Here is a 135,927-nt window from a genome sequence, read left to right as displayed (position 1 = left end):
ATCAGAACAAGGCAAAAGCTCTGTTCCTCCTGCAGTGTCCCTCAGTTTCCCTCTACTGACAAAGCTTAGCAACCTGCTTACTGCAAAGGGGGAATGTTTAAAGGTTCCAGCTCTATTTTTGCAGAACAGGTAATAAAGGATGGCTTTGGAGCATAGAGGCAATAGCCAAGTAGTATGATTATCCATTCATTCTGTCAGGTCTGGGAGGAGTGGGATATTCTTTTTATGTGATTGGCAGATTTCCGTGTGTGTGTGTGTGTGTGTGTGTGTGTGTAAAGTGCTTGTTCAAGTCTTTTTGCCAATTTTTTAAAATGTTTATTTATTTTGAGAGAGAGAAGGGGAGGGGCAGAGAGACGGAGAGAAAGAATCCCAAGCAGGGTCCGTGCCACCAGCACAGAGCCCGACGGGGGGCTCAACTCAAGACCTGTGAGATCATGACCTGAGCAGAAATCAAGAGTCAGACGCTTAACTGACTGAGTCACCCAGGAGCCCCGTTCCTGCCAATTTTAAAAAATGAGTTGTCTCTTGTTGATTTGTAGTGGCTCTTTATATATTCTGGCTACCAGTTCATTGTCAGATACACATATGACAAAGATCTTCAGCCGTGTCTAAGGCTTTGGGAAATTTTGTCGCCTCTCTGTGTCTCTGTTTCCTCATCTGTGAAATAGAGATAAAGACAAGACACACCTCATAAGGATGTCGTGAGGCTTCCAGGAGATAATGTCGAAAAAGTGCTCAGAAAGATGCCTGCATGTGGTAAGTACTCGTGTTGTCATCAGGCCTGGCATCGGCCAATCCAGGAAGAGGGAGCTCCTTGGATGGTCCTGAATTCAAGGGGAGCAATAAATGGTCTTTTGCCAGGGTCGACAACGATTTTGTACAGAGGTGCCCTGGGACAATGGCCCTCCAAAAAGAAAGTTCTGCTGTACGGTGTTTGCTAATTGCCATGGTGTAAATACTCCCTTCGTAAAGCCACTTTGAAACTAACCTGGTTTAGGGGCGCCTGGGTGGCTCAGTCGGTTAAACGTCCGACTTCAGCTCAGGTCACGATCTCGCGGTCCGTGAGTTCGAGCCCCGCGTCGGGCTCTGGGCTGACAGCTGGGAGCCTGAAGCCTGTTTCCGATTCTGTGTCTCCCTCTCTCTCTGCCCCTCCCCCGTTCATGCTCTGTGTCTCTCTGTCTCAAAAATAAAAATTTAAAAAAATGTTAAAAAAAGAAACTAACCTAGTTTCATATCCGGCTTGCAGAAGCGGACAACAAGACCCTCCCTAGCCAAGATATGCTGGGGGGGTGGGGGGGGGGAGGCGGGGGCGGCGGAGAGGAGTGACTGAGATAAACAAGGGAACACGTGAAATAAAAGAATCGTAAGAGCTACAGAGACAACAAGGGAGCTGTGGTGTTAGGAGGGGGATTACTTTGGCTTCTCAAATGTGACATCTGATAAGAAACAGTCTAGTGCCAACCTGGTGGGAAGAGCATTTCAGCAGAGGGAACAGCCCAGGCAAAGTCCTGAGGCCACAGCAAGTTTGGCTTGAGGAACAGAATGAGGGCCGCGGCAGCCGGAGCTGAAGTGAATGTTTGAGGCCGGCAGCGGCATCAGTATGCTGGCCTGTGTGCTTAGTGGTTTTTGATCTGAAGGTGGAGACAAAGGTAGACCAGGGCACGGCTGTGGTCAGAGCAGTGCTGGGGTGGGGGGTGGGGGGTGGCAGCTCTAACCGGGGAGAGTACTGAGGACAGGGACAGGGAGGAGGGGACAGAGTAGAAACCCGTTTTAAAGGCAAAACCGGAGGCTCTTGCAGAAAGACTGGATGTGGGGGCAGGAAGGGACGATAGATGTGCTTGTGAAGTAAAACAGCCCCTGTGGGGTGACTTACCTGACTCCAAATGTCACAGACAGGGAGGCTGAGACTTCCCTTGCTTCAGAGGCCTGTGGCGGAGGGGTGGGGGGAGGGCGGATGGGGACAAGCAAGCCTCTCCTGGTGGGCCCAGGGAGAGAGGACCCGAGAGGGAGGACAGTACCTAGGAAGTGAGTATACGGTGGGACCAGGAGGAAAGAACTAATCACACGTAGTTGGGAGACACCGAGGTTCTGGGAAGAGAAGGGACTCATCTAAGGTCACACAGCCGAGTAAGTGAAAGAATGGGGAGTCTAGAGTTTCTGCACCTAAGCCCTGGGTTACCATCTCCTCCCCACTCACATGATCAGGTCCTGGTCCTGCCCCATTCCCCCTATTATTCTGAGGATGAGGACTGGAGTGAAGAGAAAAAGGAAATTTCACCCCAAAGGCAGTATTATTCGTGAAATAAGAGGAACTGGGATCCTGGACTCCTGGGTCTGAGGGAGGAGGGGGCTGGGGGCAGGACTCCAGGATCTGAGGGAGGAGGGGGCTGGGGGCAGGACTCCTGGGTCTGAGGGAGGAGGGGGCTGGGGGCAGGACTCCTGGGTCTGAGGGAGGAGGGGGCTGGGGCAGGACTCCTGGGTCTGAGGGAGGAGGGGGTTGGGGGCAGGACTCCTGGGTCTGAGGGAGGAGGGGGTTGGGGGCAGGACTCCTGGGTCTGAGGGAGGAGGGGGCTGGGGGCAGGACTCTTGGGTCTGAGGAAGGAGGGGGCTGGGGCAGGACTCCTGGGTCTGAGGGAGGAGGGGGCTGGGGGCAGGACTCCTGGGTCTGAGGGAGGAGGGGGCTGGGGGCAGGACTCCTGGGGTGAGGGAGGAGGGGGCTGGGGCAGGACTCCTGGGTCTGAGGGAGGAGGGGGCTGGGAGCAGGACTCCTGGGTCTGAGGGAGGAGGGGGCTGGGGGCAGGACTCCTGGGTCTGAGGGAGGAGGTAGCTGGGGCAGGACTCCTGGGTCTGAGGGAGGAGGGGGCTGGGGGCAGGACTCTTGGGTCTGAGGGAGGAGGGGGCTGGGGCAGGACTCCTGGGTCTGAGGGAGGAGGGGGCTGGGAGCAGGACTCTTGGGTCTGAGGGAGGAGGTAGCTGGGGCAGGACTCCTGGGTCTGAGGGAGGAGGGGGCTGGGGCAGGACTCCTGGGGTGAGGGAGGAGGGAGCTGGGGCAGGACTCCTGGGTCTGAGGGAGGAGGGGGCTGGGGCAGGACTCCTGGGTCTGAGGGAGGAGGGGGTTGGGGGCAGGACTCCTGGGTCTGAGGGAGGAGGGGGCTGGGGGCAGGACTCTTGGGTCTGAGGAAGGAGGGGGCTGGGGCAGGACTCCTGGGTCTGAGGGAGGAGGGGGCTGGGGGCAGGACTCCTGGGTCTGAGGGAGGAGGGGGCTGGGGGCAGGACTCCTGGGGTGAGGGAGGAGGGGGCTGGGGCAGGACTCCTGGGTCTGAGGGAGGAGGGGGCTGGGAGCAGGACTCCTGGGTCTGAGGGAGGAGGGGGCTGGGGGCAGGACTCCTGGGTCTGAGGGAGGAGGTAGCTGGGGCAGGACTCCTGGGTCTGAGGGAGGAGGGGGCTGGGGGCAGGACTCTTGGGTCTGAGGGAGGAGGGGGCTGGGGCAGGACTCCTGGGTCTGAGGGAGGAGGGGGCTGGGAGCAGGACTCTTGGGTCTGAGGGAGGAGGTAGCTGGGGCAGGACTCCTGGGTCTGAGGGAGGAGGGGGCTGGGGCAGGACTCCTGGGGTGAGGGAGGAGGGAGCTGGGGCAGGACTCCTGGGTCTGAGGGAGGAGGGGGCTGGGGGCAGGACTCTTGGGTCTGAGGGAGGAGGGGGCTGGGGCAGGACTCCTGGGTCTGAGGGAGGAGGGGGCTGGGGCAGGACTCCTGGGTCTGAGGGAGGAGGGGGCTGGGGGCAGGACTCTTGGGTCTGAGGGAGGAGGGGGCTGGGGCAGGACTCCTGGGTCTGAGGGAGGAGGGGGCTGGGGGCAGGACTCCTGGGTCTGAGGGAGGAGGGGACTGGGGGCAGGACTCCTGGGTCTGAGGGAGGAGGGCTGGGGGCAGGACTCCTGGGGTGAGGGAGGAGGGAGCTGGGGCAGGACTCCTGGGTCTGAGGGAGGAGGGGGCTGGGGGCAGGACTCTTGGGTCTGAGGGAGGAGGGGGCTGGGGGCAGGACTCCTGGGTCTGAGGGAGGAGGGGACTGGGGGCAGGACTCCTGGGTCTGAGGGAGGGGGGAGCTGGGGCAGGACTCCTGGGGTGAGGGAGGAGGGAGCTGGGGCAGGACTCCTGGGTCTGAGGGAGGAGGGGGCTGGGGCAGGACTCCTGGGTCTGAGGGAGGAGGGGGCTGGGGGCAGGACTCCTGGGTCTGAGGGAGGAGGGGGCTGGGGCAGGACTCCTGGGTCTGAGGGAGGAGGGGGCTGGGGCAGGACTCCTGGGTCTGAGGGATGATGATATTGGGCCCCGAAGCAGAATGGAGGTGAGCTCAGGAAGTGTCCCCGACCTGGGGTTCTGGGGATCCGAGGTGGGAAGACGTGGGGACGCCCCGGGCGGGAGGGGGTAGGGGCCGGGCCGCAGTAACAAAGGCCTCTCCCTCCAACAAGCAACCCCCCCTCGGCCCCGCCTCCCCGGCCCCCCGCCTCCCCTGATTGGTCGGCCTTCCTGCCCGTCAGCGCCGCCCCCCTCCCCGGGTCTGCAGCAGCTCCGGCCGCCTCGTCGCGCCCCCCCAGCCCCCTCCCCCCGCCCCCGCCGCCCCCCGGGCCGGTGCAGCCGCAGGCGGGGTCCCCTTCCCCCTCCCCCTCTCCCCCCGGCCTCGCGCGCCCCGGACCGGCCCCCCCTTTCCCCTCCCCCTTCGCGCCGCCGCTGCCGCGATGCCCCCCCCTGCGCCCGGGGCCCGGCTCCGGCTTCTCGCCGCCGCCGCCCTGGCCGGCCTGGCCGTCATCAGCCGAGGTACCGCAGCGTCGGGGGCGGGGGGCTCGGCCGGGACGCCGGGGTCCCGAGAGGGGATTGGGGGTGGGGGGGGCCGCCTCCCGGGCGAGGAAGGGGAGGGCCCCGGACGCCGAGGTCTGGGCCCGGGGGCGGGGGCTGCACCCCCTGGCCGGGAAGGGGGTCTCGGACGTCTGGATTCGTGCCCGGGGGCAGGGTTCCGCGTCCCGGGGGCTCGAGCCTGGGCCTAGGGGCGGAGGTCGGCTTCTCCCGGCCGGCGAGAGAGGGGTCGCGGACACCTGATCCCGGCCTGGGGGCGGGAGTCTGCGGCTCCCTACCAGGGAGGGGGGATCAAACGGTAAAGTAAGGGTCCCTGGGCAGGATCTCTGAACTGAGTTGGGGTGCGGAGGGGAAGTGAGATGCCCCGTCGGGGGTCTTCGTCTCTGGGTGAAGACGGTCCCTGAGGGGGGTCCTGGCCTGAGGGCTGGGGTAGGCGTTTCTGAGCAAGGGTGGGGGGATGGTGCCTTCCCAGGGTCTGTAAGAGAAGGCGGCAGGGGTGTCCGCAGAGCTCCAGCCCAGGGCCAGGAGAAGAAGGGGGGCTCTGGTCTCCCAGCTGGGTCATCTAGGTTGGGAGAAAGTGTTGGTGTTTGGAAGGTTGCGGTTACGTGGGAGAAAGGAGCTGGTGATCCAGGAAGTTGGGGACCCCGGCTGGGGACTCAGATGTGGGAAGCCCCTGCTGGGTAGCAGGGTTCAGAGGCTGGACTGAGAATGGGAGAGGCAGATCGAGAAGCAAGGGAAGGGAAGGGTTAACATGGGGTCAATGGGTTAATCTCAGTCCTGGTGGTGCAGGAGCAGGGGGCTGGGGGCTGTTTGTGTGGAATGGGGAGGGGTGACCTGGGCCATCTCTGGATAGCAGGTGTGCAGCTGGACTTTGTGTGTCCCCGTTGGGCCAGCAGCCCAGAGATGGTCCAGGAGGTGCCCCCTGAGGACAGGAGAGAGAGCAAAGAGGCAGGAGGCAGGCACTAGGGTTAATTCGGTGCTTCTGGAGGATTCCCCCAGGCCCTGCCCCGAACCGAGGATCACAGAGTCTGGGACACAATCGGGGACAACATAGAGTCCTCAACAATCTCAGGGAGGCAGCCACTCTCAGCCTTCCACCCACACACAGCGGGTCACGCACAGACACATAAACACCCGTTACCGAGTCTGACCCAGAGCCGCACCCGCAGACACCCACGGTCTCACAAACATGGCCCCGTGTGTTCAGGACGCCTGTTTCTGCACTCGGGACCCCCAGCCCCCGGGCCTCAGCTGGCTGGAGCCTCAGTGGGTCTGAGGTCGGAGCGTTCCTCCAGCCTGACCTGTCTGAATCACCGTCTGACTCTCCGACTGCCTGTCTGCCTCTCTGTCTCTGACTCTCGTCTCTCTAGGTCATTTCCGGAGGCTCCCTAGCTCGGGGGGACATCCCATTTGTCTCTTTCTTGGGGTCTCTGTCTCTCCATCCCTGCTGGTCTCCGCACAATTTGACATCTGTCCCTCCTTGCCTGGAGAACTGTTTCTCATTGTCACACACGCGTGTCCCTGTCTCTTCCTAGCCCCCCTCACGTGCGCCTTGGTCCATCCGTGTGCCTTTCACTTCTGGGAATTCACGTCCCCACTGGCACCTCTCATTTTTGTCCTTGTCCTCCCCTTGCCTCTTGCCTTCTGCTTCTCCTTCCCCCACTCCTCGTACCCTGTACCCTCAAGACTCCCTTCCTCCCCCCCTCCCCTTTCCCACCCCCTCTTTTCCTTTGATCTCAAGATAACTTCCCATTTTCCACTCTGAGTGTTGCAGATCCCAGAAATCACTGTTGTACGCACATCCTGGGCTGGGAGCTTCTTGGAGCCAGGAGGCGGTCTGCGACCTAGGTCAAGTCCTTTCCCACTCCTGGGCCTTGGGGTCCCCGGGGGAGATCTGGGGACAATAGGGGACTGTGCTGAGACAGAGCCAGGTGGCAGCCAGACAGCCCCACCCACTGTCATTTGGGGCGCTCTGAGAAAAAGCCTGGGTCCATGTCTGCAAAACTGCATCTTCTCTCCTCTTTGATTCATTTGCTGGTTTCCAAATTCCGGAAGGAATGCCTGCAAGGGAGCAATCCACCACGAGTCTGTAAATCCACCTTGTCCCCGCCCCGCCCCTCCCAAAACGCACACTCCACACTCCGGAGAGAGCCGGTCCCGGCTCTCCCCCTCGCTTGTGCGAAGTCAGACACGCAGAGTTGCACTTATACTGGTTTGTTTGTGGATGTTTCTCCTGAGATAGAAACAAAATAAGCCCATTTCTCTGCCACTGGCTTTTTTCCACTTAACCTTAGTTCCCTGGCATCCATAGATATTCTGTTTTTCATTTCTTTCCTAAATTCTTTATGCCAACACACACACTCACACCCACGCTGACACACCCACACCCACACATATGTATTCACTTCCAGAGATGGTGCAGGCGGTTCCTTTGCTTCCTGGCCGGCTGGCGTGGGGTATTAGGTGGCGTGGGGCCAGCGGAATGAGGCGTGCCAGCCACTGTCCACAGGGCCCTCCGGACCCCCGGTCTGTCTGGACTGGATATTTGACAAATATTTACTGAGCACAAAGTCTCCGTTCTGGGCACTGGGGATCTATCTATACGTACACAGCAGTGAGCAAGCCAGACGAACTCAAGGAGCTCTCAAGGAGCTTCCATCCCAGTGGGACGGAGAGAGATCAAAACCTCAAAACAAGCAACAGGTAATTTCAGAGAGTGACGGGTAGCCTAAAACAGTAAGACTGACTCGGGACGCGCTGCGCATGTGGTCTCTGGTGGTTGAGGAAGCCCTCTCTGAGCCGCTGGGAGGGGAGTTTGGACTAAAAGGAGAGCAGTCAGCCTTTCGAAGATCCCCAGGGAACAGTGGAGGCAAAGGTCCTGAGGTGGGAACCAGCAGAAAGGAGCAGCCAACACGTTGTGGAAAGTTCCAGGGCTCTTGGCTCAGTGTCCAGACTCCGGGAGTCTGGGGCATCGGTGCTGGGAAGGCCTCTACACTTCAAGCTCAGCTCAGAGGAAGAGGGGGGTCTTCTCACCAGCTCTTCCCTGCCGGAGCCACACCCCTCCCAACACCTCCCCCACCCCTCCCTCGGGCCAGCCTCCCCTCTGCCTCAGCTCCCAGAGTGACCTTTGCAAAGTCACACACGCTTGCGGGCCTTCGCTTCCTGTCGGGGGAATCCAAGCATCCCCCCATTGGAGGGTCCCAGCTTCACCTATGTCCCTTTGAGGGGTGGCCCAGGGCCCTCCATCTTGTTAGAAATCTCCTTCTCTCTTAAGGAGAGGAAACTCACCTAGCCGTGACCTTCATCGCTTGATCAATCAAGCCCTCGTACCTGCTCCCTGGCCAGCTACTAGTCCAGACTGGCAGAGACCCGAGCGGTCCTTCTGGTCACCACCGGCCCCGCCCCCAGGACAGGCTGGCACCTGCCGCCTCATCACCCCAACAGCCGGCACACCTGTAGCTGTTGGCTAGCACCTAACCAGCAGCCTCTGCGTTGAACCTGTTGCTTGGGTGACCTCCTTTCATCCTCACCACCACAACTCGGGGGTGGGAACCCTGAGTCCCAGGGACCTGAAAGTAATTTGTGCAACCAAACAGCAGAGCTGGGACTCGAACCCCGAGCAGCCGGGTTCTCCAGTCTCTTCTTTCAGCGGCCTGGCCATGCTGGCGTGGTGGTGTGAGAGCAGATGCTGACAGGGCACCTGTATACCAGTCGCCAACTCGGGGGGGGGGGGGGGTGCTGGGCATAGAGCGACCTACACCCTGCCCCCACCCCCACCCCCACCCCCACCCCCAGGGGACTGACACCGAACCAGGGATAGCAATAGATGTTTCCTAAAAAAGAAGGTACTGTTAGGAGCAGCTCGCATTTATTGGGCCCTTTCTGCATGCTAAGCGCTGAGTTAAACGTTTTTTTGCATGTTCCCATGAAATCCCTCACAAAACCCTCAGAGGGAAGAGCTGCTCTTTTCCCCCTTTTCAGAGATGAGGAAACTGAGGCTCATACTGCCCAGGGGGGTCCCCTGGCCAGGAAACGGTGGCGCAGACATTTGATCTCGTGGCACGGATTCCTCGGGGCTTTCTTATCCAGCCTCTCAAGACCAGTCATTCTCCCTACAAACACGTCCCTGCTCTAAGCCCAGCTCTGGGGGACACAGCCAAGAATTGGGCCCCCTGGGGAACACCTGGTCAGGTGGGGGAGGCGCCCTTGAACACTGCCCCAGCCGAGTCAGAGAGGATCCAGTAGAGAGTGGAGACACTCTCTGTCTTGAACAGTCAGGGAGGTCCTCCCGGAGGAGGGGGCATTTGAGTTTGGGTCTTGAAGAAGGAGTAGGAGTTCAAGAGCTGGAGACACATGTTGTAGGTATCTCTTTACAGTCATCCTTCCAGTAAGTATTTCCCAAGGCCTTCCAGGGTCAGGCCTTGTGCTGGGAGATGCTGAGGGTACATACAGACCTGAGTCAGACCCAGGCTCTGCCCTCGAGAAACTTCTAGTCTGATGGGGGAAACAGACACAGATGGTCACCACAGTGTGTGATATGAGCTCTAAGGGAGGTAGTCCAGGCATTGTGGGAAGACAGACCAGGCTTGGAGGGGTAGGGAGGGCTCCCCAGAATTGAGAGAGAGTTTTCCAAGCAGAATTCCTACCGAGTGGATCTCATGTGCACCAGCTTGCTTATACATTAAACATCTTGCGAGGCCTCCTATGGGCCAGTCCCAGAGCCAGCAATGCTGGAACCCTGGAGGTGGGTCAGACACAGGCCCCACCCGGAGGGGCTCCCATCTGGTGAGGGAAGCAGGCTCAGACAGGATCCAGGGTGATCAGGACCGAGAGAGAGGCAGGAGCCGTGCTCAGCGACCAACTGGGTGTGAAATGACTATTCCCACCCCCACCTCCACTTACTAAGGCCCAGAAAAGGGAAGGGACTTGCCCAAGGTCACACAGCAGGGAGGGGGTTCCTGATCCTGGAGTCTGGGAATTGTGTGAGACAGATTCGCGGACCCAAGACATCCAGATTTATAGACACGGGGACCAGGAATCCAAGACCCGCCTGAGACGTGGAGTCCTTCATCACGAAGTCTCCTGGGACTGCCCTCGGCTGAGCCTGGAGCTGGGTGTGCCGGGGACACAGATGGTCTGAGCCAGGCTCTGGCCGGGAGGAGCAGGTTGGGGAGGCAGCTGAGTCTGATCCAAGGTGCCCTGGGAGTGGGGCAGGAGCTCATCCCGGCACATATGGGCTGTGTCTCCTAGGAGAGGCCTCATTATTCTAGACCCCTGGAGAAGGAGAAACATTTTGCCATAAACGGTGGCACGATGAAGAGAAAGGTAGGGAACACAAAGCTGGGCCACACATGCGCGAGGGGAGACAAAGCAGGAGAAGCGACCCCAGGGCCCCGGATCCAGGTTGTGGGGCTGGGACTTTGTCCTGGGGGCAGCAGGGAGCCACGGGAGGGGCCCCGGGCAGCTCTGAGGGTCAGGGATTTCCCTCTGGAAGGAGTGTGTGCCTGTGTCTGTCAGGACATATGATTAAGGTCCTGCCTGCCTGTGTCTGTGGGCCTAGCTCCTCTGGGTGGCTGCTGGCTGTGGTCAGGGGCTCAGCCCGCGAGCCCTCAGTCCCCAGGGGACCTGGGACAGTTCCGTCCTCACCCCTAAGCCCACGTTTCTCCTGTAACCTTGGACAGTGGCTGTCACAGGGGGCGGAGGGGGGATTTTTGCCTTCTAAGGGGCATCCGGCGATACCTGAGGCATGTATGGTTGTCACTGCTGTGAAGAGGGGGGAAGCTACTGTCATCTGGTGGGTAGAGGCCAGGGATGCTGCTGAACATCCCGCACTGCGCAGTCCCCACAGGGAAGAATTGTCCGGCCCCGGCTTGGGAGTATATGAGCAGGAGTGTGACCAATCCTGTGTGTGTGTGTGTGTGTGTGTGTGTGATCCGATCGTAGGTGACAGCATGACTATGTGAGCCCGATTCTTGGCCCAGGGCAGCCCCTTTGTGTTGCGAGGCTGTGGCCGTGTAAATGTCTCATTGCACACCGTAGCTTTCTGCACGACTTTCCAGAGGGCAGGGGCGTGGGCTGCTGAGCATGGCCCTCAGGCTGGCAATGTCAGTGTGACTGATTAGGCCGGCGTGGGGGGCGGGTGAGAGAGAGAGAGAGAAAGAGAGAGAGGTGGCCCCCTGGATGGGGCTGTAACTGCTCGTGCGTAGACTGCACCTGCGTGTGGGGGGCTGTTGGCATCAGCACGATTGTGTGGGTCTGGTTGTGTGTGGTGGGGTGACCTTGGGCTGGCTGCGTGTCCTGGGCTGCGTGTCAGCGGGACTGTGTGCGCTCCCGTGCCTCTGAGCAGGCCCCATCGCCGTTCCTGTGTCGGAGTGCCGGACCGTTTCCCCCTCCGGCCCTGGCTCCGTGTGCCTTCCCCGGGCCCTGGTGCTGTGTCTGTCCCTGTGTGCGTCCATCCCCTGGCCGTCTCCTGCTGTCACCAGGCCCGTGTGGCAGCGTCCACCGCACGCAGCTCGGGGAGTGACTCTGGCTGGGCTAAAGGGCTGCAGGGTCCACCCCAAACCCCACGACCCGGGGAGCCCACCGCACTGGCTCTGCCCCAACCCGGTCCTGAGGGGCTGCTGATGGAGAGGGCCCCCGGGAGTCATTGGGGACGGCACGGGCAATTAATTCATTAGATTAATTAGCTCCTCATGCCAGGGCGGGGGCAGGGCGGCCCCATTGCGAGGCCCTCCTTCCCCAGGCGTCCAAGGTCATCCGGCCTCTTCTCCCCCGCCTGATGCCGTCTCCAGCCGCCGCCTCCGAATGCCCAGCCCCCACTCCCTGGCCCCGGTCCAGCCCGCTGGCCACGGTCCACAGAGAGATGAATGGGTGGGGGTGGGGGCTGTGCCGGGCGACGGTGCCCCTGAGCGGCGCTGGGGGGTGGGGGTGGGGGGGTGCGGGCAGGCGTGGGCGTGCCCCTGCAAGTGTGCCCCGTGGCCACGGGCAGGCGGGCGTGTCTGCAGACGCGTGTGTCTGCCGAGGTCTGCGTGTGGCTGTACACGGTGCCCAGGGGGTGTATTTGTGCGTCTGTGATAGATGTGCGTCAAGTGGATATACGCGTGCGTCTGTGTCTGCGTTTACGCGTCTGGGTGTCTGCATCCGCATGTGTGGGTGGCTCTGTGTGTGTTTCCGTGTATTTCTGAATTCGTGTGCCTACGCGCGAGCACGTGAACGTGTCTGAACATGTGTGCGTGCGCCCAGGTACACGGCTGTCTGTGTATCTGCACGTGTGTGTCTGTGCATATACATTTAGGTACTTGTGAGTCTGTGCATGTGTATGTATGTGTCTGCGTGCAGTATCTGTGAGTGTGTGTGTGCATATATCCACACGTGTTTATGCGCTGTCACCGGGGTACTGTCTTAGTATCTGGAGGCGTGTAGGTCTGTGTGTCCAGGTCCGTCTGGATCAGTGTGGGCTTATGGGAAGGAACACGTTGCATGTGCTTGCTCTGCGCCTGTCTGCCGTGCGTCTCGGGAAATACCGAAGGATGCGTGTGCCCGCGGGGTTGGGAGATGCCTGTGTGGGCCAGGGCACGTGCGTGTGTGTGCACATGTGTATGGTCCCCGCTGAGCTGCCGAGCCGAACTGGCCCTCCCGTCTGCAGGGCTGCTGTCCCAGAGCCTGGAGTTCAGCTCTCCCGCGGACAACTACACGGTGTGCGAAGGTGACAACGCCACCCTCAGGTACCTTCCCCCCTCCCCCCATCTCGGGGACTCAGAAGATCACCCAGTCCGACTCTTCACCTTCCTTAGGGGAAGCCAGTCCTCACCTGCAGGCACAGCCTGGTCCCTGTCACTCAGGAGAGGTGGTGAGGGGCACGGACTCTGGGCCTGGCTTCCTGTCTGGGCCTCCATGTCCCCATCTGCCAAATGGGTAGAGGAATGATAACCACTGTAGAGGCTGTTGTGGAGATTCAAGATTTTGCACACACTCTCTGAGTTTAGAAAGCAAGGCACATTGTGACTGCTCAGCAAATGAGAGCCAGCCTTATTTCCCCCCAGATCAATGCTGCTCCCCACACTGGGTCTGCCCCCCTCTCCGGGCCTCAGTCCCCTTCTCTGGATCTCTGCCTCCCTCTCTCTGGATCTCTCTGTCCCCCCCCCCACCCCGGGTCTCTCTGTCCGCCCCCCCTCCTGGGTCTCTTTCCTTCTCCCCGGGTCCTTGTCCCCCTCCCCCTGGATCTCTGTCCCCCTCCCTCTGGATCTCTGTCCCCACTCTCTGGGTCTCTATCCCCACTCTCTGGGTCTCTGTCCCCCCCGCCCCGGGTCTCTTTCCCCTCTCCTTAGGTCCCTGTCCCCCTCCCTCTGGATCTCTGTCCCCCTCCCTCTGGGTCTCTGTCCCCCTCCCTCTGGATCTCTGTCCCCCCTCTCTGGGTCCCTGTGCCTCATCTCTCTGCATTTCCGTCTCTCTCTCTCCCAGAGTGCCCCAGATACTTTTCTAGTTTCTAGCACCCAACAATCACTCAGTAACCATCAGCTACCATTTCATTGTGCACTTGGGCTCACACTTTCCCTCTCTGAGGCTCAGTTTACCCACCTGGAAAGTGGGCACAGTCACCTCGGCCTCACGGGGCTTCAGGGGGAACTGACCGTGCAGGAGGCCTTCCTCCCCCCACCTCCGAGCCCCCACGACAGTAGAACTTGGGGGGACAGGCTGGAGTGGGGGAGACAAAAACCATCCTCCCGTGTCCTCCCTGAAGCTGCTTCATCGACGAGCACGTGACCCGTGTGGCCTGGCTGAACCGCTCCAACATCCTGTACGCTGGCAATGACCGCTGGACCAGTGACCCGCGGGTGCGGCTGCTCATCAACACGCCCGAGGAGTTCTCCATTCTCATCACCCAGGTGGGGCTCGGCGACGAGGGCCTCTACACCTGCTCCTTCCAGACCCGCCACCAGCCATACACCACTCAGGTCTACCTCATCGTCCACGGTGAGCCCTCAGCGGGGCCCTGGGTGGCGGAGAGGGTGGAGGGCGCCGGGGGTGGGGGGGGCGGGCGGGGACTGTCCGTATCCTCGCCAAGTGCCCGCTCCCTGACCCTGGGGACACGTGGTGTGCGAGGCGAACACACCCCCTGCCCTCGCAGATTTCAGCCGAGCAGAAGGAGGGACAGGCACCCGGAAAGTGACCCTTCAGCATGACAGCTGCTAGGACAGGAGAGCTACAGGGGTGAGGGGGTGCTCCGAGGAAGATCGCGGTCATTCGCTCAGCTCTGTTGGTTGGGCGCCTGCCACGTGAAGGCACTGCTCCAGGCCCTGGGGCTCAAGGGGGCAGGAGACAGAGAGAGTAACGGGACAGAGCTCAGGGGGCTGCCCCACGTGGCACCAGAAATGGTCTGGAGGGCCGGGGGCCGGTGGACAGACAGGAACCCAGAGACGGAGACAGCCCAACAGGGCCACGACGAGGCCCGACTCAGGAGCCAGACCACCCCCCCTGCTGAGGGACCCTGAGCATCCGAGGAGGCCTCGGACTCGCCATCTGCAGAGCGGGGAGGACTGTCACACATCAAACCCAAGACTTCGTCAAGTGGAAGGGGCAGCTTCATTTTACGCTCTGCCAGAAAAGACAAAGAGAAGGCACCCCGTCAGTTAAACGCTGGCATCTCATGTGGTCTGATTGGAGCCACGTTCAAATGGCTGGAAGAAATAGCCGTACGCGTTCGAACTGCCGACCCTGGCAATCTCTGGGGCGCCTGGGCGGCTCAGTCGGTTCAGCGTCCGACTCTCGATTTCCGCTCCGGTCGCGATCTCACGGTTCGAGGGATCGAGCCCCACATTGGGCTCTGTGCTGACACTGCACAGCCTGCTTGGGATTCTCTCTCTCTCTCTCTCTCTCTCTCTCTCTAAATAAATAAATAAGTAAACTTTTTTTTTTTAAATAGCATTAACCTCAGAAGAGGGTAGGGTAGTGAAGGTTTGATGAGCTTTTTTTTTTTTTTAATTTTTTTTTTCAACGTTTTTTATTTTTATTTTTGGGACAGAGAGAGACAGAGCATGAACGGGGGAGGGGCAGAGAGAGAGGGAGACACAGAATCGGAAACAGGCTCCAGGCTCCGAGCCATCAGCCCAGAGCCCGACGCGGGGCTCGAACTCACGGACCGCGAGATCGTGACCTGGCTGAAGTCGGACGCTTAACCGACTGCGCCACCCAGGCGCCCCTGATGAGCTAACTTTTGTACAACATTTAGAACGGGGTTACCACGCTGGAAGCACCATATGAGTATTTATTATATCAACTAATTGTTTAAGAATAGTAACAATTAATAAATAAATGTAGACAGAGATAAGGGAGAAAGTCAAACCAGAGGGCAGAGGAACCAAGTTAGGAGGAAGGGAGAGAGAGAGAGAGAGAGACAGAGACTGAGAAAGAACGAGAAAGGCAGAGACCAGGAGTTAGACAAGGAGCCAGACCCAGAGGCAGAGGAGAAACACAGAGGAATTCTTACAGAAAGACAGAGGGAATATTGGCTGGACTCCTGGGTCTGAGGGAGGAGGGGCTGGGGGTCCGGACTCCTGGGCCCCGGGAGGCCGTAGTCACCCTCTCGCGACCTCTCCCCTCCCGGCCTGCAGTCCCCGCCCGCATCGTGAACATCTCCTCGCCCGTGACGGTGAACGAGGGAGGCAATGTGAACCTGCTTTGCCTGGCCGTGGGACGGCCGGAGCCCACAGTGACCTGGAGGCAGCTCCGAGGTGAGGACCCCTCCCCTGACCCAAAGCCCCTTTCCCCACTCCACAATCTGGGCCCCTCGATTCCCCATATCCCTAGCTAGACTCCCGGACTCCCTTTCCCCCTTCCCTGGTCCCCCTAACCTTTGTCATGGTTTGATTCCCCCCACCCCCACCTGATCCCATTATTTTACCAACAGCCCCCAGAGCCTTAGAGCCTTCACCACCTGCCGACCCAGGCCTGGGCCCTTTCCTCTAAATCACCTGCTAGATTCCAGCCTGCCCCTGTCCCCACCGCTAGTATCCTTGGTCTCCCCCCAGCAGCTCACACAATTCTGGGTTCTGAATCCCTACCACTAACCCTAAGTCAAGCTATGGCCAGTGGCCCCTGTCCCTATTCCCATCTCCTGGTCACCTCACTACATCTCGCTGGATTCTCTAGCCCGTCAGTTCTCAAAGTTTGGTCCCCAGACCAGCAACAGCAGCATCACCTGGGAGCTTGCCAGAAACGCACATCCTGGACCCATCCCAGACCTAATGAATGAGAACCCCACCTCACCCCACCTGATCCCCAGCTCCCCACCCATACCACCACCAATCTGTTTTAACAAGCCCTTGGGATGATTCTGGTGATCGAGCTGAGAACCACTGCTCTAGACTACCCCCAAACATAGCAGCAAGGTACCTGAACCTGATATTCCAGATCGCCGGATCTCTCTCACCACCCTTTTTACCTGGATCTCCACCACCATTCCCCAGATCCCTAGATCCTCATTGACTGGGTCTTTGGAGACCAATGGTGCTTATCACTCAGCCCAATAACTAGCTGTCAGATCCTGGATCCTTTCCCGCTGGGTCATCTGAGCCCCACAAGCCTGGGCTTGAGATCCTGGCTTCCTGGATGCCCTTAGTCCAAAATGTCTTCTGAGCCCAGTGATGTGTCATAAGACCCCAAATACCCGGATTGCTGATCCCAATCACTAGATCCTGATTCACTAAACCCAAGAACTAGATCCCAGAACTCTGGATCTGCCCCCACCTTCCACCCTCACCCCTGCCTTGGGTCTGTATTATCTGGAGCTTTCCGAGCACCAAGGTCCTGAGACTGTCCCCACTGGGTGCTCTAAGCCTCATGATCTGAATCATGAGCTCCCAGATCCCTGGATCCTCCCATGCACCCCCCAATTCTAGGACACTCCCCGTTGGGTTCTAGTTACTAAGCCCCAGACCCTCATTCCCTGCCAGACCCCTAGCAAGAGATCCCAGGCTGCTGATTCACACCCCACCCCAAACCTCCCGCAAACCCTTCCTGGCTCCCACTGACCCGGGCACTCCAGGCCCTGCGGTGCCTGCCCCGCTGATGTGTGTCCGTGTTGTGCCCGTGTTGTCCCGTGTTAAGTGTTTGTGTCCGGCCCCGCCCCCACCCCTTCCCTCCCCGCACAGACGGCTTCACCTCAGAGGGCGAGATCCTGGAGATTTCCGACATCCAGCGGGGCCAGGCCGGCGAATATGAGTGCGTGACTCACAACGGCGTTAACTCTGCGCCAGACAGCCGCCGTGTGCTGGTCACAGTCAACTGTGAGCCCCTTGGCACTGGGCACGAAGGGGGGCAGGCCCTGGGTCCCTGGGGAGGGGGAAGGGGAGTGCTGGATTCCTGGGAAGGAGGGAGGAGGGGGATGGGGACGGGACCCCCGAGTCCCCACCTGGCTAGGAGAATTCGCTGACTCTCACCCCTCGCCAGATCCTCCGACCATCACGGACGTGACCAGCGCCCGCACAGCCCTGGGCCGGGCCGCCCTCCTGCGCTGCGAAGCTATGGCGGTGCCCCCCGCGGACTTCCAGTGGTACAAGGATGACAGACTGTGAGGACAGCACCGGGTCTGGCCCGGGTGGGGGTGGGGAGGTGGCCGAGCCCTAGGTCTTGAGAACTGGGGGAATCCAGCTTCTGGGGGATGGGGCCCAGCTTCTAGCGAGATTGTGGGGACTTGCTGAAAACTTGGGTGTCACAATGATGAGCGTTGGAGCCTGGTCTCAGGCTGTTCAGGGAGAAGTTCAGGGGTCGATGCTGAGGCTGTGGCGGGGAAGCTTCAGAGGACCATTGGGGCTGGGGTCCAGCAGAATCTGGGAGCCCGTAGAGATTGGGGGCCCACGCCAGGAGAGTCCAGTGTCCCTGAGGGGTCCCCAGGGGTGCCTGGAGAGAAGGGTGTCAGTGCGAATGGCCCAGAGATCCATAGGGGGCTAGAGCCTGAGGCTAGGGGCCTCTGGGGTAGGGGGCAGAATACGGGGTCTCTGGGAAATCAGGGAGACTGAGAGCTGCGTGCAGTGGGATCTGCGCCCTGAGGGGGTCCCAGGCCAGGGTTCCAAGGCCCGGTCCCTGACCCGGGTCCCCGGCAGGCTGGTCAGCGGCACAGCCGAGGGCCTGAAGGTGCAGACGGAGCGCACCCGCTCGATGCTTCTCTTCGCCAACGTGAGCGCCCGGCATTACGGCAACTACACGTGTCGCGCCGCCAACCGGCTGGGAGCGTCCAGCGCTTCTATGAGGCTCCTGCGTGAGTCCGAGAGGGAGGGGCGGGGCCGGGGCGAGGGGGCGGGGATCGGCGGGAGGGCGGGGCCGGGGTCGGCGAGGGGCGGGGCCGGGACTGTCCCCCAGACCGACTGCCAACTTAGGAAAGAGGTCGACCCGGAGACCCAAGCAAGGCGACTGAACAAGAAACCCATTCCCTCAATGAATGTCGATTCACTGAGTGCCCACTAAGGGGAGGGCTTTCGGCGCTGGGGACACAGCAGTGCCCAAAGGAGACAAGGTCTGGGGACTCGCAGAGCTTATGGCCTAGTAGTAGTAGAAAGGCAGTAAATAAGCAGACACTTAAATAAAATAAAAAGCAAACAAAAACGTACATAAAGAAGCACCAAGAAAAAAAAAAAGTGGATATCGATAAGGGTGACGGAGAAAATAAGGATTGGGAATGGCAGCGTTAGATAAGCTCATCATCAGAAGTTTCCTAGAGAGGGTAACATTTGAACTGAGACCTGAGTGGTAAGAAACAGCCAGCCCGGCCAAGATCTGCGGGAAGAGCTTGCAGGCAGAGGGAACAGTATATGGAAGGGCACAGTGAGAAGGCTAGCATGACCTGAGCACAGTGATCACGTGAAGGCCGAGACAAAAGAGGAAGGGAGGGGCAGAGTCTCATGGGCCACGGAAAGGATTTTGGATTTTATTCTACTGCAGAGTGAGGCCACCAGAGGCTATTAAGCAAGGGAATGACCTAGTGGTTGGTGCTTCAAAAGAGAAATCACTTTGACTGCTATTTAAAGAATGGCCTGTGGGGGGGGGGGTGCAAAATGGAGGCAGGAGGCCCCGCTCTGTGGCACAAAGTCTCTGTATGCGGAGACGTTTTGAAGGTGGAGGAAGAAGGAAGTGGGGGTCGAGGCGATCACAGGTTTCGACTTGAGCACCTGGGTGGATGGGCATGTGGTAGTAAAGTATTGAAGTGGAGAGATGCTGGGACGGGTGCAATAGCCAGTCTCGGGGAGGAAAGTCAAGAGGACATTTTGGATGTGCCGACTGCAAGACCCTTGGTGGCCATACTGGATAGACCGAAACTGTACGAGGGAGAGACTGACATGGCAGGGCCCCGGGCTGAGGCGGTGAAAAAGAACATCTGGGAAAGACGGAAAAAGAGAGAGGGACTGAGAGGCAGACAGTAACAAGTGTCGCTAAGTGTCTTAGCGTCTCTGCCCCCAGAGACAGGGCAGACACAAGGCACCGGGAAACACACATGGGGTCTCCCCTTCCCACGCCACCCCCATGACCCTCTGTCTTTCCCCAGGCCCAGGATCCCTGGAGAACTCAGCCCCAAGGCCCCCGGGGCCCCTGACCCTCCTCTCCGCCCTGGGCTGGCTGTGGTGGAGGATGTAGGAAGAACCCAGCGCAGCTCGCCTCCCCCCTGCGAGGGGCCTGAGGCCGAGAGCGAGAGAAAAAGGGAGAGCCAGCGCCGTGGGTCTCGAGGGGGCGGAAGAGCTCTCTGCCACCAAGGAGGAAGAAGAGAGGAGGAGGAGGAGGAGGAGGAGGAGGAGGAAAGCTCTTTAGAGAACCCATCACTGTGAGGGATAACGCAAAATTATGCATCTTTCTACAGCCATTTTCGCCACCGTTCACGTTTCCGATTGCGACCCACCCCCGGCCACCCCACACCCCTCTCTTAGCTCAGGCTGTCAACTGGACCGTGTGTATGTAGTGGGTGTGTGTGAGCATGAGCCTGCACGTGTGTGTATGTGTGGGGGGAGGGGCTCAGCAATCTTCCCTCCCCTAACACCCCCATGCCCACTGCCCCCCAGTGCTGCTGCCTCTCTCCTCTGGCTGGAGGTAGGTATGTGGGCTTCGCGGCTGGAGCTGTGAGGGGAGGTTTTCCAGGCCCCCTGCTTCCCCAGTGTATGCACGCACCCCACCCCTTCCCCTCCCTGTTAAAAGAGCGTCTCCTGGGCAGGTTGGGGGTGGGGAGGGGTGTCTCGCTCGCCTGTCAAGCTATCATTCAGCCTCTGTGAGCAGGTGAGCGATCTCCATCTTGGCCCGGGGCCTCATTGCTGTCAACCACCAGCTGCCTGTAGCCAGAGGCCCCATCGCTGGCTCAGCAGCCTGAGACCTTCCCACTTTCCCTGCCCCCCACCCCGACTTTCTGGCCCCCTCTGGGCCAATCGGTGCTTCCATCCAACTGTCAGACCGGTGCCTGTGGCCACCTGTCTGTCTCAGTGCTTTGCCCTCCCCGACCCCCGACTCCCCTTGGCCGCCCGCAGCACCAACCAGCTGCCCTCAGTGCCCCCGCAGCTTCCCACGGGTGTGGGCTTGCTGGTCCCCCACTCACCCACTCCCTGGCCTGTCTCCCAAAGGCTGACTTGACCGCCCTCACACACACTCACATAGACACACACACACATACCAGCGACCGTGGCCGGCAATCGGCCCCCCGGCTCCGGCTGCACTGCAGCTGGTGACTGGCTGTGTTCCCCCCGAGGGTGGGCAACTTGTCAGGAGGGCGTGCTGAGAGGCTGTAACCCCAGCTCTGAGGTGGGAAGACACGATCTTGGCACACATCACACAAAGTGGGGGAGAGAGAGGCGTCACACAGGCATCCCCAGTCCAGTCCAAGATGTCAAGTCTCCAACTCCGATTCCTGGGGGACCCGCTATAAACACTCGCCCCAAACCACACTACCCAGAGCTTGGTGGGGGGGGGGGAGTTCAGAGCAGGGGCAGGGGGGCAAGGGGCAGTGACTGTACCTCAGACGGGGGCGTGGGCCCCATCCCACATTGTCTTCCATTCCCAGGGTCCAGGGGATGGGGAGGGGAGGGGGAGGGATGCAAGGGAGGGGGCGGGGGGCCCTGGGGGCCGTGTGTTCCGATTCATGGGGAGTGTTGAGACCACCACACCAATAAACGCCTTTTTCCAAAGTCTCTGCCTGCAAGTATCCGTGTCATTAAGGATTTGAGTGAGTGGAGGGCAAAGGGTCATGGTCATTGGTGGTGCCTCTCCAGCATCATTTCTGCCTTCTCTCTCTTTGGTAGATTTTGATTGGCTTCAGCCCCTCAGCTAATGAGTTCCAGAGCTGTATGGATTCACAAGATGCTATTCCACTGGATAATGTAGCTCAGTGGTGTGAGGTATATCTAGATGAGTTGCTTTTCTCCATTACATGGAAGATCCTGGGTCTGTGGGGATAGCAATGGTGGGGAATGTAGAGCCTGAGAATGATACAAACACTGAAATACAGAGTGGCGGGGGGAGGGGGAGCGAGCTAAAGAAAATGAGTCCACGATGCCATCATTTGAGTAGCTGGATCAAAATTTACCTGATGCCCACTTTCACTTACATAAGCAACACAGCCCCCTGTATGTAGAAGCCAACGTGTGTTAGGTTCCTCACTCTGGTGATTAAAAAGGAAATGAAAGCTCTGATACAGAAATGATATCAAGGATCCAGGTACCCAGCACCCCAGGCTTCACCTTTCCAGAAAGATCTAAGAGCTCTATTTCCCAAAGGACTCTTTCACCCCAATCTTTAACCAGAATATCTCACATCCTTTCCTTCCCGGAGACAGATGCTGGTTGCCCTTGCTTTGGTTGTTTCCTCCTTCTTTGCTCTCAGACCCGCCTCCCACGACACAGGCTGAGATACTTGGTTTCCCAGCCTCACTTGCAGTGACGTGGCTAGTTTGGGGTCAATAAGGGGAATTTGCCAGTAGGCTTCCAGGAAAGTTTTTTCCTCGCTAGTGAGGTTGGTCGAGGGAAGGGGTGTGGGAAGGGAACCTTGCTCCTTTCCTTTTGCCTTCAGATACAGTTGTGTGAAGAGGTGATGCCTGGCACTGTGGCAGCCATCTTGCTACATAAGACAATATGCCAACCCACTGGGGGTGGCCGAGCAGGATGTAGAGAGCTCAGGTCCTTGATGGGGTCACTAAGTTGCTGAGCCAGCCTGAAACCACCATCCATTTTGCCACCATTTATTTTGTTTCTTGCGGCCAAGGGAATCTTCATTGATGCAGTCCCTAAATTTCCAATGAGAAACCCAGCTAAAAAAGAAAGACATCATTGGGGACAGCAGCTGCAAGCCCAGCCTTTCGCTGGCACCGAAATATGTGCAGTATTTATTGATTGCCTGCTATGTGCCAGGCTCTGTGTTAAGTGCTGGGGATAAAATGACACGCACAGTCTCTGCCTTCCTGAAGTTCTCAGTTTAGAGACGGAGTCAGAGGCTAAACAAGTATTTCTGTATTTATGTTCGAGGAGCAGAAGGGTCAGGGTCAAGGCAGGTTAGGGTCATGGGTTAGGGAAGGGTCTCCTAAGCTTGTAATGGTTACATTTTTAGGGTTTCTGGACCTGATCCCAACATTGGGGGGTTCCCCCTGTGAGAAGTAAAGGAGATGATTCATTTTCAGAAATACCAAATAAAAGCTGTGCTAATTAACAATAGATTTACAACCTATTGGAAATAGTCCACCACAATGGACTCCCAAACTCTTAGACACTTCACTTCCTGGTTCTTCCCCTCTCAGCTTTGCGGGCTTTGCAATGGGCATGTGCCAAAGAACAAAGGGAGGAGGGACTGAAAGTCTCTGCATCACCTCAGGGAATGTACATTTATTCCATTCAGTCTACTGTTTGCCTTATATGGGCATAGGCAGCTTCCGGGTCAGGCTGTAACCTCTGTAGTACTCAGCCAATGAGGGACCAGGGGAGGGACTTGCGTGCTAGGAGATAAATCGTCTGCTGTAACTGCCCCGAGTGTGCCTGTCCGTCAGATACTCCCTCTTGCAAGAACGTTGATTAAAGCCTCGCTTCACTGTGCTCTGAATCTCCACATCCCTCCTTTGATTGGGTTGATGGGCTTCTTTCTAGCAGCCCAACACCAAGCAATTCTCAGACACCAACTCAATTCTGACACTCTACCCAGAGGTAGGATCAGATTCTCCAGGTGAAGGGTGCAGTTCTACGAGATTACCACCTCCACACCCCACTTCAGACACCACCTGCAAGCCCCAAACTGCTACCTGTGCTCCTGACCGACTGGCTACACATTGGAAGTTCCAAAGACCTCTTCCTTAGATTTGGTTAATTTGCTAGAGTGGCTCACAGAACTCAGGGAAACAGTTATTTACATTGATCAGTTTATTAAAGGATACGATAAAGGACAGGAGTCAACAGCCAGACAAAGAGATACACAGGGCAAGCTCCCAAACAAAGGAACTTCTGTCCCTGTGGATCCTGGAGTCCAGCTTAGTGGTACGTGGGAGCACTCTGGTTCACCAAGAGTGGAAGCTCTCCCAAAATGGACCAAAGCACTGTTCCTATGGGTTTTCATGGAGGCTTCATTATATAATTATGATTGACTAAGTCACTGGCCATTGGCTGATTCAACCTCCAGTCCTTCCCCCCCTCCTGGAGATGGGTCTGAAAGTTCCAGATCCCCCATTTGCAGGTTTTACCCTCCAGGCAACCAGCCCCGCCTTTGGGGGCATCCAAAAGTCACCTTCATTAATAGCAAGAAATGGGTATTTTGCTTTTATGGCTCTGAATCATTTTCAGAAACCGTGGATCAAGACCAGATATATCTGCAAAACATATTTTGGTCATCTGAATGACCAAATATATATTTCCTATAAATCACTGAGGTGGATGGCACAGGGCAAAAAGTGGTATTTCAAGCAGAGCAACCTCTGGGGCAAAGCCCTGGAGGCCAAATCCAGCATCTGGCGGAAAAAAAAAAAAAGCCTTGTGTTAATTAAGGAGCAGGGGTGAAAGTGCAGGAGGGGGTGGTCAGAGGCCAAGAGGCCAAACCATAAGGCTTTGAAAATCACAGTGAGAATGCAGGAAGATTTCTGAAGGGCAAAGGGCAGCCACGGAAGGGTTTAAAGAGAAAAGGACACAGTCTGAGCTGTTTTAAGATGAAGACCCTGGGGACGCCTTAGCGGGCTCAGTCAGTTAAGTGTCTGACTTCAGCTCAGGTCGCGATCTCACGGTTCATGAGTTTGAGCCCCGCGTTGGGGTCTCTGCTGCCGGTGTGGAGCCCGCTTGGGACCCTGCCTCCTTCTCTCTCTACCCCACCCCCACTTGCAGACGCTCTCTCTCAAAAGTAAACATTAAAAAAACAAAAAAAAGACAAAGACCCTGGGAGCTGCATGGGGGTGGCCTGGAGAAGCAAGGGGACGTAGGAAGGCCCCTTGCTTGCCTAGAGGGTGTGCAAACCACACGGGTAGATCAGCGGGGGTCTCTCCCAGCCCAGGAGCCACAGCGGCTTGGTTGTGCAAATACAAGTGGAGTCTTCTGCACTGACGAGGAGACAGGAAGTCCCACTTTCAGGGTCCAGTCTTTAGTCACAGCAGGACAGGATGGCCCTGCCTACCAGGAAGTCCTACCCAAAAACTCCTGTGCAAAGCAGGTCACACCTGTGTGGCTGCCCGAACAGTCCTTGGGCCCCCACCCAGAGAGATGACTGGACTGGGGCCAGTGGCCTGGAAGAGAAAGGAAGGGAAGGAGACAACCTCAGAGGTTACCCTGAACGTGACATGCTGAATGTGACATGACTCACGCTTTTCTAGCGCTAGCTCACGCTATTCAGAAATTAGCCGGGTTCCCTTCACTTGCAAAAGGAGAATAAAAAAATGTTCACCCACCCTTGGGAGAGACAAGACATGCAACAACCCAGCTCTTTCAGGGAAGAAGACATTCGCTCCCACTTCAGAAAGAAAACGGGAGTTTTGCCAATTTTTATGGGAGAGTAAAGGAGTATTCTCTCCTTTGGAGGTAAGCTGGAATTTCACTCTTAACATGACAAAAATTGGGTGGGAATTCCTGTCCGATTTCTATATATTAAAAAAAAAGGGGGGGGGGGAAACTTACTAATTTTGTAAACCAACAAGTAAACCTGGAGGAAGAGAACTCAGACCGTCTCCTCTCCCTGATTAAAACATAAAAGGGGAGACCGGGTGGCTCAGTCGGTTAAGCATCCGACTTTGGCTCAGGTCATGATCTCACAGTTCATGGGTTTGAGCCCCGCGACAGGCTCTGGGCTGACAGCGCAGAGCCTGGAGTTTGCTTCGGTTTCTGTCTCTCTCTCTTTCTCTCAAAAAGTGAATAAACGTTAAAAAAAATTTTTTTTTTTAAATACAAAAGCAAACAAAAACCATAAAAAGTTCTACCCCTCTTCCAGAAGGCCACTGGGGCACCACTCACCTGGTGAGCCTTGTTTGGGCTAGGGTCCTCCAGCGGGACTTTGAGGGGCAGAGGCAGTGGGGTCTGCACTGGGGTTACACTCTGCATCTTCTTTTCCAGTGGGGGAACCACAGGTGGCAAAGAGGGGGGATGCTTCTTCGTCTTCAGAGAGTCTCCTGGAAAGAGGAGGAGAAACAGAAACACGCGATTGGCTGTACCAACATACTAACCCAGCCAATGAGCAGGGAAGCAAGGCTGAGAGGCGGAGCCTTCCTCTGATTGGCTGATATGGAGGTGGAGGCGGGATGAATGACCTGTGACTGCGCTGATTGGTTCAGCCCGGTCTCCAGCGGGTCTCTTCCTAGGGACCCTCCCAGATGGCCCCTCACTTACCCCTAAAGCTGCACAGGCAGCAGATGCACAGGTAGAGAAGCGCTGCCAGGAGCGCCAGGCCCAGTAGGGAACCCAGGACGATGCCAGCAATGGCCCCTGGGCTCAGGGTGGGGCCTGGAAGACCAGAGAGGATAATTAGAAGCAGGAAGAACCAGAGCTGGAGCCAAGTTTCCTAAGCTCCAACTATTTTATAGGACCCAAGAACCTGGGACCCCAGACTCTTGATTCATTGTGCATTTACTGAGTAACTGTGGCGTGCCTGGCACTCTACTGGTAACGATCCATTGGTGCGCAAACCCAGATACCTACTCTCATGGGGATTCATTTTCAGGGAAATCAGAAATGAAGGCACAAATTAATATCCTAAGTATGGGTTATGCTATGACAGAAACTAAATGTGCTATGACAGAAACAATGTGCTATCATAGATATAGAGTCAATCTTCTGCAAAGACTCTTATTTCCAAATAAGGTCACATTCACAGGTACTGAGGGTTAAGATGTCAATATCGCTTTCTGGGGGAGACACAATTCAACCAATCAAGTCAAGATGAGATCATGAGGATGGGCCCGAACCCAACTGGACTGGTGTCCTTACAAGAAGAAGACAGAGGTGTGCACAGGGAGGCTGTGGAAAACTGGAGGCAGAGACCAGGGCGCTGCAGCTACAAGCCAAGGAGCTCCAAGGATTCAATCCAAGGACTAATGGCCATTATCAGAAGCTGGAAGAGGCCAGAAAAGCATCTACCCAGAGTCCCAGAGGGAGCACGGCCCTCATTTCCATAGAAGGAGGACTGCCGAGTTGTGAGAGAGTATCTTTCTATTGGTTCAAGACACCAGGTTCATGGTACTTTGTTAAAGGAGCCCCAGAAAATGGATACAAGCAGAGAAGGGGGATAAACGAAACAGACTGAGGGTAGCAGCCCAGGAGAAGCCTCCAGCAGCCCCAACTCACGGGCCTGGTAGACTTGGCTTTGTGATGGGGTCCCTGGCTGGCCCCCCAGGGTGGGCAGGATACGGAAGGCCCAGGTCTCAGGGTTCCGATGAGGAAGGGGCACCACAGCTGACCGCTCCTGAGGCTCCAGGGTGAGCAGGGTGATCCAGTCCCTGTAGGTGGTGGCTCTACCCGGGTTGGGGCCTTCTGGTCGTGCCTGGACCTCAAAACCACTGATCAGGGCCCCGCGTTCCACATCCCAAGTCAGCACTGCTGCATCCCGGGTTCTCTGCAGCCTCCACGAGGAGATGGAAGGTCCTGGGGGAATTAAGGTGGGGGCTGGATTTGTGGGCCCTAGATGGGAGAGGGAAGGGGGCCAGGGACCTGGACCCATAGGTCCTGGGGTAGAGGATCTGGAGAGCCAGACTTCTAGGCCTACAAGAGGAAGGGGACTGAGGGCTTGGACTCTTGGATCTGATGGAGAAGGGGCTGGGGACCGGGTTTGAGGGAAGAGAGGACTTCTGGGTTCTGGGAAAGGAATGGACTCACCAATGAGGGTGATCTGGTTGCCCCCGGCACCCAGCGCCCCGCTGCACAACACGGAGTAATTTCCCAGGTCCCAATCCAGGCTGAAGTTGCTAATGAGGAGCCTGCGCCCATCTGGGCTGAGCCGCAGGCGACCCCCTCCTCCTGGGGCCACGGGCCGCCCTTCCCGGGCCCAAGATGCTCTGGATGGTGGAGGACAGCCAGTGACCTCCAGCGCCACCTCTGCCTCCCCCGACCGTGTTTCCTCCACCGCAGGACGAAGCAGCACCTCCCGAGGGGCCTCTGCAGGTAGAAGAAACCGGGCCGAGTCCAGACCTGACCCTGGAGTCAAAGACCAAGTCCTGCCCGCTTTGGTGAAGCAAAGAGCTGTGAAACCCCAACACGTTAGCCAAATGAGGAAGCACTGCCCATGTCTCAGTCCATCATCACCTGATCTCCTTGGCAAGGACTTATTAGATACATACTATGGCCCAGGTGCTGGACTGAGGAACTCATATTATTCTCAACCATTTATTGCTCTGGACACGTAGGAAGATGTCAGCCCTCCTCCTGGGTCCAGGAAAGAAACTGTGGCCCCTTCCCCTGCTTGAGGTATTGGTGCTTCTGTAGGTTTGAAGACAAAGGAAATCTCTTTTCCTGGAGTTAGAAGTCCGCCTTTCTCATTTCCTAAAGGAGCTAAAATGTATACCCCTTCCCCGGGAAACAGGAAAGAAACCCCACCAGCTCTCACCCGGGGTAACCGTGCAGGTGCGCGTGGTCACCAGGTGGCGAGCGAGGCAGGTGACGGGGACGCCGCTGAGCCGGGGGTGAGCGGGGACAGCCGCCTGGAGCGCAGAGGGCGCCGGCCCTGCGCGGACGCCTTCAGGGAGACCCTGGAACTGCAGGGAGGCCGCGGGGACCCCGCCGGGCCACGAGCAGCGGAAGCGGAGGCTGCGGTCCCCTGGACCGCCTTCCACTGAGCACTGTGGGGACCCCGGAGGCAGATCTGTGGAGCAGAGGGAGAGAACAGGGGCTCGGCCTCTCTCCCCTCGCCCCTCCAGCCCCCTCATCTCCGCGTGTCACGCCCACCCCTCTTCACCTGGACCCGCCCCATAGGCGTCCCTTTTCCCAGAAACTTCCGGGCTGAGTGGGCAGCGGCAGCCCCACTGACTGCCCCTCTCTCCTAGGAAAACATCTTTGCACGGATTTCTTTCCTTGCAAACATAACCCCCCCCCCCTTCCTTTCTAGTCCTCCTTCTTCCACCAAGTTACTGGGAGCCATCAACCAGACGTCTATGCCCCTACTGGTGCGACACCCCTCCCCCCGACCTCTTCTAAGATAACTCGGCCCATTCTACAATGGCCCAGCCCCCTTCTCTAATGACTCCTCCCCTTTCCCCAGGTAATTTTTAAAAAAATATTTATTTTGAGAGAGAGAGCATGAGCGGAGGTAGGGGAAAGAGAGAGGGAAAGGCTCCCAAGCAGGTTCTGCGCTGTCAGCACGAGCCCAAGGTGGGGCTCGATCTCACTAACTGTGAGATCATGACGTCAGTTGAAATGAAGAGTCGGTAGCTCATTGACTGAACCACCCAGGGGCCCTCAGGTAATTTATTTGCTGATCCCACTTAACTGGCCCAAGCAACTGAAACTCCGTCCCTTTCCGGCCTCCACTCTTCACCATTTGATCCTCCTCTTAATTTGTTGAGATTGCTCCTGGCCCGGGAATCTGGCCCCCTTCCCCTCTCGTGACCTTCCTCACCCAGTCGAACAAGTCCCGCAGGCCCTCGTTGGCCCCGCCGCTTTTCCCGGGCATCCCCGCCCCTTTTACGGGGAGTCTCCTCCCTCCCTTGCCGGCCCCGCCCCTCTGGTGCGGCCCCGCCCCCTCGGCGTAGCCGGCTCCGTCCCGCCCGGGCCCGCTCACCTGCCACGGTGAGGTTGAGCAGAGAGCGGCGGCGGCGGCCTGTGCGCGGGTTCGCGGCGAGGCAGGCGTAGGCGCCGGCGTGGCCCGGCCCGACCGCGGGCAGCAGGAGACGCGGGCCGGCGGGCACGGCGGCCTCCGTCGGGTCGGCCAGGCTCCACGCGATGTCTGCGGGCGGCCGCGAGGCGGCGGAGCAGCGCAGGGTCACGTTACTGCCCTTGGTGACATAGAGGGCGGGGGTGGCGTCGCGGTCCGAGGAGACCTTGATGACCGGAGGATCCGGGCCGTCTGGGTGGGGGAAGGGGTCGCAACCGGGAGAGTTGGGGTCACCCGGGACTCCGCCACGACCCGCGAGGACTGGACCTCCAACAAACCCCCTCCTCCCCAGGAAGTCGGGACCCCGAGCGCCCAGATCCTAGCCCCCGACCGGAGGCATACCCCGACTCACAGAAGACACTGACGTCGGCCGCAGCCTCAGCGTGGCCGAAGGGGCTGCGGACGCGACAAGTGTACCGGGCGTGGTCGCTTCGCACAGGGTGCCCGATGAGCAGCTGGTCGCCCTCTGAGCGGATCCGCGGTGGCTCCGCTCCCTCAGGGTCCGCTGCCTCCAGGGTGCGTCCGTCCCGGCTCCAGCTCAGCTCCCCGCGACCCGGCCCCCACCCTCTGCAGCGCAGCCTGAGTTCGGCCGCCCCCTCCTCTATCTCCGGGGCCTCGGGCTGCACAGACAGCTGGGGCACGGGCTCTGGGAGAAGGGGAATGGGCTCAGGACCGGGTCCCTGGCCCCCTCGTCCCCCAGATCCAGGACTCCAGGCCCCGGCCTTCACTCCTCACACCCAGGACTTCAGGGCCCCAAGCCCAGGATTCCTCCTTCTCAGGGACCCACTAAGTCCCCCCAGGGCCCGCCCCCCGCCCTCCCTTCCGCCACCCCCTCTTCTCCCAGAGACCCGTGATTCCAAGCCCCCAGGAGTCTTGATCCCCAGGCCCAACTTCTCTCAAGAACCCCTGTCTTGGCCCCCAGCCCCTATTATCCTTCCTCCCTCTAGCCTAGAAGTCCTCTCTCCCCTGTCCAGGAACCCCTTCCTCAGGGGAGAAAACAGGTCAGACAGCAGTGATCTGCCCAAAGGTCTGGCAGAGCAGACCCTGCGGCCTGCACTCTGGACCTCGGTGCCCACTTACCATATACACCCACCATGAACTCCCGAATCTGCCGGGAGACCCCAGCCCGAATGACCTCAGCAGTGTAGACCCCAGCATCCTCTAGCTGGGCAGAGGCAAGTTCCAGGCTCCCCTGGGCCTGGTCAAACCGTAAGCGGTCCCGGTGAGCAGGATCCAAGCTGATCAGGGGGGCCCCCGGCCCCAGGCCTCCAGCTGCCAGCACCTTGGAGCCTCGGCGCCAGACCACCAAAGGCGCAGGAGGGCCAAGGCTGGGAACTGGAACCAGAGGGAGCTGGATGGTGGTCCCCACTAGTACCGACAGAGGCCTCCCCACCTGCTGGGGGAAGCTTTCCACTGGGTGGGCTACTGCAGTTACTTTGGATTCGGGGTTCTGGGCAGATATTTTAAGGTCCTGATCCTTAGGGGAGAATTGTGAACCTGGGGTCTCAACTTCAGCCTCCAGGGCCTGAGCAGAAATGTTTGAAGCTGGGGTCTTAACCGAGGACGGCTCTGAGTTTTCGGCAGGAACTTGAGAACCCAAGATATCAGAAAATACTTCGGAACCAGGGACCTCAGGGACGGTAGGAGGATCCGGGCTCAACTTTTGGCCCTCAGCAGAAACGTTTGACCTAGGCACGTCGTTAAAATTTGAGGCCTCAGGAAACCGTTTGGAATGAGGGATAGCAGCAGTGGTTTTTGAGCCTGGAGACGGCTCTGGAAATTTCCAGTCGGGGGGTTTCATGGAGGAGACTTTCGAACCTGGGCCCTGGAAAGAGCTTTCTGAGTCCAAGGAGAAATTGGTTTGCTGAACTCCAGAAGAGGCTCTGTGGGTGACGACCCCTGCTCCGGAGGCTGCAAGAAGAGGAGGGGAGGGCGTTGGGGAGCTGCCAAGAGGGCGGACTGGTGGGGAAGGGGCTGCGCAGGGGACTTACCCAGGAGCAGGAAGAGCAGCAGAGCCCGTGAGGTGTCCATGGTGCTGGCCGCACCTGTGAGGACACTGCAGCCAGACTCCAGGACCTGCACCTGTGCCTCCCAGGTCGACAAGTCCGACAGGACTGGTAGCTTCCTGGGCGGGGAAGGAAGCCAGACCCAGAGGGAGGTGCCCCCACCCCCAATCTAGCGGCAGAGCCAGCCACCCCCACCCCACTGGTCCTCGTCAGCTGGTCCCATCTGCCTCTGCTCTCCCCACACGCGAGGTGAAGGTGGCGGGAAAGGAGTCCCCGTGGAAACGCGGTGGTAGCAAACCCGTGGGGAAGGCAGCCAGGAAGACTTCTTGGAGGAGGGTGAGGTGACCCTTCAGAGAGTCCCACCTCTGATGGTCTTGGCCTCAGTTCAGGCTTCCTCCTCCTCAGCTTCCGGCTTCGAGTCCACTCTGTCCTGCCTGCAGCACCTGCATTTGACCCTGCTCCCGCTCTGCTCCAACTCCTCCCATGGCTCCCTGCTGCCCTCAGAACCAAGTCTCGATTGGCTCCCTCCCACCCAGTCCCTCTCCAGAGACCCATAGCTGCATCTCCGTGCCCCCCAGGGCCTCAAGTGCCCTGCATCCCCTTAAACTCAGCGTCTTCCCTCCAACACAACCCCCTTCCCGGGCTCTCCATCTCAAGTGCCATTGCACCATCTACGCAGAGGCTGTGGGGCGTCTTCCCTCCTCTCTCCCCCTCCCCTCCCGCTCTGCCCCCTGAATCTCTGTCACAGCCTTACCTCTGGGTTCCCACTGGCCAGACCGTAGCACAGGCCCCATCCGCTCTGCCTCCTCCCTCCAGCCTCCAAATCTCCACCAGTGCCAGTCCCTGGATCCTCACATGGCCCCTCTTTCTGCCCCTGCCCCTCCCACAGCTCCCCTGTGCCCTCAGGAGACATCCAAGGACCCTTCCAGACCCCGAGTGGCCCAGACCCGCCCACTCCAGCCACACCCTCCACCCTGTCACTCTTTGAATACCCTGCCATTCTCATGCCCCATCTGTCCCCTCCCAGATTTGCGGGCACTCTTCTCTACCTGGAATGTTCTGGTCACTCCCTGCCCCCCCCCCCCCACAACTTGTCCTGCAGCCTCACCTGATCAAGAATCATAAGAATAACTACCACTTCTCCCGTGCCAGGAACCATGCGAAATGCTTCCCAGGCATGATCTGGCCCAACACTTCCAAACACCCTATGAGCTGGGTGTCATTATCCTTGTGTTACAGGCTAGGAGACTATGGCTCAGAGAGGTCAAGGGACCTGGAGGAGGTTGCACAGCCAGAGAGAGGAGGTGGGCTTTGGCTCAGGATGGCCAGACTGCTCACTCCTTCAGAAAGCTACCACCCCATGGGGCATCTGGGTGGCTCAGTCGGTTAAGTATCCGACTTCGGTTCAGGTCATGATTTCACAATTTGTGGGTTCGAGCCCTGCATCAGGCTCTGTGCTGACAGCTCAGAGCGTGGAGCCTGCTTCAGATTCTGTATCTCCCTCTCTGTCCCTCCCCCACTCATGCTCCATCTCTCAAAAATAAAAAAACATAAATAAATAAATAAATAAATAAATAAATAAATAAAATTAAAAAAAAAAACGACGAGAACAGAAAGAAAGCAAGCTACCACCCCATGCTGGGCTCAGGATCTCTGCACAGCATCCAGTCCCCTGAGCTCACCCAGGGAGTTCTCACCATGCTGATGGTAATGACAAGGGTAATAATACATAGTGAGCATTTTCTAGGCGTTAGGTGTGGTTCTGGAGGTGCTACATTAATTCCCTCAAAACCTCATGGGGGAAGTTTTGTAACTTAAAGATGCCAGCAAATTCCTCCCTTACGGAGTCTATGTCCCTTCCCCATGGATCCAGGTAGACTCTTACTACCAGACCAAGAGACTACAGCAGAAGTGATCCCGTGCCAGTGTCTGCATGGAGGCCCAGAGACGGGCATAACCCACCTCACAGGTCATAGAACACTCCCTCCTGGAAGCCAGCCACCATGCCGTGAAGAAGCTCGAGCAGCCCATGGGAAGGAATCATGGCCCCTGGTCTACAGCCAGCTCAAGCCAACAACCCCAGCCAGCCAGCATGCAGGCCAGGTGACTAAGCCATCTTGGACATGTATCCCCGGGCCCCATTTGAGACCCCAGCTGACGCCGCGTGGAGGAGAGGCGAGCTCTCCTGCCAAGCCCTGCCCAGCTTTCAGATGTATGGGCAAAATAAATGATTGGTGGTTTTAAGTCAGTGAGTTTTGGGGTGCCTCGTTATGCCACATCAGCCAACCAGAACACGGGTATTATTACTAACGCCACCTGAGGGAGGAGGAAATCGGCGTTGGGAGAGTAGGAACTTGCCAGGGCCTCAGGATCCAGACCCCAAGCCCTTAACCACTACACTAAGCTCTTACTATTTTGATCAGCCGGATGAGGAAACCAGAACTCAGAGATGCAAGGTAACTCACTCAAGATCCCACAGCTGGGAAAGTTGAGGGAGGATCTAAAATCACTGAGTCTGGGGGCGCCTGGGGGGGGCTCAGTCGGTTGAGCATCTGACTCTTGATTTTGGCTCAGGTCACGATCTCACGGTTCATGGGATTGAGTCCCGCGTCGGGCTCCGTGCTGACAGCGCAGAGCCTGCTTGGGATTCTCTCCCTCCCTCTCTGCCCCTCCTCCGGGCACGTGCACACACGCTCTCTCTCAAAAATAAATAAATACACTTAAAAAAAATAAAATAATAAAATCAGAGTCTGACTTCAGGCCCCGGCTCTTCATCCCCACCTTACATGTTGTCTGTGTCCCCAACCAGAACCAGAACTTCCAGCCTTGCTGTCTCCTGTTCCCCAAGTCTCCACGGGGGCCTGGCACCTGCGAGTTCCCAGCAAAAGCTCTGCAGCATGACACCCCCTCACTGATCTTCGTCTTTCAGGAATTCAACTAGGATGCCATCTACCTGGGAAGTCTCCGACCCCACATTCCAGGTCAGATGCCCCAGGTGAGCTCCTAAGTGTGTGGTGTCACCTCTGCTTACAGCTGGCTCTGCCCACGTCCATCCCAACCCCCCCCCCCCCCACCCAACATGGAAGCTTCTCAGGGACTGGATGTGACTCACCTGGGTCCCCGGCGTCACCCAGCACAGGGCCTGGCACACGGGAGACTTAAGTAAATGTTTGTTGAATGAATCAAAGAACAGGTCTCCACGGAATGAGTTAACAGAGACGGTCGTCGGGAGGGTCATAGTTTTATTGCTGAGTGTCAGGGAAGGGGCTCAAATCCGCCCAATCTCCCTCAGCTTGGCCACCAGGTCCTCTGTGGTCTCCACCTTGACGCCGGCCGTGCGCTGGGGCGGGTCCTCCACACTAACCACGGAGAGCTTGGAGGTAAGGTCCACACCCAGGTCTCCGGGCTTGATGACCTCAATCTTCTTTTTCTTGGCTTTCTGCACATGGGCAGTGACAGTTCACAGGGCTGCTGAAGCCCTGCCCAGCCTCCCACAGCCTCCCACTAGCCAGACAGACATGACCTACTGGGAAGCCCTTCTGCTGAGGGTCCCTGTTTAGTTAGCTGTCTTGAGAAGCCCTTCACGGGCTGAAATGGACTGGCAAACTCAACCTGCTAGCTTAACGAGTGCGGCCCATCTGACCCACGGAACCCACCCTTCTGAGATGACCCACTGAACTCTCCCTGGTGGCTGAGATGATCCACTGAACCCTTCCTATTGGCTGAGATGATCCACTGTACCTTTCCTATTGGCTGAGATGATGCCCTTCCTATTGGCTAAGATGGCACACTAAACTCTCCCTATTGGCTAAAATGACCCAGTGAACCCATCCTACAAGCCAAGATGAACGGTAAACTCTTCTTTCCGCAGGGTGATGATCCTTTCCTTTGTACAAGAAGTCTCTGGGCCCTCAGTGACCCATCTGCTAAGTGCTCACCATGATGTTGGGCAACGTGGCATAGCGAGGTTCGTTGAGCCGCAGGTCGGCGGTCACCACGGCAGGCAGCTTCAGGCGCAGGGTCTCCAGGCCCCCGTCAATCTCCCGCTCCACTTTCACCTTGTCCCCTTCCAGTGTCACCTGGGAGGCGAACGTGCCCTGGGGAGATGGGAGGGTGGGTGAGGTTAATTCACGGCAGGCACAGAGCGAGGCACAGAGCGACGTGAGCACATGCACAGGTGAGTGAATGAATGAGAGAACAGAAGAGAGTCCTGCAAGGTAACCTTTAGACATCAAGTTCACAAACAGGAAGATGCCACAGAAAGGGAATCTCAAAAATCTGTACTTTCACTGGCAGCCAACGTGTAGGTCTTAATGACCTGAACCTGCCAGTTAGGTTCCGACCTATTATTAACCTTCCTTAATAATGATGAACACGCATTGCGTGTAAACAACTTCCGCGCACTAAGTCATCAGGCCCTCGGGAACTCTATACGGGAAACGCTATTATCCCCACTTTACAGATGAGGAAAATTGAGGCAGGGCGAGGCTCAAAAATGTGCTGTCACCCAAGAGCTGGCAGTCTGGCTCTAAGCTCCATGTCATGCTCCCACTACCCACCATTCTGTCCCCAGGAGTTCCCTCCGAGGCCCCTCTGCTGGGGTAACAACAGACTCATGTGCTCACCTTGACCCTGGAAACATCAGCTGGGACCCCATCTTCTTTGCTCAGCGCCCACGCCCACACTCTCGCCAACGCCCCTCTGTGCCTCAGTCCTGAATCAACATTTCCTGATGTACCTACACCCTCTCTGTCTAATCGGCCCGTTGTCTCCATTCGCTCACTCACTGGACAAACCTTTCAAGTCTTAGCCGGGATGTTCCGTCACCCCTAGTCTCATCCGAACACCCCATGAGCCAGCCCTGGGGATACACAGTGAACATGACCAACAAGGCCTGGGCTTTCGGGGGCATTTATCCTGGCCGGGAAGACTGCTGGTAACCAAGTGACCGGTAACCAAGTATAACGGTAATCAAGTGGACTCACGTGTCTTCTGAGCATGTGAAATGTGGCTCGTGTGATTACGGGATGGAATTTTTCATCTTACTTTATTTTTTTTTTAAGTTTGTTCGTTTGCTTGTTTGTTTGTTTGTTTGTTTGTTTGTTTAGAGAGCATGTGCGTGCATGCATGCAAGCGGGGGAGGGACAGAGAGAGGAGGAGAGAATCCCAAGCAGGTTGTCAGTGCAGAGCTGGATGCCAGGCTCGATCCTACGAACTGACAGAGATTAGCACCACCCCTGCGCAAGGATGACACACAAATTCGTGAAGTGTTCCGTATGTTTGATGTAAATTTTAAAAAATAAAAAATAAAATTAAAAAGAAAAAAAAATGTGCAGTTTATTGTAGACCACTTACATCTCAACAAAGCTATTTAAAAAAATACTCAATGCGATCACTGGAAAACTTTGAAGAGTGTTTGGAACACCCTGGGTGTGTGAATCTACGTTTTCAACTGTGGATTTTAGGAATCTAAATTAAGTATTTCTGATGAAAATTCAGCATCTGAATGGAGATGTGCTGTAGATATAAAATCCACCCTGGAGGGGTGCCTGGGTGGTTCAGTCGAGTACTCATCTGACTCTTGATTTCAGCTCAGGTCATAATCTCGTGGTCTGTGAGTTTGAGCCCCATGTTGGGTTCTGTGCTGACAGCAGGGAGCCTGCTTGGGATTCTCTCGCTCTTCCTCTCTCTCTGTCCCTCCTCCACTCTCACTCTCTCTCAAAATATAACTAAACTTAAAAAATAATAAAATAAAATAAAATAAAATAAAATAAAATAAAATAAAATAATTTAAAATAAAATAAAATAAAATAATAAAATAAAATCCACACTGGATTCTGAAGACGTCATACAAAAAAGAATATGACAGGGGCGCCTGGGTGGCGCAGTCGGTTAAGCGTCCGACTTCAGCCAGGTCACGATCTCGCGGTCCGTGAGTTCGAGCCCCGCGTCAGGCTCTGGGCTGATGGCTCGGAGCCTGGAGCCTGTTTCCGATTCTGTGTCTCCCTCTCTCTGACCCTCCCCCGTTCATGCTCTGTCTCTCTCTGTCCCAAAAAATAAATGAAAAACGTTGAAAAAAAAAAAAAAATTTCAAAAAAGAATATGACAGAGCTCAGGAGTTTTTATATTGATTATATGTTGAGATGATAATATTTTAGATGTGTTAGGTTAAATAAAATATTATTGCAATTCATTTTGCCTGATTCTTTTTACTTTTTTAATCCGGCTGTGAAAAATTCTAAATTACCCAGGTGGCTCGTGTTTCTACTGGACTGGCAGAGGTGGGGAGTGGGGAATCTGGAACTGAGGAGGGGACATGAGGATTTCATACAGGGTGGGTAAGGAAGGCCTCTCTAAAGAGGTAATAACTGAGCACAGACCTAAAGGAGAGAGTCGGAAAGGCATGAGGCAATCTGAGGGAACCATGTTCTGGGTTGAGCAAGTGCAAAGGCCCTGAGGCAGGGATGACGTTGGTGTGTGGTTGGAGAGTGACAGGGCTGAAGACAGAGCACCAAAGGCCTGGACGAGGCCTGGCATCCTGGCTGTGCACTTCTCCTTCCTGCCAGCAGGAGTAGCCATCCTTGCACATGCCTTCCTCCAGAAAGGCAGGGACAAGGGTGGCCCTGTTCTGAGCCCCCAGGTCTAGCCCCCAGAAGGTACGCCTCACTCCAGCCTCACCTGTGGCCAGTCTAGAAATCCAGCGGTCATCTGCCCTGTCTGGTTACAGTCATCATCGATGGCCTGAGTGGAGAAAGAGAGAAGACTGTATGACAATGGGTCTTTTCACACACCGTTTGGGCCTTTGTCTAGATGGGGATTAGCAAACATTTTCTCAATATCATGCGGTCTCAGTCACAGAGATGCAACTCGGCCACGGTAGTACACAAGCAGCCGTAGATAGAAATGTGCCTGTATAAAGCAACAAGAGTGGTGGTGTTCCAATAAAGCTTTATAAAATCAGCGGTGACCATGGGCCATAGTCTGCTGACTCCTGGACTAGAATGATCCCATCCCTTCACTTGGGCCTGGTGAGAGGCAGTCACCTGTCCAGGGGCACACAAGGACATCTGGCATCCCCAGTGCCAAATCTTTGCCCCCTGTATAATTCACAGAAGCCTCCCATGAGCCAGGACCCGGGCCAGCTGCACTGGGGAACTGAGTGAGTAGGAGCTATCCCCTGACCCTAGTGATTGGTTCAGGGATTGGTACTTGACTCAAGCTGGACCAATGAAGAGTCAGCTCTGGAGGTGTTCCTGGAGCTCTTGGGAAAGAGGCTCTTTTGTTTCTGCTGAGGTTGCTGGGCTCCTGAGATATGGGCCTGGAGGTGCAGAAGGTAAAAACAAGATAGAGGAGCAGAGCCTAGAGCTGACATGTGAACCTGGATCAAGCCATGCCTGAAGCTTGAATTATATGAGCTAACAGGTTCACTTTTTGGCTTCTGCCAGTTTGATTCTGACCCTGCCACCTACAATAAAGACTGTCCTGACCAGTTTATCCTGTATCTTCCCAGTTGGAGGCCCTGGTCCCAGAAACTGTCCCTGACAACCAGGACAGGCAGGACATGAGTCTGAGACCCACCAGAGAACGGAGGGGGCATCAAGAGGCCATGATGCCAGCACCAGTGTCCTGGGGCACTGGTGAGAGACCTGGGTCCCCAGAGCCCTGAGCCTACCCAGACTGTGCCTTTTTGGCCTGTTCTCTGGTTAGGCCCCCTGCCTCAGCTTACTGACTTCTACTGATTCCTCTGCTGTTTGTCACCTCTCGTTTTCCACTGTCTGACTTGGGCAGGACACCCAACCACCTATATAGACTCATCAGCCTCCGCCTCTCCCCAGGGACCGATCCAGCCTGCTGGGATCCCTGTCTTTTCCCACCAGGGCCCTGGCTCTACCTCTGAGCCTCCCAGGCGATCCCAGTGCCCTGTATGATCTCTCAGTCTCTCGCATTCTTTCTCAGCCTTCGTCCCTAAGCCCCCGCCCCTAGATCTCTCCCCTCCCACTGCTGTCGTCTGGGTCTCTTCTGAAGATCCGCTGCCCCTCCCTGGGCGAGGCCACAATGTCTATCTCAAATGGGAGGGTGTGGGCAGGCTGCCCAAAGGAAGGCTGTCATTTGCCCGGCCTCCAGAGGGAACAGCTGAGCCAGACTCACACCCACCTCAGGGGGTAGGTAGCGTTCTAGCTCAACGTTAGCCCCCAAGCTCCTCCCCAAGCCCCTGGCCTCCAGTCTCTCCCCTTCCAGCCTCTTCCTCACAGCCTCAGTTCTTCCAGAACTTTCCTCTCTGTCCCTTGCAGCCAGACCCCAGCACCACCTTCACCTCCTCTCCGCCTCCCCTCACTCCCTGCAGCTCAAGCGCTGCCCCTCCAGCCACAGGTCTCTCTGCTCTGTCCCATCAAGCCTCTCTTTCCCCCACCCAGACCATCGCCCCAGCCCCCAGGGCTCCCACTTTACCCCATAGGACCCCCCCCCCCCACCTGTCATCCTGCCCACCCTGCTCAAACTCTCCACCCAGCCTGGGTCCCCTGAAGCCTCAGCTCCTGCCCACCCCGCCGCCAGTCCTGAGCAGGAATGGGGATGGGGGGGAGGGATGGGCACACTTACCTGCTTGCCCAGCAGCACCAGGTCTACCTTCTCCTTCTCTGCCAGCTTGGCCAGGACCCGGGCCACCTGCAGGGGACCCAGGCGATCTGTCTCTGCAGCTGGCACCTCCACGTGGATGCCTCGGTCTGCGCCCATGGCCAGAGCAGTGCGGATGGTCTCCTGCCAGGAGAAGGGACTCGGCTTGGCTTGTAGCCCCAAGGGGTACCCAGGAGCCCGATCCCGTCCCTCCTCCCTCAGACCCGGGACTCAGGGTCCCAGCACCCTCTCCCACCTGGCACTGGGCAGGCCCACAGCTGACAGCGATGACCTCTTTCACCAGCTTTTTCTCCTTGAGCCGCACGGCCTCCTCCATGGCGATCTCACAGAAAGGGTTCATGGAGTGCTTCACGCCATCTGTGACCACTCCTGTCTTGTCAGGCTTCACCCGGATCTGCCCAGCCAGGAAGGGAAGGGCCAGGGTCAGGGGATCGGGGAAGGCAAGGGCCGGATGGGGACGACAGGGAAAGGGGCAGGCCCTTGCCCAGGGTCCCACAGGCAGGTGGAGGGTCACCTTCTCATTGTGTCATTCAGACATGTGCTAAGCACTGGGGACCTCGAACATCTTGTCACTGCTCTGTTCCTTGGGCCTGAAAGCATGTTTCGCCAATTTCCGTTTACCATAACCCACGGTGAGAAATGCATCTTTGATACTCGGGAATATATTACAAATACGTAACATATACTTGCATGCAAATACGAATGCCACCAGAATGTGAGGTTTGCTGAACAATACTTACCCTTACTTTGCACACCATACCCTGACACTTCCTTTTAATTTTTTTAAGGCTTTAATTTCTATTTGAGAGAGAGAGAGAGGGAGAGAGACAGCGTGTTGAGTGGGGGAGGGGAAGAGAGAGAGGAAGACACAGAATCCGAAGCAGGCTCCAGGCTCTGAGCTGTCAGCACAAGCCCGACATAAGGCTCGAACTCACGAACCACGAGATCATTACCTGAGCCAAAGTCAGACGCTTAACTGACTGAGCCACCCAGGAGCCCCTATGCTGTACTTATATAGATTTACTATCAATCTTCTCTCCCTTAGAATGTCAAGTCCCTGAGGACAGGGATTTCTGTCAGCTCTGTTCACAACTGTACTCACAGGCCTAGCGTGGCACCTGGCATACTGTAGTTCCTGCACAAAAAAGAACTTGTCAGATGCATGTGTAAGAACTTGCATTAAAACCGCTCAAACACTTGTAGGGGCGCCTGGGTGGCTCAGTCGGTTAAGTGTCCGACTTCGGCTCAAGTCGTAATCTCACAGTTTGTGAGTCCGAGCTACGCGTGGGGCTCCGTGCTGACAGCTCGGAGCCTGGAGCCTGCTTTGGATTCTGTGTCTCCCTCTCTCTCTGCCCTTTCCCCTCTCACGAAGTGTCTCTCTTTCTCTCGAAAATGAATAAACATTAAAAAAAAAAAAAAAAAAAAAGAACTGCTCAAACACTTATAAACAGCACAGAAACTAAAACACAAAAGGGGCAACTGGGTGGCTCAGTCAGTTAAGCGTCCAGCCTTGGCTCAGGTCATGATCTCATGATTTGTGAGTTCGAGCCCCACATCGGGCTCTGTTGTGACAGCTCAGAGCCCGGAGCCTGCTTCGGATTCTGTGTCTCCCTCTCCCTCCCCCGCTCGTTCTCAGTCTCTCTCTCTCAAAAATAAATAAAAACATGAAAAAAAATAAAAAATAAAACACAAAAGCCCTCTTGTTACAAAAATAAAATCCAAGACATAGGTCTCCCCTTTAAACAGGAAAGCAGCCCCCCGCAGTAAGAGGCTGGCTGACGGGCCAGGGGGCTGGTGGAGGGCCCCGAGCCCACTCTTGCTCTGGCAAGACCCCGGGCACCAAGCTGCCCACGCCCAAACAGAAGGGGATGAGAGCCCTCTGGCACCGGCACCGGGGAAAGGTGCCCGCTCATCTTCTCCACGGAAGAAGACCTTTCAAGCCAGAGAAGATTTGAAGCTTTGAAAACACTGTTGAGTTCAATTATCTAAGTCAGGAAACAATGGATGGTCTCAAAATTCAGTGCCGGTCTTTTTTTTTTTTTTTTTTCCAAATTATTTTAAATAATGAGGCTTTATCAGTCAAAGGAGATGAGTCAGGACGTCTGTCTCTTAAAGATGCAAACTATTAACGTTCAACAGAAACAGCCATGACCCTGGCAGGCATCGACTGCCCCCGAGGGCTTTATTACGTGCATGAACTCATGTAACTGTCCTGACAGCCTAGGAGGTTAGTTACTGCCATTCCCATCCCTATTGTACAGATGGGCCAACTGAGGCACAGACAGGCCAAGGGCCTTGCCCAGGATGACACCACAAGGAAGTAGAGCCTCACTCCAAGTCTGAGTTGGGAATCGTGAGACTCTCCAGGCTGCCAGGCGGGCCCTCGAGAGGTAGGAGAGCCAGTCCTACTATCCGCGGCCCACGACACAGGAGCAGGTGTTCGTAAAGTGACTTCTGAAGGCCGTCCCTGAACTCTTGACACAGCTCAAGGACTTCTCTGTGATTCAGGACGGCCAAGGCCAGACAGTGAGGCGGTGGGCAGGGAGAGATGCCCACAACCGACGGTCAAGGTGGTGGTCAGGGCTGAGACCCTTCTACGGGAGATCGCGTCTGGGGCAGGCAAAGAGGACCAACATCCTCACGGAGGTGACAGGTGTGACCTGAAGGAAGAGGAGGTGCCAGCTATCCCAAGCGCAGAAGGAACAAGGGGAAGGGGAAAAGGCCGTGTCCTCCCAGAACCGAGGAACACATGGCTGGTTGAGGTAAGGCCCAGAGACGGAAACAGGTTTTCTGGGGCCTGAAGTTTCCATCCTTTGGAGGATCTGCTTTAAGAAAATGCAGCTGGGGCACCTGGGTGGCTCAGCTGGTTGAGTGTCCGACTTCGGCTCAGGTCATGATCTCACGGTTCATGAGTTTGAGCCCCACGTCGGGCTCTGTGCTGACAGCTCAGAGCCTGGAGCCTGCTTTCAATTCTGTGTCTCCCTCTCTCTCTCTGCTCCTCCCCCACGTGTGCTCTGCCTCTCTCTCTGTCTCTGTCTCTCTCAAAAATAAGTAAATATTTAAAAATATAAAAAATAGGGGTGCCTGGGTGGCTCGGTCAGTTAAGTGTCCGACTTCAGCTCAGGTCATGATCTCACGGATGGTGGGTTCAGCCTTGGGCTCTGTGCTGACAGCTCAATGCCCGGAGCCCGCTTCGGATTCTGTGTCTCCCTCTCTCTCTGCCCCTCCTCCACTCGTACTCTGTGTGTGTCTCTCTCTCTCAAAAATAAATAAACATTAAAAAAATTTTTTTTAAGAATAAAATAAAATATGGCACAAAAGCAGACACATAGACCAATGGAATAGAATAGAAACCCCAGAACTAGACCCACAAACGTATGGCCAACTCATCTTTGACAAAGCAGGAAAGAACATCCAATGGAAAAAAGACAGTCTCTTTAACAAATGGTGCTGGGAGAACTGGACAGCAACGTGCAGAAGGTTGAAACTAGACCACTTTCTCACACCATTCACAAAAATAAACTCAAAATGGATAAAGGACCTGAATGTGAGACAGGAAACCATCCAAACCCTAGAGGAGAAAGCAGGAAGAGACCTCTCTGACCTCAGCCGTAGCAATCTCTTACTCAACACATCCAGAAAGGCTAGGGAATTAAAAGCAAAAATGAATTACTGGGACCTTATGAAGATAAAAAGCTTCTGCACAGCAAAGGAAACAACCAACAAAACTAAAAGGCAACCAACGGAATGGGAAAAGATATTTGCAAATGACATATCGGACAAAGGGCTAGTATCCAAAATCTATAAAGAGCTCACCAAACTCCACACCCGAAAAACAAATAACCCAGTGAAGAAATGGGCAGAAAACATGAACAGACACTTCTCTAAAGAAGACATCCGGATGGCCAACAGGCACATGAAAAGATGCTCAACGTCCCTCGTCATCAGGGAAATACAAATCAAAACCACACTCAGATATCACCTCACGCCAGTCAGAATGGCCAAAATGAACAAATCAGGAGACTATAGATGCTGGAGAGGATGTGGAGAAACGGGAACCCTCTTGCACTGTCGGTGGGAATGCAAATTGGTGCAGCCGCTCTGGAAAACAGTGTGGAGGTTCCTCAAAAAATTAGAAATAGACCTACGCAATGACCCAGCAGTAGCACTGCTAGGAATTTACCCAAGGGATACAGGAGTACTGATGCATAGGGGCACTTGTGCCCCAATGTTTACAGCAGCACTCTCAACAATGGCCAAATGATGGAAAGACCCTAAATGTCCATCAACTGATGAATGGATAAAGAAATTGTGGTTTATATGCACAATGGAGTACTATGTGGCAATGAGAAAGAACGAAATATGGCCCTTTGTAGCAACGTGGATGGAACTGGAGAGTGTGATGCTAAGTGAAATAAGCCATACAGAGAAAGACAGATACCATATGGTTTCACTCTTATGTGGATCCTGAGAAACGTAACAGAAACCCATGGGGGAGGGGAAGGAAAAAAAAAAAAGAGGTTAGAGTGGGAGAGAGCCGAAGCATAAGAGACTGTTAAAAACTGAGAACAAACTGAGGGTTGATGGGGGGTGGGAGGGAGGGGAGGGTGGGTGATGGGTATTGAGGAGGGCACCTTTTGGGATGAGCACTGGGTGTTGTATGGAAACCAATTTGACAATAAATTTCATATATTAAAAAAAAAAAGAATAAAATAAAATTAAAAATAAGAAAAACAAAAATAAATAAATAAATAGAAAATGCATACCAAATCACGAATGCAAAATCGACTCGGCCTCTCCCTGGGCCTTGAAAGAAACTCTGAAGGGTACAGCCTCATGGGCCAGAACTGAGTGTCACTGGTTGCCTATTCAGTAATACCCTAAACACACAATCACAGACGTGCACACGGACACACACTGAGCACAGCATCTGTTTCTGAGCAAATGACTAAATAAACTTGCATTACTAGTACTATCAATAATAACAATACTCACTGCGTGCCAGCCAACACTTGTTTTTTTTGTTTTTGTTTTTGTTTTTTTAATTTTTTTTTTCAACGTTTTTTATTTATTTTTGGGACAGAGAGAGACAGAGCATGAACGGGGGAGGGGCAGAGAGAGAGGGAGACACAGAATCGGAAACAGGCTCCAGGCTCCGAGCCATCAGCCCAGAGCCCGACGCGGGGCTCGAACTCACGGACCGCGAGATCGTGACCTGGCCGAAGTCGGACGCTCAACGGACTGCGCCACCCAGGCGCCCCACGTTTATTTATTTTTGAGACAGGGAGAGACAGCATGAATGGGGGAGGGTCAGAGAGAGAGGGAGACACAGAATCTGAAACGGGCTCCAGGCTCCGAGCCGTCAGCCCAGAGCCTGACGCGGGGCTCGAACTCACGGATCGTGAGATCGTGACCTGGCTGAAGTCGGACGCTTAACCGACTGCGCCAACCAGGCGCCCCCCAACACTTGTTTTTGAGAGAGAGAGAGAGAGAGAGAGAGAGCGCAAGTGGGGAGAGGGGCAGAGACGGGGAGACACAGAATCCAAAGCAGGCTCCAAGCTGTCAGCACAGAGCCCAAGGCGGGGCTCGAACTCACAAACCGTGAGATTATGACCTGAGCTGAGGTTGGACGCTCAACCGACAGAGCCACCCTGGCGCCCCATAGCCAGGGGCTATTCTAAGAGCTTATCCGATCTTCACCGCCACCCAGTTCAGGAGATACTCTTGTTATCCCCGTTGTAGGGTGGAGGAAAACAAGGCTCAGAGTGGTTACGCAGCTCCCCAAGGTCACATAGTAGGAAGCTGACCCAGGCAGCTGGCCTGGAGTTGGCTCTGAACCGTTCTTGCGAGGGAACCAATGACTAAGACAGCAGTGACTCCATCAGACAGACCCTCCTCCCCACCCTGGAGCTGGAATTCTGGAAGGAGAGACAGACACTAAAGAGAACAATCAGTAAATGAGAGGAGATTACAAAGAGACGAGAGTATGGGTGAAATTACAGCCAGGGAGGGGACAGGAACAATGGGGGTTGCAACTTTAAGTCAGGATCCAGGGCAGGCCTCCCAGAGAAGGTGACAAGTGAGGCAAGAGTGGAACGAAGTGCATGCACCCTGAGGAGCCACCGATGGGGGGGAGGGGACATCTGGGTGGACAGAGGATCCCAATCCAGTGTGGGAGAAGAGTGCAGAGAGGCAAGCCCAGGGGGCTGCAGGAGTGTCCAAGGACACAACGAGGAGCACGAGAGGGTTGGGACAGGGGATACCAGAGAACCACTAAATGCCGATGTGATTGACAGATCAGCGTTAAGCAGGACAGGGAGGTACGAGTAGGGCTGGAGAAGGAAGGGTATCCAAGCAGAAGGCCCAGCGGGGACAAGGGCCCAAGCCAAGAAGGGGCCCTGTCTGTCAGGAAAGATTAGGTGGGAGCTATGGAAGCACAAGGGGTAAGGGAGGAACAGGGCACCGTGGACGGCAGCACAGGGGCCAAGGCCGGACCACGAAGGGTCTCAAACCCTGAGGGGCTGGGACTTTGTCCTGAGGGTGCTGGGGAGCCTCGGGGCAGCTCCCAGTGCAGGAAGAGCTGTGAGGCTGGGAGAGGATAGACCGGAGGGACAGGACAGCAGCTGACACCCCCTCTTTGTTCTCTCATTCGGCACACACCCATGCCAGTCCCTGTGCTGGATGCGGCTGCGACCCAAAGCCCATGAAACTGGAGCCCGCCGGGTCGGGGAGACAAATGCGACCTAGGCATCTCAGGCCATGGAGACCAGGACTGGGGCAGAAGGAGACCCAGGGGGCGACGGAGCCCGAAGGAACAGTTACAGGTCGGAGGAAACCAGGAGAGCAGGTCCCAGGACCCCGAGCAACATCCCTGCCATTTGCTGTCATCAGGCCTCCCAGCTGCTGAGTGAAAAGGGGAGGAGGAGAGACCAGAGCGGGACTTGCCTGCACTTGTGATTCTGACTCTGGTGGCCTGGAGCGGGATGACCTGCCAGGTAACAGAACCTCCACGGTTCTCAGTTTCTTCACCTGTCCAACGGGACTGATAACACCTAGCGGCTTTTGAAAGCACTGAATAGGTTAATCTCTGTCAAGGACTTGGAGCCCTGCCCCTCCGTAGTAATCGCTCACTACACATGGGCAGTTATGATCACTGAAGCTTCCACGCCAAGCCCGGCTGCCGGGACCTCCTGCCCACCCCACCCCCCAAACTGGCAGGGGCCCTGGTTTCATGCATCCCGAGGCCTCTGGCAAGCTAGGCCCTATCCTGGGCAATGCTGGAGACGCAGAGGTGGAACCCCAGTCTGATGGTGGGGACACACGTGGACGGGCAGTCACCACCTTCAGTCTGCTTTAAGCCAAGTAATAGGAGACACGGGCCTGCGAGACTGCGTCTGATTCACCTCTGTCCAGACCAGCTTCTCTCTGGGGGCAAGCCAGGCCCTCAGAGACGCTGCCCCCAGCCCCCTCATGGAGAATGTGAGTCATTCCACCAGCTCAGTCCGACGGGATTCCGTCTCCAGCAAACACTCCACCCTCCCTTCCCAGCAGGACCTCTTCACTCACCCTGTGGCTACGTAGGGTAAAAGACAGTTTCTGGGTTCCCACAGCGCCCGGTATTGGAATAATCAACGGAGTGTGCAAAGCAGCCTAAAGGTTAAAGTGTGGCTTGTGTGCAAAGCATTTAGTTGGGTTGAGGAGTCAGACAGACCTGGAGCGGAAATCTCAGCTCTATCCCATCCTAGCTGAGTGACCTCTCTGTGCCTCAGTTTCTCCATGTGTTAATAAATAGGGGCCATGACACCTCCAGCAGGTAAGAAATAGAGAAGGTAACTCGCACTGCACCCTATGAAGACAGCGAGTCCAGACTCGAGAAAAGGGAACGGGGTCATGACCCCAGAGGGGCCTGGTCTGAATGAAGAGAGATCTGAAGTCTGAACCTCACAGTCCTTGATCTTTGCCCTCTGGTGTACTTTGACGTTTGGGGGAAGAGCGGGAGAGATCAGAGGTATGAGAAGACCTCCCATACAGTGACCCCGGAAGCACACGGCCGCGGGATTCGGGGAGGTTGGGGGGGGGGGGCGGTCACCTTCACAGCGAAGTCGATGACCCTCTTGACAGCCACGAGCGCACGCAGCTCCGCCATCTTCCTGCCTCTGCCACCTGCCGGGGTCAGTGAGCTCGCTGGGCGCCCAGACCGAGACTTCTCGTCCCGCCCCCGCACCCCGCCCCTCTCTGCGCCTGCGCCCCACGCAGCCAGCCAGTCAACCGCTGTGGTGCCCGCCTCCGCCCCAACAGAGGACCAACCGGAGGCCCGGAAGGGAAGCAGGTGTGGCAAGAGGATTGGGGCCAATAGGGAACGAATCTTGGACAAAGAGGCGGGACCCGAGGGGAAAGGAAACGGACCTAGAGGAGGGGGCGTGGCCGGGAACTAGGGGAAAGGCCGTGAGCGTAGGGAGATGCCCCCGGAGTGGAGTTCCTCCCACGAATTCTAAACTTTTCCCAGTGTCCTCGATTTATCCCCTTCCCCAGCCCCCCGCCTTTTCCTCAACTGTACAAGTCGCCATGCTCGTGTCCCCTACGTCCTCTTGTGTCTCCCCATTTTCTTTTTGCCATGTTCCTCGTCCCATGTTCATGCCCCTTATGTTCCCCTATACTCGTTTTCCCTGCAAGTCCCTACATCCCCTCCAAACGACCTTGTGCGCTCCTGACCCCACTACCCCTGATTCCCGTTCCCCCTCCCAGTCCGTGTGCCTTGTCCACTCCAAGCTCGTGTCCCCATGTTCCACGTTCCCTGTAGGTTCATGTGCTTATGTCCTCCCTGAGCCCCCAGGGATCCCCGTGTCCCGGTCCCCCGTGCTCTTCATATCCATGTTCCCACGTGCGTTCGTGTCCCCCAGAAAGGCACACGAGCTGCGGCGGTGAAAGCCGTTCCTTTATTCTGCCCCAGGCAGGCTGCGGTCACAAGCACACGGGGAATCCGCTGATGGCGTCCGTGCTCTGCACGATCATGTCCGCCAGCAGAAGCAGAAGCCTGGCGGGAGAGGAGCGGAGGGCGGGTGGGGGACGGTGGGTCCTGGGGCGGATGACCGGGAGCTCCCCGGGACGGGGGTTCGGAGCTCTAGGGGCGATCCTGCCGGGTGTGCGGGAGTCGGGAGCGGAGTGTGCTGGGGAGTCCCTGGGAGGGCGACGGGGAGTCTGTGGGGAGGGGGGTGCTCAGGGCAGTCTCCTCCACCCTCTTCCCGCTGTCCAGGTTACCCGCGAGAATAGAGAAGGGTAAAGCCAGCCACCCCGAAAAATAGGACCATGAGAAGAAGACGTCGTTTTTCCACGCGTTCTTGACGGTGTAGCCTGTCAGGGCGATCAGCAGCAGCAGCCCTGGGCCCCGCGCCCTGGGTGAGCGTAGCCAGGGCGCAGAGCCGAGGCGCCCCTAGACCGCGCCCGTCGCCCAGGCCACGCCCCTCCTCCCAGCCACGCCCTCCTCTGGGTCCCCGGCCCCTCCCCTCATTCTCTTCCGAGCGCCTCCAAGTGCGAGACCCTGGGCCCCTGTCCCCCGCAACTCCCAAGCCCGCCCTATGCCTGGGGGCCCGCTACCATCTCACCGCAGAGGAAGAAGGTGCCGCTCATAGTCTGGCCCCGCGAGTCACCCTCGTGGTACAGAATCCGCAGCCCCATCACCAAACCCACGACGGCGGAGCACGCCGCCAGCACCATGCACGCGCCCGCCACCGCCAGCATGGCTGGGGGGAGCGGCCGCCTCAGCCGCGCGCTGGTGCCGCCCCGGGCCACCACCCCCACCCGCCGGTCTAGTTTGGATAGGGACTCGCAAGTTGCTTCATGAGGGGCGGTTAAGGTCCCAACAGGGAAGCAGATCCCAAAGTGGGGGTTCGTGGTAGTCTTTGTCGTGGAGGAGCAGGTGGATCTGAGACTGGAGAGGAAGGGGTGGGGGGGTGGGGGGCGCCGCAGGATGTGCCCAGCTGTTGTGTGAGGCGAGGGGGCCAGCTGGGCTCAGTGCCGGGGTGGGGGGGGGGTGCTGTCTGCCCAGTGGGGGACATCTGGGCGGGCGGGGCCTCACTCTGGCAGGGGATGTTGGAGCAGATGCCGCCATTACACTCCTGCCACAGGCTACTGTGGCCCCCTGGGTAGCGGATCCAGTAGTTGGTGGCAGTGGAGAGAATCGTGAGGATTTGGGCCAAGAAGCCCAGCAAGGTGCCCCCGCTCTGAAGGCGCCGCTTCACCCCCATGCCAGGGAGGCTGCTGCGGAGGGTCACACATGCAAGATTGGCCAACAGCCCTCCCGCCCCCAGGCCCCTGTCTCGGCTCTTTCAAGCCCTTGAGACCCACACACACATGTCCCTACATATCCCAGACTTCACCCCAGCACCCCTGTCTGGGGACCCCTCCCTCAGGCCCTTCCCAAACCCAAGACCTCCTTCTCCCCCATGTCCTACTGCTACTATTGGGCGCTTTGAGACCTTACCCACAGGGAGTCACAGCTTAAGGACCTCTCTGTCTTTCAAAGATCTCCATTCTTCAGTGGAGTGTGCCTGTAACCTGTCCAGTGCCCTCCCCCAACCCCCATGCACACACCCACCTAAATGACTGACACCCAGCTCAGGGGGGCTTCTTAGACACAGAGTCCAGAGGTGTGGGGGAAGGGAGACTGGGTCTCTGTGAGGCAGGAGGAGTTCCAGAACCCCCTCTCCCATCAGCCACTTAAAGAGATAACCACCCACCCACACCCCCACACGCACATAAACCCACATGCACACAGAGTCAGATGGCCATGACACGATAGACCATATCCTTCTGAAAATTCTTCCCTTGACCCCAGAAGCTCTCCAGGCCCCCAACTCTCTGGCTGTGCCCTCTCAGACCCCCATGCAGGCTCCTGTTCTTGATCTTCCCTCCACTTCCCAGGGCTGGTTTTCCTGGAATCTCCATCCTGCACCTTCTTACCCGATGAGTTTCCTCGAAGCCACGGCTCCCTCGGCCACTGATCCTCTGATAGCAACCCAAACCATCTCCAGCCCACTTCTCTGTCCCAGACCCCTGCCAACCACATCCCAACTGAGCTCAACATCTCCCACCAAAACAGGGATGACCCTACCATCCCACCCAAGTTGGTTGCACCAGAACCCTGGGCACTAACCTGGCCCCCTCCTGCCCATCACTCCACAAAGCCCTTGGATCCCTGTGTCCCGTTCCTTCCGGCCCCTGAATCTTTCTGGCCCCTTCCCTCTTTTCCGTCTCGTGCCCCGGCCCCAGTCATACCCATTGCATTGCCGAGCTCCTTTGTCCTTTCTGACCTCCCTGCATATCCCAGAGGGATCTATAGGGCACCTGCAGCTGGAGCTGTCCCTCCCCGCCTCACAACCTTCTTCTAGCCCCCCATTGCTCTCAAGACAGAGTCACTGTGGCCTTAGGGGCCTGGCTCTCACCCACCTCTCCACCCTCACACCCCAATGGCCTCTGCATTCCACATTCTGCCACAGAGCACTGTTCTCCGTCCCCTGAAAACCTCCAGCCTCTCCACACCTTTGGGCCCCGCTGTCCAGATGACTTTGCCTCGGCCCTCGAGAAACCCCTAAACACCCTCTCCCCAGAAAGCTCACCTCCCCCCACCACCGCCTGACGCGGACTTTCTCCCCGCCATCCCAGGCTCTGCCCTGCCGTCTCAATTCCCCCACCGGACTTGCAGCCCCCGGTGGGCAAGGCCCAGGTCTCAGGTTCCCATCAGCATCCCCAGGGAGACCCAACAGAAAGGATGAACTCAGGAGAAGCCAGCTGAAGGAGCGAATGAATGAATGAATGAATGAGTGAATGAAATGAGCAAGGAGGACCATAGGGAAGACAGGGGTGGCAAAATCAGGGAGTAAGAAGGAAAGAGCACTAATGTGGGAAAGACAAAGGACAGGGTCTTGAGATGGAAACAGGGAGAAAGGCAAGGCCTGGAGAAGGGAGCTGACATGGGGCCACAGTGGCCCCTATCCCGGCTGGTAGACGGATGACAGGTAAGGGCTCTGAGTCCTTTCTGTCACCCAGCATGGAGCTGGCTTGCCCTCAGCTTATGTCATGAAGGAATTAATCCCAGAATTACCAGATCCCAGCATATGTTTGTTGAATGGGTAAAGAAGCAAATGAAGGGGTTGGGGGAGGGCTGGGGGTAAGGGCAGGAGGGGGGGCTGCGGGGGCCTGAGGCTCCTGGTGGTGTCTTCAGAGAATAACGCCTCATCTTGCTGTTGTCGCCTCTCTCGCTCACAAGGTGTCATAGCCAGGCCGGGGGGCACTGCAATGAGCACCCAGACTCAGGCTACCTGGGGTGACAGAGAGAGGTTAACACCTGCCCCACCCTGCTCTCTCAGAGGCCCCCCAGCCAGCCTCTCCAGTTCCTGGAGCAGCAGTTACCTGCACAGAGCAAGAGAATCATCGAAACCCAGCCCAGGTAGAAAGACCAGGAGAAGAAGGACTGGATCTGGGGGTGTTGGGACTGGTTCCACCGCTCACTGGTGTAGACGACCATGGCCACCATCACGAAGATGGCTGAGGATGAAGACAGGAGAGACTGCTCAGCACCTCTGTGGGAACTCACCAGTCCCCAGTCCCCAGTCCCCAGTCCCCAGGTACAGCCTGGAGTCTACCTGCAACAAAGGCTGTGACAGAGGAGGCAAGGGGCCCGCGGCCTGGAATGGACAGTGAGGGGATGTAGGACAGGACCATGAGGATCACCGACACCAGGCCACACAGGGCAGCCAGAATGCTGAAGCTCTGTGTCACGTGGATGTAGGCTGTGTAAGAGAGAAGATTTGGGTGCCTGCCCCTCACGCAGCCCCTCTCCCCCCCCCCCCACCAAAAGAGACTGCCATCCCTTACCTGCCACCATATTGTGAAACCCCTCTGGCCAGAGGCCCGAGTGAAGTGAAAAGTTAGGCCCCACGGCCACGAACCAGAAATCCGTGCTCAGAGCGATCAGGATGGACACCAGGCCCAGGCAGCCAGTGAATAAGGCCAAGGACCGACAGAGCTCCATGGAGATGAGCAGTTGGGTGTCTGGGGCCTGGGAAATGAAGAAGCTGGTGATCGTGGGTCCTCTGAGCTCCAGAAAGAGAAGCCTTTAAGCCTTTGAAACCAGGCTGGTGTGGTCTCCTGCAGTTCCCGGTAGCTGACTCTTGCAGTAAGCCCTCTCTTCCTGGTTACCCTGACAATGCCCTCCCCCCAAGGAGATTCAAGTCCCCTCATAGTGTGTGGTGGAGAGTGTCATCTCATCAGTGGTTTGAGGGTGGTTCAGAACTTGCCTGTCTGTTTTAGGTTCTGTACCTCCCACCCTTAGAGCCCTTAACATCAGAGGATGCTTCCTGGAAGAGGTGTGAGAGGCTTGGGGGCCTCAAGGTGGGAGGTGGCAAGTGAGGCCAGGGTGTGAGTTAAATGGGGGATGTGGCCAGAGGGGACAGTTGAGGGTTGTGTCATGCTTTCCTGTGGGTTCTGCAACCTTCCATCCTGGAAGAGAGGGGCCCCGACTTTGGCGTCTCTGCAGAGAGAGGGGGCCGGAGGCCAAGATACTTGGGGCTGAGGGGGCAAAAGGTCTGGAGGGCTGGACTCAGGTCTCGAGGAAGAGGCAGGCAGGCAGGGGCTCAGATTCCTGGATCGATGGCTCGGAGCTTATACCCAAGGCAAGCAGAGGGTGGAGAATCACAATTCTGAAAGTTTGTGGGGAGGAAGACATGCCCACATCCTTATCTGGTAAGAAGAGTTCACACACAGCTCTGCTTTGAGCAGGGCCTCCAGTCCAGTGGCCTTCATCAGGGTGCCTGAGTGGCAGGGGCAGGGGCACAGGACCCTCCCACCCTCCAAGAGCAAGCCCCCTCCGCCCATACCAATACCAGGTCCTAGGTAATGCCTCACAGATAAGCAAGTGTCAGGTGAAGGTGTGGCAGCCCAGGTAGAAGGCTCAGGCACACTTGACCTCTATGAACCGGGGAATGGCCTAGAAGAGGACCTCTGTCATGAAGATGACCTTGAGCCAGCAGCCCCACAACACAGTGACTCAAGAGCCCAGGTCCTCTTCCATTATCGGAGACTCCAGTTTGCAAACCCCCATCCTTCACCCAGACCCTCACCACTGAGATAGCTGGCCACTCCTGGGAACATGCTCAGAAGGGCAGGCTCCCAGAGAGAGATTCAGATCATAAGCAGCAGGGCGCCGACACAAAAATGGCGGTGGATGTAGCTCTAGCGGAGAGCAACAGACAGGCTTCGGGAAGTCTGGGCTGTGGAGGTGTGACGAAGGAGGTGTCAGATCACAGGGCCCATCTGCAGTCTCTACCCCATTTCAAACCCAACCCCATCCTTAACTCCATCCCTATCCTCCAACCCAACCCTATTCTCATTCCCAAACCTGACCCCAACTCAACCCAATCCGTAACTTCATCCCTAACCCCAAACCCAGCCCCATTTATAACCCAGCTCTACCCAGCTCTAACAAACTCAACTCCACCTCAATTCCTAAACCAGACCCCACTTTCATCACCAACACCAACGCTAAGGTCAGTCCCATCCCCAAGCACAAACACAACCTACTCCTTAACCCTGTCCTGCCACCTGACCTAACCTCCATCCTCTTACTCACAAACCCAGCCCCAAACTCAACCCCAACCCCATCTCCAAACCCAAGCTCAACCCCCAACTCAAACCCATCCTCATCTTGAGACTTAACCTTATCCTCACTCCCATCCCCGTGCCGGATCATATTTCTGGCCCCACGCCCCTCTTCCTCCTACTCCACCCCAAGTCCTATAAATCCTACCTCAATCCCACTCATTTTCATTTACATTCCACCTCCAGTCTCAAGCCTTTAACCCTGGTTCATCTCTTTTTTTTTTTTTTTAAGTTTATTGATTTAATGTCTAACCCAACTTGGGGCTCAAACTCACGTTCTCAAGATCAAGAGTCACATGCTCTCCCAACTGAACCAACCAGACACCCCTCCTGCTTCATCTCCCTGAGTCCCACCCTCACCATGGCACATGCACACACAGGCACAGGCACGCGCGTGTGCACACACACGTGGCCACACCAGGCTCCAACAGGCTTCCGCAGTTGTTGGCGTCAAAGGCTGTCTTTGGGCCCAGGTTCTTGGTGCCCTCCAGCACATGCCCCTCAAGCCAATAAGGACAGACTACAGCCTCCAGGAGAGCCTGAATCAGCTGACGTGATGTTGAAAATGGAATTGCCCTCCAGAACCTCCATCCTTTTTCTTGACAAAATGTGTGTGTTGAAGCTTTTCCCAAGACCTCAGGTCCCTGGCTCCCCGACACTGTCCCAGTTTTTGGTCTCCTTGGGTCTCTACCAGTCTTGCCCAAGTGCCACCAGTGTTTCCAGGTCACCCCAGTCCCTTCTAACTTTCTCCAGCCTCTCCCAGCCCCAGGGAATTCCTTCTGAGGCTCCATCCTGCAGAAACTCTGCCCAGTCCTCGGGCCCACCTGGATCACCTAGACACCTGGTCTTTCTATTCTATTGGTCCTGTCTTCAGAGCTGAGGTCCTCCAATCCCAAGCCTCCACCCTCAGTCCGGGACGCTATTCCCACACCCCTAGCCCAATTATTATCTCCCAGGACCACCTTTACTTGGCGTGATCCAAAGTGTCTCTCCTTCCACCACTTTCCACACATGCTCAGACGTCAAGAACTCCAAGGCAGGAACGAGGCCTGATTAATTTGGGGGCCCCCAGGGCCCAGCAAAGGGCCTGGCCCATAGGAGGCTTCTGGAAATAATCCAACCAGTGCCTCTTATAGGTCAGGCAGTATGCCAGGCTCCGGGGAAACACTGGTGTAGAAGGCACATGAGACCCTCACTCTCACTGAACCTACACTGTAGTAAAGAAGTGAATGCTGTTTATAAACGGTTATTATGGAAGATGCCCTCATTTCTACTGAGGCCTACTCTATTAATAATATTTAATGCAGTCTATTATGATGATAAAAAGGTACTAAGTCTGTTAGTCTCCTTGCCGAGTAGAATCTAGCTTAATGTATCCACTCTGACGTAAAAAATAAAGAATGTTAGATGGAAACTGTCAGCTAAAAATAGTGAGCTGAAGGGCTCCTGGCTGGCTCAGTCCGAAGGGCATGCAACTCTTGATCTTGGGGTTACAAGTTCAAGCCCCACACAGTAGGTAGAGATTACTTTAAAAAATAAAAAATAAAGAAATAAAAAATACAAATCTTGGCACACTTGGGTGGCTCAGTTGGTTAAGTGTCTGACTCTTCATTTCACTCAGGTCATGATCTCACGGGTTCATGAGATCTAGCCCCATGTCTGGCTCTGCATTGATGGCATGGAGCCAGCTTGGGATTCTCTCTCTCTCTCTCTCTGTCTTTCAAAATAAGTAAACTTTAAAAAAAAGTAATAAAAATATCTGCTACCAGGGGCGCCTGGGGGGGGGCTCAGTCAGTTGAGCGTCTGACTTCAGCTCAGGTCATGATCTTACAGTTCGTGGGCTCAAGCCCCACATGGGGCTCTGTGCTGACAGCTCAGAGCCTGGAGCCTGCTTTGGATTCTGTGTCTCCCTCTCTCTCTGCCCCTCCCCTGCTCGTGCTTTGTCTCTCTCATTCTCAAAAATAAATAAATTTTAAAATTAAAAAAAAAAACCTGCTACCATATGTAAAGCAGGCAATACATGTGTTGTGTATATTATCCATGGAAAAGTAATGCTTTCCAGTTGTGTAGCCTATAATTTACAAATGGGTTATGTGCTCTTTCCCTTTATTTTATTATTTTTTTAATATTTATTTTGAGAAAAGAGAGAGTGAGCGCTCACATGCACACAAGCAGGGAAGGGGCAGAGGGAGAGAGAGAGAGAGAGAGAGAGAGAGAATCCCAAATAGGTTCCATGCTGTCAGTGTAGTGAGGGAAGGAGGATTAAGTCAAAGAGGTGGCAGGGTCTGGAACATGCGGCACCTTGTATGACCTTGATCGGCTAGCTGTTCATCTGAACTGGGAGCCACGGGGGGGGGGGGGGGGGGGGGTGCGGGAGGCGATTGAGAGGATAACGTGATTTGAATCATGCTTTCACAAAAATCCCTCTAAATGCTGTGTAGAGGGGCAACTGGGTGGCTCAGTCAGTTAGGCATCCGGCCCTTGATTTCAGCTCAGGTCATGATCTCAAGGTTTGTGAGCTTGAGACCCACATCGGGCTTCATACTGTCAATGCAGAGTCTGCTTGGGATTCTCTCTCCCTCTCTCTCTGCCCCCACCCTGCTTGCATGCTCTCTCTCTTGCTCTCTCTCTCTCTTTCAAAATAAATAAACTGAAAAAAAAAATTTTTTTAATGCTGCGTAGAGAAAGGACCACAGTGGACAGGCCATGGGTAGGGGCACTGATAGAGCTGTTTGAGGGACTGTGGCCCTAAGCCAGGTGAGGCCAGATCAGCAGGGCGACTGGATGAGCAAGGAGTCAAATTCTGGACACACTTTTAAGGTAGAGCCAAGGCTACCTGCTGACGAATCAGACATGGGGTGTGGGACGAAACAAAGCATCTGAGAATGATCCCAACATTCTTGGCTGGAAGAGATGGATGACAATGGAGCAAGATGGGGAGGCCGTTAGGGAGGTGAGAGAGACCAGGATATGTGAGATTCCAGATCTGCGATGCCTCTTCCTTTGAAGTGGATATTAGAGAGGAGTCTGGAGTTACAACATCATTAGTATTGCCAGAAAAAAAAAAAAACCTATAAATATGACTACTGGCATAAGCCTCAGTAAATATGTCCACTTAAATAGGCCTCAATAAATTATTATTAGAGATGGCCTCAATTGCCATTATTATCAGAGCAAGCCTCTATAAATACGGTACTATTGTTATTTGTGGAGGGCCCAATAAATATTTCCAAGGAGTAAGCCTCTATTAACATGACAGTTTGAGCATAGGCTCTAATTAATATTCTTATCATTAGTACCGGCCTTGCTAAAGAGTCTTATTATTTTATGATAGATATCCGTAAATCTCATGGCAATAGGCATCAGCTTCTTGAATGAGGTAATGAGTGAATGAATGAGAAGATCAAGGTCATGAATGGTGTGTGAACAGGCAGGTGCAGGAGGGGGTACCGATCGGAGATGGGGTGTTTCCACTGGAGGGACCCACACGGGGAGGGGAGGGGAGGGGCGTCTAGGAGAGCTCCGTGGAGACGGTGTGAGCGGACAGCGAGGTGGTTTTTCTGTACAGATCTTTTCATTTATCCTGTTTTCGCACCGCTTTGCTAATTCATAATAAGAAACGTGTACATAGTTGGTCTTCGTCCCGTTCCTGGCACAAAGCTCCTAAAAGCCTTGGAATTTCATAGGTGAGGAGAGCCTCGAAGGTGTATTTGTTACGCTAATGAGGCGACTCACAGAAAGCACCGGAGGGTAGGGGCAGGTTGTCAGGGGAACCAACCACGTGACTAGATGGTCGAAGTTTCAGCCCCTGCCCCCAACCTGGGGAGGGAGGGGCTGGAGACTGAGAATCACCAGTGGTCAGTGATGACGCCTGTGCAATGAAGTCGCCAGAAAAACCCAAGAGGACTGGGTTCAGAGGGCGTCTAGGTCGGTGATCGCATGGATAATGGGGAGGGTGGCCCCCTGGAGAGCATGCCCTTTCCCCACACCTTGCCCCGTGCATGCCTTCTGTCTGTCTGTCCCTGAGTTATACCCTCTGATAGTAAACTGGTGATCTGGTAAGTAAAATGTCTCTCTGAGTTCTGTGAGCCGCTCTGGCAAATTAACCAAACCCCAGGATAGTGGGGGGAAACTCCACTCTACTGCTGGTCGACCAGAAGCCTGGGTGACCCCCTGCACTTGTGACAGCATGAGGCAGGGCCGGGGGGCTGGTCTGTAGGACTGAGCCCTTCACCTGAGGGATCTGATGCTACCTTCACCAGACAGTGTCAGAAGTGAGTTACTTGGCGATGTGGGATAAAAAGCTTCAGACGTGCCCGGGGCTCAGTCGTTTAAGTGTCCAACTTCAGCTCAGGTCACGATCTTGCGGTTTGTGGGTTCAAGCCCCGCATTGGGCTCTGTGCTGTCAGCGTGGAGCCTGCTTCAGATGCTCTGTCTCCCTCTCTCTCTGTCCCTTCCCAGTTTGTGCGCACGCTCTGTCTCTCTAAATAAACATTAAACACACACACACACACACACCAGAATTGCTGTCAGAATTGGCCCTGACACATCAGTTTCCTAGAAGTTGAAGGGTAGTTAACACCTGGGTGGGGACTGTGTGGCTGATGTCTGTCCCTGTCCCCACACAAACTGAGTGGGTTAGGCCGCAGTAGTACAATTACCCCCACCCATCCACCGCTCACACCTGTCACCACCCCAGCCCCTCAGGAACCACACGTCAGTCGTTTCACATCAGTTTTATTAGACTCTCAAAAAGTCGCTCTAATGGAGATTCCATTTCTCTAACACCCCCCCATCATGGGCTGGACCTTGGGTCTTCTCAACTGCCTCCCACCAGGCCCCACTCTTCCTCCTTCCCCCTTGGGATGCAGAAATCAGAGGCCCCCCCACCCAGAGTCCAGGACTGGGTCCCCTCCTGCCCACAAGGAACCAGGATTGTAGCCTCTAGACCCTCCCCCTCTTTTTCAGCGGCCCTATTTTCACTTCCAGATGAAGTCGGGGTACATTGGGCTCAGCGGGGAGCAGACAGGCGCCGACATTCGTGCATCCGGTAGGCACACATGTAGAAAATCCCTGTGTGAGAAGAGATCCCAGTTGACCCCCCAAGTCCTTCTAGGCTGGACTCCCAACCCAAGACCCCAACACAGCACTCTCTTCCTCCCTGCGTGTCTGCAGACCTGCAGTCTGCCTTCTGGCTCCGTGCTGTGCTGGGAGGCCCGTGAGGGACACCCCATCATCTCGCTCTCTAGAGTGCCGCCCACTCTGCCATGGATACTGACCTTGCCACCCCCAAGCCCCCTTACCTGCAAAGAAGGTCATGAGCAAGGCCACCCAGCCCAGGATGTAAGACCAGGAAAAACGCCAGTCCCCGAAGCGGCGACCGAGGAAGCTGACAGTGACTCCAGTGTAAATGGCCAAGGCCAACAGGACAAAAAAGGCTAGAGAGAGAAGGTGGGGGGAGGGGGGGAGGGAAAAGGGGTGGGGTAGGGTTTGCAGGGGAGGGTGGGAATGAGATTGAGGAAGGGGGAGGGCCGGGTGGGGGTGGGAAAGGAAAAAGGTAAGTATGCCAGGGGAGTAGGGTTGGGACGAGGATGGGCCAGGGCTGTGCTGTGCAATAAAGAATTTGCCTGGGCTGGTCTGGGGCTCTGGTTCCTGGAAGGGAGACGCTAAATCCTTGGAACTTTCTGGGTAATAGGAGTGTCTTTGTTCTTGCTGAGCCTTTCCAGTCAACACGAAATTATGTTGATGAGCTGAGATGACCCTAGGTAGGAATTGGTCACCAGAAAGACCAGCCTCGGGAACAGAACAGACAGGTGGGGCTTTGAGTCACTGGCATCAGACCAACCTCGGGGGAAGGAAGCTAGAGGTTAAGCTCAGTCATGTGACCAGCGACTCCATCGTGGAGTGCTGGAGCTTTCTGGCTGAGGAACACTTCAATGTACTCCATGGTGTGCTCCGATCCCCCGGGGAGGCTATTGGGGTGGGGGGTGGGGGTCCTGCCTTCAAGACCCTCTCAGGCTCCACCCCTACGCATCTCTTGATTTAGCTGGTGCTGAGTTGTATCCTTCCTAATAAATCCATGATTGGGAGCTCAGTGCTTTCCTGAGTGTCGTGAGTTCTTCTGGCGAATGTTTGAACCTGACCGGGTCCCAGGAACCCCTGAATGTGCAGCAGTTGGTCCAAAGGGCAGATGGCCTGGGGACTCCACCCGCAACCCACGTAGGGGCAGCCTGGTTGGGAATGGCACCCTCAAACCAGTGGGGTTAAGTGCCAGAACTGAGCCGCAGGGTCGCAGCTGGGGTCAGAAGAGGCTGGCTGGCAGGAGGCATTAGAACCCGTCTCGGAGTTGGGGTTGGGGCCGGGGTGGGACTAGGATGGGCGTGGAACCCCGGATGAGAGTGGAGTTCGGGAGGGAACAGGCAGGAAGTGGGAGTGGGTGGGAGTGGGGAAGGGGACGGCGGGGGTGGGGGGGGTGAAGGGGGGGCCACTCACTGGAGGCGAAAAACAGGATGCCCGCGGAGAAGGGCCGGGAGAGGCGTGTGAAGGCGGGCTGCTGAGCAAAGGCCAGGATACCCATGATGATGCCCGAGGTGGCGCACAGGGACGACAGGATCATGAAGGCCCGGGTGGCATTCCAGTAAGCTGTGGTAGCACCAGAAGGTCACTCCCCTGCCACCCCCGCCTCAGCGGTGAACGGGGCTGCCTCTGAGGCCTGAAGGCCTTGCCTCTCTCCACATCCCTGACCCAGCTCATCCTGTACCTCTTTGCAAACAAACACTGTCCTCTTCACCTGGCAAACTCCCATTGGTCCTCCACAGCCCAGCTCCCAAATCCCCTCTAAGAAGCACCCTTTCAGCCCTCAGGCAACATCCTTCCCCGCTCCAGGTTGTTTCCCCTTCCAGCACGATGGTTCCCTGAGGATAGGATTCTATATCACAAATACCCCCCAGCACAACGTTCACTGGGTGAACGAATGAAAGCCACTCCCCTCCTGATGATCACTTCCTGTCCTCCCTCCTATCGCTCTCTTTCATTTCCTTAACACCACTTGCCCATATCTGAAAGTGGCCTGTTTAGGGGCACCGGGTGGCTCAGTCAGTTGAGCGTCCCACTCTTGGTTTCAGCTCAGGTCATGACCTCACGGTTCGTGGGTTCAAGTCCTGCATGAGTGTCTGTACTGACCTTGGGGAGTCTGCTTGGGAATCTCTGTCTGCCCCTCCCCCTCCTCCCTCCCTCCCTCCCTCCCTCTCTCTCTCTCTCTCTCTCAAATAAATAAACTTTAAAGAAAAAGAAAATGGTCTATTTATTTTTATTTTGTTAACATTTATTTATAATTGAGAGACAGAGAGAGACAGAGCACGAGCAGAAAGAGGGGGAGACACAGAATCTGAAGCAGGCTTCAGGCTCTGAGCTGTCAGCACAGAGCCCGACGCAGGGCTCGAACTCACGAACCGCGAGACCACGACCTGAGCCAAAGTCGGACGCCCGACTGAGCCACCCAGGTGCCCCTGTCTATTTATTCTTTAACTTGTTTATATCTGTGTCTCCCTGCTGGTTTCTCAGTTACGTGAGGACAAAGGTCTTGCTTTCTCATTCACCGCAACACCCCTCGCACCCGCTGAACGAATGAATGTGGGGCACTGAGCACTATTCTTCTTTGGTGCCTGGCTCTGCGCTGGCCCTTTAGGACATGCCCTGGCAATAACAGTTATGATCTCATTCTCCACTTAGCAACTGCCAAGTGCGTGCCGGGCATGCATTCCTCCATGCATGAGTCTATTGGTTCCCTCCCTAAGCTGGACGTTCTATTTTTATCCCCATTTCTCAGGTGAAGGAACCAAGGCTCGGAGGTACAGCGACGTGCCCAGAGTCCCATAATTAGCAGTAGGACTGGCCTTGAAACCCAGGCACCAAAGCCCTTGCTCTTAACTGCTTGCCTCTTCTGTCTCTGGGAGCACGGAAAACACCTGTGCTCCCGGGGCAGAGCTTGGATCCCGCCATCGAAAAGTACAAAGTCCGGGTCTTTGCAGAATGCAGTCTTTTTGTCTTGTGCCAACGCCACCAAGAAAAACGGCTGGCTGTTTCTCCATGGATGCTGTGTGGGGTCCATTCGGGTCTCTCCCCAAACTTTCAAATTCATGTGTTGAACCTCTAACCGCCCCCAGAATATGACCTTATTTGGAAATAGGGTCATTGCAGGTGTAATTAGTGAAGATGAGGTCATACCGGAGTAGAGTGGATTCCTAATGCAAAATGACTTGTAGCCTCTTAAAATGGGGAGGTTTGGAGGAAGACAGACATGCAGGGGGCACCGTGTGAAGGTGAGGGCAGAGATCCGGATGATGCATGGACACGCCAAGGAATGCCAAAGACTGCCAGATGACCAGCAAAAGCCGGGAGAGAGAGGCAGGCAACAGATTCTCCCTCACAGCCTCGGAAGGACCCGCTTCTACTGACACCTTGATATTAGACTTCCAGCCTCTAGAGCCGTGAGACAGTATATTTCTGTTGTTTAAGCCACTCAATCTGTGGTCCTTTGTAATGGCAGCCCCAGGAAGTTACAGATGCCGCTGGGTATTTTAAAGTCCGGGGGCACCTGGGTGGCTCGGTCTGTGAAGGGTCAGGTCATGATCTCATGGTTCCTGGGTTCGAGCCCCGCACGGGGCTCTATGCTGAGAGCTTGAAGAGTCTGCTTGGGATTCTCTGTCTCCGTCTCGCTCTCCGCCCCGCCCCCGCTCACGTGCTATCTCTCATTCTTTCAAAAATAAGTAAATAAACTTTTGTTTTTTAATTAAAATAAAAGCCTGGAGGACTGGGGGCGCCCAAATCTCCAAATTTTTAAATCCTGGCAGACGCGGGGACGCCTGGGTGGCTCAGTCGGTTAACCCGCTCAGGTCATGAGGTCGCCCCCCCCCCCCCCCCCCCCCCCCCCCGCCCCAGGCTCTGTGCTGACAGCTCAGAGCTTGGAACCTGCTTCGGATTCTGTGTCTCCCTCTCTCTCTGCCCCTCCCCTGCTCGCTCTCTACGTGTGTGTGTGTGTGTGTGTGTGTGTGTGTGTGTGTCAAAAATAAATACTCAAAAACAATGTTTTTTAAGTTTAAAAAAAAAAAAATCCTGGCAGACGCTTCAGAAACCTTCAAACCGCTACACACGTCTGTGGCTGGGTTTGGCCCCTTGCAAGCTCGCGTCCCCTGCTCTGATTTTGGCGAGCCAGTTACAGTTGATGTGCAAGTCGAGCCAGCTGCTTGGACAGCTCCCTGGCGATCAGTCAGGGTGAGGGACGTCCCTGAGGATTTCGGCGTTGGTCAGATGAAGCTGCACCGATCTATCGATCTATCGATGTGATCCGTCGTGCCTCCCTCTCCCCCACCCCCAACACAGATAAGATGGCGGGGGGGGGGGGGGGGGGCTGTCCCCGGGGCTTTCCCAGGCTGAAGCAGGAGAAATGGTAGACAGGTGATGAAGGAGACCGCCAGGAATGAAAGGGGCGCGTGAAGTCAGGAGGCAGACCCGGCTCTGGAGCCTGAGGCCAGGGCAAATCTTTCCCCTGCTTCCTGCTTCAGTTTACCCCTCCTGCAAAATGGGCCTCCGGCTGCCTCCCCTAGGCAGGTTCAGTGAGCCGGGGTGGCTGAAATCCGGGTGGAAGGGCTCAGGAGGGTTGTCTCCTCCTCCCAAGCCCCGTAAAGAGAATGGTTGGTTTTCTGAGGGCGCATCTCATGTCTTCTTTGCAGAAGTGTCACCCTCAGTGTTGTTGGGAGACCAAAGGGCATTAATCCATGTCAAGCATTTAGAACAGCGTGTAGGACACAACAACATTCAATAAATACCGGCCATTGTTACTACTACCACTAGTATTTGGTACTTATAAAATATGTAACATTATATATTATTAATTTGTTAATATATAATGCATGTTATACAATATATATTATGTAAAGTAGCATACAATACATGCGAGCATCTCTCTCCAAATACATTTGTATACGTGCATGGATGTACATATATTTTGTATACATATATATGGAGAGAGAAAATAGAGATATATAGTATATCATATAACATTATTTTGTATATATAATATATATGATTATAATATAGCTTTCAAGAACCCTAGGCTGGAAGAGCTTTTCTTATCCCCATTTTTGCAATATATATTATAATATGCACATATACACGCACATATATACATATGCATGTACTTAGAGGCATATATATTACATAGCCTGGCACACAGTAGGTATTAAAAACTACCATCCAGTACTTAGCAAATTTAGGGTCCATATTGCTTCTGTATCCCATAGCACCTAACCTAGTTCTTTTTTTTTTTTTTTTTTAACAATGAACGCTTTATTTTTTTTTAACGTTTATTTATTTTTGAAAGAGAGAGAGAGCAGGGGAGAGGCAGAGAAAGAGGGAGAAAGAGAATCCCAAGCAGGCTCTGTGCTGTCAGTGCAGAGCCTGACTCGGGGCTCGAACTGACGAACCGTGAGTTCATGACCTGAGCCCAAATCAAGAGTCGGGTGCTCAACCGGCTGAGCCACCCACGTGCTCCCCTAACCTGGTTCTTGATACACAGTAGATACTTAGAAAATGCTGTTCTGACAACCTCAGCCCCAAGTGCTGTACCTGACATCTATTTCGTGCCGGGAAATGCCACCTCTCTATTTAACTTCTCGTCCATCTCCTAACTGTACTAGAAGAAAATACTGAAATCCCAATTCTGCCCCTTCCATGCTGAGTGATCTTTGGCTGGTCCCTTTCCCTCTCTGAACCACACAGTTCTCCACCTGCAAAACAGGTGGGGAGGTTCTGCCCTGTGGGGGGCTCTGCCCCCTGTCCCGAGAGGGCCTGTGACCCCAGGCACGGCCTCGACCCGGCCCCGGAGCCTTACCGATGCTCTCTGTCTGCAGGTAGCACTTGTTGCCCAGACAGTACCGCCACAGGCCCTGGTGGGCGAAGGACCCGGACAGCCGGTACTGCATCCAGTGATCTGTCGCTGTGGCCACCACCAGGAGGATGGTCCCCACCCAGGCACAGAAGAGGCCGCCACCCATGAAGCTGTACATGGTGATCTATGGAGAAGGCGAGAGGTGGGGTCAGGAGCTGGACTCCTGCATCCTGGCAGAGGAAGGGACTGGGGGCCTGGACTCCCAGATCCCAGGTGACCAGGGGGCTAGGGGCTGGGACAACAGTTCCCTGGGAGAGGAAGGAGCTGGGGGCTGGGCCCTTGGGTCCCGGGAGGAGGGGCTGGAGGCCTGGACTCCCAGATCCCAGGTGAGGAGGGGGCTAGGGACTGGGACCCCACGAGGCGCCTGGGAGAGGAAGGAGCTGGAGGATGGACCCCTAGATCTTGGGGGAGGAGGGGCCTACAGGTCTGATGCCTGGTCCCTACCTGAGTGGCAGAGCCTGTGACAAGCCTTCTGTCTGCCTCGGCCCTTCGGTGCAGACTGAGCCGAGCCAGGTTGCTGGCTTCTCTGCTGCCTGGGTCCCCCAAATCCCTTAAGCCTCCCCACACAATGGCCCCATGGCCCAGAAGCTTCCAGCAGCTAGAAGTGCAGTGGTGGCAGAGGCCCCAAATAGAATTCGCTGAAACAGGGATCCAGGCCCTCCCTCCCCGCGGCCCCGGCCACCCTGGCCTCTCTCTGTGACCCTCCCCACGACCTAACCCCTTTCACAGGCCTTGCTCACAGCACCCGCTGGGTTAGCCTGAGCTGCGTAAGCACACACACAGAGACACAAGATATGGGGCAAGTCTTCCATTTATTTTTCAACGAGGTTCCCTGCACCCAAGGGCAGGAAAAGGGGTGGGAGGTTGCAGGTCTGTTGGGCCAATGGGGTTCTCTGCCGGTGGGTCACAGGGTGTGTCACGGTTGGGGCTGGGAAACAGGACAGGATGGGGGCTGGCTGGGGTCAAGGGTGGACTGGACTAGGGCTCAAGTGTAGGACACAGTTGAGGGTTGGGTTGGGCCTGAGGTGGGTAGAGAAGCTGGGAGCAAGGGTGCAGATGGGGACAGAAATGGCAATGAGTGGCATTGGGAAGGTGGTATTGAGAGTGGGGACCGGAAAGGGCTTGCAGGGGAAGGTGGGGATGGGAGGGACTGAGGTTGTCACTGTAGATGGGGTTGGAATGGGGGGTGGGGAGCTGGGGATGGCTTGGGGCACGGGGGCGAGGCTCAGGGTTTTCTCTGGTGTGGGATCCTAGGTCGGGCCCATGTTTCATGGGGTGACTGGCAGGAGGCTATGGTTTTGGGGGAAAAGAGATGGGAGCACGATGTTTCTTGGGGCATCTCTGCCATAGCTGAGGTCACCCTGGGGCTCCAGGAAAACCCTCCTGGTGACCCTGAGGGGCCCTCTCAGGAGTTTGGGGAGCTGGACCCTCAGGGTCCTAGTATTCTGAGTCCCAGTTTTCTGCTGCAGCAGCTGGCATGTCCTGGGGTGTCTCCCGACCTCCAGCTTCCGTCTTCCCATCCTGGGCAGGCAGCCTTGGTGGTGAGGCTGGCATCACCGGGGGAGTCTTGGGGCCAGCCCCAGACCCCCCCCGCCAGCCCTTCTCCAGCTGTTCCACCCTTCTGGGTCCCCATCGCGGCTGGCCCTGGCCCCGGCCTGGCCTGCGTCGGACGTCCCAGCCCCCACGTCCCCTGGATGGCCTCGTGGCGGTGCCTGGCTGGGAGCAGCATGCCTGTGAGTTGCAGGGGCAGGAGGGCAAGGACTGTTGAAGGGTGTAGGCCCCCAGCAGGGCACTGTGCAGGAGGTAGGAGAGGGCGTCCAGACGGATGGGGACGGTGACAGAGGCCAAGCTCTCAGGGAGCCCCAGGTGGGCTGGATCTGGGGTCCCCAGGGGAAAAGGTGGCAAGGCTGGGAATGGCCCAGAGGGCCACGGCTCAGGCCCCGGTGATGGCAGGGATGGGTTGTTCCTAGAACGACAAGAGGACAGGTCAGCAGATCTCGGCATCTCTCTACGTCCTTCCTACTGTGGTCCCGCACTTCTCCTGGGAGTCCACTGAGCTGGGCATCCACCTCTGACCTCCTTATCCCCTTCTCTCCATTTCTCTCCCCCTCCCCCCTCCTTTTATTTATTTTTTTATTTAGTTTATTTATTTATTTTTGAGAGAGGAGGAGGATCTCAAGCAGGCTCCACACTGTCAGCACAGAGCCCGACGTGGGGCTCGAATTCACTAAACTGAGATCATGACCTGAGCTGAAATGGAGTCAGACGCTTACCCGACTGAGGCACCCAGGTGCCCTCTTTCTATCTCTGTCTCATTCTTTCTTCCCGTCTCTCTTTACAGACAGATAGACAGACAGACAGCTCTACCAGAACTGAAGCATCAGACAGAACCCAGCTCCAGGCTGCCTCGCTCACGGTGTGTTTCTGGGCTAATCATTTCCTTGTGCTGAACCTTAATTTTTTCACACCAAAAGATGGCCTCGCATAGTAGCAAAGGTGCATATTAAAGACCTGGGTCTGACGATTATTATCACTATTTCTTCAGCCCTGTGACTGTTCCTGACATCACCGATTTCTTCTCATTCCTTCTTGAAATTTCTCCCTGTTCCACAAATATCTGTGTCCCTATCCCTAAGTATCTCGCTCAAATCTGACCACAAGATCTCCAAGATTCTGTTTCTAACAACTGATGACACTGGAAAAAAAAAATTTTTTTTCCTGATAGTCTCTCTGAGTCTGTCCACTCTGTCTCTGATTTTCTCTGTTCCCTTCCCTCTCTGGTCTCTGTTCTCCCCGTGGGAAGGGCCTCGTGTCTCTTACCCTTCGGGCCCAGTCCCTTCCTCCTGCTGTTCCATCTTTGCAGAGATCTCCCGAGTTTCTTCTAGCACCTTCGCCTGAATGTCTTCAGGGCCCTGAGAGGCGGAGAGAGGTCTGGAAGAAAGTGGGAGGGACTTTGTTCAAAGTGGGGCGTGGCCTTCGGGGGCGTGCGGAGCCGCGGGAAAGGGCGCTGGGGTCTCAGGACCTAATTTCTCAACACCACGTATCTGGGGTCGCAGCTCTCTACCTCCTGAGTCCGAAGAGTACAGCCCCTGAGCTTCTTCCACCCCCAGACCCAGGAGTCCAAGCCCCCAGCCCCTCCTCCCTCAGACCCAGGAGTCCAGCCCCCCAGCCCCCTCCTCTCAGACCCAGGAGTCAGGGCATTAGCCCCCTCCTCTCTTTCCACCTGCATTTCTGGCCGTTTCCTCAGGGGGCCCATGGTTCTTTAGGACTAAAGGGGCATTTAGATAGGGAATTCTGGACATCTGGACATTCCTCAGGGTAGAGGGGATCATCAATGGGCTGGAGTCGAGAGCTGGATTCCACCCAGGCCCTGTCTCTGACTGACTTTGTGACCTTCAGTCCTTCCAGACTCTGTGCTTCCGTTTCTCCATCTGAGAAATGGGGCGAATATTACCTTCCAGGTTCTTGTGAGGTTTAAAGATACGACTTGTGGGGCGCCTGGGTGGCGCAGTCGGTTAAGCGTCCGACTTCAGCCAGGTCACGATCTCGCGGTCCGTGAGTTCGAGCCCCACGTCAGGCTCTGGGCTGATGGCTCGGAGCCTGGAGCCTGTTTCCGATTCTGTGTCTCCCTCTCTCTCTGCCCCTCCCCCGTTCATGCTCTGTCTCTCTCTGTCCCAAAAAAATAAATTAAAAATGTTGAAAAAAATAAAAAATAAAAAAAAAAAAATAATAAAGATACGACTTGTGTAAAATAGTCAACACAGAGTCTAGACTAATTTGTTTCAACAAATGAGAGTTACTTATCATTATTGCTGCGAGTGTTGGTAGTATTTTATTGGGAAACAATAGTCATTCTTAATCTCTTCATTTAAGAAGTATGTATTAAAAAAATAAATATGTATTCAGTGCTTACTGTATGCTAGGCCCCATACTGGGCTTTGGGGGTGTAGCCCCGGGACAAAATAGACTCAGCCCATATTCTTAAGAGAGAACAAGAGGGACAAGACACAGTATACATTTCCTAGAATGAGTTCTGTGGGGGCGCCTGGATGGCACAGTCGGTTAAGCATCCAGCTCTTGGTTTCAGCTCAGGATATGATCTCACTGCAGGTTCAAACCCCGTGTCGGGCTCCACGCTGATAGTTCAGAGCCTGTTCAGGATTCTCTCTCTCTCTCCTCTCTCTGCCCCTTTCTCACTCTCTCTCTATGTCAGAAATAAATCAAACATTAAAAAATTTTTTAAGTTTATTTCTGAGAGAGAGAGAGAGAGAGAGAGAGAGAGAAAACATGAGTGGGGGAGGGGCAGAGAGAAAGAAAGAGAGACAGAGGATCCGAAGCAGGTTCTGTGCTGTCAGAGCAGGAGGCTTGAATTCACCAACCCTGAGATTATAACCTGAGCCAAAGTCAGATGCTTAACAAACTGAGCCATACAGGCACACCTAAAAAAAAATGTTTTTAAAAGAATAAGGACTGTGAAAGTGTGAAGACAGGGCAAGGGGACAGAGAAGCACAGGGGGCAGTGAGTTTAGTTGAATAAGATGGTCAGGGAAGGCTACTGTGGAAGGAGCCAGAAGACGTTGGTGTTGAGTATTCCTAGTGGAGGGAACAGGAAGTGCAAAGGTCTGAGGGTGGAAGGAGCACAGTGTTTGAAGCACTGGGAAGGACAGAGCTTGGAGGGGGTGAGGGATAGGTCTCTTTGCTTTTAAATACAATTTTTCTTTTGGAATACTTTTATTTAAAATTTGTTTAATGTTTATCTATTTTTGAGAGAGACACAGAGCATGATCCCGGGAGGAGCAGAGGGCGAAGGAGACACAGAATCCGGAGCAGGCTCCAGACTCCAAGCTGTCATTACACGGGGCCCGAACTCATGAACTTCGAGATCATGACCTGAGCCAAAGTCATCTGCTTAACCGACTGAGCCACCCAGGGGCCTCTGGAATACTTTTATATTTACAGAAAAATTATAAAGATAATAAGGAGAGCTCCCATACAGTCCTCACCCAGCTTTGCTTACTGTGTATCTTCTTCCATCGTGGTGGAACATTCATTGCAACTAAGAAACTAACATGACTGTTAACCATACTCCAGACTTACTGGATTTTACCAGTTCCCACACTAATGCCCTCTATTTTCTGTTCTAGAACTGGTGCAGGATACCATTTACCAGACTCGTCTGTGGTACAGCAGCTTCTCGTCTTTGCTGGCTTTTCACAACCTTGACCATTTTGAGGAATACTAGTTAGTTATTTTATACAGTAGAGGTCTCTTTTAATTAGTAATTCTAACTCATTTAATCCTCACTTCATAGGTGATCAGACCTTGCCTCAAGGGGTCTAAGTAAGTTACTCAAGGTCACAGGGCTAGTCAGTGGCACAAGTGAGATCTGAACTCCACAGCCTGGCTCATATCTGTGCTGTTGATGGGAGACACGAGCAGGAGCCAGATTATGTAGGACCTGGTAGGCTGCAGTGGAGACACTGGATTTTTTTTTTTTTTCTTAGAACATTGAGATGACTTTGAACATTTGTAAGCAGAAGTGTGACATAATTTGATTTATGTTTTAAGAAAAGCACAGTGTCAGCGGTTTGGAGAATAGGCTGTGGTGAACGCCAAGAGTGGTTGCAGGAAGCCTAGGGAAATTGCCGCTATCCTCCAGGCAAGGGGTGGCAGTGACTTGTAGGGAGGGGAGTGGGAATGGGAAGATGTGAAGGGATTTAGAAGGTATTTTGTTAGAACCTGTAGCAAGCAGGGCTGCTGGGGGTGATAAGTTAATGAGGAATCGAGGATAATGCAAAGTTTTCAGCCAGACCAGTGAATATGATTTTTCTTTTCTTTTCTTTTCTTTCTTTTTCTTTTCTTTCTTTTCTTTTCTTTTTTTTTTTTTTTAACTAGAAGGTTCACGACATCCCACCTTAAGGAAGGGAAAGCCCAGATATGAGCTTTCACTTTTGCCCTTCTCTCCAATCCAGGTCCTGTGCTGGATGATGCTGATGGCTCGGAGGTATCACTGGTCCTTGAAGGGCTGACTTGAGGGGTGGGGGACAGGCACAGAGATGGACGACGGTAACATTCCAGGGCGATCAGAGCCGGGACACTGGAACAGGCCAGTGAGAGCCCCAAGCCCCGGAGGGAAGGGAATGCTGCCTGGGGGCAAATGGGTGATGTGAGGGAAGGGGGTCAGGAAAACTTTGCTGCCTGCCAGCAAGGGGCAGCGTTGGTTGGTTGGTTGGTTTCGTTTTTGGTTTTTTGTGTGTTTTGTTTTGTTTAGGGGAGGTGGCCTTTGGGCTAGGTCTAGAGTGAGAAGAAATGGTGTGAGCAAAGGCCAGGTGGCTGGACCGAAAAGATTTTATCATTGAAGCCAAGACTTTCTCAGCGAGTGTGATTAGGATTTGGGTCTCATCCTTTGGTTATGTCGTATCCCAAAGAGGCGTGGCTATTTTGTCGAGACACAGGGCTTGGAAATGAAGGTTCGAATCCCCGCTCCGCTACTTACAAGTCCGTGACCTAAAGCAAACTGCTTAAACTTTTGGGGTCCCCTGTTTCTTCGAGAGATAGCCCTTCCTGGTCAATTCCAACATAATGGAATGGCTTTCGATTTTGTTCTGCTACTGTCTCTATTTCTGTGAAGAGGTCAGACGTCGACTTACCAAGAACCTGGCCCTTTAAGGCCCTCCTCCCACGCTAGGGAGCGGAGGCGGGCTCTAGTGTCTCTAAGGGAATGTCCTGCATCCGTTTTCCAACATTGGGAGGCAAGTTCTGCAAGTGACCAATCAACTCCTGCGTCGGGAGCAGCGAAACTTCCGATTCGTGGGGAAACTCCAGCAGCGTTGCGTTTGAGCTCCGCCCACTCCGTGTTAGACAGCCGCGCGAGACAGTCATTCTCGGTTCTGATTGGTGAGTGAGCTCGCGTTGCCCCCGAGTCCCCTCCCAGCATCCCGCAGATCCGCGAGCCGGCACCCTCGCTCTTTAATTGGCTATATTTCTGAGCGCGAACTCGGCTCGCTCTCTGATTGGTTGTCCTCTCTCAGGGCTTACTCCGGACTTTCTTGCTATGGAATTCAATGGAGTCGATGGCTATTACTTCCGCAGGGTGGCGTCTGCTGCGTCCGGGGATACCTAGCCCAGGCCTGGAGATGCCGAGCGAAGCTTGGAGGGGCGACAGGATCCCGGGCTGAGGGAGGGAATCCCGCGCAGGCGTCTCCATGGCCCACCAGGGAGCCCCGTTGCCCCATCCCCGCCTTAGGTTCAGCCCCTTCCTTCCACTGCCCCCCCAAGGGCCTCGGGCGTAGTCCCAAGACTGGACTTTCAGGGCCTCCCAGCCTACTGGGCTCATGGGTTCCCTTAAGTCCCCACTTCTGTCCCCCTCCAGGGGACCCTTCCAACTTGGGAGACTTTCCAAGTGCCATTAGGCACCAGGACCTCCTGGTCTTGAGGGCTTCTCTCCCTGCCGTCCCACCCTTAATACCCCCCTTCCCCCCCATACCCCCACTCCCCCGCCGCCTTTCTTGCCTCCCTTGGAGACTCTCCCCACCTCTAGAGGCTCTGACTTCACTGCTTTCTTCCCATACCCTTCAAGGTAGCGCCCACCTTTAGACTTTGACCCAGAAGTTATACCTTCTTTCTAATCAGAACCCTGCAGGGGCGCCTGGGTGGCTCAGTCGGTTAAGCATCCGACTTCAGAAGTGCATCTGACTTCAGATGTGCTTGGGTTATGATCTCACAGTTTGTGAATTTGAGCCCCGTGTGGGGATCTGTTCTGATAGCTCAGAGCCTGGAGCCTGCTCTGGGTTCTGTCTCTCTCTCTGCCCTTCCCCTGCTCATGCTCTGTCTCTATCTCTTTCTCTGTCTGTCTCTCAAAAATAAACATTTAAAAAATTTTAAAGGGGTATATATTGAAAAGAAACAGAGGAGTCCAGAGGCTCCTGGCTAGCTCAGTCATTAGAGCATATGACTGTGGATCTTGGGGTTGTAAGTTTGAGCCACAGGTTGTATGTAGAGATTACTTTTTTTTTTAATTTTTTAAATGTTTATTTATTTTTGAGACAGAGACAGAGCATGAACAGGGGAGGGTCAGAGAAAGAGGGAGACACAGAATCTGAAGCAGGCTCCAGGCTCCGAGCTGTCAGCACAGAGCCGGATGTGGGGCTTGAACTCATGGACCACGAGATCATGACCTGAGCTGAAGTCCGACGCTCAACCGACTGAGCCACCCAGGCGCCCCTAGAGATTACTTTTTTTAAGGGTTTTTTTTTTTTTTTTAATTGAGAGAAGCACGAGTGGGGGGAGGGGCAGAGAGAGAGAATCCCAAGCAGGCTTTTCACTGTCAGTGCGGAGCCCGACACAGTGCTTAACTCATGAACCGTGAGATCACGACCTGAACCAAAACCAAGAGCCAGACATTTAACTGACTTAGCCACCCAGGCGCCCCAACACGTAGAGATTACTTAAAAAATAATAATAATAAATAAATAAACAAACAAAAACAAAACAGAGGAGTTCAGAAAACCTCACTGGACCCACCCAGGTTCTCACGTTCTTGCTCCGCAAGAGAGCCAGTCTTTGGACACATCCAGGGTTAGCCCGGAGAAGGCTTCAGCCAACAAGAAGCTACTGCTGTAGCCAGTCGGGTCAAGAGTCACTTGTCCCCATGCCCATCCCTCCTCTAGGCCCCTAAACTTTGGGAAATCAGGGCTTTAAATGAGGATGGAGAAAAGATGTGTCCAGGATGATTGGTGTCCCTCTCTTCTCCAAGGAGGCAAGTCCCAGCTTGAACCACTACTGGATGGAGAGGAATCTGAGGGGAAGGCTTAAGACCAGGCTGAGCAGAGTATCTGAGACATAGTTAGGAGCTGAGAAGAAAAATATTCTTTTTTTTTTTTTTTTTTCAAAGCAGGCCCTATGCCCAATAGGGACTTGAACTCATGACCCTGAGATCAAAAGTCACATGCTCCACTGACTGAGCCAGTCAGATGACCTGAGAAAAAAATGTTTTGAGAGAGAATGATCGGATCAGTGATCAGAAACATAGAGCTGTTTTGTATTTATACTTCCTGGGGCTGATAGTTCCTAGTGAATTGGTTATAGAGACTGCGTGACAAGGGGGAAAGTCCAGGCTGGGTCTTCTGCCTCCAAGCCTGTTGTCACTCATATTTTCATTTACACAACGTTGCCCTTCCCCAGAGTCCCGGATAACACCGTCCTTGCTCCCTCCGAGTCCCAAGTCGTTATTGGTAAGTCAGGACCTTAGCTCACATATTTCAAAGTTAGTGACCCCTGGCCAAACCTGTTGCCCTAGCAACGCACTCTTGAAATTTCCCAAGTCAGGGCGCCTGGGTGGTTCAGTCGGTGAAGCATCTAACTCTTGATTTCAGCTCAGGTCATGATCACACGGTTTGCAAGACTGAGCCCTCCAAGTTGGTCTCTGAGCTGAAAGTGCCCAACCGGCTTGGGATTCTCTCTCTCTCCCTCTCTCTCTGCCTCTTCTCTGCTTGTTCTCTCTTTCAAAATAGATAAATAAATAACTTACAAAAAAAAAAAAGAAATTTCCTAGGTCATACAAACTTTGAAAGGTGGCTCTCATAGCAGGATTTGGGGGTACAGGAATGGAAACAGAAGCCCCTCCGGCATCCTCCCCGCTCCAAATTTGTTAAAAGGGATTCATGCTGTGCAGTCAATGCTCATCCATTCTAGGACCTGGCTGGGTATGAGTTTCACTTCCTCCATTTTGCCGCATGGCCTTAGGCAAGACCCTGTCCCTCTTTCTAAGCCCCATCTCTAAAATGAGGGGATTGCATTGGGTGATCCTAAGCCGAGTCCCTAATTCTCTCACTCTGTGTATACTGGCTCCTAGTGGCCAACTTGAATCCTTGCACCTAATTCACTGTTGTACTTCATGCTGTCCCCAGGAACGTTGGCTCACTGAAGAAGGCAAAACAGGTCTGAGGGGGTCTCCCTGGTATATCACCAGCTACCCAATAACAGCCCAATCGGGGCTCCTACGGTGACTATGGGAGGAAGAACAGAAAGAGCACGGGAGACCTCTTACGAGCTGAGAAGATTTCACATATTATAGTTGCCATTCAACAAACGTGAGATTTGGATCCCGATAGATAAATTCTCTGTTCTTCTGAAGGCTCTCCACCATACTTAAATAATCCTACTTCGTTGTACTCAGATAAGCATAGTTAATGTCTAAATGATGCTTTACAGTTTATACACTATATTTACAGTCTCTATTCAGTCATTACAACACACTTTTGAGCAAGGGTGTTACCATCATTTGAATACGGGGGGAAATAGAGGCTCCGAGAGGGAAACTCACTTGGCCTACACTTACTCTGCTAGTAAGTGGTAGAATCTGGACACAAGGACAAATCCTTTGTCCTTCCCATGTGCTGTACCTGCCACACCTCTTTTTTTTTAAGCTCATTTATTTGCTTTGAGAGAGAGAGAGCTCCAGAGAGAGTGAAGGGGCAGATAGAGGGAGAGAGAGAAACTCCAACTCATGAACCGTGAGATCATGACCTGAGCTGAAACCAAGAATCTCTTAACTGACCGAGCCACCCAGGTGCCCAGCCACACCTCTGGTCAACAATTCATCAGGAGGCCCATATAGGATCATGACTAAGAGCCTGGGCTCCGGAATCAGATTGCCTGGGATTGAATCTTACTAATCATGTGGTGTTGGGCACGTCTGCAACCTTCCGGTGCCTCAGTCTGCTCAGCTATAAAGCAGAGATCGTAATATCTGCATCACGAAACCCTTGGAAAATTCCATCTCAAAGTCTCCCCCCTCCCCTTTCTTTCTCCCTCTTCATTATTTGCTGCACAGTGATCTTCATCTGAGAATCAGAGTGATTTGTTAAACTGTCACCAGGAGATCTTGGTACCACAAAGCTCAGGCCATTTCATTCACAAGAAGGAAGTTTTGCAAGCTGTGATTAATAAAAGGAAAAAAGTTATGAGCTGGTCTTCAGTTTTCACATCTGGCCCTAAGTCATCAAAATTTTTACATGCTAACTTCTCTGTAACATTTGTATTAGAGAAAAGTCAGAACCTGCCTCTTAGTGGCTCGAATGAGGAGAAAAGTTGTGATTGGACAGGAGTCCTGTCAATCATTTCAGGTACAAAGAGAGGAGAGCCCAGGGGCACCTGGGTGGCTCAGTCTGTTAAGCGACTGACTTTAGCTCAGGTCATGATCTTGAGGTCTGTGAGTTCAAGCCCTGCTTCAGGTTCTTCTGTGCTGACAGCTCGGAGCCTGGAGCCTGCTTCAGATTCTGTGTCTCCTTTCACTCTGTCCCTCCCCCACTCACTCTCTCTCTCAAAAAAAAAAAAAAGCAAATAAACAATAAAAAAGAGAGAGGGAGAGAGTCTGTCACCTCATCTCTGGAGGAAGCAGCGGCCAGACTGTGTCCACGCAGCTGGCCACTGTGGAAGATTTGCTTTTTGTTTTTTGTTTTTGTCTTTCTAAGATTATGGGGGGGGGGTGGGGTGGGTGGAGAGAAGGGATCTTTAGTCCCTAAAAGGATGAACAGAATTAGATAAATCTTGCCAGTAGTGGCTAAGAAACCAGTGCAAGAATCAGCTTATTATTATTATATTTTTATTTTATTTTATTATTATTACTTTATTTTAGAGAGAGAGAGAGCGCGCATGAATAGGGAAGGGAGGCAGAGGGAGAGAAAGAGAGAATCTTAAGCCAGCTCCATGCTCAATGTGGAGCCCCACACAGAGCTCGATCCCACGACCCTGAGATCATGACCTGAGCCAAAATCAAGAGCCAGATGCTTGGGGTGCCCGGGTGGCTCAGTGGGTTGAACATCCGACTCTCGGTTTCAGCTCAGGTCACGTTCTGGTGGTTCTCGAGTTCGAGCCTCGCATCAGGCCCTGCGCTGACAGTATGGATTCTCTCTCTCCCTCCCTCTCTTTCTGCCCCTCCCACACACTCTCTCTAAATAAATAAATAAACAAATAAACTTAAAAAAAAAACAAACATCAGATGCTCAACTGTCTTGAGCCACCCAGGCGCCCCTCAGCTCATTAGTACTGACGATTACCTTGGGTAGACAAATTAAGAGGTTTTGTTAAATTCTTCTGGATTAACATCTGTTCTTTCTTAAAGTTCTGAACCTTTTCGGGCTGCCTTACATGAACCAGTTAATTGGGATCTGGCAAGATGAAGGGAGACTTCCCCAGTCTTCAGTCAAAAATTCCCTTAAGAGTTTCTGTGTTGAGTGGGATAATATAATAAGCATTCACCGAAGCGCCTGGCGTAAGTGCTCAATATGTGTTAGTCCGTGTTACAAATGTCTCCACAGATCAATAGCTCTGGAATTTGAGAGGGTTTAGGTGAAGTGGGGCTTGTCTGCGAACATCTGGTTATTCTCTCTCTCAGGACACAAAGCCTCAGGACCTTAGCCAAATACCTGGGAAAACGTGAACCTGTCCACCACCAGCTCCTTCCTCTTCGTGGAAGCTGTCACCCTTTGAAATGATATGCCCTCCCCTCTAACCCTTTCCCTGCTCTTTACCTCTTGACCCTGTGGACCACAAGCATGGTCAGGGACGGGCCTTTTATGTCCCAGTCCAGCTAAAAGCCCCCCAAGGCTCCGAGTCCTTTTCGCTCAAGAGCGCCCCCTTCAGGCAGCATGGCAAAGCAGTGGGGAAAGATTTTTAGAGCCAGGCAGCTGTTGGGGTGTGGACACGCTCTTGGTTCCACAGATTTCTCCAGTGTGGCTTTATTTTTATTATTATTGTTATTTATTTATTTACTTATTAAAATTTTAAAATGTTTATTTATTTTTGAGACAGAGAGAGAGAGAGTGCAAGCAGGGGAGGGGCAGACAGAGAGGGAGACACAGAATCCGAAGCAGGCTCCAGGCTCTGAGCTGTCAGCATGGAGCCCCACGTGGGTCTCAAACTCACGAACCGTGAGATTGTGACCCGAGCTGAAGTTGGACGCTTAACCAACTGAGCCACCCAGGCGCCCTGTTATTTATTTATTAAATGTTTATTTATTTATTTCTGAGAGAGACAGAGACACAGAGAGAGAGAGGGTGAGAGCCAGGGGAGAGGGCAGAGAGAATCCCAAGCAGGCTTCGCTCTGTCAGCACAGAGCCCCATGCCAGGCTTGAACCCACAACCCGGGAGATCATGACCTGAACCAAAACCAAGAGTCGGTGGCTCAACCGACTGAGCCACCCAGGTGCCCCCAACATTGTTTTTTTTTTTTTTTTTAATGCAAAGGCCAACATCTCTTCTGGGCTCCTCGATTTTCTGCCTGGCAAGTAGCAACCACCCCCCATGAGAGCTTTCTGTGAAGCAATTAGGACTCTGACCTCTGGGGAAGGAGGAAGGACCTGCTCCCCTCGGAGAAATAGACCCATCTTCTCTCTTCACTGGCTGGTTGATTCAGAGCACATGGTGAGCTTTGCTTTCCATTACATTTTGAGAGCGTTCCCAGTACCATGCCCTCCTGCGATCGTTCTTCCTCAGGTTCATGGGTTGGAGGGCACAATTGCGCCCAGTCTCCACGTGGTGTCCTTGCCCTGAGGGACTTCCTGTCTTGTCGCCTAGCAGGACATCTTTACGGTGGCTGCTCTTGAACTCACTCTGAACATCTGCTTCTGTTCCTCTTCTGTAAAAATAAGTGGCTGTGTTTACTTTAGGTGAAGATTCTGCAAACTCTTCCTGCAGATGCCCAGACAGCAGACATCTCGGACTCAGCTCTGCCTGCCGTGGGCCAGAGTCCTGCATTCTTTTGAATGGGCGCAACTGTGATCCAATAAAACTTTATTTATGGACACCGGAATTGGAATTTCATATCCTTAGCACGTATCAGGAAACATTTTTCTGCTTTCGATTCCCCGCTCCCATTTATTTTTTTAAGTTTATTAGTATTATTATTTTAGTAATCTCTACACCTGACCTGGGGCTTGAACTCACCACCCCGGAGATCAGGCGTTGTAAGCTCTCCCATCTGAGCTGGCCCCTCCCCACAACCATTTAAAATGTGGAAAACACTCTTGGCTCGAAATTAGGCAGCGGGTCAGACTTGACCTGTGAGGTTAGCTGGCTGACCTCGCAAAGATGATAGGTTAATTGCCTTTAAAGTCCCTCCCACCTTTGAGAAACTGTGAGCCTGTGTGATCAGCTGCGGTGGGGGGGGGGGGGCTGTGGTGGCAGAGAAGATTTCTCTTGCCTCTCAGAATAGTGCATCCAGAGAGATGCATCCAGCTTTTCCAAATGATCGGGTCTGGAATGGGAGGACCCATGCTTGGAGACCAAGAGGGTGAGGGAGACAGAGAGAGAGAGAGAGAGAGAGAGGATGCTTGTCTTCCTCACCCTCTCCATTCCGCCTACCCTGGATCCCAGCCCTGCAGCCCGGGAGACCGTCAGTGAAACTTGATGTCCTCGTACTCCGGGCCTGTGTCCTTGGACTCCCAGGTGTCCCAGGGTCTGAGGCCCGAGAAGGTGAGGGCAGCATAATGGAGATTCTCTTGGTTACTCTCTGATTCTGAGGCTTGCGTGGATGATCTGGGTCCTGGACAAGTGTGGGGAGCAGCATGTAGCTCCTTCTGGTTTTTCTTACATTCCTGGGAGGGAGCGCCCGGAGGAGAGGCCTGGGAAGGACTGCTCGGCATGGCCTTCCGGTTCTGGTTCCGATTGCGATTGCGAGCCTGGGAGAGAAACAACCAGGCTTCCTTCCCTCCTTCTATTCTTCCTTCCCGCCTCCTCTCTTTCCTCCCTCCCTCCCCCTTCCTTCCCTCCCTCCTCTCCTTCCTCCCTCTCTCTCTCCCCTCCTTCCTCCCTTCCCTCCTTCCCCTCCTTCTCTCCCTGTCTCCTTCCTTCCTTCCCTCCTTCCACAAATACTCGAGAGCTCACCATGCACCAGACACTAATTAAGAACTGGGATTGGGGCACCTGGGTGGCTTAGTTAAGCGACTGACATCGGCTCAGGTCATGATCTCACGGTTTGTGAGTTAGAGCCCCGCCTCGGGCCCTGTGCTGACAGCTCAGAGCCTGGAGCCTGCTTCGGATTGTGGGTCTTCCTCTCTCTCTGACCCTCCCCTGCTGGCTCTCTCTCTCTCTCTCTCTCAAAAATAAATAAACATTAAAAAATTAAAAAAAAAAAAGAACTAGGATTACATCTTGGGGCAGGAACAAACAATAAACAATGTCTGTGGTTTAAGTCACCCCGGCTGCAGTCCTTTGCTATGGCAGCCAGAGCGAACACACACAGGGAGATCCGTGCAGCCCACAGCACGGTCAAGACACAGAACTGTTCCTCCCCACAAAGCTCTCCCCACCTGCTGCTCCTCTCTAGTCCTCACTGCCCTCCTGTCCCTAAACCTGGCCACTACTAATCTGTCCTCGGTCTCTACAATCTGATCGTTTGCAGGGTGTTATAAACATGGAATCCTGCATACGTGACCATTGGAGATCAGCATTTTTCCTTTTTTTTTTTTTTTTTTTGTCTCTAAGGTTTTTTCAACCAGTAGCTTCTTTCAATCATTTGTTCCTTATGATGGCTGAGTAGTATTCCACGGGGGTTAGTTGTCCGTATTTGGGTTTTTTTTTTAAGTTTATTTAAAGAGAGAGAGAAGGGGAGGGGCAGAGAGGGAGAGAGAGAGAGAGAGAGAGAGAAGCCCAAGCAGGCTCTGCACCGTCAGCACAGGGCCTGATGCTGGGCTCGAACTCACCAAAGGTGAGATCATGATGAGCTGAAATCAGGACTCAGACGCTTAACCGACTGAGCCACCCAGGTGCCTCCCTATTTGGGTTTTTAAAGGATACCATGCACACGGAAAGAGAGCCGAGAGCCGGGGGGGGGGGGGGGGCGAGAGCGGAAGCAGGGGGGCACACACAGGAAGTGGCAGAACCGGAAGAGGCGGTTTGGGTGTATTTGGAAGGGGGTCTTGCTAATGCGTTGATCGTGGGGTGGTGGAGGACAGAGGAGCGAAAGACGGGCTTGGGCAGCCAGGCGGACGTGGTGCTGTTTGCCGAGCCAGGCAGCATGGAGAGCATAAGCAGTGGAGTTAGTCCTAAATTCGACTCGGACGGGCTAAATCCGAGACGCCTGTTAGACACTCAAACAGACATGCCGCCCGGACCGTTGGATAGGAGTCTAAAGGTCAAGGGTGAGTTTGAGAGATGCAAGTTTTGGAGTCATCAGCATACAAATGTTCTCTCCTGGGGGCGCCTGGCAGGGGGACACCCCCCCCCCCCCCCCGGTTGGTTTCGGCTCAGGTCGTGATCTAATGTGGGTTCGAGCCCCGCATCAGGCTCTGTGCTGACAGCAGGGAGCCTGCTTGGGATTCTCTCTCTCTCTCTCTCTCTCTCTCTCTCTCTCTGCTTGTGCGCATGTGCACCTCCCCTCTAAATAAACTTAAAAAAAGTAAAAATAAAAATAAATAAGTAAGTAAATAAACAAATAAATGTTCTCTCCTAAAACTATCCGGCATTTGTAGAACACTTACTAGGTGCCGGCTACTATTCTAAATGTTTACAGGTTCCATGAGCATAGCGAGTACTTAGAATGATCCTAGGTAATAGATACTACTATTTCTCCCATTTTCTTTAAAAAAGTTTTTTTTAATGTTTATTTTTGAGAGAGAGAGAGTGCAAGCAGGGGAGGGGCAGAGAGAGAGGAAGGCACAGAATCCGAAGCAGGCTCCAGGCTCTGAGCTGTCAGCACACAGCCCGATGCGGGGCCCAAACTCACAGACCATGAGATCATGACCTGAGCTGAGGTCAGACTCTTAAGGACTGAGCCACCCAGGCGCCCCCATTTCCCCCATTTTAAACTAAGGCACAGAGAAGTTAAGAGACTTGTCCAAGAACACACTGCGATAAAACCAAGAGTGTACCCGGACGAGCTGACTTCAGAGCCGCGCTCTTCATCACTAAATACACGGACTCTCCATGATATTAAGAATGATCATATCATTAATTAGAATCAGTAACCTCATCGGGGTGATAAGAACGGGCGAGCTGCTACATTTTGAGCAAGTGCATGATGTGTTCTCATCCTCAAACCAGCTCTCGAAGGAAGCAGAGGAAGAAATGGAGGCTCAGAGAGAGCGAGTGATTTGGTCAAGATCTCACAGGACTCGAATCCAACACCCATACCTTTTCCACCTTGATGTCCCTTGGGGGAAAAGGGTTGGGACAGGGCAGGGGAGGGGCGAGGGCGAGGGCTGGGAGTCTGAGCAGGGAAAGTAGAGGCAGCACACGGAGCCACTCACCAGGGGACCAGGATTGGGGACCACGTTGATGTAGTCCAGGATCGTGCTTCTCCGCGTGGCCTTGGGCTTCGGCGGAGCCCCTGCCTGGGCCGGAGTCCCTGCGTGGGCCGGAGCCCCTACGTGGGCCGGAGTCCCTGCCTGGGCCTGTTTCTTCCTCAGAGTCTTCCTGCCCGGGGAACAAGACCCTTGATTGTGCGCCCTGGCACTTCCCCGGTCCCCAGCCCCGGATCCCACGCCCCATCGCGCCGGCTCCTAACTCACGTGACCAGGATGAGGCAGAGGAAAAGGAGCGTCGTGATGCCCATTCCCAGAAATATTCCGCTACCCAACGCCTTTGAGAGGAGTCCCTTCTTATCTGTGCAAGGAGACGGTCAGCCAGCTCTGAGCCTCCCCCGTTAACGTGGGGCCTCACGCCCACCTGCCACCGGGCACTCAGGCTCCAGCTCCCCTCAGGTTCCAGCTCCCATTCCAGGAATTTTATCTGCAACCCCTTCTGTCCAAGTCTTGGAAACCCCTCTGCGCCCAGGGCCCAGGCGACAGGCCTTCCAGTTTGGATTGCCCTCTGCATTCCCAGCCGCAGGTGCCACGTGCACCTTCCCAGGTCCCGCTCCAACCACAGGACCTTGCCCCTGCCCCCACTCAGCCTCCACTCGTCGGGGGTGGGGGTGGGGCCTCCAGCTGGCCCGCAGACCTGGCAACAGCAGGACCGCGGCGCTCTGTTCCCCATGTGCGTTCCGGGCCTCGCAGCTGAGTCTGAGGCCAGAGCCCAGCGGTCCCCTGAGGCTCAGGGAGCTGTTGGCCCAGGACCCCTCGGAGCTGGAGGTGACGGTCAAGGAGGCGTCGCTGTGGTTCCCCTCCAGCAGCCCCTCCCCCAGCCGCCAGCTCAGGGTGGGGGCCGGCCGGGCTCGGGCGGAGCAGGTGCAGCCCAGCGCCTCGCCCTCCCGGGAGCAGGAGGGGCCGAGCAGCCGCGGGGGGCCTGCGGGGGGGGGGGGGGGAGGGGCAGGGTCAGCGGCGCCTCTGCCCCCCAGGCCCCGTGCGTCTCGCCCCCGGGGGTCCCCACACTCACAGACCACAGAGAGAAGCAGGGAGACGTGCTGGGAGCCCAGCGAGTTCTGAGCTCGGCAGGTGAGGACTCCTTCATGCTCCGTTTGTATCTGAGGCAGCTCCAGGATCCCGGGGTCTGCGGGCTGGGAGGGGCTCAGAGTCTGTCCCCGCAGGGCCCAGCTCAGCTGGGCTGGGGGGTTGCTGTGGGCGACACAGAGCAGACGCAAGCTTTGGCCCTCCAGGGCTGGGAGGGACGTGCCATTCCCAAGGTTTTCCAGGACTGCGGGAAGGAAGAGGCAAGATCAGAGGCTCAGCTGAGGGCACAGGGACCCTTTTGCATGGCAGCATTCCAGACGCCGAGGCCCCCAGTGTGGCACCGAGAGGCCCCAGGTTCTCTGTCCCCCTTCATACCTGTCCTGTTTGCTTGTAGGGCCATCACTCTCAGGTTCTCTGGGGCATCTGAAACAGAGACAGGGTGCCGGCTCTAGAAGGGAGGGGAGGGGGGTTCCCTCAGGGCAGAGAACGGGCCTGGGAGACAAAGAGGGCAGGGCGGCCGAGCATGGAATCACCTAGTGACTGATTATCCACTGAGTGGCCCAAGGGAACAGACTGGTAAGAAGGGCTGGTCTCTATGCTTGTGATTTATAATAAAATATATAAGGGCACCTGAGTGGCTCGGTCAGTTAAGTGTCTGCCTCTTGGTTTTGGCTCAGGTCGTGAGCTCACGGTTTGTGAGTTCAAGCCCCACATCGGGCTCTCCGCTGACAGCATGGAGCCTGCTTGGGATTCTCTGTCTCCTTCTGTCTCTGCCCTTCCCCTGCTCACACACACACACACACACACACACACACACTCTCTCTCTCTCTCAAAATAAATAAACTTAAAAAAATTAAATAAATATACATATCTCTCCCATTCCTGGCATAGAGTTCCTAAAACCCTTGGAATTTCCTAAAAGACAAGCGATAAAGGTGTCTTGATATTCATAACAAACCCCTTTCAAACCACACCTGGGTTGATGTAAATGAGGTGACCGTTGGAAAGCACCTTGGGGGGGGGGGGATGGCTGGTGGCCAAAGAACCAACCTCGATGACTGAAGCTTTGGGACTTTCCATCCCTGCCCTGACTTCCGGGGAAGGGAGAGCGATTGCAGGTGGGATCGGATGGCAGTGGCCAAAGCTTTGGTCAATCCTGCCTCCGTGTCGAAGCCTCCATAAAAACCCAAGAGAATGGGGTTTGAAGAGCCTCCCTACTGGTGAACACGGGGAGGTACGCGGGCAACAGCCTTGCCCCCCACACATCTCTTCTGTCTGCTGTTGTATCATTTTATAATAACCCCCCATCCAGTAAGTGCAGTGTTCCTCTGAGTTCTGTGCCCCATTTTATCAAATCAATTGAATTCAAGGTGGGGGTGGGGGGGTCATGGGAAACTCCGATCTAGAGCCAGTTGGTCGACTTGGCTTGTGACTGGCCTCTGAGGTGGGGGCCCAAGGAGCGGGGGGACCTTGCGGGACTGAGCCCTTCACCTGTGAGATCTGCCACCACTTCCAGGTAGACAGTGTTCAACCGAGTTGAGTTGCAGAACACCCAGCTGGCGTCAGAGAATTGTGTCCCTTTCGAGCTCCGGGGCCCTGCCCCCCAGCCCCAGCCCCCCTCTTCCTTCTCCCTTTCTGGAAACCAGGCTCCTGATGGTCGCACTCACACTGCACGGAGAGGTTCAGGGTGCGGCTCTGGGAGCCACGCCTGTTCTCTGCTCGGCAGGTGTAGCAGCCTGAATCCCCAGGCATCACCCGGGTCAGCACCAGAGCCAGGGGGCCGGGGGTCCAGGGGTGAGACCAAGAGAGGATCCTGTCCTCCAGGGCCCAGCTCAGGGTGGCAGGGGACTGGCTCTCGGAAGCACAGACCAGCTGCAGGAACTGGCCTTTCTGGACTTCCAGATATGGGCTGTTTCCCTGGGGCTCCGGGGCTGCAGAGACAGAAGCCGGGAGAGAGAGAGAGAGAAGCTGAAGGAGGAACAGAGTCTCCCTCACCCTCTGTCTCCCTCGCCTCCACCCTCCGCAGAGGACCAGCCCCACCCTCCCAGGCCCTCAATACGTACCTGATGCCTTGGCTCTGGAAACGCTGATAACCAGGTCTTTGGGGACATCTGCAACAAGATTGAGACCTGGCTTGGGGGAGGACCGTGGGGCTCCTGGCAGTAAGAGGGAACCCCCTCGGGGGAAAAGAAAGCGTGATATCCTCCGGGAGGCTAGTGACGAACTGGTGTCAAAGATGCTTGTGGCTGGGGGCGCCTGGGTGGCGCAGTCGGTTAAGCTTCCGACTTCAGCCAGGTCACGATCTCGCGGTCCGTGAGTTCGAGCCCCGCGTCAGGCTCTGGGCTGATGGCTCGGAGCCTGGAGCCTGTTTCCGATTCTGTGTCTCCCTCTCTCTCTGCCCCTCCCCCGTTCATGCTCTGTCTCTCTCTGTCCCAAAAAATAAATTAAAAAAAAACGTTGAAAAAAAAACAAAGATGCTTGTGGCTGGGGAGCAGATGGCGTCCCCAAGCCCTCCCAGGGCCGAGGCAGCGTGATGCGACTCCCCACCGACCTGTCTGGATGCCCCCGCCGGCCACATCCCGCGGTGCCTGTCTGCACACCCTGATGCCCTGGCCACCAGACTCACGGGTGACGTTAAGTCGAACGGTTGTCTCTGCGCTCACGCCCTTTCTGGAGAAGTCTACCCGGCACGTGAGGTGGGTGCCGTGGTCCTGGGGTCTCGGTGTGAGAGAAAGCACTGAGAAGTAGGAGGATTTGCGTCCGGGCCCTGGGGTGGTGACGGCGGCCCCCATCCAGGAGAAAGTAGGGGCTGGACATTCCTCAAAGGCCCAGTTAAACACACAGATGAGTGTCCCCCGGCGCCCTGCTTCCAGGGTCTCTGGGATGTAGACATCGGGCTTCTGTGTCAGGGCTGGGGCAGAGAGAGGGCACAATCCTAGCCCTGGGAGGGGGTGCTGCAGGGGTGACCCCTGATCTGCTCCCCACAGTGTGTGTGTGTGTGGGGGGGTTGGGGAACGGCAGGGAGGAGGAGAGTTTCCCGCCCAGTCCTGCTGGAGCCCGGTCCATACCTGTCACTTCCAGATAGAACGGGCTTTCCACGAAATTATACCGCACGTAACTGCCTCTCTCCACCCGAAAGAAGTACTGTGCCGAGTCCTCCACCTGGGCGTCTCTGATCAGCAAGGAGCAGCTGCGGTTCTGGGGATCCCCGGTGAGCTGGAACCGGCCCCCGGAGCCACCGTGCACTTGATCCTGCTTGTTTGTGGCCACCGGTCTTCCCTTGTTCGTGTCTGTCCCGACCACGAACCAGGAGCCGAGGGCGGGGGTGTCCTCCGTCCAGCCTATCCGGGGGTAGGAGAGGGTGCAGGGCACGTGCACACACAGGCCCTCCTGCACCATCACCACGCTCGGCACTTGCAGGGAGAATCCTGGGGCCTGAGCCTGAGACCCTGAAGGAGACAGAGGGCTCAAGCTGCAAGCCCAGCCCGCGCCCCTACCCAGGCCCCTTCTGGCCCTGTGGCCCACTCACCGCCCCACAGCAGGGCCAACAGCAGTGACAGGGCCATCTCTGCACGAGGGTGCACTTGGACCTGCCCTCACACAGGCTCGTCCCCCGGACGCCTCCACTGACGAAGGGGAACCGCCAGTTGCAAAAGCTGTACCCGGGGCCAGGTGACCGGTCCTGAGCCCCACCCCCACTCGCTCCCGCCCGCCCCCCCCCCCCCCGCCCTATCTTGTCACTCTCCAGCCCCACCTCACCCGCTAGGACTCTGAATCTTTCCTGGGGGGCTGGGCGGGGCGGGGGGAGGCTGCCTGGTGCTTGGGATGGCAGAGCTGGTCCTTCTGGGGGTCCCCTGGGGGGGGGGAGGGAGTGGAAGGTGGGTGAGGCCATGGGGCCTGGGTGGGTGGAGGGTCGGGGCTCTCCCGCTGGGCCTTAGGTGGCTGACGAAGCAGAAGTGAAAGTGTACAATGAGCCTTTCTTCAGACGGGGGGCCCCTGGGGAAGGAGGGCAGTGGGGAACAGCAAGAGTGGATGCAGGAAGGGGGTTGTGGGGGGTGGGGGGCTGACGGGTCTTGCCAGTTAAAATTCAGAATCTCCAATTAAAGTTGACTTTAGAGAGCAGGGGAGGGCCAGAGAGAGAGGGGGACAAAGGATCTGGAGCGGGCTCTGTGCTGACAGCAGAAAGCCCCATCAGGGGCTCCAACTCACGAACCGTGCAGATCATGACCCTAGTTGAAGCCAGACACTTAACCGACTGGGCCACCCAGGTGCCCCAGTTAAAGTTGACTTTCAGTTAAATGATGAATGATTTTTTTTTTTTTTAGAAGTATGTCCCAAATATCGCAACGGGACATTGTTATACTAAAATTATTCGGCGTTCATATCTGAAATGCAAATTAAACTGGGCGCCTTTGTGTTTTTATTTGCCAAATCTGGTACCCCTAGGCTGGTGTCAGTCCCACCCCTTCCTCCTCACTGGGAGGGCTCGCTGATTTCCGCCCCCAGGTCCACCGGAAGCACCCATGCCAAGACCTCAGTCCACCTCTCAAGCTCCCCTTCGTCTTCTGCCTTAAGGTTGGATGCACCTACTGGTAATACCTGTTGTGATGGGAGCACCTGCCCCCACAGTCAACCTCCGTGCCTGGGACCTGGTGTGTGCAGGTGCCACACGGCCTCCTGAGGACACAGGCAAATCAGTCACGGTGTCTGACCTCAAGGGGACCCAGTTTGGTAAATGAAGCTTCTGAGAAATGGAAAAGCACTGAAGTGCTCGTAACTGCTCCCCCTCGCTGCCACCCCCCAGCCGATGCTGGGACAGATGTTCACGACAAAGGCGTGGTCACTTCTTCCTGGGAAACCAGAAGAGGCCTCCTGGAGGAGGTGACCTGTGGCCACCTCTGTCCTTGCTCTCGTGTCACGTGCTTGGGCTGCCGTAACAAAGCACCACAGACAGAACAGCTCAAATGACAGAAAACATCTTACCCGCAGTTCGGAGGCTGGAGTCCAAGACGAAGGCGTCAGTAGGGCTGGAAGAACAGGTTGGTTGCTTCCCAGGCCTCTCTCCCTGGGGTGTAGACATCATCTTCCCACTGAGCTCTCACGTGGCCATCTCTCTTTGTGTGCCTGTGTCCTGATCTCTTCGTAGAAGGACACCAGTCCTGGGGCGCCTGGGTGGCTCAGTCGGCCAACTCTTGATCTCAGCTCAGGTCATGATTTCACAGTTTGTGAGATCGAGCCCCAAATCAGGCTCTGGGCAGCACGGAGCCTGCTTGGGATGCTTTCTCTCTCTCTCTCTCTCTCTCTCTCTCTGCCTCCTCCCTGCTTGCACTCTCTCTCAAAATAGATAAACATAAAAAAAAAAAAAAGGACACCAGCCTACTGGACTTGAGCTTGCTCTATGGCCTTGCTTTAAGTGAATTACCCCTTTAAAGGCCCTATCTCCACATACAGTCACATTTGCAGGTACTGGGGTTAAGGCTTCAACATATGAACGTGGCAAAGGGGGCACAATCCAGCCCCTAATACCCACCTCCTTCTGCACTCTGATCCAGGTCCCCACTGCCCAACCTGGGCTCTATCAGGGGAGAGCCAGGGTCCCTTTTCCCAGGGTAGGCTCTTGTCTAGAGATGTCACAGCATGGAGCTCACAGAGGAGGGGCCTCCCAGAGAGGAGGGAGGACTGGGTCTTGACATGGGCTTGCCCTGATTGTGTGCAGACAATTCCTTGATTTTCAGATTGTACTTAGTTGTGGAAGATGATAACATGGAGGAGGGGGGAGATTTGAGTCCACGGGATGTCCCTGTACATTTCTTTGCAACTCCTGTGAGTCTAAAGGTTCTTCAAAATGAGGTTAAAAGCCTGGGTGGCTCAGCCAGTTGAGTGTCTCTTTTTTTAAAAATTATTATTATTTTAATGTTTTTGTTTATTTTTGAGACAGCGAGAAAGCACGAGCTGGGGGGACGGGTGCAGAGAGAGAGAGGGAGACAGGAACCAAAGTGGGCTCCATGCTGACCGTAGAGAGCCCGATGCAGGCTCAAACTCACGAGTGGTGAGATCATGACCTGAGCCGAAGTCAGATGCTTAGCCAACTGAGCCACCCAGGTGCCCCTTTTTTTTTAATTATTTTTGAGAGAAAGAGACACAGAGCATGAGCAGAGAGAGAGGGAGACACAAAATCGGAAGCAGACTCCAGACTCTGAGCTGTCAGCACAGAGCCCGATGCTGGGCTCAAACCCACGAACCATGAGATCATGACCTGAGCTAAAGTCAGACACTTAAATGACTGAGCCATCCAGGCACCCAGATCTGACTCTTGATTTCAGCTCAGGTCATGATCTCACGATCATGGGATTGAGCTCTGTGTTGGGCTCCATGCTGAGCATGGAAACCGCCTGGGATTCTCTCTCTCTCCTTCCCTCTGTTCCTCTCCCCAGCTCACTCTATCTCTCTCTTTCAAAAATAAAAATAAAAAGCAAGCCAAAATAGATAACCACAAAACACAACAACAATAAACGAGCTGATGACTGTAAATTGTATCTCAGCCCTGACCCTTCCCTGTCTATTAGACACCTACTCAGGAATCTGCAGTGTGCATTTCAAGCTTAACATGCATCATGCAGCACTATTTCTCACCACAAGCCTGCTTTTCATCTCTCTAAATATTATGCGGCACCAAGCCCTGCCCACACCTGAGCATTGGCCTGACGGCTTCCTTTACTTTCTTTACTCCCATGTACAATTACCCACAAGACCCATCAGCTCAACTTCTTAGGTATTAAAAAAATTCCATCCACTTATCCCCACCCCCACTACCATTCATTACTCTCATCCAAGATGTCTCAATCTTAGCACCATTGACACTTTTTTTTTTTTTTTCAATTTGGGGCAGTTGCCTGGGTGGCTCAGTTGGCTAAGCATCTGACACTTCATTTGGGCTCAGGTCATGATTTCACAATTTGTGGGATGAGCCCTGTGTTGGACTCCACACTGACAGCACGGGAGCCTGCTTAGGATCCTCTCTCTCCCTCTGTCTCTGCCCCTCCCTTGCTTATCTCTCTCTCTCGCTCTCTCTCTCTCAAAAATTAAAAAAAAATTTTTTATATAGAGAGAGAGCGCAGGGGAAAGGCAGAGGGAAACGGAGAGAGAGACTCTCAAGCAGCCCCCACTTGGAGCTCAATCTCATGACTATGAGATCATGACCTGGGCCGAAATCAAGAGTTGGATGCTCAACAGACTGAGCCACCCAGGCTGACCAGCACTACTGACACTTTGAGTCAAATAGTTCCTGAGGGGTGGGGTCCCTGGCAGGATGTTCATCAGTAGCCTTGGCCTCCAGCCTTCAGATGTCAGTAGCATCCCGTCCACCCCAGCTGTGACAACTAAAAACACTCCAGACATTGCCACCTGTCCCCTGGATGGCAGAATCACCCTCAATGGAGAGTCAGTTCCTGGGTCCAAGCCATCACCCTCACTCATCTGTAGGACAGCAGTGACTGATTGATTATTCCTGCTTCTAGTTTGCTCTCTCCAAGGTGCCTTGTCAACACAGCAGCCAGAGTTACTTTTCAATTAGGGACACCTGGGTGACTCAGTCGGTTACCCATCTGACTTCAACTCAGGTCATGATCTCGTGGTTCATGAGTTCAAGCCCCGAGTTAAGCTCTGTGCTGACAGCTTGGAGCCTGGAGCCTGCTTCCAATTCCGTGTCTCCCTCTCTCCCTCTGCCCCTCCCCTGCTCCCGTGCTCTCTCTTTCTCTCTCTCAGAAATAAATAAACATTAAAAAATGTTTTCAAATATAAATCAGACCGAGTCCCTCTCTTACTTAAAAGTTGCAGTGGTGTCCTGTTATATTTAGGAGAAAATCCAAACTGCTCACCCTATCTCCCGATGACCTCCCCAAACTCACTTTGAACCCTCTTTTGCTTTGCTTTTGCATTCCACCAGTGATCCCAGCTCTGTTTCTCACATTTACTAAGTTTGTTCCCACTTGGGGGGCAGTGATGTGTGACACTTGGGGTTGTCACTTCCAGGAATGCTCTTCCCATGGCTGCCCCTCCCACTGTTCTCAGTTCAGAGTTGTCCCCAACATTTCCCCACCCCCACACCCTTCTGAATTCCCTGTGGCTTCTTGGGCCTCCCTCAGAATTCTCCACCCTTCCTTAGTGTGACCAGATCACCTCTGCCCATCCCCCAGCCTTGGCCAGACAAGGGCCAAGCAGCTAGCTGAGGCCATGAGAATCTTTTTTGGGCCAAAGAATGTTCAGATTTTTTCTGAAAGTATTCTTTTATTTAAAAAAAAATGTTTAGGGGCGCCTGGGTGGCTCAGTCGGTTGAGCTTCCGACTTCAACTCAGGTCTGATCTCACAGTCTGTGATTTCGAGCCCTGCATCGGGCTCTGTGCTGACAGCTCAGAGCCTGGAGCCTGCTTCAGATTCTGTGTCTCCCTCTCTCTCTGACCCTCCCCCATTCATGCTCTGTCTCTCTCTGTCTCAGAAATAAATAAACATTAAAAAAAATTAAAAAAATAAATTTAAAAACATGTTTATTTATTTTAGGGGCACCTGGGTGGCTCCTTCTGTTGAGTGTCTGACTTCGGCTGAGGTCACGATCTCCCAGTTTGTGAGTTTGAGCCTGGCACCAAGCTCTGTACTGACAGCTTGGAGCTTGGACCCTGCGTCGGATTCTGGGTCTCCCTCCTTCTCTCTCTGCCCCATCCCTTCTTGTACTCTGTCTCTCTCTCTCGCTCGCTCTCAAAAATAAATAAACGTTAAAAAAAAGAAAATGTTTATTTTTGGGAGAAGGAGAGCCGGTGAGGGGCAGAGAGGGAGGGAGAGAGAGAATCCCAAGCAGGCTCCAGGCTGTCAGCACAGAGCCTCACCTAGGTCTTGAACTCATCTTGACCAGAGCAGAAATCAACTGACTGAGCCCCCGAGGCACCCCTGAACGGATTCCTTTAGAACAAACACCCAGCCCTGCAAGCCTCCCCTCTTGCTTCATTAATAGATGTTGAGCATGGGCTCAGGCTCCCTCCACCCCTGAACTCACAATGGGGTCAAAGGTAGATAGGTGGATGGGTGGGGGTGGAGGGTAGGTAAAGGGGCGGGAGAGGTTGGGGAGGGGAGAGAGAGAGAGGTAATTAGTTCAGGATTCTGCCCCAGGAGGGTGCAGGGATGTGGACCTGAGGACCAGAGCCATGCGAGGCGGGGTCCCAGTGCAGGATGAAGAGTCCAGGTCTGGCTGTAGTGGAGGCCCTGAGTGTGGTGAGGAGCCTTTATCTGGGGAAGGGGGCATCTTAGACAAACCCACCCCCCAACACGCACACACACCAGCCTCTTCCTGCGGCTTGTCCCGCACGCGACCTGTCCCTGGGGCTTCCGTTGCCTCTACTGCAGCTCCGCACGTAGCCCCCAGGAGGCGCTCCGTCCCCGCAGCTGCGACTGACCCCTCTGGAGCCCCAGGCCCCAGGGTCTGTGCGGTCTTGGTCGTGGAGAACTCGGGGAGTATTTCTCCCGTGCCGCACACATTTGCAAACGGGGCTCTTCCCAAAAGGGTGCATTCGTTCTCACTGCACCTAGAAATTATGACTGCTCCTTTCACTGCACCTCAATAAACACAGTCTCTGCCAGGGAGAGCCTACTAAAGCAGTCATGGGAACCACTCTTCTTCCTTCCCCTGCCACAAAATAATTTTATTTTATTTTTTTTATTTAACGTTTATTTATTTTTTTTTTAATTTTTTTTTCAACGTTTTTTATTTATTTTTGGGACAGAGAGACAGAGCATGAACGGGGGAGGGGCAGAGAGAGAGAGGGAGACACAGAATCGGAAACAGGCTCCAGGCTCCGAGCCATCAGCCCAGAGCCTGAGGCGGGGCTCGAACTCACGGACCGCGAGATCGTGACCTGGCTGAAGTCGGACGCTTAACCGACTGCGCCACCCAGGCGCCCCTCGTTTATTTATTTTTGAGAGAGAAAGGGAGAGCGGGGGAGGGGCGGAGAGAGAGAGAGAGAGAGAGAGAAAGCAAGCTTCCTGCCTGTCAGCCCAAAGCCCAACATGGGGCTCAAACCCATGAACCATGAGATCACGACTTGAGCTGAAGCCAGACATTCAGCTGACTGAGCCACACAGGTGCCCCTAACCGCCCCCCCCCCCCAATTTTTTTTTAAGTTTATTTTTATTTATTTTGAGAGGGAGAGATAGAGAGCAAGTGGAGGAGGGGCAGAGACAGAGGCAGGGAGAGAGAATCCCAACCAGGCTCTACATTGTCAACGCAGAGCCCAACTCAGGGCTCGAATTCACGAACCGAACTCACCTGAGCCAAAGTCAGGAGTCAGAGGCCCAACCAACTGAGCGGCCCAGGGGCCCCTACCCTCCCCCAAATTTAAAACACTTCAGTACTGCCCCTGCTCACACAGTGTTCTCAAATGGAGTCCCACCCAGGCACACTCACCATGTGATGGCTGCATAAGAAAACACATTCCTGTGTTATCTTCATCCATCCAGCCGCTATAACAGAATTACCACAGACCGGGTGGTTTAAGGAAGGAACACTCACTTCTCTCAGTCCTGGAGGCTGGAAATCCAAGATCTAGGCGCTGGCAGATTCCATGTCTGGTGAGAGCCCACTTTCTGGTTCACAGATGGCCATTTTCTAAAACGCCATGCCCTCATGTGGTGGAAAGGGCAAGGGAGTCTTTGGGCCCTCTTTTACACAAGGGCGCTAATCCCATTCATGAGGGTGCCACCCTCATGACCTAATGACATCCTAAAGGTACCACCTCTTACTATCATCACATTGGTGGGTAGGTTTGAACATACAGATTTTGGGGGGACCCAGTCTATAGCACGTGGTCTTACTCAGGTCCCACTGTCTAAGTTGGGGTCGTGTAATATCACACACAGGCAGCCTCAGCGGGGCCTTCCCTTTTCTCTTCAAGTCAAGATGGCATATTAAAAAGCAAGATGCTGAGAGAAATACTGATCTAGGATACATTTGGATTCGCTAATTTCTAGTAAAGGGAAAATTCTGCAGGTTCAGTATTTTATTATCAGATGTGATTGCTACTCACTGGTGTGTGTTTTGACACTCAGTGTGAAGTATCCGTTTTCCAAAGTGAAATGCCAGCTCTTTACGTGAAGAACCAAGACTATCGGTGATGTGATCCCCATTTACTTCTCAACTTCCTATCTTTTTGCTCTATTATTTTCATTTTTTTCCCTTTAATAAAGAGTAAAGCAGACCCTGCTGGCATTCACAGCCAGGCCCCGGTGTTCTCCTATTAAATATAAATGATCATCAGTAAAACTAAAAAGCAACCGACAGAATAGGAGAAGATATTTGCAAACGACGTATCAGATAAAGGGTTAGTATTCAAAATCTATAAAGAACTTATCAAACTCAACATCCAAAAGACAAATAATCCAGTGAAGCAATGGGCAAAAGACATGAATAGACACTTCTCCAAGGAAGACATCCTGATGGCCAACCGACACATGAAAAAATGCTCAACATCACTCATCATCAGGGAAATACAAGTTAAAACCACAATGAGATACCCCCTCACATCAGTCAGAATGGCTAACATTAACAATTCAGGCAACAACAGATGTTGGCGAGGATGTGGAGAAAGAGGATCTCCTTTGCACTGCTGGTGGGAATGCAAACTGGGGCAGCCACTCTGGAAAACAGTATGGAGGTTACTCAAAAAACTAAAAATAGAACTACCCTACGACCCAGCAATTGCACTACTAGGTGTTTATCCAAAGGATACTGGTATGCTGTTTCGTAGAGACACATGCACCCCCATGTTTATAGCAGAACTATCAACAATAGCCAAAGTATGGAAAGAGCCCAAATGTCCATCAATGGATGAATGGATAAAGAGGATGTGGTATATACATACAATGAAGTATTACTCAGCAATCAAAAAGAATGAAATCTTGCCATTTGCAACTACATGGATGGAACTGGAGGGTATTATGCTAAGCAAAATTAGTCAGAGAAAGACATATCATATGACTTCACTCATATGAGGAATTTAAGACACAGAACAGATGAACACAAGGGAAAGGAAGCAAAAATAATATAAAAACAGGGAGGGGGACAAAACATAAGAGACTCTTAATTATGGAGAACAAACAGAGGGTTACTGGAGGGGTTGTGGGAGAAGGGGATGGGCTAAATAGGTAAGGGGCATTAAGGAATCTACTCCTGAAATCATTGTTGCACTGTATGCTAACTAATTTGGATATAAATTTAAAAACATAATAAAATAAAATAAAATAAAATAAAATAAAATAAAATAAAATAAATATAAATGATCATGGGACACTTGGGTGGCTCAGTCGGTTAAGCATCCGACCTTGGCTCAGGTCATGATCTCGAGGTTCACCAGTTCAAGCCACGCATCGGGCTCTGTGCTGACAGCTCAGAGCCTGGAGCATGCTTCAGATTCTATGTCTCCCTCTCTCTCTGCCCCTCCCCACTCGTGCTCTGTCTCTTTCTCTCTCTCTCAAAAATAAAAAGCCTAAAAAAAAATTTTTTTTAAATGATCTCACAGGATATCACACCAGACGAGTCCACTCTGTGACTGAGATGGAACAAGGTAAGGATGAGGATTCTCCATAGTCCTGTCTTAACACAGACACAAACAAGAACAGTCTAAGCTACAAAATGACCACACAGCAGCCCACCCCATCCTGCCCCTAATCCAGAGTAACATGAATGACTGCGCGAATATTTACCAAATGTGGCTTTAGCCTTTGCTATGGACTGAATGCTGTATCTTCCCCCCAACATTCAAGTGTTGAGGCCCGAATCCCCGGTGCCGTGGTATTTGGAGGTGCGGCCTTTGGGAGGTGATTAGGTTAGGAGGGTAGAGTTTCCTGAATGAGATTTGTGTGCCCTTATAAAAGAGACCCTAGACGGCACCCTTACCCCTTCTGCCACATGAGGACAAGTGAAAAGCCCTCCATGAACCAGGACGTGTGTTCTCACAAGACACCGGATATGTTGGTGTCTTGATCTTGAATTTCTCAGCCTTCAGAACTGTGAGAAATAAATTTCTGTTGTCCATAAGCTACCCAGTGTGTGGTGCTTTGTTATAGCGGCCTGAACTGACTAAAACAGATACCCCTGGGAGCTCAGAGACATCACTTGGTGAGCTGGCATTTATTCATGTAACTAAAACCCTTGTCAAGCTATTAAACATTTTTGTCATTCTAGAAAATACTATCCATCATGCCCTTCCCTACCAGTACCAGTATTCAGAGTTAGAGCCTCTGCCCTGTGGATAGGGGGCAGCTTGAAGAAGAGAGCCTCTAACTTCTCAGCTGTGTTCACCTGGAATTTAGGGTCTTCAACACGTAGCTGGCAGGGGATGAGAAGTGGGGTAGCCGCCTGCCCTTTCATAGGAGGGTGCCGTAGCCCTCAACTTCAGACTTGGAGGAGAGGGTGCCTGTATTCTTGCTTCATCCCACTGGAATGGAGTTTCTATCATCCTGAACCAGAACAGGAATGGGAGTGGAATCAGCAACATTATTCTTAAAAGCCAAAACTGGGAATGATTGAAATGTCCCTCGGCTGGTGAATGCATAAATGAAATGTGGTGTATATTCATAGAATGTACTAACATTGAGAATAAAATGCCACTAACTAATGGCACGTGTTCTAACATGTTTGGACCTCAAAAACCTAATGTCTGGTGAAAGATATCAGGCACAACAGACTTTATATTATGTGATTCGATGTATATGAAATATTCATAAAATAGTTCATTAGAGACTGAAAGCAGATCAATGAGTTCCTGGAGCTGTGAAAGGACTGGTATTGATTACAAATGGGCACAAGGGTCCTCTTTAGGCTAATAAAAATGTGTGACAATGACTACACAACTCTATAAATTTACTAAAAAAGCCATTGAACTGTACACTTACAATGAATTAATTTTGTGTTATATAAGTTGTATCTTAATAAAACAGTTATTAAAAATTCAAGGGGGTGGGGGAGCACCTGGCTGGCTCAGTCAGTAGATTATGTAACTCTTAATCTTGGGGTTGAGAGTTGGGTGTAGAGATCACTTACGAAAATTAAAATCTTTAAAATAAATAAATAAAAAACATAAAAGACCTAGGAATAAACCTAACCAAAGAGGTGAAAAGTCTATACACTGAAAACTATAGAAAGCTTATGAAATAAATTGAAGAAGACACACTAAAAAATGGAAAAATATTCCAAGTTCTTGGATTGGAAGAACAAATATTGTTAAACTGTCAATACTACCCAAAGCAATCTACATATTCAAAGCAATCCCTATCAAAATAACACCAGCATTCTTCACAGAGCTAGAACAAACAATCCTAAAATTTGTATGGAACCAGAAAAGACCCCAAATAACCAAAGCAATCCCGAAAAAGAAAACCAAAGCTGGAGGCATCACAATCCTGGATGTCAAGCTGTATTACAAAGCTATAAGTATCAAGACAGTATGGTACTGGCACAAAAACAGACACTCAGGATCAATGGAACAGAAGAGAGAACTCAGAAATGGACCCACAAACACATAGCCAACTAATCTTTGACAAAGCAGGAAAGAACACCCAATGGAATAAAGACAGTCTCTTCAGCAAGTGGTGCTGGGAAAACTGGACAGCGGCATGCAGAAGAATGAACCTGGACCACTTTCTTACACCATACACAAAAAGAAACTCAAAATGGATGAAAGACCTAAACATAAGACAGGAAGCCTTCAAAATCCTAGAGGAGAAAGCTGGCAAAAACCTGTTTGATCATGGCCACAGCAACTTCTTACTCAACACATCTCCGGAGGCAAGGGAAACAAAAGCAAAAATGAACTATTGGGACCTCATCAAAACAAAAAGCTTCCGCACAGAGAAGGAAACAGTCAGCAAAACTAAAAGGCAACCAATGGAATGGGAGAAGATATTTGCAAGTGACATATCAGATAAAGGGTTAGTATCCAAAATCTATAAAGAACTTATCAAACTCGACATCCAAAAGACAAATAATCCAGTGAAGCAATGGGCAAAAAGACACGAATAGACACTTCTCCAAAGACGTCCAGATGGCCAACCGACACATGAAAAAATGCTCAACATCACTCATCATCAGGGAAACACAAGTTAAAACCACAATGAGATACCCCCTCACATCAGTCAGAATGGCTAACATTAACAACTCAGGCAACGACAGATGTTGGCGAGGATGTGGAGAAAGAGGATCTTTTTTGCACTGCTGGTGGGAATGCAAACTGGTGCAGCCACTCTGGAAAACAGTATGGAGGTTCCTCAAAAAATTAAAAATAGAACTACCCTACGACCCAGCAATTGCACTACTAGGTATCTATCCAAAGGATACAGGTGTAGTGTTTGAAAGAGACACACACACCCCAATGTTAATAGCAGCACTATCAACAATAGCCAAGTATGGAAAGAACCCAAGTGTCCATCAATGGATGGATGGATAAAGAGGATGTGGTATACACATACAATGGAGTATTACTCGGCAATCAAAAAGAATGAACTCTTGCCATTTGCAACCACGTGGATGAAACTAGGGGTATTATGTTAAGCAAAATTAGTCAGAAAAAGACGAATATCATATGACTTCACTCATATGAGGAATTTAAGACACAGAACAGACGATCACAGGGAAAGGAAGCAAAAATAATATAAAAACAGGGAGGGGGACAAAACATAAGAGACTCTTAATTATGAAGAACAAACAGAGGTTTACTGGAGAGGTTGTGGGAGGGAGGATGGCTAAATGTATAAGGGGCATTAAGGAAGACACTTGTTGGGATGAGCACTGGATGTTATACATAGGGGATGAATCACTGGGATCTACTCCTGAAATCATTATTGCACTATATGCTAACTAACTTGGATGTAAATTTAAAAATTGATTGATTAATTAATTTAAAAAAGAAATAAAGATATTTTTTAAATTAAATAAATAAATAAACAAACAGTCTGCTGGAGACTTCTGCTTCTGAGCATGAGAGAGTCATAGGGTCCAGAATTATCCTCCTGTAAACAACTAGGATATCAAACAAAATACAAGAAACTTCTCTTTTCATACATGGAAGAAGGGTGATCCTTGAGAGAAGGACAAAAATGAGGTGAACCATATAATCACTGACGTTTTCTGTGAGGAGTTTGTTTGTAGATAGCAGAGTAAGAAAAAGGGTAAGGGCACCATGAAAGGGACTGAAATTTCACTGAGTTGAGCAGCCAGACTTTGAAGGTTAGGAAGCTGATGCGGCTAAAATATGTAGGTCAGAGTTTCAGACAGGAGTATTGTGGAGAAAGGGTTCAGAGTCTCCATGAAAGGTCCTGGAGTCGTTGGATCTGCGCAAGCATAGGGTGAAACCCCATGAACCCGAATGAGAACAATTTCTAAGGAGAGAGCAATTACCAGAGAGTTATTAGTTGGAAGATTCCCAGAGCTCACAAAGGGCTTGGACATGTGTATATTCCCTCCAGCCAGAGTAAAGATACCTTCTTGAATCTATGGAGTATTCAGTGAAAGCTCCAAAAGGGTGATGGCATTCAAGTGACAGAAAATTAGCCCAACACTAGACCTATCTTAGGAGGGGCTAAAATTAAAAAGTCTTAAAAATATTGGCCCAACATGCTAGTAACCTAACTGCCTTTATTTTTTTTTAATTTTTTCAACGTTTATTTATTATCGAGAGGCAGATATTATCATCGAGGGCGACAGAATATGAGCAGGGGAGGGGCAGAGAGAGGAGGAGACACAGAATCTGAAGCAGGCTCCAGGCTCTGAGCTGTCAGCACAGAGCCCGACACGGGGCTCGAACTCACAAACTGCAAGATCATGACCTGAGCTGCAGTCGGTTGCTTAACCATCTGAGCCACCCAGGCGCCCCCCTAACTGCCTTTAAAAAAAAAAAAACAATGTTTTTAAAGAAATACAACAAAAGCATGCACTCAGCCACATAAAACTGACACTGTCCAGCACTCAGTGAAAACTTACCAGACATACAAAGAATTATGAACACGTGACACTCAACAGAAAAATTCATCCAATGGGATCAGGGTCAGACATGACACAGGAGGCAGATCTAGGAGACAAAGACACTAAAAAACTGATTATAAGTATGTGCCATATATACTCCAGGATGTAAAGGAAAACGTCACCATTATATGGAGAAGAAGTGTAAGATTAAAAAGAAAGGAAATGTAACTTAAAAAAAAATTTTTAAGTTCATTTACTTATTTTGAGAGAGTGAGAGAGAACAAATGGGGAGGGGCAGACTGAAGGAGAGACAGAATCCCAAGCAGGGTCTGCACCATGAGTGCAGAGCCCAATGCAGGGCTTGAATTCACGAACCGTGAGATCAAGACCTGAACTGAGATCAAGAGTCAGACGCCTAACCGACTGAGTCACCCAGGCGCCCCAAAGGAAACGCAACTTTTAAAGAAGAAAATAAAAAAAGAAAGAAAGAAAGAAGAAAATATATTATCTGAGATGAGAGTTCCACTGAATAAGATCAACAGCAGATTCAACATTGTAGAATGATCGGTGAACTTGGAGATGTATCAGTAGATCCTGTTCAAACAGCAGAATATAGAGGAAAAAAAGGCTGGAAAATGGCAGATGTTCAGGGCCCTAAGAGATATTATCAGGCCACATAACCATATGTAAAAGGACAGGCCCAGAGGATATGAGAGAATAAGAATAGAAAAAAAGAATTGAAATAAATATTGGCTTCAATTTTTACAAGTTTGATCAGTGTTATAAATCCACGGATCCAAGGTACTCAACAAATTCCAAGCAGGATAATATTTTCTCTCTCTTTGTTTTCCCCTCTACCACTCCCCCCATCTTCCTGTCTCTTCCTACACACACACACACACAGACACACACACACACACCCGAAGGCATATATTAACCAAATGATTTAAACCCAGGGAAAAAGAGAAAATATTAAAACCAGCCAGAGAAAAAGACAAACTACAAACAAAGAAAGATAAGAATTACAGAATTCTCACAAGAAACTATGAAAACCAAAAGAATTTGAAGAACTGAAAGGGAAGACAATGTTATCCTAAAATTCTTTACCCAATAAAAAATATCTTTCCAAGCTAATGTAAACAGAAGCTTTTAGACAAAAAAGAGCTGAGAGAATTCATCACCAGCATACCTATGCCACAAGAAATATAAGAAAACATTTCAGGCACAAGGAAAGTGATGCTGTAGAGAAATCTTAATGTATACAAGGAAATTAAGAGCAATCGAGTGGTTAATATGTGGATAAACATGAAATGGTTTCTTTTTCTAATAAAAGAGATCTCTTTATAACAACTCAGGAAACAACAGATGTTGGCGAGGATGTGGAGAAAGAGGAACCCTCTTGCACTGCTGTGGAGAATGCAAACTGGTGCAGCCGCTCTGGAAAACAGTATGGAGGTTTCTCAAAAAATTAAAAATATAGAACTACCCTATGACCCAGCAATTGCACTACTAGGTATTTATCCAAAGGATACAGGTGTGCTGTTTCGAAGGGGCACGTACACCCCAATGTTAATAGCAGCACTATCAACTATAGCCGAAGTATGGAAAGAGCCCAAATGTCCATCGATGGATGAATGGATAAAGAAGATGTGGTATATAGATACACAATGGAGTATTACTCGGCAATCAAAAGGAATGAAATCTTGCCATTTGTAACTATGTGGATGGAACTGGAGGGTATCATGCTAAGCGAAATTAGTCAGTCATAGAAAGACAAATATCCTATGACTTCACTCACAGGAGGACTTTAAGAGACAAAACAGATGAACATAAGGGAAGGGAAGCAAAAATACGACAAAAGCAGAAAGGGAGACAAATCTTAGGAGACTCTTAAATACAGAGAACAATCTGAGGGTTGCTGGTGAGGTATTGGGTGGGGGTGGGGGTTAAATGGGCAAGGGATATTAAGGAGGGCACCTGTTGGGATGAGCACTGAGTGTTCTATGCAGGCGATGAATCGCTAAATTCTATTCTTGAAATTATTATTATGCTATATGTTAACTAATTTGGATTCAAAAAGAAGGAAGAAGAAAAGAAAGGAAACATCAAAAAAGAGAGAAAAAAGATCTCTTTAACATTCTCTGTTTTAAAAATAATATTATGAGATTTATAACAATATAGTATGGGGTTGAATTATGGGCTTATCCCAACCACATTACGGTAGAAGCAAAATGTTACAAAGGGGCTGCATAATTCAAATTAATAATAACAAAGATTTATCCATCCCCTCACTTGCCCTCTCCCGCCATTGGTGCAGAACCACCAGGAAGCTTCTCGGGGAGCAGAGGTGAAGGGACTTTAGTTCTGGAGAAGAGGCAGGGCCACGCCATCCAGCACCGCCTTGCTCCACAAGAGCTGTGCCAGGGTGAGTCTCGGGATGCGATAGCTGGATGGATCTTCAGCCGTCAGGCATCGGCATCACGGCGAGGAAGGGGGCTCACTTACAACCTGCAGCCTTATGCTCTTTGGAGCCTCTGAACCTGGTGGAAAACACAGTTCCGAAAGGAGAGACTAGTTCCATGGAGGGTTTGCTCTGGAGAGGACAAGGAATGTGACGTCACCCAAGGGGTCACCCAAATCCGGGACGTCTTGAGAAAGGGCTTCTCACCTGGTGTAGTAGATCCAGGTGAGGCCATAGGTGAGAAGGAAGCCAACCCCCATGAGGGCCCCTCTGAGCAGGGTGAGGACAAGAGGCCAGGTGTTCCACGGCTCCCCAGATATCGGGGGGCAGGAACAGGAGATTCCTGGGGCAAGAGGATGGGAGTGAGTTTCCTTAAGTCCACACCTTGGTCCTGTCCACAGCCCCACCTCGGAATGCAGGTGTCCTGCGTGCACTCACCCTGCACAATTAGGTTCAGGGAGACGTGGTTGGAGCCCCACGGGTGCTGAGCTCGGCAGGTGAATTCTCCTCCATCCCCCAAGACCAGCCGGGGCAGCACTAGGACCCCGGGATCTGAAGGCTGGGAGGGGCTCAGGGTCAGGCTTCCCCGGGACCAGCTCAGCCTGGCGGGGAAGTGGCTGTCAGTGTCACAGACCAGGCGTAGGGACTGGCCCTCCTCAACTCGCAGAGAGGTGGCATTGCCCAGGGCCTCTGGGACTAGGGGACAGAGAGAGTCAGAAGGGCAGGACTGAGAGCCCCTTCTCTCCCTCTGTCCTTCCACAGACATGGGGGGTGGAATATAGTGTCTCATAGACAAGTGTTCCAAGCTAAGGCAAGTAAGAGTGAAGAGCCATCGGGGAGGTGGGGACAGGTACCCGGTGATCCCAGGACAGACAGATGGACCGCTGAGCAAGAGTTGGCCATGTCTAGACCTGGCAGAGAACATCCCAGGACGTGGACTTGGTGCATGATGCCGAGGAGGGGTGTGGACACAGGTAGGTCTGACCACTTGCAGGGAAGATTCGGAGGCTCACACACAGGTGATGCTCTCAGCCTTTCCTCTGAGGGCCACGGGGAGCCATGGGAGGGTTTTGAGCAGGGGAGGAACAGGGTCCGATCTGGGGCATGTAGAGACGCATTTGGGCACAACTGCAGCGGGCAGGACGGGGAGGGGACAGAGACTGAACAGAGAAGGCTGGACCAGGGTGCAGGTGGTCTCACTGTGTCCAGGTAAGAGAGACAGAGGCCCGAGGCGGGGCTGCTGCTGTGGGGGTGGAGGAAGACAGCCACTGTGACATTTTCAGGAAGTCCAGTTTGCAAAACTCACTGAGTCATGGGGAGTGTTGGGCGAGGCACAGAAATGTCTAAAGTGACTTCCAGGATATTGACTCAGGTTGTTCAGGAGGAAGGCCCTCCCACCAGTGGCAGGGGAGTGCACTCAGGACAATCAGGATGGGACAGAGATCTGTGAGGGTCTTCAGGGCAGACGTAGGACTGGAAGCACCAGGGGACGGGCTTACCCACGGGGTCACGCAGGAAGCAGCCAGAGGCCCGGAGCCTGGCAACAGGAAGCTGTATTTAAGATGCCTTGTGGGACAGTGTAATGTCATGGTCACAGGAGAAGCGGAGAATCAGGAAAACGGAATGATGGCAATGAGGCGAGAGAGGTCAGGGGAGAGGAGGCAGCCGTGGTGACAGCAAATGGTGGAATAGGACTCACAGTGATTCTAGAGAGTCCGGCCAGGGGGCGGGACCAGGGAGGGGATAAGGAGCCATGGGGTTTCATTCCATCAGACCCTTACAACATTCCTTTATCTGACCTCTGAGACATCAGTTGTGCCCCAGGTCTCTCCCACCTGTGCTATTTCCCCTGAAGATGCGGATGATCATGTTCTGCGGAGCATCTGGAACAGAAACAAATAATTGGTCACCTGCAGTATTGTGAGGTGGTCACGAGCGGGGGGGGTGGGGGGGGTGGGCCGGGTATTCTCTCCATTTGAACCTGTGCTTCCAAGAATACTCCCTAAGTATCCCGCCCAAGCCCTGCCTCCCCGACCCCCAGCACCCACTGTCCTCAGGGACCCTGGCGTCCTGGCCTGGCACTCACAGGACACGTTGAGCTGGATGGTCCTCTCTGTGCTCACGTTAGCTCCGGGGAATCTCACTCGACAGGTGAGGTCGGTGCCGTGGTCCTGGGGCCCTGGGGTGAGCGTGAGCACTGAGGAGAAGTGTGTCCTGTGGCCCAGGGAGGTGAGGGCATCCCCGATCCAGGAGAAGGTCGGCGGCGTCCCCTTCTTACAGGCCCAGGGCACGCTACAGGTAATCTTCTTGGGCTGGCCAGATTCTAGGGGCCCCTGGATGTGGATGTCAGGTGTCCGTGTGAGAGCTGAGGGAGAAAGAGAGACAGAGACCCAGGCCCTGCGTGTGCCCCCAGAAGCAGCCTCTACACCAGGCCAGCCGTTTCCTCCCAGCCAGGATGGAAATCAGGGGGTCCCCTCCCGGGCCTGCCCTGGGGCCCTCAGGACCCATGCATGTCCTCTCCTTGACCCCACTCCTTACCTGTCACACGCACAGAGAGCCGGTTCTTTAGGAAATTGTATCTCACAGACGGCCCTCTCTCCACCCTAAAGAAGTATGCCCCCGAGTCCCTTCTCTGTGCGTCTCTGATGTCCAGGGAGCAGTCGTAGTCCCGGGGGTTTCCGAGGAGGCGGAATCGGCCCTGGGTCTCCTTCTGCACTTTTCGACCTGGGTTGTTTGTGGCCACTGGAGCATCCTGTGCTACATTGGCCCCTTCCCGGAACCAGTAGCCATACACAGGGTAAGAGTCATTCCAACTATTCAGGGGATAGAGGAAATTGCAGGGCACGGAGACGCACAGACCCTCCTGCACCACCAGTGACTCCAGAACCTGCAGCCAGTATCTCCTCTCCTGAGCCCGGGACCCTGCAGGGAATCGAGGGTCAGTAGCGGCCCCGCCCGCCTGGCCCTCTCCCCTCCGCCCACTCACCTGCCCACAACAGGGGCAGCAGCAGAGGCAACAACATCTTAGAGACAGATGTCTGGGCTTCCTGTGGGTGAAGAAGGGAAGGCAGAGGGAGGCTGAGGGGGGCCCACGGGAAGCTGGGGAGGAGCACCAGGCCTCACGATTTCGCAAAAGGGGAACTGCCGCTGCGGAGCTCACCTCCCATCTGCAAGGTGCTGGTGACCCCCCGCACTCTCTCCTGGAGACCCAGGGAGGAGAGACCAGGAGCAGAACGCTGTGTCCTGCCCCCCATCTCCACTCTTCCCTCCACCAACGGGGCCTGGACCAGGACCTCTGAGAGCATGTGAGGCATGGGACACTGTGAGTCTCCTAAGATCTTCCCATCTGAGGTGTTGTCTGAGCAGTGTTGTCTACACCAGGGAGCTAGTCAACTGCTGTCTACACCTGGAGGGTCAGAGCCTTATCCAGACCCTCGAGTGGTCGGTCCTGCAAGGTGGAGGACTCTTGAGGTCTGTGAACATCCGGGGTAGAAGGAAAGAAGGGATGCTGGGTGAAGTGAAGGCAGGAACCACTCATTCATTCATCCATTCCCCAAATGCTTAGTGAACATCTGTGTTGGGGGAGCTGGAAACACGACAGATGAGTCTGACCAGGTCAATCCGGTGACAGGGTCCCCACCCATGGTACCACTTCCTCCCTAGACGACGGTGCTGTCCCCGTGGGGTGCAGAGCTGCAGGCATCTGTGACTTTGCTATGTGTCCTGGTGGCCTACTGGTTATTTTCTAAAAATCCAAGTGCAGGATTATTTTGGACTTGCGGTAAACAGGAACAACTCTTTTCAGGTTGCAGAACTTAAAGCGGTTCCCGTTAAGGAACCACCCCCCATTTCCCCCTCCCCCCAGCCCCGGAAACCACTGTTGTACTTCCTGTCTCCAGGAATTTGACTACTTTAGAGACCTCATATAAGTGGAATCATTTCAATCGGCCATAACGTCCTCAGGGTTCATCCGTGTGGCGGCATGTGTCAGAATTTCTGCCCTTTTTAAGGCTGAATAATATTCCATGATGGGTTAGAACACATTTCGTTTATCTGTTCAGCTGTTGAGGGACACTTGGGCTGCTTTTTACCTGGCTATCGTGAATAATACTGCTACGAACATGGGTGTGTAAATATCTCTTGGCCCCTGCTCTCCATCCTGCATATGCACCCAGCGGTGGGGCCACTGGACCATATGGTAATTCTAATACTAATTACGCACACACACACACACACACACACACACACACACCACACAGGGGAGGGGGAGGGGCAGATAGAGGAGAGAGAGAGAGAGAGAGAGAGAGAGAGAGAATCCCAGACAGGCTCTGCATTGTCAGCATGGAGTCTGATGCAGAGCTCGATCCCACAAGGGTGAGATCATGACCTGAGCCAAAATCAAGAGTCAGACACTCGACTGACTGAATGAGCCCACCCCGGTGCCCCCGTGTTTAACTCTTGAAGGAAAGTCCAAAGAGTTTTCCACAAGGCTGCACCATTTTTCATTCCTGCAAGCCATGTGCATGGGTTCCCATGTGTCCACATCTTTGCCAACACTGGTTTCCTTCTTTCTTCTTTTCAGTAGAACATCTGTCCTAACAGATGTGGTTTAGACTTGCATCTCGCTAGTGACTAATGATGTTGATTATTTTTTTCATGTGCTCCTTGGGGGTTTGTGTATCTTCTTTGCCGAAGTGTCTATTCAAGTCCTTTGAAAATTTTTTTAATGTGTATTTATTTTTGAGAGACAGAGTGTGAGTGGATGAGGGGCAGAGAGAGAGGGGGAGACACAAAATCAGAAACAGGCTGCAGGCTCTGAGCTGTCAGCACAGAGCCCCAGGTGGGGCTTGAACTGGGGACGAGCAAGAGCATGACCTGAGCTGGAGTCGGATGCTCGACCGACTGAGCCCCCCAGGCACCCCAACTCAAGTCCTTTGGATGACAGAGATTTTGAAGTTGTGTTCATGGTCGTACCCTGGCACCCATGAAAGTGCTGGCACATAGCAGGTGTTCAGCGATACTTGCCGGACGAGTCTATGAGTGGGGCTCCTTGGTTAAGCCTCCAACTCTTGATCTTGGCTCGGGTCGTGATCTCACAGTTGGTGAGTTCGAGCCCCGCATCGGGTTTTGCGCTGATGGCGTGGAGCCTGCTTGGGATTCTGTCTTTCCTTCTCTCTGCCCTCCCCTGCTTGTGCTCTCTCCCTCTCTCTCTCAAAATAAATAAGTAAATAAACTTAAAAAAAAAGAAACAAATATTTTTTAAAAATAAGTCTGTGAGTAAATGACTGGCTATCACTCTTCCACTCAAAACCATACAACCACACATATGCACACATACACACACAGGTGAGTGGCATTTAAGACTGATCCTGAAGGTAATTAGGACTTGGAGAGGCAGGAATGGGGAGGGAACGGCATTTCAGGAGAAGGAACAGCATAGGCAAAGTCTCAGAGTCAGGAAAACCCTAACCCGGCTGGGTGTGGAGACGTTGTAAGATGCAGGGAGAGGAAGGGATACAGGAGTACTGATGCATAGGGGCACTTGTACCCCAATGTTTATAGCAGCACTCTCAACAATAGCCAAATTATGGAAAGAGCCTAAATGTCCATCAACTGATGAATGGATAAAGAAATTGTGGTTTATATACACAATGGAATACTACGTGGCAATGAGAAAAAATGAAATATGGCCTTTTGTAGCAACGTGGATGGAACTGGAGAGTGTGATGCTAAGTGAAATAAGCCATACAGAGAAAGACAGATACCATATGGTTTCACTCTTATGTGGATCCTGAGAAACGTAACAGAAACCCATGGGGGAGGGGAAGGGGAAAAAAAAAAAAAAAAGAGGTTAGAGTGGGAGAGAGCCAAAGCATAAGAGACTGTTAAAAACTGAGAACAAACTGAGGGTTGATGGGGGTGGGAGGGAGGGCAGGGTGGGTGATGGGTATTGAGGAGGGCACCTTTTGGGATGAGCACTGGGTGTTGTATGGAAACCAATTTGACAGTAAATTTCATATATTAAAAAATAAATAAATTAATTAATTAAAAAAAAAATAAATAAATGTGTAAGGTGCATTAAGGAATCTACTCCTGAAATCATTGTTTCACTATATGCTAATTTGGATGTAAATTAAAAAAATTAAATTAACTTAAAAGAAAAAAAAAAAAAAGATGCAGGGAGAGGTAGGGACCTGGGTGGAGAGTTCAGTGGGAAAGAGACCACATCAGGTCTTCAAATCTAGCCTGTTTGCCCCTCAGTTTGGACTGTGGAGAGGAATCCTAGGTCTTCATACTGTGGAGAAAGTGGACGATAATGGTGTCCCGAGACTCAGTGTTGAGGACGGAGGGGGAGGCAAGAGACAGGTGCGTTAGAGGCCCGGGGAAAAGAGGAGGCCGCAGGAACAAGCAGGGTCAGGATGGGGAGGAGACGGGAGCTAGGATGAGCTTAGAGGAAGGATGGACAAGACCAGGTGATGTAGTGGACCAGGCAGAACGGAGGGAGGTCACGGTGGAGAACCACACCCCTGGTTCTGGCCTTAGAGATGAGACCGTGCCAGCCGTGTGAGGGAATCCCAGCGGAGAAGAAGGTTCAAGAGGAATGTGGCAGCTCAACCTCGGCCGTGCTGAGTGAAGCAATCCCGGGGCCATCCTGGAGGAGGTGATGGTGGGATGTTGGGTGGTGAGCTGCCCACATCACTCACCTGAGGGATTAACTGGGCGTGGTGTTGGCCTCCTCCACGCCCCCTGCAGGCCTGGCTTCTCCTTCCTGAGGAATCTCAGTCTGAGAGAAGACACTGGGGCCTTTCGGTCTGGTCCTGGGAATGCAGGGCCAACTGATTCACTCCGGTTCCCAGTTAAGGGGCTGGAGGGCAGACGAGGTGGGAGAGTGCAGGTCTGGCCCCGTAGACGGCCGTGAGCACAGCAGGCGCAGCCCGTCCCATCCTGGACACTGTGGAATCCTCACACCTGGTCAGCCTCCCCCCTGCCCTGCCCTCTGACCTGTTCAGTCCCTCCTGCGCTGGTTCTGGGACTCGGCCACAATCCCCACCCTCCTCAGGCCTCCCCTCCCCCTGGGGCAGTGCTCACACGAGGACGATGAGGCGAAGGAGGATGGATTCGTGGATTCATGAGCTTGACTGCTACACCGTGTCCTCTGCTCCCAGCTGGTCTCTGGACATCGGTCCCCGAGGCCCCCCTGCGTCACCGCTGTGGCACCCCATGTGCCTGAGCCGCACGCTACCCCGTGTCCTGGCCTTCCAGCAGCTGGACAGCGGGCTCTGGGGCTGCCTGCTCGGGGACCAGTGAGCCAAATGGCATTGAGGGGTTAGGGTCCACGGTGCAGCCCCTGGACACTCACCCTGCAGAGAGAGGCTCAGGGAGGCGTGCTGGGAGCCCACTGCACTCCGAGCTCAGCAGGTGTATTCCCCTTCATCTCTCTCCTGTGCCCGAGGCAGCTCCAGCACCCCAGGGTTCCAGGGCTTCGAGGAGCACAGGGTCAGCTCCCCGGGGCCCAGCTCAGCCTGACTGGGGGGGTTGCTGTTGACATAGACCAGGTGCAGGGACTGGTCCTCCAGGACTGAAAGAGACGAGCCATTCTCCAAGGGCTGTGGTGGCGGAGAAAAAGAGACTGAGGGTCAGAGAGACAAAGAAATTGATACAGGTGGACACCAGCAGAGAGGGGCAGACTCAGACACACAGACATGGACGGAGATCGAGACTCTGGGCGTCTCCCTTTGGGAGAGGGATCCAGGGAGAGGCACTGAGCATAAGCCCAGAGGCTGCTCAGGCCCCTTCTTTCTCTGCACTTTATATCTGACATAGCTTTATCTCTGCCCGGATGGACTCTGTCTGGCTGGATTCAGGCCCCAGGAAGCAAGGCAGAGGGTCCTGGGCTTTCAGGACACCCGTGCACATGGTCATTCCTGCCCTAAATGCCGCGTCCTTCCATCAGGACCCACACTGACCCAGCAAACTCTGTCCTTTCTTCGGATTTCCACTTGACACTTGTTTACTGACTTAACAAGTCCTCTCCAATGGGGACTTAGTCTTACATTTTTTTTTTACATTTATTTAGTTTTGAGAGACAGAGAGAGACAGAGCACGAGGTGGGGGGAGGGGCAGCTAGAGAGATGGAGACACAGAATCTGAAGCGGGCTCCAGGCTCTGAGCTGTCAGCACTGAGCCCGAAGCGAGGCTTGAACTCACGAACCGCGAGATCATAACCCCAGCCGAAGTCGGACACTTAACCGACTGAGCCACCCAGGTACCCCAAGGGGTCTTACTCTTAGAAACTCATGGTCTGGTGGGGAACAAGGACCCAGGAACAGGAGCTCCCAACACCACCTGACTCGTGTTGAGGTGGTGGGGACACTGGGCTGGGCAGCCTGGGAGCTGGCAATGTAAATGAGACTGGCAGATCCAGGAGGGCCTCCTGGAGGAGGCAGCTTCTGAAGTCAAGTGTGAGAGGCAAGCAGGGGCGGCAAAATGATGACAGGGCTGGGAAGGGCACGGCAAGAAGGAGGAACAGAGAGTGCAAAGACAACCAAGGACAGAACATGTCCAAATAAAATCTAAGAGGACCTACCGAATTGGCGCTAAGGAGTCTGGGATAGAGGAGGGCCTTTAGAGAGGACACCACAGGGGGAAAGGCAGACAGTTTATTTTTAAAAACTCAAAGTGGTGGTGCGGGGGTGGCACCTGGGCGGCTCAGTTGGTTAAGCCACTGACTTGGGTTCAGGTCATGATCTCGAAGTTTGTGCGTTCGAGCCCCACTTCCGGCTCTGAGCTGATGGCTCGGAGCCTGCTTGGGATTCTCTCCCTCTCCCTCTCTGTCTGCCCCTCCCTCCCCACCCCCACCCCCAGTAAATAAATAAACATTTTTAAAAGGTACAAACTGGGGCGTCTGGGTGGCTCAGTCGGTTAAGCGTCCGACTTCGGCTCAGGTCATGATCTCACAGCTTGTGAGTTTGAGCCCCGCGTGGGGCTCTGTGCTGACAGCTCAGAGCCCAGAGCCTGCTTCGGATTCTGTGTCTCCCTCTCTCTCGGCCCCTCCACTACTTGCATTCTGTCTCTCTTTTTCTTTCAAAAATAAATAACCATTAAACGTTTTTTTTTAAATAACATAAAATAAACATTAAAGGTTTTTTATAAAGGTAAAAACTTCCAGTTATAAAATAAATAAATCCTGGGGATGTAATGTACAAGGTGATTATAGTTAACAATACCGCGTTGCATATTAGAAAGTTGCCGAGGGGCGCCTGGGTGGCGCAGTCGGTTAAGCGTCCGACTTCAGCCAGGTCACGATCTCGCGGTCCGTGAGTTCGAGCCCCGCGTCAGGCTCTGGGCTGATGGCTCGGAGCCTGGAGCCTGTTTCCGATTCTGTGTCTCCCTCTCTCTCTGCCCCTCCCCCGTTCATGCTCTGTCTCTCTCTGTCCCAAAAATAAATAAAAAAAAAAAAAAAAAAAAAAAAAAAGAAAGTTGCCGAGAGAACAGATCTTGAAGCCCTCAAAACAAGAAAAAGAAAATTGTAACTATGTACGATGATGTTCCCAGTTTTCCCAAGGCGATCATTTTGCAACATATACAAATATCCAATCGTGACGTTACACACCTGAAACTAATAAGTTGTTATATGTCAAGTTGTTATGCCTCAATAAGAAAAAAATTGAACACGTGACCCAGCTACTTACCTTTCAGGAATTTATCCCAAAGGCATAGACACACACCTGAGAAAGTGGGTACGAGTACGAGATTACCGATTGCAGCGTTTCCGTTAATAGAATAAAACGAACGCCATGATGTTCCGTTAGTGGAAGACGCACGCAGAAGCAGAACCCGCCCACGTGAAGGAATACTGCGCAGTCACAGAGCAGAAGGAGGACCGTCTGTGCTACTGACGGCAAAGGGCCCCTTAGATCCTTAGCAAACACACTGAGGCTCAGAGCAGCCTCTGGACACGAGACACTTTCCGGGAGGGAGCTGGACATCCGAGGCCGACTTTGCTGTGCGTTATGAATACGTGTCCGTGTGAGTAGATTAGCTGTTCAAAAGTACTCAGATAAACGGTTGGTAGGAAAATAAAAGGTGAGGGCGTCCGGAGGTGCATGATAAGGGGCAGTTCTGCCGGGCGAGTGTCGCCCTGTTCTTGCTCTCCTGATAACAGGGGGGAGGGCAGAAGTGGGGGAGGGAGGGGCCGAAGGGGACAGCTGCTCACAGGGCCATGGGGGCCGGGGAGGGGGAGGGCCTCTGGGGGACCCACAAGAGGGACCCGGCCCTGCCCTTGCTCCCTGCACCCTAGGAGGAGCCCCTATCCTACCTGTGCCGTTTTCTTGGAAGACAGCGACGGTCAAGTTCCACGGAGAATCTGGGACAGAAAGACATGGCAGGTTGGCGTCAACGGAGAGGGCTGGTGGACATTGGCCCTCAGTCCCCACGGGAGCTGCATAAATGGGAAGAGGGTGGAGATCCTCCTGACCCCCTCCCAGCCCACATGCCAGGACCCGACACCCAATGTCCCAGGCCCTGACCCCCCAGCCAACTGCCCTCAGGACCCCATCAGGGATCCGGGTGGCCCTGGACCGGTTCTCACAGGACACGTTGAGGTGAATGGTCCTCATTGTGGTCACTCCGGTCCCAGGCAAGGTCACCTGACAGGTGAGCTCGGTGCCGTGGTCCTGCAGCCGTGGGGTGAGGGTGAGCACAGAGGAGAGGTGGGTCTTGGGGCCCAGGGAAGCGAGGACCGCTGACGTCCAGGAGAAGATGGGGGGCGTGCCCTACTCACAGGCCCAGGGCACAGAGCAGGTCAGGTTACTGGGGCGTCCAGACTCCAGGGTCCCCGAGATAAGGATGTCAGGTGTCTGGGTCAGGGCTGGGGGGAGATGGGGAGACACGGGGATCAGGAGGAGGGTCCGAGGTGCAGCCTTGAGAGAAGCCTCAAGCTTTGGTCCAGCCCCTGCCTCTGAGCCCCAACATGCATTACCCCCAGCCCCTCCCGGGTTGTCCTGAGACCCCCAACCTTCCCCTGTGGCTTCTCCCACAATCTGCTCCTTACCTGTCACACGCACGGAGAGCTGGTCACGTGTGTAAGTATATCTCACAGAAGGCCCTCTCTCCACCCTAAAGACGTATGTCCCCGAGTCCCCTCTCCGTACATCTCTGATGTCCAGGGAGCAGTCGTAGTCCTGGGGGTTTCCGAGGAGGCGGAATTGGCCCTGGGACTCCTGCCGCACTTTTCCATCTGGGTTGTTTGTGGCCACTAGAACATCCTGTTGTACACCGGCCCCTTTCCGGAACCAGTAGCCGAGAGCTGGGGTAGACTCAGACCAGCCTTCCCGGGGATAGAAGCATCTGCAGGACACTCGCACACACAGGCCCTCCTGCCCCTTTGCGTCCTGCACTTGCAGCCAGTAATCCCCCTGTGGCCCCCTCCTGGCCCCCCTCTGGCCCTCGGCCCCCTCCCTCCCCCAGAGCAGGGCCAACAGCAGCAGAAGCATGTCTGGGCTTGGAGGTGCCGGGTCCCCGGGGAGCCTGTTTCTCCAGGTCTGTCTCTCAGAAGCTAAGAGCTGCAAGACTGAGAGGAGGCCCCGACAGGAAGGTGACAGTGATGTCAGAACAGCGGCCCTCGTCAGAGAAGGAACCTCGCACGCAGACGCTGTCAGGGCCGGGACAGCCCTTGGGAATCAGCCATCCACCACCGCATCTCCACTGCTGGGGACCCTGGGCCTAGAGGCCAGAGAGGGTGAGAGCCTCGCCCAAATTCACACCCTGTGCAGGGCTTGAGCCCCATCTCCCGCCTTCCTGCCAATGCCCCTCCCTTCTGGGGTCATTTTTTTGCAAAGTGAAAAAGGGTTCCTTCCTTTGGGCCAGACCACCTGAATCACAGGCTGTACATGTCTGTGGAAGTCAGTGTTGCCAGTGGGGCGGGGGGGGGGGGGGGGCATCAGGACCTGGGAGATGGGGGAGGCTAGAAGGGGGTGTGAGGAGGCCCACTGTCCTCCCTCCCTCGGAATCCAAGTGGTGGGCATCCCTTCCCTGCTCACGAGGTCACACACTAGCCCCGGGCACTGCCTCAAGAGTCACTGTAAAACAGTAAGTGTCCAGCACCTGGAGCTCTCTGTGACAAGTAACTGTAATTCTGTGATTATTTGTGCTTTGTGTGTTTCAAAATTCCATTTGTAGATGCCTACATATTACACTTGTATATTTGGGGTGTGTGTGAATTAAGCCTTTGATCTTTATGAAGTGCCCATTGTTTTTAATGTTTATTTATTTATTTATTTTAATGTTTATTTATTTTTGAGACAGAGAGAGACAGAGCATGAACAGGGGAGGGTCAGAGAGAGAGGAAGACACAGAATCTGAAGCAGGCTCCAGGCTCTGAGCTGTCAGCACAGAGCCCGACGCGGGGCTCGAACTCACGGACCGTGAGATCATGACCTGAGCCGAAGTCGGACGCTCAACCGACTGAGCCACCCAGGCGCCCCGAATGTTTATTTATTTTTGAGAGAGAGGGTGCCCGCACGAGAGGGGGAGGGGCAGAGAGAGAGGGGGGCAGAGGATCTGAAGCAGGCTGGAACTCACGAACCTTGAGATCATGACCTGAGCACAAGTAGGACGCTAAACTGACTGAGCCACGCAGGCGCCCTACTAAGTGCCCATTCTTGATGCCTTTTGCCTCAAAGACTCATTCATCTGATTTTAGGACACCAACACCAGCTTTCTTTTGTTTAGTGCTTGCATGGTGCATGGTATCTCTTTTGACATCTTGTCATTTCAACCTTTCTGAATCTTTCCATTTTATTTTTTTAAGCTTACTTATTTAGTTTGAGAGGAAGAGAGAGAGAGACACCATGCAGGGCGGGGCAGGGAGAGAGGGAGAGAGAATCCCAAGCGGGCTCTGCCCTGTCAGCACAGAGCCTGATACGGGGCTTGAATTCATGAACCGTGAGATCACAACCTAAGTCAATGTTGGAAGCTTAACCAACTGGGCCATCTAGGTACCCCTACATTTTATTTTATTTTATTTTATTTTATTTTATTTTATTTTATTTTAATTTTATTTATTTTTATAATTTTTTTAACATTTATTCATTTTTGAGAGACAGAGAGAGATAGACTGTGAGCAGGGGAGGGGCAGAGAGAGAGGGAGACACAGAATCCAAAGCAGGCTCCAGGCTCCGAGCTGTCAGCACAGAACCTGATGCGGGACTCGAACTCACAGACTGTGAGATCATGACCTGAGCTGAAGTCAGACGCTCAACCGACTGAGCCACCCAGGCACCCCTACATTTTATTTTTTTAATTAATTTTTATTTTATTTGAGAGAGAGGGGATGCACAAGCAGGGGAGAGGGGCAGAGAGAGAGAGAGAGAGAGAGAGAGAGAGAATCCCAAGCAGACTCCAGTGCAGAGCCCGACATGGGGCTCGAACTGATGAAACTGTGAGATCATGACCTGAACCGAAATAAGAGTTGGACGCTTAACTGACTGAGCCACCCAGGCGCCCCTGAATCCTTACATTTCAGGGGCGCCTTACCCGCCTCATCACTCCAATATCTAAACATGGGGAGGCAGTCTTTCATTAACTTATGTTGCCTTGCATTCTCCAAACACCTAGGGAGAAGTCCATTCTCTTCTGCGAAGAGATAGGGGGGGAATTTGACCGGCCAGGACACACTACTTACTGTCCAGTGGGAAGCTGGACAAGACACCAGGACACTAGGAAACTAGAAGGAATTGGCAGAAGGGATACGACCAGGACTCTCAAGGTGACTACAGGAGTAGGGTCTTTAAAGGAACAATTTCAGATAAAATGAGGTCGCTAGGGTGGGCCCTAATCCAGTATATGTGGCGTCCTTATAAGAAGAAGAAATTGGGGCGCCTGGGTGGCTCAGTCGGTTAAGCGTCCGACTTCGGCTCAGGTCATGATCTCATGGCTTGTGAGTTCGAGCCCCGCAACAGGCTCTGTGCCGATGGCTCGGAGCCTGGAGCCTGTTTCAGATTCCACGTCTCCCTCTCTCTGCCCCTCCCCTGTTCACACTCTGTCTCTGTCTCTCCCAAAAATAAATAAACGTTAAAAAAATTTTTTTTTCAGAAGAAGAAATTGAGGGGCACCTGGGTGGCTCAGTTGGTTGAGCCTCTGACTTCAGCTCCGGTCATGATCTCATGGTTCGTGAGTTGGAGCCCTGCACTGGGCTCTGTGCTATCAGCAGAACCTGCTTCGAATCCTCTGCCCTTCTCTCTCTCTCTCTCTCTCTCTGCCTCTCCCCTGCTTGCACTCTCTCTCTCAAAAAGAAAAAACACGTTAAAAAATGTTTAAAAAAATAAAAAGAAGAAGAAATTGAGACACGGACACACAGAGGGAAGACCAGGTAAGTTCACAGGGAGAAGACGGCCATCTACAAGCCAAGGCGAGAGACCTCTGCTGACACGTGATCTCAGACTTCCAGGCTCCAGAACTATGAGACAAACAATTCCTCACTTGTATGTCTTGATCTCTGAGTACTCGGTGTTGATGCCTTCCTGTTCCCGAGGCTTCAGCTTGGGAAATCGGAGGAAAGCATAGTGGAGTTCCTGTTCTTCTCCTGAAATGGGGCTAGTCCCAGCAGGAGCTGGGGGGTCTGCAGGGATGTCTGTCCAGACCCGGTGCCGATGCGCCTGAGTGGAAGGAAGAGGAGGAATTTGGAGCCAGTCAGCAGGGTCTGGGAGAAAGCAGCCAAGGGCCAGAAGGGGAAGGGCCCTGATGGAACTTTTATCATTCACCCATTCATTTATTTTTGAATGTTTAATAATTAAGGTTGGCCAGCCCTTAGTCGGTGTTTATCTTAACTGCATTATGTTTTTAAAATTTTTTTGTTTTTTTTTTAATGTATTTATTTTTGAGGGAATGAGAGCAGGGGAGGGGCAGAGACAGAAGGGAACAGTGGGCTCCACACCGACAGCAGAGAGCTCAGTGAGGGGCTTGAACCCATGACCTGTGAGACCACAACCTGAACCAAAGTCAAAGTCAGGTGCTTAACCAACTGGGCCACCCAGGTGTCCCTACTTTTTTTTTTTTTTAAAGGCTGGGAGAAGATATTATCACATTCATCACACAAATAGTAAAACCAAGGCTAAGAGAGATTATATACATACATTGTCCTAAAGACACCTATCTATATAAATGCACCACCGGGGCTCCTGGCTGGCTCAGTCAGTTAAGCATCGGATCTTGATTTGGGCTCAGGTCATGATCTCAGGGTCTTGAGATGGGACCCAGTGTCAGCAGGCTTTGTGCTCAGCACAGAGCCTGCTTAAGATTCTTTCCCTCCCTCTCTCTCTCTGCCCTTCCCCTGATCGCTCTCTCAAAATAAAGTAAAATAAAATAAAATAAAATAAAATAAAATAAAATAAAATAAAATAAAGGCACCATTGAGCCAGGACTCAAAACCAATTCTTTCCAATGATAGTACCGTCCTTTGTCCAGCCAGTGTGTGAGGTGCAGTGCATGGGGTGACAAAGAAAGCAGGTAACAGTTCCTGGTACCACACAGCTTATGGTTTCCAGGAGAGGCAATTACTAAACAAATAGAAAACAAATACGTTCCAAGTTCTACATCTGGGTTAGGAGACATTTAGAAATATGAAGCAAGGCAGGGATGACATATCCCGTTTCTGGACAAGCTCTAGAAGGTGGAGCAGAGGTCAGTTCCCGCAGTCAAGATGGCAACCAGACACCCTCGCCCACACCTGCTCCCTGCCGGTGACGCCCTCAGGCGACAGCAGCAAGAAACAAGTTCTCACAGGGGCGCCTGGGTTACTCAGTCGGTTGGGCGTCCAGCTCTTGGTTTCGGCTCAGGTCATGATCTCGAAGTTTGTGAGCTCGAGCCTTGCATCTGGCTCCTCGCTGGCAGCGCAGAGGCTGCTTGGGATTCACTCTCTCCCTCTCTCTATGCTCTTCCCCCACTTGCACGCTCTAGCTCTCTTTCTCTCCCAAAAATAAATAAGCTTAAGAAAAAAAAAAGAAACAAGCCCTCACACAGGCGCTGAGAGAGGCAAAACGAGAAGTAATTCTCGGATTAAGAGGAAACTGTTGGGCATTTCTCTGGTCTCTGGGGACACAAGAGGGAATAAAACAATAGCTATAAAACAAACCGCTCTTAGGACTTATTTGCTAGAGGAGGTAACGACTCTGACTGTAGTAATGAATGCTGTGCTTACTCCGTGCCAGCTACTGTTCTAGACACTTCTTGTAACTACCCTCCATACTCTTAACATTCCCATGTCACCAAAAATAAACGGAGGTGTGTGCCACTTGCCCAAGGTCACCCACTTTGTCCGTAGGGAAAGATGGGATTTGAATGCAGGAGTCCAGCTCCAGAGTCCATGCTTTGAACCACTATACTGTACTGACTACAAGAGACGTTCGCTTAAAGGAAAAAAATTGAGAATTTGAAGGTAAAGAAATGGAAGATATATGTCGTGATTCACAACAAGATGGGGATTTAGCTCATGTGAAGGGTTCCGTTCCCCAAGATCCACCAAGGAGAAACAAGACAGGGAATTACGTAAACTAAACTTTTAAAGTGATATGGGGGGGGTGGGGGCGCACCTGGGTGGCTCGGTCAGTTAAGCGTCCAACTCTTGGTTTCGGCTCAGGTCAGGATCTCACCGTTCATGCGCTCGAGCCCCATGTTGGGCTCTGTGCTGACAGCATGGAGCTTGCTTGAGATTCTCTCTCTCCCTCTCTCTCTCTCTCTGCCCCTCCCCTGCTTGTGCTCTCCCTCCCTTTTGAAGTAAATAAATAAACTTAAAAAAAAGATTTTGTGTGTACTTGTTCTACCAGTTACGGAGAGAAGAGTTTGAAATCATCAGCTACGATTGCCAGTATGTCTATTTCTCCTTGCTGTTCTGTCAGTTTTCAAGTATACTTTTTTTTTTCAACTTTTTTTTTATTTTTTATTTTTTTTTATTTTTGGGACAGAGAGAGACAGAGCATGAACGGGGGAGGGGCAGAGAGAGAGGGAGGGAGACACAGAATCGGAAACAGGCTCCAGGCTCCGAGCCGTCAGCCCGGAGCCCGACTCGGGGCTCGAACTCACGGACCGCGAGATCGTGACCCGGCTGAAGTCGGCCGCTTAACCGACTGCGCCACCCAGGCGCCCCATCATCAAGTATACTTATTTTGATGAATGGTGCTCTGTTATGGAAGGAATACGTGTTTAGGATTTTTGTGTCTTTTCATGAAGTGATAGAAACCAGATAAATTAGTAAATATTGCACGATTCCTTTTTTTGTTTTTAGGGTTTTTTTTTTTTTTAATGTTTATTCACTATTGAGAGACAGAGAGGGAGCATGAGCAGGGGAGGGGCAGAGAGAGGAAGACACAGAATCCGAACCAGGCTCCAGGTTCCAAGCTCTTAGCACAGAGCCTGACACGGGGCTAGAACTCACAAACTGCAAGATCATGACCTGAGCTGAAGTCGGACACATGACTGACTGAGCCACCCAGGTGCCCCTGCATGATTCCTTTTATATAAAGCCCCAGAAGGGACAAAAGTAATCCACAGTGATAAAAATCAGTGATTTCTGGAAAGGTTGAACTGACTGGGCAGGGGAACAAAGGAATTTAGGGACATGATGGAAATGTTCTACATCTTTTTTTTTTAATGGTTTATTTCTTTTTAGTTTATTTATTTATTTTGAGAGCTAGAGAGAGAGCAGGGGAGGGGCAGAAAAAGAGAGAGACAGAGAATCCCAAGCAGCTGATAGCACGGGGCTCGAACCCATGGGGCTCGAACCCATGAACTGTGAGATCATGCCCTGAGCCAAACCAAGAGTCAGACGCTTAACCACCTGAGCCTCTCAGGTGCCCTGGAAATGTTCCACATCTTGATCGAGAACATGGTTACAGGGCAAACACACTTGTCAAAATTCGCACTCAAATGGGTGCGTTTTATTATACGTAAAGTGCATGTAATAAATGAGGTTGATATTCATCTACCATCAACAGTGGTAGATTTGAAGGATGCAAAATGGGAGTGATGTGCAAAATGTGACTTCGGGGTGCCCCAGTCTCTACCCTAGGGCTCGAGTCACCACTTCCCTACTCAGTGGGTCTCACCCACGCTAAGCTTGGGCCCTTACGCTTCTGGGTAACCAATGCCACAAGAAAAAGGCTAATATTCCAGGGGAATGCAATACTCTGACATAGGAGGCATAAATACCCCCCAACGAGCAACCGGATTATATCCCCGCTCCATCAGAAGCACAAGGATTAGAGCAGTTGAATCAATAATTTAAAACTGGAAGGGCGGCTTCCAAAAGGCATAGGCTGGATAGGAGCTCGTGGTCTGTCACTCACCCCAGAGCCTGAGTCACCGGCTGGGTTCAAATCCATGATTTGCACTGGCTGGGCTGCTCTCTTCCTGAGGGTCTTCACTCTAAGGGAACAGCCCCGGGACTTTCAGCCTGGTTATTTGGGGCGTGCAGCGGGCAGACCATCCCCTGCATCCCACAAAGAGCACAGAAGGAGGCAGGTGGGTGTGGGTCCAGTCTCCAAGTGCTTCCCCTAATCCAAGAGCCAGACCAGGGGCTGGGAAGAGAACCCAGGTTTGGCCCGATTGGCTACGGGATGCTTCACTCCACCACGCAGCCTCCTTCCCTGGCTCTTGGAGTTCCAACCAGCCCGGGTTCCTCTAGCTCGGGCTCTGTAAGATTCCATGACCTCGTGCCCTTTCCACTCCAGGCCTCTCCCTCCATCCCTGGAGTCCACTCTCACCTGAAGATGAGACAAAGGCAGAGAGAAAATAGCAGGGTCATGATGCCCGCTCCCCCGACGGCTCCCAGGACGCCACTGGCCCTGGGTCCTGGCTTATCTGCAGAAAATTTGAGTTCTGTGTAAGCTCCAGTTCCAATACATGACATCCTGTGTCCCCCCGCCACCCATCACATGGCATTCCATTGCCCTGTGGACGCTGGACCGGCCCCTTCCCCTAGCCTCAGGACTAAAGATCTTAAGCCTACAACTACTCCATTTGGGGCCTTAGGTGCCTCCCTGCCCCAGCCCCATCTCTCTGAAGCTCTTGGGGGCTGAATTTTGTCCCTTGCCAAATTCCTATGCTGAAGTCCCAGCCCTCTGGTACATCCCTCCACCCTCACAATGTGACTTTCCTTGCAACAGGGTCTTTACAAAGGTAATCAAGTTAAAATGGGATCGCTAGGGTGGGTCCTAACCCAATATGACTAGTGTCCTCATAAATTGGGGACACAGACGCGCACCCAAGAGGGTGCCAGGGAAACATGAAGGTGGAGAAGGGGTGATGCTTGCACAAGCTGAGGAGCATCAAAGATTGCCAGCAAACACCAGAAGCCAGGGGGAGGCTGGAACAGGTTCTCACAGTCTCAGAAGGAACTGATCTGTGGACACCTTGATTCTATCCAGAACTGGGAGACAGTAAATCTCCATTGTTTGAACTGCCCAGTTTGAGGGACTTTGTCACAGCTTCCCTAGCAAGGGATGTAGTGCAAGGACCAAGCTCCTAGTCCTCCAGGTAACACCCCCCACCCACCCCACCTCCCCACAGCCCCCAGACCTGGCCGCAGCACCAGGACGGCGGTGCTCTGGGCCCCGTGCTCATTCTGGGCCTCGCAGCTGAGTCTGAGGTCAGAGCCCAGCGGCCCCCTGAGGCTCAGGGAACTGTTGGCCCAGGGCCTCTCGGAGCTGGAGGTGACGGTCAAGAAGGCATCGCTGTGGCGTTGAAAAAAAAAAAAAAAAAAAAAAAAAGGGGCGCCTGGGTGGCGCAGTCGGTTAAGCGTCCGACTTCAGCCAGGTCACCATCTCGCGGTCCGTGAGTTCGAGCCCCGCGTCAGGCTCTGGGCTGATGGCTCGGAGCCTGGAGCCTGTTTCCTATTCTGTGTCTCCCTCTCTCTCTGCCCCTCCCCCATTCACGCTCTGTCTCTCTCTGTCCCAAAAATAAATAAAAAACGTTGAAAAAAAAAAAAAAAAAAGAAGGCATCGCTGTGGTTCCCCTCAACCAGCCCCTCCCCCAGCCGCCAGCGCAGCAGGTGCAGCCCAGCGCCTCGCCCACCCAGGAGCAGGAGGGGCCGAGCAGCCGAAGGGAGCCGGCAGGGGGGGAGGGGCAGGGTCAGCAGCGCCTCTGCTCCCCAGGCCCCGGGCGTCCCGCACCACCCCCCCGGGGGTCCCCACACTCACAGACCACAGAGAGACGCAGGGAGATGTGCTGGGAGCCCAGCGAGTTCTGAGCTCGGCAGGTGAGGACTCCTTCCTCGGCAGCCCCGACTTGAGGCAGCTCCAGGATGTGGGTCCTGTACATGGGGGTGGCATTCAGGGCAGGGGACCCCCGGAACCAGTTCAGCTCGGCGGGGGGGTTGCCGGCAGCAGCACAGAGCAGCCGCAGGTCCTGGCCCTCCCGGATGAGAAGGGATGAGGTGTTTTGCAGAGTCTCTAGGGCTTTGGGGGAGAGAGATGCAGAGAGGGAGAGAGGAGTTGGGTGAGGCCAGTGACTCTCTCCTCTTGTGATGTCCACACTCGCTCTGAGGAGGGGACTGGCAGAGTCCAGGCAGCAGGCCTGCAGTTGAGACCGGGATGGTTTGCCCGGGAGCTGCCCCCACCGTCCAGCAGATGGAGGCCAGAGGGCTGAGACAGGGGATACATATGGTGCACAAACATTAACTTCAGGGAGTCCAAGTTTGTGCAGGCCTCTGGCCGGCCCACCGCTCCCTTTGTCTGAACTCAGTGTCCGGCTTCTTGTATGTGTCTCAGGCCTATTCCTGGCCAGCAGAAGCTTAAGAGCCAAGTAGGGCTGCCCTGGCAGAGCCCGGGGTTCCACCCCAGCCCTGGAGAAAAGAGGTTCTTTCCTACCTATTCTGTTTCCTTGGAAGATCCTGATGGCCGTGTTCTGTGGAGCATCTGGACAGAAGGATGAGGCTTCCTCGGCATTCATGGCGACGGAGGAGTGGGTGGTGGGCCATTCCCCCAGGACCCGGGGCCACAGATAAGGGGATTCCCTTCCCGCTTAGCTACCAAGACCCCATTGTTAAACCACAGCCTAGCTCTGCCCTGGCCCCACCCCTCAGGCACCTGGGTGCTCCTGGCCCTCCACTCACAGGTGACATTGAGCTGGATGGTCCTTTCCACCATCACACCAATTGCAGGGAATTGCACTTGACAGGTGAGGTTGGTGCCATGGTCCTGGGGCCGTGGGGTGAGGGTGAGCACTGAGGAGAGGCGCGTCCTGGGACCCAGGGAGGTGAAGGCGGCTGACGTCCAGGAGAAGATGGGGGGCATTCCCCGCTCGCAGGCCCAGGGCACAGAGCAGTTCAGGTTCCCGGGGCGGCCGGACTCCAGGGTCCCCGGGGTAAGGATGTGAGGTGTGTGGGTCAGAGCTGGTGAGGACAGACACAATGTTGGGGCCCCTCGGTGTTTTGTCAGCCCGCCCCAGTATCTTGCCATGCCCGTCTCCACTCCACACCACCCCCAAAAGGCACAGAACCTTCATATTTCCATCTCTGATGCCCCACACCCTGGGGTCTTTCCCTGGGCCCCTCCCATACCTGTCACATTCAGAGAAAGCATATTATATAGATATGAGTGTGTTTCGACACGTAAGAAGTAAGTCCCACTGTCCCCCATGTTGACATCTGTGATGTACAGGGAGCAGTCCTTGGTCTGGGGGTCCCCAAGGAGGAAGAACCGGCCCTGGGTCCTCTCATGCAGCTTCCTGTCTGGTTTGTTTGTGGCCACTGGAGGATCGTAGTAAACATTTGCCCCTTTCTGGAACCAAGATATGGGGATGAATCCAAAGCTAAACCAGGGCAAAAAAAATTTGCAGCGCACGTGGACACACAAGCCCTCCTGGACAGTCACGGACTCCTGTAGCTCCAGCTGGTAGCCCAGAACCCGAAGCAGGGGCCCTGGAGAGAGAGGAAAAGACTCAGCTCGGAGCTTCGATGCCTCCCCCAAATGGGGTTCCCTGTCCCCTCAGTTCACTCACCTCCACACAGCAGCAGCAGGCACAGCGGCATCCCTCTGTCGTGCCCTGGGACAGTTTGCCTTCTGTGGTCCCTCTGACAGAGAAAGGAATCCGTGGGCTGTGGGAGGACAGAGGAAGTTCAGACAGGAAGCCTGTGGTAGGTACAAGAGGCCACAAACCTAGAAAAGAGAACTTCAGACTCACAGTCAGCTGTGATTAATCTTTGAGATAATCTGGTCCCCTTTCTGCGTGGGGCAGGCGGGTCCTGAGACTCAGAGGAGGCAAGGGTCTTGCTCAAGTAAGGCAGTAAGGAAGGACAGGAGCCCCCAAGCCCTGCCTCCTGGGCTCATGCCCAGTTGTCTGTAGCCGAGAGCTGTTAACTGGACAGAAAGCTGGTCCTGAAGTCAGGCGCGGCCGCTCACCGCTTGGAAATAAATAATAGTCATGTCAACCAGTATAACTAAAACTAATGTAATACTGCATGTTAACTATACTGGAATTAAAAGAAAAGAAAAAAAAATCAATACTCGAGAGACGAGTCGATGGTGCTTTATTCAGGAAGCTGGCAACCTGGGAAGACGGCACAGGAAAAGGGAGGGGAGCTGAGTGCAGGAGAAGCAGGTGCCCAAGTGGTTAGTCATGGACCTGATACATGACCCTGAACAGACTGGCTGGCATCCACGGCAGCTGTCTTCGAATGGCGTCCCGCCTCTCTTCTGGGAAAGTCTGGTCCTTCACTCCTCAAGGTCAGTGAGCTGCAAACCTCAAAGAAAGCAAGCTAGTTCTGGTACAGATAAAGGGTCTGAAGTCAGCAAGCAAGGAGTGCATAAGCTTAAAGCAAGTTCACCCTTCCAGCAGGTCGGAGTGTTGTTACAATCCCACCTGGCCAGCCCCTCCGGAGAGTCAGAGCCTCGGGACCCTCGTGGAGGTGCCCTCCTCGGGATGGGTCTCAGGCTAGCCTACATAGTGTAAGAGGTATGAAAGAGTCCTCATCTGGACAAGTAACACACACCCTCACTTATATCGTTCATTCATTCATTCACTCACAAACTATCATAGAAATAAAAAAAAAGGACAGATTTGAATCAGTCCTGACCCTCAACTAGTTCAAGCAGTGGGAGAAGACAGACAAGCTTGAGCTTTATCTGAAGGCAATGGGGAGCCATGGAAGGTTCTTGAGCAGGAAAGGGGCAGGATCATATAGTAATCAACATGATCCCTCTGAGGCCAGTGTAGGGAAGAGCCGGAAGGGAGAGGCCGGAGGCCAAAAGGTCAGAGAGGAAACTGTTGTGACTTTGGGGAAAAGGAAAACCCAAGCCCACGTGGAGACAGCAGCCTTGGTAATGGAAGCAAGAGTGATTTAAGACACTTTCAGGAACTGAAAATGAAAGACAGGTGCGGTGGGTGGGGGAGGGACTACTGGAGTGACTCCCGGAGCCCCACCCCAACTTCACCCTGACTTGGAGCTCTGAGACCCCACCTCTGCCCTGAGCAGCACAAACTCCACTTGCATCACTGCTCCAGAGCAGAGTCTTTCTTCCCTACCTGCGCCATTTCCTACCAGGGCCCAACAGCGAGATTCTTATCAATATTTGGACCAGAGAATGACAACATGTTCTAATTCAATGGTGGGAAGGGGCTGGTTTTAATCCTTTGTTTGGATCCACAGAGGGGTGTTGAGGGGAGACTGTCCGTGGGCTTTCTTCTCCTTCCTCAAGCCAGGTCTCTGGCCAGGCATCAAGTCACATAGGCCCTCGGGGACCCAGGTGTCCTGACCAGCAACAGTAGTAGGTGCTGAGCTGGGTGGTGGCTGGAGCTTAGCTAAGCGAGATACCTAAGTAGGCAATTGAAGCAACAATGAGTCAAAATGAAAGGTAACAACAAGGCCTTTAATCACACACTGCGATGGTATATTGTACAAGCAAGAAGCTAAATCGGAGAAAGCACCCCCCGCTTTCCATTTCCTCCCCCCCAGAGAAAGGTGGTTGGGGGCTAAAGGGAAAAAAATATGATTGTCAAGGAAAAAATTATTTGTGACACTTATTAAGGAAAGGTAAAGACTGTATTTGGGGAACCACACAATGGGGTGTGGCAGGAGGGGAGAGAGGCCAGTACTCCACTCTGAATACAGTAAGGAAAAGTGGGAATTTATCACCAAGGAGTAGGGGGTGGGTCAGTGGAAGGAGAATTACTGAGAGGAAATGACTGCAAGGGATGGGGGTGGGGAGCTAGGGGTAGCAAGTGCAGAGTCTGGGTGGGGAAAGTGTCTTCAAGTTTTCCTCCTCCTTCCCCCATCAGGAGGCCTCAGTGGAGGCACCTGAAGAACCCAGATAAAGAGAGGTAGGAATGAAGGCAGCTGGCCTAGGGTGCAAAGCATATGACCAGCCAGAGATATCTGAGTCCTTGATGGGAGGAGATCCCTTCTGGGATTTTGATGCACTGGCTGTCACCAAGTCTGGAGTGGGGAGGGCAGCTTCCCAGCCCCCCACCCCCACCCGCAGGGCTCTGCCCTCCAGGGAAAGCCTTCATATTTGCCTATGATCAGGCCTGGAAAATCACATACATGCTTTAACCATGGGCTGACCTTCTCAGATGGTTCTGTCCATCACAGACCCAGGGAGGTCACCTGATGTGTAGTGCTGGGGTTGTGATCTTGGGATCTGAAGACATGAATGAGTACTCAGGGGTGGGGGTCTTGGGGTCTGGGGAGGAGAGAATCATCCTCTTACGCAAGCTCCTGGCAAAGTGCTAATTATATTCTGAATTGACTCTGCACTACATGTTAGAAGGGTGTAGACTTGGGGCATCTGGTACAAGCTGGAGAAGATGAAAAGACTCAGACCCTGGAGTGTGATCCTGGGTACAACCTCTACAGTGTCCTCTCCTTCTATGAGCCTCAGGGCTCTGTACACCTTCCCCACCCTCTAGATAAGGAGATGAGTTCCCATCTCTGGGGTTCTTTCCTGGGGCGCTTTGGCTATTTGTCATGCTCAGAGACAGTCTCATATATTGGAAGCCATATTTCTCTATCCTTTCCTTTTTTTTTTTTTTTTTAGTAATCTCTACACAGGGGTGGCTGGGTGGCTCAGTCAGTTAAGCATCTGACTCTTAATTTCCGCTCAGGTCATGATCTCACAGTTCATGAGTTCCAACCCCCTCATTGGGCTCCTCACTAAGAGTGCAGATTAAAGAAGTAATCTCTACACCCAACATAGGGCTCAAACCCACAATCCCGAGATCAAGAGTTGTATGCTCCACTAAATGAGCCAGCCAGGCGCCCCCATATTTCTGTATCCTAAACTATTTCCACTCGTCTGAATTTGGGGAAATCTGATGCTCAGAGACCAACTGGGGGCCCCTCCAAGAGGAGGTTCTCACTTTTTGGTTTTGATAGGGTCTGTGGCCAGAGAAGGATTATGACGTTTTTCGGATCTGAAGGTGAGTGTGGATGGGTCAAAGTCAGTCCAGAATGGGATAGGAGGCACAGGCCTCCTTCACTGTCACTGATGGAAGGATACAAATCATACTTACACCATCCTCCGGGGACCATGGTAGCAAGCAGAGTGTCTGACCACAGCCCCACTCAGACCTCTTCCTCAGACCTCTCTTGCCCTCACAGTTGTGGCCACCACAGCAGCATTGGCATCTCTGGGATGCAGAGAATAGTCTAGATAGATTCCCTTAACACTTTGTGATTATCCTCTCCCAGCTTGGAGGGGGAGGCATCTGAGGGATGGTAGAAGGGGAGGATGCTTTCTGGATTCAATGGATGGTTTCTGTCCCCAGCTTCTCCCTTCAACAGGGAGACCTCTCTCTCCCTCAGGCCACTGCAGAGGAAGTGAAAGTGGAGCCCTTAACTCTCTGAACCACATTGTGTGTGTGTGGGGGGGGGCAGGGGGTTTCCTTCCTCCTGTGCCCCAGAACCCTGCCTCTCAACTTCTGAAGACCAGTCCACTTCCTTCAAGAGAGATGTGGAGTTTAAATGTCTGTTTTTCCCCAGATAGTTTCTGGGAGACCCTCTTCTTTTTTTTTTTTTTTAATGTTTAGTTTTGAAAGAGAGAGAGCTTGAACAGGATAGAGAGAGGGAGACAGAGGATCTGAAGCAGGCTCTATGCTGCCAGCAGAGAGCCTGATGTGGGGTTCAAACCCACAGATAATGAGATCATGACCTGAGCTGAAGTCAGACATTTAACCGACTGAGCCTTCCAGGCGCCCCTCTTGGAGACCCTCTTATGAAGATGGAGGAACAGAACACCAAGACACTCCTGAGAACAAATCCTCTCCATGTCAGACCCACCCTGGAGACCTCAGGAAGTACTGGCTGAACTGTTGAATTTGTCTGCAGGGATAGAGGTTGGGACTGAGCCTGGAGCCCTGACTCCAGCTCCAGACTTGAATCTGTAGCCTGGGTTCAGGGTGAGGTAGAACTTGTGAATGGGTCTTTACCTCTTCTCACATTTCCCTTGAGCTCTGCATATACAGAATCTCTCTCCCCTTTTCCCCCACACTCTTCCAGGTGCCACAATTCCTCTCCTCCATGGAGGCTCACTTAGCCTCCCAGTCTCCCATGGACAGTGCTCCATCTCTGAGGTCACAGAACTCTTCCCAATCTAAGCAAGGTCCCACATGTGCCTAAACACTTTGAATGTCTTCCTTGGCTCCCAAAGACAATGCCTCAGTCAGCTCCTGATATTCCATTCCTTCATTTATCTGACAGACACAGAGGCATATTTTTAAACCATCTTTCAGGATTTGGGACACAGCTAGAATCAGGAAAGGGTGGTGAGTCTTGTTCTCAGTCCTCCAGAGCTCCATTTGGGTATTGGCCAGAGACTGAGCAAGAGAGAGAGAGAGAGAGAAGAAGAAGAAGAAGAAGAAGAAGGAGGAGGAGGAGGAGGAGGAGGAGGAGGAGGAGGAGGAAAGAGGGACACGTGGAGAGGAAGAGGGAGAGAGAGACAGGAGGGGGGAGGGAAAGAGAAGGGGGGAGGGGAAGGGGGAGGAAGAGATCAGCTTATAGGGGAGAGAATCCCTTCCTGTCTGTAAGAGGTGAGGAAGAGAATAAAGGTTTATCCCAGACAAGGAGGGATCTCTGAAGAGATTGGGGGTCGAGTTGGCCCTTAGAGGCAAGAAACCAAGGGCATGTGAGCAGTCCCACACGAAGGGTATGACTGACCCTAAGGCTCTAATTTTCCGGCGGTGGCAAGGAGTCTAGGAAGGGCAAAGCTAGACTGGAGCGGGGGTGGTGGGCACCTATCCCGTTCAAATCCGTCCGCAAGCCTCTCTCAATTCTCCCAGCACCTGCCCACCGGGGAGCGCGCTCTCCCGCCCAAAGCTGGATGTGGCGCTGTCCGTGGTGCTGAAGCAGGATGCGGTCCCGAGTTCAGGACTATATGGGCGGTGTGGAAGGGTCTCAGTCCAGGAAAGCTGCTGAGTCAGGACTGGGCCCACCTAGGAGTGAGAAAACCAGGGAGGAGCCGGCCCCTCTCCCTCCTCCTTATTTGCCCCGGAGAATGTCTGGTGGGCTCTGCCAAGCCGCTGAAATCGAAGCTCCTAGCAGCCCACCTCTAGACTTCGTGTTCTGTGAGAAAAATAAAGGCCCCTTGGGGCGCCTGGGTGGCTCAGTCGGTTAAGCGGCCAACTTTGGCTCAGGACATGATCTCAGGATTCATGGGTCCGAGCCCCGCGTCTGGCTCTGTGCTGATAGCTCGGAGCCTGCTTCAGATTCTGTGTGTCTCTCTCTCTCTTCCCCTCCCCTGTTCATCTCCCCCCCCCCAAAAAAAATAAATAAACATAAAGAAAGAAAGAAAGAAAGAAAGAAAGAAAGAAAGAAAGAAAGAAAGAAAGAAAGAAAGAAAAAACCCTATTTATTAAGGTTCCTGAAAGTCTGCCTCGTAATTTAGAGCAAAATGCATTCCTCAATGATACATTATGTGGAAAGTGGAGATGATTCTTCCAATTCTATTTGAAGCCAACATGACATTTTCCAATGCATTTAAATCTGCACACACCCCATAAGAGTGCCTGGTATGATGGACTTTTTTTCACTTTTGCTAATTCAAGATTAGAAAAGTAGTTTTATATTTATATTTTCTTTATTTTGCATTGGTGTGATTATAAACAACTTTTCCCATCCGTTTCTTTTTTTAATTTTTTTATGTTTATTTATTTTTGAGAGAGACGGAGAGAGACAGAGCACGCAGCATCTGAAACAGGCTCTAGGCTCTGAGCTGTCAGCACAGAGCCTGACGCAGGGCTCAAACTCACAAACTATGAGATCATGACCTGAGCTGAAGTTGGACGCTTAACCAACTGAGCCACCCAGGTGCACCGCCCCCCCCCCCCACATAGACTACTTTTTAGAACAGTTTTCATTTTACAGAAAATTGAGCAGATAGTACAGAGAGTTCCCATATATACCCACTTCTCATCACAGTCTCCCCTTTATTAACATCTTGCATTAGCATAATACATTTATTACAATTAAGGACTCAATATTGATACATCATTATCAACTAAAGTCCATAGTTCAAACTAAGGTTCTGTTAGTGTATTGTACAGTCTTATGGGTTTGGACAAAAGCATAATATCATGTATCCACCATTACCCTATCTTACATACATGTTATCATATATGCATGACATATACTCATCATATATAACATGCAAATATATTTGTGTATAATAAATACATTTTGTATAGTGTATTTATATATAGTACCCAGGTTTTAATGACTTTTGATAAATGTATTCACCCCCCCCCCATCAAGATGTAGAATATTTTCATCACTACACACATTTCCATCATACTGCTCCCTCCCTGAGGCAGCCTTTACTGATTTCTATCGCCGTAGCTTAGTTTGGGTCACACTAGGACTTCATAAGATGGAATCATATTGTAGACTCTTTTACATCTGGCTTCTTGTGATGCCTGCATGCTATCATATACATCAGTGGGTCACTTGTTTTATTGCTGAGTAGTATCTCAGGAGCAGGGAACCGAGAATCTGCTGCTTCCTATGTCTGCCCTCAAGTTTTAGAGAACTGTTCCCGGAGCTTCTGCATACCTTGTACAGTCCATCCTGCTCCTCTGGGGCCTCAGCAGGCATGTCCTTTGGGCTTTATCTCTCAGTCTCTCTTGCTGACAACTCCACTTCCCCCAGGCTGGGTGAGCATCTGGTGGCTCCCATCAGAGCTGCTGGGAAGAGTCTGGCTGGGGTGTGAAGAGACCTGCAGCCTCGGTGATGTGGTCTGACCTGGGGGTTCTGCAGAGACACCAAAAAGTCCTGGAGAGGCAATACCCATATGGTCTCCACGTAAAATTTCCGGGCACCCTTAGGTAAAGGTCATTGTGCTAGACGGTGAGAGTAGTCAAGGCTCAAACTCAGAAAAATCAAACTCTACTACTAAGAAAAAGAAAGAAAAAAGAAAGAAAATACCAGGAGATTTGGACTAAGCTTAATGAAATTTATGATGATGACGAGTGTTGTGATGTAGTAACTCAGGCTAAGGAGGCAGCTCAATGAGACAACAATCAAGAGGGGCTTCCCAGAGGAAGAGGGACTTAAACAGAGTAAGATGGACAAGTAGAAGTGTATATCTGATGATTTTGGAGTAGAAAAGCATGCTAGGAAGAAGGAAGAGCAGAGCAAAGACAGCTGTGGATCGAAATGGCCTTGGATTTTCAGGTTGTGGAAATTAATCCTGTAAGGCAAGAGGGAAGGAGTGTGTGTGGAAATGTGGAGGGCAGAGGTGAAAAGAGGAAAACTTGGCAGGATATAAATATAAGCATAAATATAAATATGTGTGTTTATACACACATACATTGTGTATTATATATACATTATATATAATCTCAGAGTTGGGAATGACAGCATTAGAAGTTGACTTATAAACTAAACTACAGGGGTACCTGGGGGGCTCAGTCAGTTAAGCATTCAACTCTTGATTTCAGCTCATGTCATGATCTCACAGTTAGTGGGTTTGAGCCCCACGTCGGGTTCTGTGCTGACAGCTCAGAGCCTGGAACCTGCTTCGGATTCTGTGTCTCCCTTTCTCTGCCCCTCGCCTGCTCACACTCTGTCTCAATCTCTCAAAAATAAACATTAAAAAAAATTCAACAAGTCTTTCTTGGGGGCCTCCTGGCTCACTCAGTCGGTGGAGCGTGCAACTCTTGATCTTGGGGTTGTGAGGTCTAGCACCATGTTGGGTGTAGAGATTACTTAAAAATAAAATCCTTCATTTTTTTTTTCCTTGGGCACATGATAGGAACCTAATATTTGTTGAATGAATGAAATAGAATATTTTTCTCCAGTGACAGCTCATTCTTATTACGTAAAAACACTGTTTCAAACATTTTGAATACGATCATTGTAGAGGCTGCTTTTAGGCAACAGCAATGGAATAGAGAAAGGGCCCACAGAGACCAACAGAGCATCAACTGAAAACAACCAGGCCCATCAGGGTGATGGGGTTTGGCAGTGGTGGGGGGGGGGGGGTCCGGAGCTGATGGCCAAGAAAGAATTCTTGAGATGTCCTTGGTGCAAAAAGGTGACTTATTAAAGGACAGGACCCTTGGGCAGAAAGAGCCACACTGGGATTATGAAGAGTGACTGATTATATACTATGGAATTGGGGGAGGGAAGACAAAAGGGAGGCCTCCAGGACTTTCATGTGCTAAAGAGGACTCCTAAAATAAGGGAGGCCTTGCTATTGTTAAGCTAAGGTTGTTTTCCCTCCTGTAGGACGTTAACTTTTGGACAGTAGGGGGTTCCTGGAGAAATGTTCTACTCTGTATTTGCCTCAAGTATTTGTCAATGGGCTGTAGGTTATGAGGAAATCTAATTTTACCTCTCATTTCCTTCTTGCCTTTGTTCCCCACATCACTATGGAGAGGAGGGTGATGTTGGGGCTCCAGGGAACTGAGTCTATGGGTTTCTGGAAGATTGCCTTTTTCTTGTATACTAAGACATAGGTAAACTGATGGAGACTCCTGTCCTGCATGACTGTGCTCTCTCTCAGTTAACCATTCATTTCCCCCTTTCCTTTGTTCTTGGGCAGCCGGGAGTCCCTGAGGGATATCACACATATCCCACCTGGCAGGGTGTTTGTGGGGTGAAGACTTGCCTTCTGCTCCCACATCAAGGTGACCCACCTCAAAATATCCATAGGCCCTAACTAATCAATGGGTTACTTACAACCAGGCACAGTTACCAAATACCAAAAGGGGCTTCCCCCTTAAAATTCTTTTTTAATGTTTATTATTTTTGAGAGAGAGAGAGACAGAGAGCAAGCAGGGGAGGGGCAGAGAGAGAGAGGGAGACACGGAATCGGAAGCAGGCTCCAGGCTCTGAATTGCCAGCACAGAGCCTGATGCAGGGCTCGAACTCACAGACTGCTAGATCATTACCTGAGCCTCTCAACCGACTGAGCCACCCAGACGCCACACTTACCCCTTTAAATACAGCCCCCACCCACTACCTCCCTGCAGCCAGTGTCTCCCTCACTGTTTTTCCCCAGTTCCCTTCTGGTGTATTCATTAAACTTCTATTTCCTTTGTTCTGCCTTGGGTGGATTCTTTCACTACCCATGCCACCACGCGGCTTTCACACAAATCCGGTTAGGTACCCCGCCAAAAGCACAACTTTATGAAACAAGAAACTGAAGAACAGAGGGGTTAACTAACTTGCCCAAATCTGAACAGCTGGCTTCAAACGCAGGGAGTCCAGCTCCAGAATCTTTGTACTGGATTATACATAATACATAAATGATGTGGAAATATTGGGGTTTGGAGCTGATCACCAAGAATTCTTAAGATGTCTTTGGGGCACAAAAGGGTTTTTATATTAAAGCACGGGGACAGGACCCAAGGGCAGAAAGAGCTGCATTGGGGTTGTGAGGAGTGACTGATTACATACTTGGGAATTGGGAGAAGTAAAGATTGGGAAAGTTTCCAAAAGGATTTTCATATGCTAAAGAAGATGTTCGGGATCCCGGAAGTCTTAGCTACCGCAAGCTAAGATTGTTTTTCCCTCTGGCAAAGCAGTAACATTAAAACAGTCGGGAGTTCCTAGAGGAACATCCTACTCACCTGTCTCAAGTACCTGTCAATGGGCTGCAGGTTATAAGGAAATTTAATTTTATCTACTTTTCCTTCTGCCTTTGTTCCCCACAACAGCAAATGCCTACAGAACTTTGTAAATAAATAATTAGACAATGGGGACTGAGAAACAGAAAGAGAGGAATCATTTCTGAACACTAGGTCTGGCTTTGTCTCTCTCTTTCTGTCTCTACCATTTTCTTACCACAGCTGCAGCGCACTGGGGAATGGCTCCTCTCTATCAGTCCTGAAGGGCCAGTCCCTGTGTTTGGTCTCCGTGATTGTCAGCAACTCCTGCCAGACTAAGCTGGACCCTTGAGAAGCAAGCCCCCAGCCCACCCAGTCCTCAGAGCCTGGGGTCCCAGCTGCCTCCAGGGGAATCTGGTGATGGATGGAGAGTTTGAGTGCCAGACTCAACACCCTCTGGGATCCCATTTGCCTCTCACCATTAGCATCTCTGTTGCAGGGTGAGTTGTGGTAGGGAAGAGGGAGCAGAACACCTGGATTTTGAGCATTTATTTATTTTTCATTTTTTAAAGCTTCCTTTAAAATTGTTTATTTCTTAAGATTTTATTTTTAAGTAAACTCTACACCCAGTGCGGGACTCCAACTCACAACCCAGAGGTCAAGAGTCGCATGCTCCACCAACTGAGCCAGCCAGGCACCTCCTGAGTGTGGAGTTTTAAATCAGTGTGAAAATACAAAGAA

At 53.1% G+C, this 135,927-nt stretch overlaps 11 protein-coding genes, 2 long non-coding RNA genes and 1 pseudogene across 23 annotated transcripts; 4 read left to right on the top strand and 10 right to left on the bottom strand.

The window, feature by feature from the left end:
- The first annotated feature begins 4,675 nt into the window (after positions 1 to 4,675).
- IGLON5 (IgLON family member 5) lies at positions 4,676 to 20,998 on the top strand. The gene is made up of 8 exons (XM_058708446.1): positions 4,676 to 4,808; positions 12,490 to 12,568; positions 13,585 to 13,817; positions 15,455 to 15,574; positions 16,994 to 17,128; positions 17,292 to 17,412; positions 17,945 to 18,099; positions 19,381 to 20,998. Exons 1-8 carry the CDS (start codon positions 4,730 to 4,732, stop codon positions 19,467 to 19,469), a joined length of 1,011 nt encoding a protein of 336 aa, XP_058564429.1. The 5' UTR covers positions 4,676 to 4,729; the 3' UTR covers positions 19,470 to 20,998.
- A 2,196-nt stretch (positions 20,999 to 23,194) lies between these two features.
- Positions 23,195 to 32,172, bottom strand: VSIG10L (V-set and immunoglobulin domain containing 10 like). The gene is made up of 10 exons (XM_058708306.1): positions 31,112 to 32,172; positions 30,201 to 31,031; positions 29,473 to 29,766; positions 29,028 to 29,312; positions 27,858 to 28,112; positions 27,131 to 27,409; positions 26,603 to 26,899; positions 25,649 to 25,762; positions 25,277 to 25,431; positions 23,195 to 24,555 (listed from the first exon to the last, which is right to left on the bottom strand). Exons 1-10 carry the CDS (start codon positions 31,149 to 31,151, stop codon positions 24,484 to 24,486), a joined length of 2,622 nt encoding a protein of 873 aa, XP_058564289.1. The 5' UTR covers positions 31,152 to 32,172; the 3' UTR covers positions 23,195 to 24,483.
- Positions 32,173 to 34,351: 2,179 nt separating this feature from the next.
- ETFB (electron transfer flavoprotein subunit beta) lies at positions 34,352 to 48,006 on the bottom strand. Its single transcript, XM_058708495.1, has 6 exons — positions 47,850 to 48,006; positions 39,996 to 40,154; positions 39,725 to 39,883; positions 37,805 to 37,867; positions 35,065 to 35,223; positions 34,352 to 34,565 (listed from the first exon to the last, which is right to left on the bottom strand). Exons 1-6 carry the CDS (start codon positions 47,904 to 47,906, stop codon positions 34,395 to 34,397), a joined length of 768 nt encoding a protein of 255 aa, XP_058564478.1. The 5' UTR covers positions 47,907 to 48,006; the 3' UTR covers positions 34,352 to 34,394.
- On the top strand, positions 36,313 to 36,408 carry LOC131500497 (U6 spliceosomal RNA; annotated as a pseudogene).
- A 671-nt stretch (positions 48,007 to 48,677) lies between the features above and the next one.
- CLDND2 (claudin domain containing 2) lies at positions 48,678 to 50,528 on the bottom strand. The gene is given in 5 exon segments (XM_058708530.1): positions 48,678 to 48,783; positions 48,786 to 48,794; positions 49,019 to 49,138; positions 49,363 to 49,500; positions 49,836 to 50,528. Coding segments are annotated over 5 exon segments (498 nt in total). The 5' UTR covers positions 50,005 to 50,528; the 3' UTR covers positions 48,678 to 48,721.
- An 865-nt stretch (positions 50,529 to 51,393) lies between these two features.
- NKG7 (natural killer cell granule protein 7) lies at positions 51,394 to 53,032 on the bottom strand. 2 transcript variants are annotated; one of them, XM_058708509.1, is made up of 4 exons: positions 52,634 to 53,032; positions 52,402 to 52,548; positions 52,169 to 52,303; positions 51,394 to 52,049 (listed from the first exon to the last, which is right to left on the bottom strand). In XM_058708509.1, exons 1-4 carry the CDS (start codon positions 52,788 to 52,790, stop codon positions 51,829 to 51,831), a joined length of 660 nt encoding a protein of 219 aa, XP_058564492.1. In that variant the 5' UTR covers positions 52,791 to 53,032; the 3' UTR covers positions 51,394 to 51,828. The 2 variants fall into 2 exon arrangements, with proteins under 2 accessions (XP_058564492.1, XP_058564493.1); XM_058708510.1 differs by having other exon boundaries at positions 51,857 to 52,077; positions 52,634 to 53,005.
- Positions 53,033 to 59,136: 6,104 nt separating this feature from the next.
- LIM2 (lens intrinsic membrane protein 2) lies at positions 59,137 to 65,916 on the bottom strand. Its single transcript, XM_058708527.1, has 5 exons — positions 65,808 to 65,916; positions 65,307 to 65,487; positions 60,908 to 61,057; positions 59,719 to 59,853; positions 59,137 to 59,488 (listed from the first exon to the last, which is right to left on the bottom strand). The coding sequence occupies exons 2-5, from the start codon at positions 65,479 to 65,481 to the stop codon at positions 59,427 to 59,429; spliced, it is 522 nt and encodes a 173-aa protein (XP_058564510.1). The 5' UTR covers positions 65,482 to 65,487; positions 65,808 to 65,916; the 3' UTR covers positions 59,137 to 59,426.
- Positions 65,917 to 66,156: 240 nt separating this feature from the next.
- Positions 66,157 to 68,303, bottom strand: C17H19orf84 (chromosome 17 C19orf84 homolog). The gene is made up of 2 exons (XM_058708522.1): positions 68,184 to 68,303; positions 66,157 to 67,329 (listed from the first exon to the last, which is right to left on the bottom strand). The coding sequence occupies exons 1-2, from the start codon at positions 68,216 to 68,218 to the stop codon at positions 66,801 to 66,803; spliced, it is 564 nt and encodes a 187-aa protein (XP_058564505.1). The 5' UTR covers positions 68,219 to 68,303; the 3' UTR covers positions 66,157 to 66,800.
- A 9,784-nt stretch (positions 68,304 to 78,087) lies between these two features.
- Positions 78,088 to 100,361, bottom strand: LOC131499858 (sialic acid-binding Ig-like lectin 10). Of its 9 annotated transcripts, none has more exons than XR_009256085.1 (12): positions 87,222 to 87,375; positions 86,761 to 87,141; positions 86,319 to 86,603; positions 85,756 to 85,905; positions 85,360 to 85,623; positions 84,068 to 84,115; positions 83,679 to 83,936; positions 83,304 to 83,588; positions 82,874 to 82,967; positions 82,613 to 82,778; positions 79,710 to 80,044; positions 78,088 to 79,002 (listed from the first exon to the last, which is right to left on the bottom strand). XR_009256085.1 is itself a non-coding variant. In XM_058708312.1 (12 exons), the coding sequence occupies exons 2-11, from the start codon at positions 87,089 to 87,091 to the stop codon at positions 79,760 to 79,762; spliced, it is 2,064 nt and encodes a 687-aa protein (XP_058564295.1). In that variant the 5' UTR covers positions 87,092 to 87,141; positions 97,035 to 100,361; the 3' UTR covers positions 78,088 to 79,002; positions 79,728 to 79,759. The 9 variants fall into 9 exon arrangements, 8 of the variants coding, with proteins under 8 accessions (XP_058564295.1, XP_058564292.1, XP_058564293.1 ...); XM_058708312.1 differs by lacking the exon at positions 87,222 to 87,375 and adding an exon at positions 97,035 to 100,361 and having other exon boundaries at positions 79,728 to 80,044; positions 85,756 to 85,803; XM_058708309.1 differs by having other exon boundaries at positions 79,728 to 80,044.
- LOC131499951 (uncharacterized) lies at positions 88,017 to 96,770 on the top strand. Its single transcript, XR_009256122.1, has 2 exons — positions 88,017 to 88,731; positions 96,253 to 96,770. It is a non-coding gene; the product is annotated as an uncharacterized LOC131499951 (long non-coding RNA).
- Positions 100,362 to 102,796: 2,435 nt separating the features above from the next.
- Positions 102,797 to 106,278, bottom strand: LOC131499885 (sialic acid-binding Ig-like lectin 14). 2 transcript variants are annotated; one of them, XM_058708427.1, is made up of 8 exons: positions 106,139 to 106,278; positions 105,691 to 106,074; positions 105,431 to 105,517; positions 105,239 to 105,331; positions 104,988 to 105,035; positions 103,591 to 103,848; positions 103,360 to 103,495; positions 102,797 to 103,231 (listed from the first exon to the last, which is right to left on the bottom strand). In XM_058708427.1, the coding sequence occupies exons 1-8, from the start codon at positions 106,173 to 106,175 to the stop codon at positions 103,189 to 103,191; spliced, it is 1,086 nt and encodes a 361-aa protein (XP_058564410.1). In that variant the 5' UTR covers positions 106,176 to 106,278; the 3' UTR covers positions 102,797 to 103,188. The 2 variants fall into 2 exon arrangements, with proteins under 2 accessions (XP_058564410.1, XP_058564409.1); XM_058708426.1 differs by having other exon boundaries at positions 105,239 to 105,517.
- A 57-nt stretch (positions 106,279 to 106,335) lies between these two features.
- Positions 106,336 to 114,892, top strand: LOC131499945 (uncharacterized). Its single transcript, XR_009256116.1, has 2 exons — positions 106,336 to 106,474; positions 113,453 to 114,892. It is a non-coding gene; the product is annotated as an uncharacterized LOC131499945 (long non-coding RNA).
- Positions 112,637 to 114,647, bottom strand: LOC131499893 (sialic acid-binding Ig-like lectin 8). Its single transcript, XM_058708444.1, is given in 3 exon segments — positions 112,637 to 113,518; positions 113,744 to 114,022; positions 114,206 to 114,647. Coding segments are annotated over 3 exon segments (1,041 nt in total). The 3' UTR covers positions 112,637 to 113,198.
- Positions 114,893 to 116,697: 1,805 nt separating the features above from the next.
- On the bottom strand, positions 116,698 to 125,528 carry LOC131499932 (sialic acid-binding Ig-like lectin 6). Its single transcript, XM_058708529.1, is given in 11 exon segments — positions 116,698 to 117,809; positions 121,494 to 121,572; positions 121,911 to 122,007; positions 122,725 to 122,885; positions 123,156 to 123,192; positions 123,195 to 123,254; positions 123,345 to 123,602; positions 124,014 to 124,061; positions 124,259 to 124,537; positions 124,706 to 125,065; positions 125,146 to 125,528. Coding segments are annotated over 11 exon segments (1,590 nt in total). The 5' UTR covers positions 125,177 to 125,528; the 3' UTR covers positions 116,698 to 117,629.
- Between the last annotated feature and the right edge of the window lie 10,399 nt (positions 125,529 to 135,927).

Source organism: Neofelis nebulosa, chromosome 17 (genome assembly GCF_028018385.1).
Source record: "Neofelis nebulosa isolate mNeoNeb1 chromosome 17, mNeoNeb1.pri, whole genome shotgun sequence".
Classification (NCBI taxonomy): domain Eukaryota; kingdom Metazoa; phylum Chordata; class Mammalia; order Carnivora; family Felidae; genus Neofelis; species Neofelis nebulosa.
Note: the sequence above shows the minus strand (reverse complement) of the source record. Positions and strands in the feature narration are given on the sequence as shown.

Bases quoted from the DNA above. Each gene is read 5' to 3' on its own strand.
- IGLON5 (XM_058708446.1), top strand. From the start codon at position 4,730: ATGCCCCCCCCTGCGCCCGGGGCCCGGCTCCGGCTTCTCGCCGCCGCC. The intron at 17,129-17,291 runs GTGAGCCCCTTG...ACCCCTCGCCAG, and splicing joins TGTGCTGGTCACAGTCAACT to ATCCTCCGACCATCACGGAC. The intron at 18,100-19,380 runs GTGAGTCCGAGA...GTCTTTCCCCAG, and splicing joins CGCTTCTATGAGGCTCCTGC to GCCCAGGATCCCTGGAGAAC.
- VSIG10L (XM_058708306.1), bottom strand. From the start codon at position 31,151: ATGGACACCTCACGGGCTCTGCTGCTCTTCCTGCTCCTGG. The intron at 28,113-29,027 runs GTGAGCGGGCCC...TCTGCTCCACAG, and splicing joins GCTCAACCTCACCGTGGCAG to ATCTGCCTCCGGGGTCCCCA. The intron at 25,432-25,648 runs GTAAGTGAGGGG...TCCTCTTTCCAG, and splicing joins CTGCCTGTGCAGCTTTAGGG to GAGACTCTCTGAAGACGAAG.
- ETFB (XM_058708495.1), bottom strand. From the start codon at position 47,906: ATGGCGGAGCTGCGTGCGCTCGTGGCTGTCAAGAGGGTCATCGACTTC. The intron at 39,884-39,995 runs GTGGGAGAGGGT...TTCTCCTGGCAG, and splicing joins GTGGGCCTGCCCAGTGCCAG to GAGACCATCCGCACTGCTCT. The intron at 34,566-35,064 runs GTGAGCACTTAG...GCCCATGTGCAG, and splicing joins CCACGTTGCCCAACATCATG to AAAGCCAAGAAAAAGAAGAT.
- NKG7 (XM_058708509.1), bottom strand. From the start codon at position 52,790: ATGGAGCTCTGTCGGTCCTTGGCCTTATTCACTGGCTGCCTGGGCCTG. The intron at 52,549-52,633 runs GTAAGGGATGGC...TCTCTTACACAG, and splicing joins GTTTCACAATATGGTGGCAG to CCTACATCCACGTGACACAG. The intron at 52,304-52,401 runs GTAGACTCCAGG...CTTCATCCTCAG, and splicing joins TGTCACAGCCTTTGTTGCAG to CCATCTTCGTGATGGTGGCC.
- LIM2 (XM_058708527.1), bottom strand. From the start codon at position 65,481: ATGTACAGCTTCATGGGTGGCGGCCTCTTCTGTGCCTGGGTGGGGACC. The intron at 61,058-65,306 runs GTAAGGCTCCGG...GTGCTACCACAG, and splicing joins CCTGCAGACAGAGAGCATCG to CTTACTGGAATGCCACCCGG. The intron at 59,854-60,907 runs GTGAGTGGCCCC...TTCTCTCTCTAG, and splicing joins CATCCTGTTTTTCGCCTCCA to CCTTTTTTGTCCTGTTGGCC.
- C17H19orf84 (XM_058708522.1), bottom strand. From the start codon at position 68,218: ATGGAACAGCAGGAGGAAGGGACTGGGCCCGAAGG. The intron at 67,330-68,183 runs GTAAGAGACACG...TTGTCGTTCTAG, and splicing joins GAAGGGACTGGGCCCGAAGG to GAACAACCCATCCCTGCCAT.
- LOC131499858 (XM_058708309.1), bottom strand. From the start codon at position 87,258: ATGGCCCTGTCACTGCTGTTGGCCCTGCTGTGGGGCG. The intron at 85,624-85,755 runs GTACGTATTGAG...CTGTCTCTGCAG, and splicing joins TTCCAGAGCCAAGGCATCAG to CCCCGGAGCCCCAGGGAAAC. The intron at 82,968-83,303 runs GTCTGCGGGCCA...CTCCTTGCACAG, and splicing joins CGCGGTCCTGCTGTTGCCAG to ATAAGAAGGGACTCCTCTCA.
- LOC131499885 (XM_058708426.1), bottom strand. From the start codon at position 106,175: ATGTTGTTGCCTCTGCTGCTGCCCCTGTTGTGGGCAG. The intron at 105,518-105,690 runs GTAAGGAGTGGG...TTTCTCCCTCAG, and splicing joins GCTCTCTGTGCGTGTGACAG to CTCTCACACGGACACCTGAC. The intron at 105,036-105,238 runs GTGAGTGCCAGG...TTTCTGTTCCAG, and splicing joins CATCCAGCTCAACGTGTCCT to ATGCTCCGCAGAACATGATC.